The sequence below is a fragment of the Onychostruthus taczanowskii genome, unplaced genomic scaffold (genome assembly GCF_017590055.1).
Source record: "Onychostruthus taczanowskii isolate IOZ18803 unplaced genomic scaffold, ASM1759005v1 scaffold20, whole genome shotgun sequence".
Lineage (NCBI taxonomy): Eukaryota > Metazoa > Chordata > Aves > Passeriformes > Passeridae > Onychostruthus > Onychostruthus taczanowskii.
In genome coordinates this window covers 11,029,826-11,131,876 of record NW_024499240.1, presented here as the reverse complement: position 1 = coordinate 11,131,876, position 102,051 = coordinate 11,029,826, and the positions used below count along the sequence as shown (strand labels likewise).

Below are 102,051 nucleotides of genomic sequence, written 5' to 3'. Positions count from 1 at the left end.
CAACTTCCAGATGGTAAAGCCTCCACCTCCAGGAAGAGGAGTGTAAATAGATTAAGCTGAAGTGACAAAATTCCCCCATCCATACACTTACTTGCACATTCACAAATTCTTAAATGAGTGTAATCTCCAAATTTATCTGAATTTACCTCAGTTATAGCTAAAATTATGTCATCTTGCTGACTTTTAAAAAATGATGCGGTAAGAATACAAAGTTCCAAATAAACTTTAGAAATGGCAGAGTTAAAATTAAGATCCATAAGAATTAAGACACTGTTTTACTGCATGATGCCATAAATTTCATCTCTGACTCAGATGCTTCATTCACATTTAAGATGCATGGTTTTCAACGATAAACTTAATTCTGATTAATATACTGGTCTTACCTTTCCATTACAAGTTCCCAGGCTTTAAAAAGCAAACTCAACAAATGTAGTTAAATGAAACATCACTGATCACACCACTACTCATCAAGATGACACAATTTCAGAACAGCCCAGATCTATTCTGCTTACCTAATGGAATATATGAGCAAGTGAACCCTACACACTTACAAGAAGGACTTAAGTCATATACAGAGGCTGTTCACTATTCAGAGGTAAAGCAGTAGCATCAAGAATTCTGAAATCTAAGATCTGCTTCAATTTTCCCAGTTAAAACCGTAGCTGCCTTTAGCACTTCCAACTGTCACTGCAGAGGAAGCAACTTGTCTTCTTCCATGTCATGCATCACAGCATGATTTCAGTGTCAGTCATTTTTGGTCTCATGCTAGTTTTCTGAAAGTTAGAGAGGGGTTTTAAGAACTACAAAGAACAATCTCACAAAACGGAGAGAAAACCACTGTTAATTTTATATTGAGAGTAGACAGACTGTACAAGTCAAAATTTCCACCCATAAGAAATAAAACATGTACCTGACTATGTTAATTCTATATAACGCAATCCATCAAGAGCTGTGTGAACATCAATGATTAAGATATTTGACCCAACTGATTAAGGTGATTGTACTACAAAAATTGATGCTTATAACCAGCCCTACTATTAACTCCACTAGGATTCCTCCAGAGCAGGAAATTACACAGCTTTTGTTGGACCCTCCTTCACAGAAAACAGGCAAAGGAATTGTGTCTGTAAAGAAAATGTAACACTTTTTCATCACCTTATTAGAAGCTCTCATGAAACTCTGAAACTCAGCTTACTATAATTGGCACTCTGTGCCCTATTACTTGGAAGCATAAGCTGCTTCTCAGTGAAATAACCGTGTGAGAATTAAAACAGTAGTAAATGTAAATTAGTGTAACAAATACACCAAGTACCCCCTTTGTCTTGGTATGAGTTTAATAATTAATCTTCACTGCTGAATAGTTAAACACAATGCATATTGTTTACAGTCATTATTCTTCTACTGTTAAACCAACATTACAACAGAATGCAAACGAACCAGTCATAAGAAAAGGACTAATTAATATTTTACTGTGAAATTATTCGCTTTTCATGTATTTTTAAATAGCGAGGACACTAAGTTACTAACATGTGTGGGGGTATTACTTGGGGAGGGTGTTTGGATGGTTTTTGTGTGTTTTTTAATCTGAAATTTAAACGATTTCTTTTAGAGCAAAACTTCATATATAATATCTTTAGGAACACAGAAGAAACAACTTAAATAAACCCAATCTTTCATGCATCATACTGTACAAATTAGGTGAGATTTTACACAATATTTTTCACTTACCTAAGGTATAGACCAGTGTAAAAAATAAAGCAGTGTAAAACCACAACAAACAACAAAACGAAACAGAGACAAAAAGAAAACAACCTTCCACGGGTGCTTGATGACTCCAGTTGGAATACACAACCTTTTTTCCTCCTCCCACCAACACCAGCAGAAACAAGAGCAAGATCTTACATGCACACTACTATTTTCATACATATTTTCTAATTATTGCCTGAACAAAATTAAAAGTTTTTGTCAAATAGTGTCCCAACGCATATTCAGAAAATTTGAGTCTTTCAAGATTATGAAAAATTACAGATTTGACAGGCAGCACTGAAACTCCATGCAGCAAACTTCACAGCTAAGCTTTTTTTGTGTGTGGACAGGGCAGTGGAATTTATGTAGAGATGGTTAATTTTACCATGTTCTAGGTTTTCAAACATATTTTCTTGCACTCCAAAAAACCTCACTGAGAACTCAATGTTCTAATCTTCAGGCACTTTTACATAACCTCATCCATACACAGAGATATTCTGGGTTTTTGTTTGTAATACTGAACAGTTTTCCCACTTAAAAACAAAACAAAAAACCAAAACAAACCACCTTCAAAAGCACTTGATAAAACAGAGCTTTTTCTTTCCTCAAGTTTCTGGAATAAATTTACCCTTGTTAAAAGACCAGAGATGGCCTTATATGCATAAGGGGTTATGCTACTACTTTTTGCAACATTAATCATCTTTGAGCAATTACTACATCTACTTCAAATGAAATATACCCACATGAACTGCACTAAACATAAACAGTGTCTCTAATCTTTTACAGGTACTGCTCTTCTGGGCAACAGTTATGACCTTTTACTTTTTTATTAGTTATACTGGCATAGAGCAAATTCAGTTCATTCTCTTCAAACACAATCAAAAATTTTTAATCAAAGCCTGAGTTTAATTAAAAGCCTGCTCTGTTTCCCTATGCAATTGTGCTGATAGGGATCAGCAGCATTTACCAAAGTTCAAGCAGCAGGCACCTGAAATTGCTAGATTACACATTTTTGGTGTAAGTAATATACTCATCTTTCATACAGCATGCTCCACAGTCTTTCAAGGGCAACTTAGACAGAGGATTTAGAAATACTGAGGTCATTGAAATGCACAGTGAACCTGCAGAGAGAACATGGAGTAACTTCTCAAAAAGTAGGGCTGATCCAGTATAAAGCCAAAAAAAAAAACCTGAAGGAAAAACCCTCACCCCCAGGACAACAAAAAACCGCCGAGAACAAGCCAAAACCAACGCGCACAGTCCACATGTGACCCCTTCAGCACATGAAAAAACTGTTCTGAACAAAATACAGACCCAGACCTAACACCCCTGTACTTGCAATTATGTTCACATTTGCAAGTCAAGATGATTACACCACAATTATTTCTTGTCGGTGAGCAGTAAGGGTTTCCATACTTGGAGGGAAATCCTTGTGCTTTTTGCCTTATCTGCCAGCTATCCAACTGGCACTTTGAGAAGATTTTCATAACATATTTTAATAATTTTATTCCCTATTCAGTTCTATCTGCTTCATTTGAACTACTAAAACCAAGAAGATGGTAACTTGATTCCCTGCAATAAAAAAGGAAATGCTAATAAAAACCCTTTCCATTTTCCATAGATGTGACACATATGCATAAACATGCAGAATTTACTCATAGCAATCTTACATATATCAGAAAGCTCTAAAGTCTGCATTCAGAAAGACAAAGAGATAATCATTTCAATCTATTCAAAGTCAGCACATATTACTAAAGCAGAATGCCCCAGCAGTTCATAGAAATAGCAATAAAATTACTACTAATAGAATTCTGCATAAAGCCAAGAAAAGCCTGCATCCTTTTCCTGTAGGAGAGATCTTTTGTCTTTCAAAAGTGGGTACACTGGAATATTAATTTGAAACACATCAAAACTTGATAGAGCTGACAATGGACAACACAGTGATTAAGGTTTCCTAATTAGCATGATAATGTCCATTTAAGATTTATTCCCTCCTCTCTCTCACACGACCAAAAATTTATTATCAAAATAAGCCATCAAATACAGTAGTTGGCAATCATGGGAGTATCATCAGCAGAGAAGGGCAATGGACCATCACACCCATACACATCTCCACCAGCCAAGTGTGATAGGATTCCTGCAAAATGTTTCAGTAAAATGACAAGAAGCTCGGCTAAGCAGCTTCTTCCTTTTCAAAAAAGAAAAGAAAAAGGCATAGCAGTCCACTTCCCCACTGACCAACAAATCTTTAGGCTTTCTGTATTTATTAGACAAAATTAGTATCTAAAGGTGCTGTACTTCAATTTTTTCAAACTCCTCCTATTTTCATATGTTGAACCTACCTAGTTTTCTGCTTCAGCACAGACCAGAACCTGCAAGTCTAAGAAAAAGGGCACAGAGGAAATAACAGAACTAACCTTTGAACATTTAGTAAATTTTAAGTTGCCAAATAAAGGGGAGGGGGGTTGGAGGGGTGGCACAAATCAGCACAATACTCAATTACACAATTTCAGCAGCATCAATGCCAGTTAGCATTGGCTGCTGATCCCTAATTTGATCAGGAATGCCTCCACGACCTTAACTTGATTAGGACTTCGTGCACAACAAATGTGAAATCCCACTGTTGCATATTTGTTTTTCTGCCTCAGTATCTTAAGTTTTACTCAATTTAAACACTGAAGTAGCTAGGGAAAAAAAACTACAAGGTTAACACATAAGCATTATTATGGAATTTGCTAGAGCATCTTCAACCATTTCCCTAAAAATGTCAGAGTTTAATTTTCGGCTAATTTGGCAAATTAAAAGCTAGATATATAGGGCTAACATTGTAGTTTAAATTAAGAAGTAAAATTAGTGCAGTAGTTTTAGTTATGCCATGTAAACAGCAACATTACTGTGAAAAACCATATTAAACCTGCAGCTAACTGAAGGGATTTTATCTACAGAGAGGAAAAAGCAAAGCATGTAGTCTCTCAGAGTTTAAGGCCATGATTCCTGAAACACAAGGTATGTGGAACACAGCTGCCATCTGAATGATTTAAACACCCAGATGCCCCAGTAACATTTTTCCATGGCTGAGGAAACAAATGCAACAAAGTCACAAATTGCAACATCCAACAAAGTTTCCTTTCTGCACCCACAAGGAATGACTGCAGGAGTATTTTCACCACGGATGCAGAAAATGTGCACATTCTGAAGGCAGTGATTGCTCTTACATGACCACGATAGTCCAAGTCCACTCAACACCTGCACAAGCATAAGGGCATCTCAGTTATTTCTGCAACTGATCCTTTGGAGACGCACAGACAACAAGCCATGCCTAAACGGTTTTAAAAGTTTTATTTGCTGTCTCAACTTCTAAGACAAATTGTAGAGGGAAGAAAGAAAATTTTGTTCTCTCCTTCTCCCCAAACAAACAAAAAGCAAGCTAGGAAGTTTTCTTATTCAACAGATACAGAGGCTTCTCAAACTCATGTGGTGTTTACACTAACAGGGCTGAAGGCAAAGCTGAAGACTCAGAACACATGAAACAAGTCTTGGCACACACACAGAGCTAAGCAAACAGCAAGGCAGTAGCCTGCTCCAAGCCTTCCTGTTCAATGGAGAATCATGCAATGCATGTGACACCTGTGATTTTAAGGACAGGCTGCTGTCACAGGATGTCTATGAAAATAAACAGTGCAGATACACGGTTTATGAATGCTTAGCTTAAATCCATTTAGTATTTTAGTTATTTCTTTTCTATTTGCATTCACTTAACCTCCAGTCCAAGATTCCTATCTCTATTTGCATGTCCACAGCTAACACAGAACTGTTTCAGAGATTTTCATGAAGCTCTTGCCACTCTGACATGGCAAGATTTGCACTGCCATTTGCTGCAGTCCATTAACATGAGGAAAACTATCAGAATGGCTCATATGAAGCCTAACAAAATTAGCATCTCTCTTCCCAAGAAATTGCCACAAATATGGTTTAGTAACTTCCAGAAGCTTAAGGATGCTACTATTTGAAATTATTGCACAGATGCAACACTGGAGGCCATCAAGTACGGTGGTTTGTCAATTACATAACTACCAAACAGAACAAATACATAATTAACAATCTTGAAGCAGTTTTGGAAGCTCAGCAATTTTGTCTAAGGCCTGTTCTATGCTAAGAACAAGAAACAAGCATGTTAAAAAAACCCCAAACTCGCAGGCATAAGGATCTAGTAATTTTTCCACTTCACATTTAAACCCCCCTTGCTCTCCCCTCTGTGTCCATATTTAGCTTACATCTCTGTGCTGTTTTGGCTCAACAAAACATCTTTAAAAAAAAAAAAAAAGGAATGGAAAGTTCTCTGCTGTTACACAAAGAAATATGAGCTTGTGCTGCGATAAATCCTTTGTAAGCATGCCTTACATTTCTATGTAAAAGGGCACATTACTATCATTTAAACTCAATCACTTCTTGTGTAAGTGACACAAAACTTACACTTCTTTGTAAGTTTACTCTTCACCACAGTAAAAGGACTTTAACCAATTATCTGTCTATCCCACCACTGCAGATACTAAAGACCACTACAACATCCATTCTACGTAGGGAGCTTCCTTTAATTACCATTTTTAACTGCATGTGTCTCCAACCCTAAAGCAGGAAGAACCACAGTGATACACTGAAGCATCAAGTATCCTTTCAAAAAAGGTGTACCTCTAACCCAAAGCAATAAACAGATACCAGAACTCAAAGTTGAGCATTTAGATTTTTGTTCTTTACCCTACTCTGATGGCATGTACCAAGGTGCTTGATAAATTGCTCACTCCACCCCCTCTGTAATTAAGTTTACATAAAAGCCTCCTACTTTCTGAAACATGTCTTGTCTAAAAGGTGATTGACCCTCATGTTCAGCCATCACAATGCAAAATGGGATGGTGGAATCAACACTATAGCTTACACATGGGGCACACCAGTCTTAAGATACCACACCTCCACAAAGCACATGTTTAAAAAATTAATTCTAATTCTAGCTAATTTTTTATGTGCAGGAAATACAATATTCAGATTTACAGATACAAGCTAACTTGAGCTGTTTCTACAACAAAATCTGTTATGCTTATGCCCATGTGTCTCCATGATCTTGTGCTTAGGATATTTAGGAAAGTTACTTAAGTACTATGGACTTCTTCATAACCTTTTCTAAAACAACTTTTCTGCCTTGTGGCCCTATTCCAAATCAGAACAGAGGCAGGCATGCAGAAGGGCTGCTCTCCAGCCTCTCCTTAGGCTCAACATATCCTTAAACCTAAAGGAAACAAAAAAGACAAAGCAGAAACTAAGAGGAGATGTAAAGAAGAAACAGACACGAGAAGTCTCAGAAAAAACCAAACTATTTGAATAAAAAGAAAATAAATTAAGACAGGAAGGAAAAAACGCAAGCAAATTTTACACATATTTCAGCTCATTATCTTTCAATCCAATATCTTCTCAGCTGAATGGCCATGAAAAATAAGATTATTCTTTTAAATTCTCTCACTGTCTTTCCAGATAGATGTCAAACAATTCCTCCAGTTCACATATGGGTAAGGCAAGGCAGAAGAGGGGAGGAAGACCCTAAATAAAATGACAATTTTAAATTTATAAACTACTAAATATAGGGAATGGAAACAGAAAAATATTCCAGACTTATCACTTTTGCCCTGTATGAATCAGCAAACTGCAGTCATGAAGTCTGCACAAATGTCCATGTCACACACTTCAGATAAGCAGAATTCAGAGGAACAGCAACGTGGAACTATTTAAAGAGCTCACAAACCATACACAATGCAGACACCATTAAAGGAGATCTAACCATTTCAGTTTTCTGAAGAATCACAGTAATTATAACAAAAACACAGTAAGATTAGCTAGAGTATGGAGATTTCACACAAAAACACACACTTTGCACTTTTGGAATGCTAGCCAAATGCTTGTGTAACAATACAATATAAAATGAGAAGTCATTAACTACTTTGCCCTGTAGGAAAAAAAAAAAAAAAAAAAAGCCCCACAGAATGCAGAAAGAAGAAGTCCTGAAAGAGTATTTTAAGATATTTGAACTGCACCAACCACCTCCACCAGGCCCTGTGCAGAACAATGCTACACAGCCAGGGAATTTGGTGTTTCTCAATGTCAAATGATAATCACTACTAAGAGATAAATAAATAGTTTACCACTTTGCAGTAGTTATACACCAAACATTTTCCCTCTCCTACTGGCATCTCTTTCCAAATGTCACTGGCTCTCCATTTTCAGGCAAACTTAATAAATTTCACCATAAAATCTGTATTTCTCTACAGAATCACACCAAGAGGTCAAGGCAGAAGATCTGACACAGGCAGTGGGCAGCAGAGACAAGCTGGACTGCCTGCAGAACAGAACACAAACAAGGAAGACTGAAAAAGTGACTTGCCAATGGTATTTTTGTCTTTCACTAATCATCTGAATTGATTAATAATAAAACAGCTGTTGAACCCTGCACCCAAATTCATTATATTTGATAGAAAAATGTAACACTAATAGAAGAAAAATTGTTGTGTGGCCACTCATCACACAAAAAAAGTTTTTACTATTCTGGATAACCTGCAGCACAGACTGAAACAATTTGCAAACTATATACTATTTTAGCCAGTCCGTGATCTTGGTTTTTATGTTCTCTTCTTTGTAGCACAGCTGGCAATACAGAGTTTTGTTTTACAGTTGGGTTTTCCTAAATAACTATATTTTATTTCATCAGACGTGCCTTTTATGTGAAGCTTAAAAACTGAAGTCAGAATTCTATATAAAAAAAGAGAACCATTGAGTCACTCCATAAATCTGTCCTATAACTAAATTTAAAAAAAAAAACACTTGAATTATTTGTCTTGCTATTAGAAGCAGGAATTATCCAAACAAAGGTGCAGAGAAAAAAATTCAACCAGCTTGCAATTTTATCTACAGTGAGTTATACAAGCATAAACTCAAACTACTTTCTTCCTCAAAAAGCCCCTGCTGTAGAAAACAGCATTAAATAAGTCAAGAATTACTTCTCATAGTTGCTCTTTTTGGAAATGAAAATAACTGAGTGAAGTAGCAGTCAAACTATACTACTTGTGACTGTCTCTGCTCAGATCAGTTTTGCCTGAAAGGGGTTTCTTTAGTGATTATTACTGTGGAACAGATGTCCTTCAAGAAGACTCAGCTGGGGAAGCCTTCACCTTCACTTCTTGACACTTGCTCGTATCTTAAGACAAGGAAACAAGCATCAAGAAAAATAATGGAATCAAAAATTCTTTTCCAGCCCAGACAAGTCTTTGAGGGAACACATAACCCAGATCTTTAAAGATTCTCAACTCACATTAAACTGCTTGATAAAGAGCAAACAGGTCTGCCTCTCCTCATACAGAAAATAGGGAGCATCACATGAAGTTCTCAGGTAACAGGCTCAAAACAGAACAGAGGAATGACTTATGGACACCCCACATGAAGTGCAGCTCTTACTGACAGAAAACACAGTAGCTGCAAAAACCATACACGGACTCCAAAGTTTTTATAAGTTAAGTATATCCACGAAAGAAAAATCCATACAACACATCATCCCCACTGAGACTGGGAGAGCTGACCTAAGGAGTAACCCTATATTCTAGAAAAGAGTGGAACAGTAAAACCTGCTGTCAAATGAGCACCTGCTGAGCTGTGGCAGAGGAGCAGAACTCAGAACAACGATCCTGACACATTCCAGGGTCTCAGAGCTTTAGGCTGCAGGAGAGAATAACAGATCAGACCAGTGTGGCTGCTCCTGTGAAGAATGGTCTTTATGTTGCCCAAAAAAAATCCCAAACAAAAAACAACCCCTCAGCAAACAAACACCATAACCAGAAAGAAACTAAAAATACTGCTTCAGCCCATCACTGCTTTAAAACAGAGGTGAAACAGTGACTGTGATACTGTCCATAAAATATTTATCTCTCTAATGATGCCTGAGAAGATAATTTCCTTCCCCATCATTCACTGAATGTTTTTTTCAAAAGCATTCAAACAAACCAAGGTGAACTAAAGAAATATATTTTCCATCCTTATTGTAATTAAGGCAGTATTAACCATTTTATTCAAATGACAAGAGGCTTCCAATGACATAACTGACTACTAATACAACAGCACAGGAAGTAACATGCAATTTCAGGGAGAAAAAGGATGCAATATTTAACTAGTTCAAACATGTATTCTGATATTAAAGGGAAAAAAAACCAAAACAACCCCACAACCCTTTCTTGTCACCTCAAAACTGAAAACAAGTCACTGTCAGTCACACAGCTCTCCACTCCAGAAAACAAGTATGAAGAGCATAGCACCAAACACTGTGCAGTGCTAGAGAGAATACTGGATGCACAGGCAAAGAAGAGAGGTTCCTACAATGAATCTCACAAGCTGTTAATCCAGAATGCACAGCAACACAAATTGCTGGAAACATGGACTTTTGAAAGCCATCCAAGAAACCCTGCAGCCTTCCTCTAGCTTAACAACACAAGCAGGAATCCCAGCAAATCATAACTAGCATGGCTGCACACAAGCCAAAATAACTTTATCCTAGAACACCAAATCTTTGCAGTAATTATCACCACAACTAATTAATAATAATAAAAAATACCACACAAAAAAAACCACCAACTGCATAAATCACAAAATGTACTGATTATTTGTACATGGAGTTTCAATGACCTTTCCTTCCTAGAGGACATTCAGTTCTTTGTTGGGGTTCTTTTCCACAATATAAAAATGTCTTTTATATTATTTCCTTCTGCATATTATTGATTTCTCCAGACTGACACTGTAATTATGGTGAAGCTTCCTTCTCAAAACACACTGTAGCAACACTTTTAGGCCCCTTGAAATTATGCAGACTCACTTACTTGAGGATACAGCATCAAAGAGCTTACTATATTCCCAAAATATCACATCCCTCATATTTGCAGCCTTATTTTTAAAAGAGTATAGTCCATACTGAAAGAAAAGGAAATACAGGAAGCAAAACATGGTAGAGCAGATCGACTGATTGCACAAAGTTTTTCTTACCATGAGTTTTTATGTACTTGGAGGTGAGGGGGAAGGCAAAAACAGCTAATGAAAACCTTGCTAAACCTTTAAACCTGTTAACAATTCTGTTCATGCACAACAGATCACACAAAGCCAATGCTCTGGGATCAGAACTGAATGTCCCTGGTAACAGACTCAGCAATACCAGCATAGTTTTGTGCATAATACTCAAGTCAGGCTTCCAAGCACCAAGAAAACAAAACAAAATAAACAAAAACAACCCCCCAAACAAACAAGGAAAAAAAAGTACCAAACAAATAAAGCTGGGACTTTCTCTCAAAGAATAAAACCAAGGTATCTGGTATCTGACATGTCTATGGGTCATTGAAAAAAAAATTCTGAGAAAAATATACACATTCCTCAGCACCACTGGACTTTGGACACATACACATTAACTTTCAGCCACAGTAAGAAACAAGAACTATTTTGCAAGTAAGTCTCTGACAGAGCTGCATTCTCTGTGAGATAGGGATTTAAGCACCTCACAAATAAAGAGCCAACAATTCCAACCCCCATACATTACAGAAAAACAAATGTGTGTCTTCTCATCCCAAGAGAAGACTGCTCTGAATCTTCCAGACTTTATCTCACAGTGAAAAACACTCAATGCTGAAACCAGACTGAGGCAGTCTGGATTAAACAGATGGCACTCTATTTAGAAGAGTTTCACTGTTAATAACATGATAATGGCATTTCTCCTGGAACTCTTCTCATGCACTTCCAGTATCCCTATTACAAAACCCTGAAACCCAGAAGCCAATTTCCATCAAAATATATTGGAAAAAAGCACTACAGTCTACCCCAAAATTCTGCTGGCATCATGCTGTAATGTTTATTCTCATGTTAATAAGAGTATCAAAAATTAATAGAGCAGCTTGTAGTCTGCTAAAAAGAAACAATATTGTAGTATATACAATTGAGAAATAATTTAAGTCTCTATAAGTCACTGACTGTGTAGTTAACTTTTACCAGTCTCTTTCCAGACGAAGCATACTAAGTGCTCAAGTTAGACAAACACAAAAATAATTGTAATTAACCAGACACTAAGGCAATTGACACTTCACAGTCACACAGCCACACATGCAAAACGCCGCGCTCCTGACACAAGCACTCAGTGAAAACAAGCCACCACCTCACTCGGGAGGCAGTTGACAAAAGAATTCTTCGCTTTCACTTACCTTCCAGTGCACTACCAGGATTTCGGGACGCCTCCCCGCTTCTCCTATGGAAACAAACGCCAATGCTCTTTTAAGACATACCCACTGAACACCGAAACTCGGCTCCCGGCGCCAGCCGGGCTCGCTGCGAGCTCCGATCTCTCCCCCGGCTTCTCCCCCTGCCCAAGCGCGCCCCGAAGGCTGGCAGCGAGCGGGCACTGCCCGGGCCCCGCCACCGCTCCCCGCGGGCAGGGCGGAGGGCCGGGCTTACATAACCGCGGGGAGGGGGCGGCTGTCCGAGCGGAGGGGAGCGGGAGCAGCAGGGGCTGGAGAGGGAGCGCGAGCGGCGCTGCCGCCGCGAGCGCTGGGAACGCTTCGCGCCCCCGCACGCACAAACCCTGATGCGCTTCCGTCCCTGCCCGCACCGCCGGCAGCGACAGACGGCGCCGGGCAGCCCGCGAAGGGTGGGAGATCCCCGCTCCCGCCGCCGGCCCTCGCCCCGCCGCCCCCTCACCCCGCTCTCCTCCTCCGCCGCCACCTCCGGACACCTCCAGCCCCGCACCTCAGCAACGCGCCCGCCCATTGGGCCACGCCCCCCGCAAGAAGCCGCGCACTGATTGGCCGCTTTCCGCTCCGCTTCTCCTTCCCCCCAGCCCCACAGCCCGAGCCGGCGGCGTCGCTCCTGGTGTGGGGTCGGTCCCGCTGAGCCGTGGCGGGAGCGCTGCGGGGGCAGCGGCCCGGGAAGGGGCTCGGGCGGGGCTCCACGGCCTCTGTGTCCGCGCCGGGCCAGCGGGAAGAGCCGGAACGGAAGGTTCCCGGAACCTGCGGGGCTGGCTCGCGCTTCCTGTAGCGGCTGGTCCTGGCCTGGGTTCCGGTTCCGGGTGGCGCCGCGTCCTGAGCAGGGTCGCGGAGCGGGCAGGTACCGCGGGCGGGGCTGGCACCGGCACCGGGCCGTGTTGTGCTGTGCTGCTGCCCCCGGGGTGTCCGCGTGCGGGCAGGGCAGGCGGCGGCGGGAGCGGGGGTGGCTGCCGTGCTGTGCTGTGCTGGGCTGTGCTGTGCTGTGCTGTGCTGCTGCCGCCGGGGTGTCCGCGTGCGGGCAGGGGGGGGTGGCCGTCACTCGGGGTTGTGCCCTCCCTGCCCCGCTCCGTCCGACCTCTGGGCACGGCTGTGCTGGCGGAGAGCGCCCGGCTGGTGCTGCAGCACAGCCCGCTGGCCGCGGCGTGTGCGTGACAGGGCATGCCCTGCTCTCTTGGGAAAAGTGAATAGTGCTAACAGAGAGGCCTTGGGTTTCTAGCACAGGGTCGGAGCCTGGCGTCTAATTTAGGGGGAGCTTTTCGGGTAATGACAACGTCAGTGCTGCTCTCCAAGTTTTCTTAGGCAAAGAAATCTGTCTGCTTGCCTTCACGGCTTGGAGTCACCTTCGCTTTGAAGCTGTGTCCTGCATTCCAGTCAATTTTCTAAAAGTTAAGGACAGAGAATCTGTTCTTTGCTACCTGGTATGTCCTAAAACGGGAAACCTTGGCTCAAAGAAGACTCAGGTGCTTTGTGAAAACGGAGCCTTAAAAGCTATCATTTTCTTCCAATCCTTCATGGTCTCGCTAAAAATGTTCTACTTCACATCTGTCTTTAAAGAGAAACTTAATGTTTTTATAGTTCTCCAAGGTGTATGTAAATAGAACATACATTTTTCAGCCTCATCAAGCAACGGGTAAGGTGCATCTCCTTGTCCATGCATCTCTCCTGGGCCTGTTGAATGCCACAGTTATATCTGACTGAACTGGAGGCAGCTGAAAAGGAGCTGAGGAGCCAAGTCTTTGTTTTTCTTCAGAGCTTAGCAATCACAGCTTTCCCACACCTAAGTCAGAATTTTTTACTCTGAACTCTTTGTGATTATTCTGGAAAGTCTGGAAGAAGTGGGTGGCTGGTGCTGCTGAACTGCATTTATAGACATGGAAACCATTGGTTTTCTTACACTCTTTTGTGGCACAGAGGGTTGGCATGGGTGCTCCATGAATGTATTGATGGTCATGGCTTACAGCACAGTAATGCTTAAATTTGCTTTATTGTGTGTAATCACCCAGCTCTGAAACACAGCACAAAGTCCCTTGGCTCTTTGTTTTACAGAACAAAGCTCTTTGTTCTCTGTTTCTTCTTGTTGCCTCCCTGTTTTTCCTGTGCAGGGGATTGTTCTTTGCACGTGTATAAAAATAAGATGATGCTCTCTGCCAAGTAACAAACCGACCTTTGCCCCTAGGTATGGGACACGGAGGCGACCACGGCCACGGCCATGACAAAGTGGAGCTCCCCGACTACAGGCAGTGGAAGGTGGAGGGGACTCCCCTGGAGGAGGTGCAGAGGAGGCTGGCCAAGCGCGGCCTGAGGGATCCGTGGGCTCGGTAAGTGCGAGAGCCTCAAAAATCATCTTCATGCGGCAGCTGGTGGCATCAACCAGACCTTGTCATTGTAGGTAACTCTTCAGGAACAGCAGTGAAAATGATCAGAATTTCAGTAAAGTCTTTATTTACTTTTTGCATGAAAGTCAAACCTTGCATCACCTTGACCAGTGTCCACACCTTGGGAGGCAGCCTTGCACTTTGTGATGTTTCATGCTGACACAGATCAGGCACAGTGACCAACACCTCATTTACCAGAACACCTAAGTAGTATTAGGTCTGCACATGTGAATAATACTGTCCTTCTCTGCAAAGAGATCGTGTGTTCAGGTCTTGAGGAAGATGATGGAACTTGCACTGACATTCTGAGTAGGAATAGCATTCCTCACATACAGCAGGAGGCCTTTATTTGGAAAGAAGAAATGTACATGTATACAGGGTGGAATTGCAGTCAACTGTGAATGACATCATGGAGAATCAGCTTTTTACTTCTCATGCTATCACTCTACAATGAGTATCTCCTCCTTTTTAGATATTTAGGCAGCTGTTAAAACAGGGCTTAATGTATTTTACCCACATCATGAATTATGCAGTACTTTGTTCAACCACCCTTTCATCTTGGGGAATTAAAAATACCAAATGTCTTGTGCTGGGTAGTCTGGCCCTTCTGTAAGGGAAAAGTTGCATGAGCAAACGGTTCCAGGAGTCTTCACGGAAAAGGCTTTACTTTGAATCACTACAACAAAAATGGGAGAGCAAATAGATAATCTGTTACAAAGCTGTTTCATGCTATAACCTGTGGAGGCATTTGGGGTTGACAGCACTTTGTCTTTTTCTTTGGAATAGTTTAAAGGTGTGAGCAAAGTAAAACATAATTTTAGTGATGATAGGAATAATTTGAAATATCAGCCCTTAAAGAACTTGACTTGTTCACTTTTATCTTGCCTCTATTTCTGTGAAGTGAAAGCAGCATAAGCTTGTTTTCCCTTTGGTTAAAAAAAATTGTGTTCAGCAAGAAAAAGGCTTATTCCAATTTAAAAAAATACAGTTTAATATTGTAGATTTAGTGTAAATTACCCTGACCTTTAATGCCTACTCTTCCAATTTCAGGAAGTGCTGCAAAACAACACACTGGAAAAGGGACTGTAGTATTTGTTGCCCCTCCAAGATAAAAGAAAATTTTTGTTCCTCTGGTAAAAGAAGGGGATTGAGCCAGTCATAGTAGGGTTCAAAGAAGGAACAAAGTCAAACCCAAAGCTTGAGATGATTCCTTCTGATTTTTTTTAATTTCATGTAAAGTAGTATGTCAATTCTATAGGGCAGTACAAGCATCATGCCAATTTTCCTTAACAAATGAGAAATTAAAACTACTTGCTTCAGTAATAATACAAGCTTCTGCCAGACTAATGTCTTGCACCACAAGTCTTCAAAGTCACCCTCTCCAGAGCTCCCTCCCCTGTGGTATGCTGAGTTCATTGTAACGGGGAATCTGCTTTCAACCTTCATGGCAAATGCACATTAATGTACATAATAAATACAGATAAGCTTTGTGAAAGATGTCATATTTGGAAACTTTAAGTCTGTATCAATTAGACCCTGCACTGGCACCTGGGAGATACTCTTCCATGCCAACATGCTTTCATCTCAAGTCACAAAATCCATGTGCACAAGAGGATTATCTGTGAACATAAATATATGCCCCCCCTTGCTTCAAACCCCAGTATTTTCTCCCAAAATTACAGTTTTTATTTTATTGCTTAGTTATTTTTCCTTTTCCTTACAAGAGACAAACTACACCCATGTCCATAGGTTACACTGGTTGTGCTATAAATAAATAAATATTTGTAGTCAGTTAGAGCAGTGACTAACATTTCTATAACAATGGAGGTCAAAAACAGCAAGGCAAAGCAGTGTGAAGTTTGCACATACTCTGTAGCTCAAGCTAAACACCATCTTTCAGTCTTTCTTTTTAAAATCATCTGACTGTCCTATAGCTGCGTTGTATTGTGAAACAGAAAGTGCCTCCACACTGAGATGTGCTGTCTATGTCTGGATTGTAAGATTTGACTGTGCTGCATCCTGTCTAGCACAGTGAGTAGCCTTTGTAGTTAGTCCAGTCCATGCAAGTGCTAGTGGGCTTGGATTTGTTACAGAGTAGAAACAGAAGGGTACAACTGCACGATTTTGGGGAGGTGATTCTGTTCCTATAATTGTGTTGTTTACTGGCAGTACTTGTATCTCAAGTTATATGGTAAGGGTTAGAGTTCCTATCATGAACTTTACTTGTAATTCCTGATACTTAAATGACAGAACATTTTGTACAGCCTCAATGTCTATTGAATTGAAGTACCTTCATCATTCTTTTATATATATATATTCTTGTTAATTTGTATCACAGTGGCTCCACTGATCTTTTTTCCCTTTGGTTTCATTTTCCTTTCTAGTAATGAAGTCTGGAGGTACCAGGGTGGCTTTGCAAGACCTATCACCGTAACAGAAATCTTTACCAGGGGACTCAAGTGGGGAGCTGCAGCTTTCATCATAGCTCTGGGCATTGAATATTCACTGTTTCCTCCAAAGAAAAATGGAGGCCACCACTGAAGATCAAATATGACAACTTAATACTTACTAATCATAAGCTGAAGCATACATAAGCCTGCTGCTCACTCTGTACTTATAATATCCATATTAAAGTCTATCACAGGCAAACCCGTGTTTCTTTGATCTTATTATACTTTTGTGGAAGGATCAAAAAACATGGCCAGAGCAATTTAACTGGCTTCAATCTGGGGGGAAAAAAACAACCCAAGATGGCTCTTGGCTTTGCTGTACTGTCTTTTAAAGAGCAAGATAAACTATCAGACCAGCTCTTTCCAAGCCCTGCCTAGATTCTGTTAAATGAAATTGAGAAGTTTATTGCTTTTAAGAGAAAATTTGTACCATATTTATTACAAGTTTAATAACTATTATTTCCTTGTAAGTAGTAATGAATGACTTGTCATTTCTTAGAAGTGTTTGTTACTATTTGCTCTTATGTCTCTAAATAAAAATAAATATTAACTTAAAGCTTTAAAACCAACTCCAGACGGCCTCAAAGTATATGAAAGTACCAAAGTTTATACTTAACCCCATTGAACAGTTAATTAGCCTGGCAGAGACTATGCACCAGAAAAATCTGCTGTGCAATATCCAGACATCAAAAATTACATTGCTGCCAAAAGTAGAATAAAATGTTTAACTCAGCAGTAACTGTACCTTACCCTAAAATGTCTTCCACCATGCTTGACTGTAATGTTAAAAATGAGAACAATTTTTTCCTTTGCTCTGGTGTATTTATAGATTAATTTATTTTTACATCTAGTCTCTTTTAGCAATTGGTTTTAAATGTCCTGGTTTTCCTTAAATTATCTTAACAGCTTCTGGACTGCTTTAAGAATGCCTGGACTGAAGACTAAAGCAGAAAAGGACCTGTGGGCAGTATATGTCCTCTGCAGTACCAGGAATTATAATTATCTGAATATGCTACTGTAAATTTTGTTATGTTATGCCACTAGTAACAAAGTAAGGAGGCTATGTTACGTTGCACAAACAACAGGACACACATCACTAAAATGAAAAGCAAAATTAGACAAGTGAGAAATGGTAAATGCCACTAAACAATTATATTGTATACTTCCATGTGAAGAAATTGAAGTTTTTAAACAATCCTGTCACAAATTGCAAGTTTACAAAAAAATTCAAGGTCCTACCAAAACATGGCTAAAATATCTTTTCTTTAAACTTACATATTCACACGCAATCCTTCTGAGTGAGATTATAATAGAGCTTTATTTTTCGAGCCAATAAACAACATCTGTTACTGTGTGAGTGCAGATGTACTGTTCAGTGGAGTTTGTCATCTTTGTATGACATTGCTCAAGGCACTGTTCGTAGCGCAAACACTCATTTTAGTAAACTCTTGCCTAATCCTTTTCTCAAACATTCCTATCCAGTTGCATCATTCCCTGAAAAACCAAGAACCTACTGTGTAAGGTCTGTGGCACAAAACATTTCTATTTTCCCTTAGGTACTCTTACCCAGAATATGCATTTTTCAATGGTTGGTACTCACTGCTTGTTTTCTGTCTGGTTCCCAGACAACTTTCTAGGGAGTACTGAATTTCAGATGGCTGTTCAGGAAAACAAGTAATACAGTTAATTACAATAATTTTTACTATGTTACTAATGCTAATAATTGCATGAAGTAGAATGAGTCTTTTTAAAAGGTATAAGCCTGCCACTTCGCTGATATAGCAAATATATCAAGCATATTCAGTAAGACAAGACAGTTTTGGTAAAGTCTATGCATTTGTGAATTAAGATGGTATCATTTGTTGGTTTAATAGACAGATGGCAGCCACTGCCCTAAATGTCTTTAATTTATGATGAACATATTTTGCTAATTTTGCAGAATATGTCTCATCATTATTACACATACAATACTTACGAAGATTTTTCTTTCACAGGTATAATAATACCAGTCCTGCCTGGGGAGGGAATATTTCTTGTGTATTAAAATAATAGTACCAAATGTGTCTTCACTGTAACCATAGCAATGTCTGTCCTTATATGAGAACAGCCTTCCTTACCAGCACAGCTATTTTACAGTGCAAAAACCAGGGTCACAAACAGCAGTGGCACCAGCAGGTGAGGAACATACATGATTGTAATACCAGACAGGAAGCTCTTTTTGTATCATAATGTCTGAAAAATAAAACTGATGATGCTCCACTTTCTGTGTGGAACAGATCCAAGGAGAAACTGCATATTGATTCACAGTAGGTAGCTGGTTTCCTTCTGAATCTTAATAGCGGGGATACTGTGATAGCTGTGAATGATTGATATTACAGTGGGAGCCTGTCCATACAATTTCAGTAGGAATACAAGTATTTTTTCAGAACACAAGAGTTGCCACTTGGTACAAATTCTAGTGTGGGCGAATATTTTCTGTCTCCTTTTTCCCTGCAGTTCCAAAGACAGCGTGACTCTTCGTGTGTGCTATCCCACAGTACTGCGCTTCCTCTGCTCTATTTTTAGCAGCACCAAAAAAATGACTCACTGTTTCCTAAAGGCTTTGAAATCCATTGAGCTGGATTTCATGTGTCTGATTTCACCATATATGGAGGTGGCTTTTGTCTAGTTCAGAAAAATTTTAGATTTTTGGCCTTTTGGAGAGCAGCTCCAGCTGCAATGCTAGCATCCCGCAGTAAATAGCTTCATGACAGTTGCTAGTTTATGTCAAGGGAATAGCAACACCCAGTTTTCAGGAACAAGGTATTACACAATATTTACTTAAGATTATACACCAGGAAGCACAGAACTTTCACACGGGTGTACATTATCCTCACTGTGAACGAACAAATTCAGAGTGAGACATGAGCCCTACAAGGGGTTCCGGCTAAACTTACTGCCAAAACACGTGCCCACACTGACCTCAGGTCCGGAACCGCTCACCGAAAGCCCTGCTACTACTTCGTAGCTCGCAGGGCCGACACAGAGCCGTTCTGTCTGTCCCCACGGCAGCAGCAGGACAGAAGCACAGCCTGTGCACATGCTGAACTCGGCACCGCCACGGCCTCCCCTCGCAGCGCTGCCCCGCGTAGCCTCCATGCCAGGAGGAGGCACCGCAGGCGCCGTCCCGCCTCCATCCGCTGTGGGGCGGTTTGTGTGTTCAGCCCTGATTACAGGGGTACAGCCGGAAACAAAACTAAAACCATCATCCTGCCTCCCCGCTCCCCCCCGCCCCGGCCCGGCGCTGGGCTGCCAGCGGGCCGGTACCGCCCCAGCTCCTCCCTGCTCCAAATGCCGGACCTGTTTGCTGTAGAGACCTCCCCGACGCGTCTGGGTGCGTTCTACCTTCCCCCGCTCCTTTCTGCGCTCCTTTCCCTCACGCTTCCCTTCCCACCGTGCGCTTTCAGCACGGGCGGCCCAAAGCCGGCGCGTCCGCCCCGAGCGGGGCCCGGGCTCGGCCTGGGCTCGTGGTGAGAACCGAAACCGAGTGTGATTTTAAATGACGCACTTAGAAAAATGACTGGAAATCTGCATAAACCACTTCTAGTAGTTGGGCACTTTTTGTTTGGTTTTGGGTTTTTTTTGGTTTTTTTTTTTTTTTTTTTTGGGGGTTTTTTTTTTTTTTTTTTTTGGTGGTTTGTTTTGTTTTCTTTTAATTAGGAGGTCTGGGGTATTAAAACAAATTAGCCTGCTCATACTAGTTTACCTCGGGGGAAAACTGTTCAAGCGTAGGAAGGAACGCGGTGATTCCCACAGAAATTCCCTGGTTTTCCTGAGTACGTTGCACAAGTCCTGTTGAAGGGCGTGGGACAGTGAGGAAGTAGGGAAATGTAAAAGCTGTGGAGCATTCTCTGCAGCTTTGAAAAATGCCAGGTGGCCCTGGCGCCAAGGGCAGTCCTTCCACCACCGCCACCTCTTCAAACAGTGAAGAGCCGAGGAAGCACAAGGAACGGCCAAGTCATCTTCTGCTCTCCCTTGCCAGCACGGGTCTTCCACGTGAGTTCGTCTTGTGAAAGAAAGATAATTTCATAAATCAGAACGACACCCACTGGTGTCATATCCTGGTTTTGTTGCTGCAAAGATGACTGTGAAAGGTTCAAGATACAAAATGCCAGCAAGGAGTTAACTGGAGCCTTGTGTGTCTTAGTGTGAAATTTTAGTATGTTATTTCCTGCTCCTTTGCAAACATATTGAAAAAAAAAGCCTAATTAGACATGCACATGAAAACAAAAATTATTGAGGCAGCGTTTTCTCTGATGACTACGAACTTTTTTATTTTGTCTTAGAAGATAAACTGATTTTTCTCTCCTCTTTGTAGAGAATTTACATTCACTAAGTCTTCTTTTTGCAGAGTCCAGATAATCAAAAGCTAGGCTGCTGGGTTTCTGTTGTGATTGCTTTTTTTCCTTAACTTTTGCGTCTATAATAACTATCTGTGATGTTTGAAAAAGGGGTGATCAGATGGAAGAGTGGAGCATTATGCTCTTTATCTCTTCTGGTGAAGTGATCTGCAAAGTTACAAACTCTTTTAGTTTATACTAAAAAAATCACTTCCCGTTGCTCTTACTCATTCCCCTCACCCAATGTATGCTATGTGCACGGCTGGTTTTCCTTTTATTTAGAGCACCGTTCCTGGTTCACTGCAGTCATACTGAAGAACGACCCTTGGTTGTTTTACTTGGTTTTCCCACCCCCATAAAATTAGGAAGTAGCCCCCCCCAGTAATTTGTGATCTTGACATTTGTCCAGCAGAGAATGAGTTAATGTAATCACTGGAAAATCCTGGATGGAAACCAATGTGTGCTGGATCAGTGATCTGGCAATGGCCAAATGCCAGTTTTCCCGTGTTGTTGTGAACAGTTTTACGTACAGGTAAGATAATTTCAAGACTGAGTAGAATCAGCATTTTTTTATAATGAGCATGTAATGTATTGTATATAAAGGAAATTCACAATAGAAGAGGATTCATATGTGTGTTTTAAAGGCAAATTATTTTTAAGTTAATGTATAAATAGTAATTCTGCATGTCTGAAATTCCAGCTCGGTGGGAAATTCCTCCCTAACACACACCCTTCCTCTGTTTTTTTAACTAGTTTTAAAAGACTAGATAAAAATTAACTGGAGTAGTTAAAAAGTTTTTCTGGTATTTCCAAAAATGACCAAAAGTTGTTAAATTCTTGTTTCACTTCAGAGTTAAACTATTACTTCAAGTTCTTTTGAAAGTCCCAGCTGAATGTACTTGGGAGATAGTTTCATATGAGGGTGCTTGTGCCTCCCCCTCCTTGACTGCATTATGTCATGAGAACAGTGTCATTCTATAGAATTCTCAAAAGTGTTTGGTGCTAGATTGAAAATAAGCTAGCAATAAATATGCTTTTCTTCTGATAGAAAACTTTCCAAAACACATTACAGTGCATGAGGGGTTCCTCTGTTTTACACAAATTTATCTCACTTGCTTAATTATGGACACAGTATGTGACATTTTTGATTGTAACTTCTAGAATGTGTAACAAAAGGATAACATTTGCTTTCCAGTATGGTTTAAATAAAACTCTGCAGTATAGTGATCAAACTCTGTAGAAGGACTAAGATTTGTCTTTAGGTTTGCTCATCTGCCATTTCTCCCTGTATGTAATGGAGGTCAGAGGAGGTTAGATGGAATTTCCGTAGTTGGTGGCAGTGGAAATTGAGCACAGCACCTTACTGATTTTGTTAATCACAAGGCTGGGGGTTTTTCTAGGTTTGAATTTTTATTCCAGTTTTCCGTATGATGGTACATGAATGTTTAGTGAAGGAACACTAAACTAAACAATTATCTATACCTTCAGAATTAACCAGTTTGCATATTTAAGGGTGGAGTATTTTCTTTGAGTGGCTTTTCAATCTTTTTGAGCATGGAGGGTGTGTGTGGAAAATCCTTTTAACCCCAGATTGGAATCAATTTAAATGATGTTAACAATAAGAAAAACCACACACTCTTGAATTTACAGATAATTAGTGGTTTTAAAATTTCATGTTACATTGTTGCTCGGAAAAGGGCAGAGCTGTCAGAAATACTTAATCTACCACTCATCAGCAAGCTGATGACTTTTGTTTCACTTCCTATGGAATATACAGACTCATGTCAAGGTAATTTACTCTAAAAAGAACTTACATGTCTTTCTGATTAGTATGACCGTCCAAATACTTTTAGTTTTGTAATGAACAACTGGGAGAGTCCCTTGAATAAAGGAGGTCTGTGTAGTGTTAGTTGAAAGTGAAATACTTCAGATAGGAGAGTTAGCTGTGAACTTGTGCAGCAGATCACTGTTTTATTGCCTTTTAATTCTCTTCCACAGAACTGCCTTTGTAGAAATGCACCTAGTTAAGAATGAACACAAGAGAAGTGCTGTGGTAGACACAGGCTTCATGCCATGTTGGTTTCCAGTTTAAAAACCAGTAGGCAATTTTAAAGAAACAGCAACAAAGTGATGACCCGGTGCCAAGTGCCAGCTTTCCTTATTCATCAGATTCAAGAAGAATTGGATAAAGAAGAAGAAGAGATGATGGTTTTCCTGTGCCGAGACCTTGCTCCTGACTTGGCCTCTGCTGATCTTAAAGAGATCTTGGTGGCTTTGAATGAGAGAGAGAAACTGACTCCTGTTGGCTTGTCTGAGCTATTGTACAGAGTTAAGAGGTTTGACTTGCTGAGGAGGATCCTGAAGACAGAGAAAGCAACAGTGGAAGCTCACCTTGCCAGGAGTCTCAGACTTATCCCTGAGTACAGGTAATACATCTGTTTCAGATTTAAAGCTATGCTGTCTTGTTCAATATAAGGGGTTTGGTTTTTGCCTGTGTGTGGGGTGGGGGGCAGTATGGGTGAGTTGGTTTTTTTTTCATTTTAAAATATTTGTTTATTTATTTAATACTTCACAGATTCAGAGAATATTTATTGAAAGTAGAAGAAAAGCAGAAAAGGACATTATATCTATAGTTATAATAAAAATAAATGTTTAGTCCCTGAATTAAGTATTTTCTTACTAGTCGTGGCATTAGAAGCATCTGTATTTAAGGAATTTGTCTGTTTGTAAATAAAACCAGTGATGTTTGTAGAGTTCTAGATTAGCAGCTAAAAATGACACTTTAAAGGAATATAATTGGTTAGACATATTTTCTTTTCTGGTTTGCTTTGGGGACATAGCCACGTGGTATAACTTTTCTCAAGGGACCTCTCTCTTGCTTGTTTTACTCTAAACTTGTTAGTTTAGAGAGGCTTAAATTAAGAAATTCCAGTTATTTTCTTTGAGAGACTTCATAAACAAATCCATGTACTTCTAAGGAAGATTTTCCTGTATTAAATTCTCACTAAAATAAAAACCCTGTATCTAACAGGTTAAAAAGTTAAGGATATGTTCTGTTGTCTCATTCTCTCACTAAATCTCTATTAAACATTAAGGAAACTTCTGTTTTCCTAACAGTGGCTATTACAGTGTCAGTCTGAAAAATACAGGTGTTGATTTGCAAGAGTATTTTATAATTGGATCTTGAAACAGGGCATGTTTTTCACCTGTTTCTTAGTTAGAAATCCTAGATTAAGACTGGAACATGGGGAGAAGTTGAGTACTTGGGAAAGGGAGGAATCTTGCTGCAAGCTAATCCTTTAGAAATATCTCAACTTTATTTCAGGGTACTAATGGTAGAGATAAATGAAAATCTGGAAAAAGATGAAGTGGGTTCTCTTGGTTTTCTACTCAGAGATTATGCACCTCGTATGAAAATGGCAAAAGATAAGGTATGTTTTCCTTAATTCTGGCATTCTCCTCTGGAGTAAAGAGACATTAAAGTTAAAAAAGTGTAGCTAGACAGCAAAGGAAAGGAGTCAGTACTGCACGGAGTATTGAGACAAGAGTACACAAACATCAGGAAGCAGACAAGGAGTTGTGGCTTCTGTTTCATTTTGTTGATTTTTAATTCAAGGAAAGAATTGTGGAAAACTAGTAAAAAGTAAGAGGGAACAGTGCTTGTTATAATGTATGGTGGTTGAATGTACTTCATGGGCAGGCATTTTACAGAAGTCTTTCTTCAGTATTTCTGATCTGAAAGTTCATATAAGAATGATTTCCAACCAATAACCACTTGAACTGTATCTTGAATTACAAAGTCATTTTGTTTGTGCTCTGCTTCACTTATAAAAGAACACATATATTGTAATTATATCTTTATACCTTTGCGTTCTGAATATTTTTGTTAAGTCCTCTGAGAAAGCAGAAATTCAGTTGAGAGTACTCAGAAACCTTGGCCACTGTGCAGAGAAGACTGAAGATTTCTGTCTTCTTCCTTTGAGGTTTTTTTCCCTTTCTATCTTCAGTCAGAGAAGTAGAGAGGACCTGAGAATTTCCCAAAGCTTTTCTTGCCTCCTGCTTTGTGGCATGTGAGGTGACATTGGCAGTCGCTGGGTTTGTAGCAAAAACAAAATGCAAAACTGTTTTCTCAAAAATTTAAGATTGATTTTTAAGAATATCACTTTGTAGTTTCTAGTACTCCTGTGATAATATCAAGTATTCGTATGTCTCTCAGATAATTTTCTTGGAAGGTGTAATGTCTCTAATTGTTTATACAGCCTTTATGACCTCTCCACAGTATTTTCTGTGTTGCTTTGTTACATCTGGTGGAGAAAAAAATACTGATGTGTTTGGGTTTATGTTGCTATTCTAGAGTTTTCTAGCTCTTATAATTGAGCTGGAGAAGCTAAATTTGGTGGCTCCTAATCAACTGGATTTGATAGAGAACTGTTTTCAAAGTATTCACAGGATAGATTTGATTAGGAAGATTCAGAAGTACAAACATGAAGGTAAGATCCTCTTTTTTCACTGGTTACTCTTGATAGCAACAGTCAGATGTGCTGAAGATAAAACTATGACTTACAAATAAGGGCATTTGCATTCTTCATAGATTTAGGTTTTCAAAACTGAAAATGATGAAATATGGTGTATTTGTGTTTCTGTTAAATTTGCAGCTTCAGTGTCCTCTGTTCATTCTCAGCCAGTTTATATAAATGCTCATCAGGCCTCTCTCCCTAATTTCAATCTGATTGATCCTCCTTATCATTCAGGGGTAAGTATACAAGAACTGAAATAAATCCTTTATTTCTAAATATTGCCAGACTTTAAAAGGAGATCCATCTTTCAGAGCCTGAGGAATTAGAGATGACTAGTGACTAAAATATTGCTTGGTTTACTTCTGTTATTCCTGTTATTTGCTGAGTTTAGGGTCTGATTTAAATCTGCCTGAGAAAGATACCCTTTAAAAGACTTAGGTGAATTTTTTCCTTTTAGTTGAAAATACAAAATCTGTATCTTGAAAGGTTTTTTTGCATTACACTGTGGAGTGAAAAGTTTTGCTTTGACTGTTCTTTGCAAAACATATCTTTGTACCTCTGGACCCTTCAGGGAAAGTAGCTTTTAATTTTTGAAGCTGAAAATGATAGCTTTTTTAAGAAGAGTTTTTCAGGGTTTTCTTTTTTTGTGGTTTGTTTTAAACTCAGTTTAAGAAGATATCACAGTATCTGAAAAGTCATCAAATCCTATTGCATGCAGTATTCTTTATATTTGAGGTAGCTCTGATATTGTATTAGTATAGGTTTTTTTCAACTGTTATGTTGAATTTTATTTAGCTGATAGAAATGAATCTAAAATATCCTTTTACTGAGGAAGAAACACTACTCTGTTTTATTTTGGAACATGTTTATTAATTCTTGAAGGAGAATAGGAAAATTATGACTTTTTCTTAATTTCAGATTCAGAATAAGAACACAGAAAAATTACAAAATGGATCAAGTCTTACTCTGGGTAAGAGCATTTTATCTAAGTTTGATAATCTAAAAGAGCCAAATGATGAATTTCACTACATCAAAAGGACTGCTGTTTGATAGTTGTGTTCATGGCTAATCCTGTTAATATCATCAGGAGCAGAGAGTGTTTGCTACCTCTCAGAATTGAGCCTGGCCTTACTGTTTTGTCTTGTATTTGCTTTGCTTGTGCTGCCGCATCTTAAAACATTCTTAAAAATTGTAAGCTTCCACTGTCAAAACTTCTTAACAGAATAAATGCTTTATTAGTAAAACCATGGATAAAACTGGCTAGCCAGCTCTGGAGTCCTGTGTAGTGCAGTTCTGCCCATTAGCTCTGGAGAAGGAAGTTTTTGTGTCAGTTCAGCAGTGAACTGCCCACCAGGCCAGCCAGGAAGTTGTGCATTGAATATTTCCATGTGTATTGTGTTTTCTCTGGAAATCCCAAATACCTCTCAGATATAGTCATTTTTAAAATTAGTTGGCTAATTCTTTCAGTGTAGAAGAGATTCATTGTTTCTTCTAGTCCCAAGCAATGTAGAATGAAATCCAGATAACATTTTAGAGGTGAATAATATAGGGATTTTTAAACTTCAGTAGCATACATAGAAACTAAGAGGTTTTGATGGGTGAGAATTTTGCTGAAGTTGATACATTCCTCTTTATAACTGATCTGGTGATTAAAAAAATATCACTGGTACTTACATACTGAGATACTTCTGTATGTTTTAGCTGCAGCAGAACCACTTCACATGTCCATTGAGGAGTCAGGATCAGTGCCACATAAGGTACATTCTTGTGTATATATTTGCATGTAAATAAATAAAATCTCTGTGAGTATTTTCCTTAGTTTTCTTTGTGTTTCATTTTGAGATTTCCTTGAATTGTATGCAGACAGAACAGTGGGTACATACTCAGCCATAAACAGGTTCTGTGAATTGGTTTTGCAGAATATATTTTAAATATATATTATTTGCTGCTACTCTGGAAGCAGCAGTGTGCAAAATGCATGTATATACGATGTGCACTCAGAACTCGTACATTTATTAGAAGAGGCCAAGTTAAAACCTGTTGAAGTTCAGACTCTTGCCACATGCACTAGAAATCACAGAGCTTCTTTCCATGCAGTAGATTTTGTTGTTGATTCCCTCCTTACCCCTTGCTCTCGAGGCAGAAGACAGACATGCTTTGGGTATTAATGATAAGGATGGCTGACTGCTCTTTTCACTAGTTCTCCTGTAGTCCAGGAACCAACCTGTAGCAAATTGATTTGCTTTAATCAATTTTCTTCAGAGGGGAGAGGAATTGCGATAAAGTCATTATGGATTATTTAGGAATAAGGAGGTTGTTCCACTAAATAAGGAAATAAATTTTTTGATGAGCAGTGTTTGCTTGCACACCTGAGGAACACAAAAGTTCTCTACATTTATTGTGTTGGCAGTATGAAGCTTATACAGTTTTAGTTTCTGTTTAAGAATCTTTATGGTAATGAGATTGGATAACACAAGGACAGAAAAACTAAGCCTATACTAGAAATGGAGGGAAAAGAATCACTAGTCCCTTTCTCCTGATTTTTTGTTGTGTAGATAAGACACATTACAAACCAGTAGACAGATTTCTGCTAGCTGCTTGGTGGAAAACAACAGAATGTTATTTAATGTATCTATACCACAAAATTTGAGAAACTAATATGGTCTAAAAGTTGAGAAAGTGATGTATTGACTTTGTAATTGTCCTTTCACATTTCTCAGATGTCTGATGATTCCTACAGAATGCAAAGTCAACCTTTAGGAATATGCCTGATAATAGATTGTATTGGCAATGACACTGGTAAGTCTCTGGAATTTTCAGTCCCTTGTTAATCTCAGATAATTAGAAGAATTTAGTATAAGGAATATAATGTACATTTACCAGTCAGATTAGGATAGTGTTGTCCCAGTCATTTAATCTACCAATTCTAGTAAGACTTGGAAGGGACAACATCAGGTTAAAGCCAACTGTCCTAATTATTGGAGACAACGTTTGGTTTTTTTGGTGCAGAATCTCTGAGTGAAAGAACTTGGAAGAGGATAGACTGAATTTTGGGATGGACAAAAAGGATGTTCAGTAACCAACAGAAAAATTAGGCTTACAGCAGTCATACAGTCATACAGCAGGTTATTGGCAGAGATGGTAGTGTTTCCCACCAGTTAACAAAACCAAAACTGTTATGGATTTGAAGTACAATCATATTGGACACCAGAGATTTCGAATAGCCATGAGGTCCTTTATTAATGATGCACCTGGGCTTCTGTTCTATCTTGCACAGTTTAGCTGAAAGTGTCACCACAGTGAAACTGAAAGTGTCACCACTGCTGTCAGTGTAGTCACTGACATGACTTGAAATGTGGGAGTTTCCTGATTGCCTTTGTAGAATCCTAGAATTAGATCTTTGCACAATCAAAAACACTCCTCACTCTCTAATCGCTGTAACACGTGAGGCTAAAAATAAAAATGAAGAAAGTATTTGCAGCCAGTTCTGTAATAGCTGGGAGATGTAGGGGAAGGAGAGGCTTTCCAGGCATGTCTTTTGGTTTTCTCAAATGCAGTGGTCCAGCAGATGAACTAACTTAGAATTGCTGATGTAATTGAAGGGCAGTGGTTGTGGAGCTCACACACAGGAAGTCTGTATCTCTGATGTTTAAAGTCACATTGTCAGCATTTAACATGATAGAAGGCAAGACTTGCACTGAAGTACATTATGGTGCTAGTGAGATCAGAGGAGACAGGGCATTGCTTAAAGGAGTTTGCAAGAAAGGCAGAAGTAGTTATGCCACACTATTCTGAAGTCTGAGTACACTGAAGAAAAAGAAGAAAAAGAAGAGGGCAGGAAAAACATTAGAAATTGTATCTGTGGCATCCATTAGAATCTGTAGCTGTCCCAAGATTTAATCTCAGGAAGGGGAACCAGTAATAGATACTGTAGGATCACGAATTACAACACTTTATAATGCCCAGTGTAAACAGCATGAATTTATCAAATGATTATAGAATTCAAACTGAAATGTACCTTGCTGTTTTGTAAATAGCTGCTTTTGACTTTTCCATTTGGAAATCAGTTTTAATCCTTACATTGTAAACGATGAGGGGAGAAAAGGCTAGTGTTTTATGTAGAATGGAGATGCTGAAAAATCAGTGGAGGTTTGTTGGCAGATGGCTAGTGTTGAAGAAATAGGTAGTTTCTGATCTCAGGCTGCAGCATGTAATGCTGTGGTGTATCTTGCCTTTAAGTATCCAAGGCTTATCCAAGGCCATGTATAATTTCTGATTAATTGTTAACTAAGGTGTCAGCTCTAAGTTTTTGAGTTGGTTCTTCTAAAATGTGACAGTTAGTGTGTGTGGGGACTAAGGTGACACCAGGTTTTGTATTTGTGCATGTATGTGCGTGTACCAGTGAGATCAGGACATTACAGGAGAAGCATTCTCACTGCTGTAATTCTCATTTTGTACTGCTGCTACCCCCTGACTGATGGAGGGCTTCATTGAGGTGTAACTGCTAGACTTTAGTGATACTGAGTAGTCTGAATTTTGAGAGCATGTTTTGAGAGCATAAAATAAGGGAGCTGTATCTTTCTATTCTCAAATTAAAAATGTCTGGACAGTTTTTTAATTATTTTACAAAATTTAATCAAACCAACAGAACTGGAATGAAACTGTAGTTATTTTTTATCACCTCACTATAGTGTGGAGTTTGTATATACAGTTTATTTTGCTGAGGAAAGTTTTGAGTTCGGTTTCTTGTGTTCACTATGGGCTTTTTGGGGAGAAAAGTGTTGTAGTACAGCTGCTTTACTGCCATTACCTCTGAAACAGCCCCTGCTAATTAAGGCTTGTTAAACTTTTGAAGTCATAGACAGCTGTCTTTAAGTTTCCTATGTGTGTGTAAGGCATTTACATCACTCTTCATCATTTCAAGTGTGTTTTTTCTTGCCTTATATTTTAAGTCTTAGGAGCTTGGAATACTGGCTCTAAAGGAAAGCATGTGTCTGTAAAAATACAAAACAGATACACAGTGTCTCTGCTGTCATAAAACATGTAGCTCACAGGAAAGACAACATGCATATAGCTCTATTAAGTATGTAATGTACTGTGATCAACACCAAGTACTCCTGATTTTTTAAATTATTGTAATAAAATAAATTACTTAGTTTCAATAGAAAAACACTATAAATATTGCAATTCAATATAGTTGAGCTTGAGCCTTGGTGTGCCTTGGTTTAATTACATCTTGCTTCTTTCAGATGTGTTGGAAGAGACCTTCAGAGGCTTAGGCTATGATGTTCATTGTCACAGATATTTAAATATGAATTCCATGAATCAAACATTGCTTGAAGTTGCAAGGTGGCAGAAACACAAAAATTGTGACAGCTTCGTTTGCATATTGGTCAGCCGTGGAAACTCCCAGAGCATCTTCTGTACAGACCACACCTTTTCTGGATTCCCTTTGGAACAAATAAAGAAATACTTTACAGCAGACTCATGTCCTGGACTCCTAGGAAAACCGAAGCTTTTTTTTATTCAGAGCTACGTTGTGCCAGAAAATGAGCAAGAATGTACCAGTCTGTTGGAAGTCGATGGGAATGCTGAGAATATCAGAGCTAAAGTCACTATTCCCCATACAGCAGACATCTTTTGGAGTCATTGCAAGGTGGATGTGTCTACACTGGAACAATCCCCAACTTCACCCTCATATTATCTGCGTTGTCTGGCTGAGCTACTCCGTAATCCTTATAAAAGGTAAATTAAGCTAAGAGGAAAGAAATAACCCTTTTTCGATGATAGCTTATTTTCATGGAGAATGAGAAACCTTAACTTTCAAGCCATCTGGTTTTCTTGCAGTGTCATAGTCAAAAAGACAAATGTCCTCACACAGTTGCGCAGAAAGGTAGCCTAAATTAGGAGTGAAGTTTCTGATGTTACAGTGTAAAGTTAAAGTTACAGTTATGGCACTGGGGTTTGCAGAGTGAGAAGGGAAGAACCTGTCCTGGATAATGTACCTCAGTGCTTTAGACAGGATTGGAAATCTTCCTTCTCCAAGATAAACAGGCTTCTGCTAAACTGAGGATTGCCATGTACCATGAAGAAGAGCTGTGCTTGCAAATATAAATGGTCAGTGCTTAAGTTCAGGACAAAGGCAGTAGAGAGGGAAGAATTTTCTAGTTTCTCTAAATTTAATTAACCCTTTGCTCACAGAGCCAGTTGATTGCCAATATGTAATTTTGAACTTAAACTGTCAGAAAACTTTTGTCTATTTAAAGAGATCAAAAGGAACCTGCACAAAAGTCAGATACATTTGGATATGTAACTTGCCTACAGAGGTTTTATTTATACAGCTGATCTACCAGGGAACTAACAACTGTTATTCAAGGTAGTTGCAGTGCTGACATTTAGTACCTTTTTACAAACCCTAAAGCCTTGTCATGAAATCACAGATCATCATGTTAGAATAATTAATATCACAGCAATGATTTGGGTCATAAGAGTTTGGCTCAAAATGCATGTGCAGCCTTGTGTGTTAGAGGTCTTGCCTCTGCAGTAGAGACTGAAATTGCAAAGTTTCTCCATGCCAAGTCTGATGTTATCTTCTCTCTTGTGAATTCTTAAATGGTGTCATGCTTCATTCTCTAATGGAATGCTTTTGATTTTTTTTTGCTGCAGGAAACTCTGTATATTGGCTATCCATATGGAACTGAACAAAAAAGTTTATGATGGGAATATGACCATTGACCCAAGCCAACAATACTCACTGCTGCTCCAGCATACACTGAGGAAGAAACTTTTTTTCCCACTTGACTGCTGTTAGAAAGTACATATCTAAAATTATTAACAAGAAGCATTTGCTATCATGAAGATTAATGCATACTTTTATTTATGCATTGTTATTTCATGTGTATCTAAAGTGCCTGTTGCTTCCAAACACAGGAATTTACAAGCATTTTAATGTGCTAAGACACTAGATCTTGTATTTTAATATCGTAGTCTCTGAAAGCTTGGATGAGAATGGTAGCTATTGTATAGCAGTGTAGCATATCTTGTTACTGAATACCTGAGGTAAACAGAGTGTAAAGAGATTTAAACTGTATAGCTGTTGGGTTTTCCAAGAAAAAGCAGAAGTGTTTTTATTGCTTCATTGGTTGTTTTCAACATAACCTCCTAGCAGCTAATACTTAAACAAATATAAGCCAGCCCAAACCACTGAAACACATTGATTACTTTCTCCTGCACCTAGTAGTGGCAAATGTCTCAGCATTCCTACCCAGTAATGCCAGTTCTCTGCTAACAAGTTGTGGCTTGCATGCCTCTATATTACAGTAATCTGCCGCACAGTTTAAAAAATATGGGATTTTGGCAGATGTCTTGTGGAAGCTGAAACATGATTCACACTCATTGTACCAGGCGTAGTTGTAAAAAGATAACTTCAAAATATTTCAATTTAAATGTAGTATGTAGCAGCCATGGACCTTTAAGACTGGGTTATGTTAAACACCTACCCTTACTGCTTTTGCTTATGAAAAAGAATATGCCTCTATTAATTCATTTTTTCCCAAGAGCTCTTGTTCTTGTGGAAAAAAAAAAAAAAAAAGAAAAATTGTCTTAAATACAAAAATTTTTCTCCGGTGTAGCAGTTGCCTAACTAAAAGTTAACTGCCTTAAACTTCAGCTAGCTTACTTGTATAACAGTGTAACCTGGATGGGTTGTATTGAAGTTTATTGTCACTGAACTTAGTGACAATAAAGTAGGCCACTTTAAACATTTAATTTTTACTCCTTATATAGTCTCCTATGCAGGAAAATAATTCAAGGTCCTGGTGTGTTCTGCTTGGTTTCTGTTTAATTTTTTAATGGAAAAAGAGAAGGATACAAAATGACAGATATGGAATTTTAGAAGTTACTTCTTGTGGTGGCTGGTAAATAAACTAAATGGTGAAACAGACGTTTCCTGTGGTTGTAGAAATAAGGTGTCATGCCAAATTACATATATCTAAGTAATATTAATATATGTGAAGTAATATTAATATATGTGATCTTCTTCACAGATTAACTTCACTTTCCAATTTCCTTTACTAGCTTTTGCATTTGAAAAGCACTTCTGCTACCCTATAGACAACCAAAAGCCAGGGAGAGTGGAACCAAGAGGAGGCAGATGAGGAAATGTGGAATTTTTAAGCAGGAACAAGAAGGGAAATGGTAGGGAGCATCAAGAGAAGAACAAGTAGGGGAAAGACGATTCGGAGGAGAAATACAATATTAATATTGGAAGGAGAAGAAAACAGGAAAAAGGAAGTAAGAATAATAGTGGCTGTCTTTACAGACTAATGATGTGGTGAGTTGGTTGATGTTTTGTGGGCTGGTTGGTTGGGGGTTTTAGAGTGATGCTAAATGCAATTATTTACTTAAAATATTAGCAGTGGAATATATTCTGCTTTTACAGTATTGTGACAAGTTTGGTTTGGGGGTTAAGAAGTATATATGTTCTTTGCCTTACTGCAAGACGGTAAGTAAAGTCCATGTGGCTTTCATGAAGATACTATGCAGAAATGCTGTTTTGAAAAGTAGAGGCTCATGTAATCAACCCTTTCAGTGGAAAAGGAAGGGACTCTTTGTGTGTGGCTGCTGACGCTGTTGAGTTAGGGACGGAAAGGAAGATCCCCATTTTCAGGTGGCTCAGAAGGCTCAAGAATAATCTTTATTAGCAAGAAGTAACGAACTTTATAGTCTCACTTGCTAAGTGGGACCGGATTGGTCTCAAAGTAGGAACATCTCACACTATGCACTATGAATAACATGCTGTGAAGAACCATAACTATAAACAGAAAGAGAGATAATAATTGTTTGAATTCTTTCATCTAAGATTCCCAGGCTCAGCCTGGGAGAAGTTGTCTCTGTTCTTTCTTCAACTGAACTGAGAATATCCACAGGTTGCTTGGTTGGAAGTAGTTATAACCCTCTAGAGTTGTGGGGACAGACAAATATTGTGCAGCATTCATGGATGTCAGATACTGATTTTTTACACTGATCCTCAGTAGATTCTTAAGCCATAGCCATACGCAATCTGTAATTGTACATCTAAGCAGTATTTATTGCCTTGACACCTCTTTCAGATGTAGCATTCAGGCAGGCTGATTCCCTGTACCTGTTGCATAGTGAGTATTTGTGCAGGACTTCTGTGATGGCAGTTGTCCGTTGCTTCTCCCATAGCTTATAGAATAGACTCCTAGAATATGCTGTGTTAGAAGGGACCCATCAGGGTCACTGAGACCAACTCCTGGCTCTGCTTAGGACACCCCAAGAATCCCACCATGCACCTAAGAGTGTTGTCCAAAAGCTTCTTGAGCTCTGTCAGGGTTGGTGCTGTGACGACTTCCCTGGGGAGCCTGTTCCAGTGCCCAGCCACCCTCTGGATGAAGAACCTCTTCCTAAAATCTACCCTAACGCTCCCCTGCCACAGTTTCATTTCTCAAGTCCTGTCAGTGGTCACCACAGACAAGCAGTTGATACCTCTGCCCCTCTGCTTCCCCTCATGAGGATGGTGAAGACTGCAATGAGGTCTCCCCACAGTCTCCTCCAGGCTGAACAAACCAAGTGACCTCAACCCCTCCTCAGAGGGCCTTCTCTCCAAAACCCTTACCAGGTTTCTGTGTCCCTCTGTACACATGATGGGGACTGTCTCTTCTTGCCATAGTGCACACATAAAATTTGAGTCTAGAAATGGATGCAGGGTGTGGACTGCATCAAGTTGTCCCTGTATTACAGCTAGTGAAATTATTTCAGGTTAAATGATCCTTTAGCCAAAAGAAAAGGGGGAAGAGAATTTTGGATCCATCATGAGTTTAGGGTGTTAGCACAGGAGCATAGATAGTGACGTGCTGGTGAAATTTCATGGTCTTGGACTGACAAAATGTCTAGTCTTCAGAACCTATTATTGAAGGAGATAAAACAAGTTACACTGCTCCTGCATTGTCAGAGGCTGGAATAAGGCTGTCAGAGTCACTGCTCTGGCACTTAATTATGGTTTTGATTTCTGATAACAGGAAAAAAAATTTCTTGTAGTTCTGTATATGCTCTATATATGGACAGTGATGCCTTTAAGTGGCTTGGAAGGTGTTCTCATGAGGCAAGACATTCAGTGGTGTTTTGTACCTGACTTGAGTTGCATGTTTTTTTCTCAGCCACCTACACTGATGTGGCTGAGCCATAAATTGAGTTTACTTTGCACTGTTACATATTTGTGTACTACAGTGGTTGCCAACTCATTATGCAAAATAGAAGTTATGTTCAAGAGGATGTTACTGTGCTAGAACTTGTAGATGGAGTATGTTGTATGGCTGATCTCCCCTTTAAACTCTGCATAAGAAGTAACACTGGCTCCTATTACAGGTACCTGAATCAGAGAAGCTTTTTATGGGAGTTTCTGAGAATTCTTTCCTGCTTTCCAGAGTTTTAAGTTTCTGACATGCAGAACAGTGTTGCTGAGAAGAGGCCGCTGTCTGTGTGGATGATGTATATTCAATTTAAATTAAATCTCCTGTACTGAATTATTTGACAGCTTTTCTGTGGCTGGTTTAAATAATGTATATTTTTCAGCTTCTTTATTAGAAATAATAATAAGACACTATAATTGGATACAAATGCTGGGTTTCATGCTGATACTCTGAATAAAATTTCTGTATGCAGTCAGACTGCTTGTCCCTGTCTCACTCTAGACCATAGAATAACACTGAAATTCTTGATCTGTTTATCTTGCAGACCTCTATAACTTGTTAAATTAGGCTGTGATAGTTTACAGCTCTATAAAAATGAGCTGAGATAATAAAGGACAGCAAGCCTTATAGTTTCAGCAGGTAACTCAGCTGCTCTTGGTGTGTTGGACAACAAATTTTGGCATGAGCAAGGAGACACTTCTATCGTGTCTCCACTGACCCGAGGTTGTGGGGGGATACAGGTGACCCCGGAGATGCTGAAGGCCCCGAGGAGCCTGCACTGAGCAGAGTCTGCCCACCTTCCTCCTCCTGCCTTTACTGCAGCGGACACACAGGCCCACATACAAATGGTACTGCAGCCCTCTCCCACAAGCACTGCTCTTCAAGCTTCCTTCCAGCGGGGAAATTTTGTTATTTGTTATTTGTTAGAATAAAGTGCCTAAAATGTTTGAGGCCTTTTTGCGATGTAGCCTGCTTTAAAATGGCTTGGCAGCAAAAGCGAGGCGAATTACGGCTCACGACTTAGACTTCGTACCCGAGGCGCTGCCTGAAGCCTTTCCCGGTCCCTGGCAGCGTTCCCCGGGCTCACGGGCCCGAGGCCGTGGCGGGCGGGCTGCGGCCGGGGCTTGCCCGGCGGGGCGGGGCGGTGCCACCGCTCGTGGTGAAAGCCCTGGCGGGCGCTGGCAGCCGCGCCCCGCTCCCCGACCGTGGCCCCGCTCCTTCCCTCGCACCCACCTGATCTCGCATTCCGCCCTGCTGCTGACGCTGCCTCCTGCCTCGGGCGGGAACTGGACGCGCCTGCCCCGCCCGCGGCAACCTGCAAAAGGGACCGGGAAAGGGACCGCGAAGGGGACCGCGAGCCGCCGCCCCGGGTAGCTGCCGGGAGAGGGATCGGGACGGGAATTCGTGTAAGAGGTACCAAAACGTGGGGCTGAAATGGAGAGGGAACGAAGGAAGGCTCCATCTCCCGAGCCTAACAAACTCCCGCTCTCTTTTTGTGTGCTGGCTCCCGGCTGCGCGCGGCCTCCGGGATATTCCTCCCCACGTGGCCTGCGGGCTGAGCTCTCGGCATTTGCGGGCGCTCTGGCTTCGCGTTATATTTAAACCCTTGGGGCAGTGCTCCAGTCTGTTGAAAAACTTTAAAGAAAAGGTAAATTTGCAATCCTTATCCTGCTTATTTAGTACGATTTTCCTTCTCTGAGGCGATATCTGAAAGCATACATCAGAGATGCGGATTGGTTACTTTTCCGTGTCGATGCCCCGATGCAGCGGTGGCTGTGCTGGCCAAGCCTGGGCAGCGAGCAGATCCTGCACTGATTGTGCTCCCTCATGCAGAAACCTTTGCTTCCAACTGCTCTAAGCAAAAGATTGAAGAGCTACCAGCCAGTGGCACTGAAGCACCTTCTTACCTATTGAACCTTCCACGGGCAGAACAGAACTGCCTAGGCTACATGGAAGAAGTTGGTGTAGTGCAAGGTTGATTAGTCTCTATTAAACCTGAGTAAGATTTGTCTCTATTAAACCTGAGTTGGTCGTGCAGAGCCTATTTAGACTGAGCATTGAGTGCTATTACATTTTAACTGCCAGTTACTTCTAAGGAAAGCTTATAAGGGTTTTTCTATGCCAAATGTTAAATACAACCGGAAGCAAATTACAGCTGGGAGTGGCTGTGGATTCCACAGCTTCAGCTTGGGTGTCAGCCTTGTACCAGAGGAACACCTTCCTGCTACAGCCAGAGAACAAGAAGCTCTTGGACTGCAGATCAAGGAATATTCACGAACCACTGTGCTATCTCCATTAATAGTTGTAATAAGTTACTGCAGAGACTCTTCCCCATTACAACAGAAAGAAGCAAAGATCTGAATGTGGAAGATGTTCAAAAGAAAAGAAAATTCAGACCTTGAGGTCATCTAACACAGTTTTTTGCTCAGAGCAGGGCTAACTTCAATTATAGACTGGGTTGTTCAGAGCTTCTGCCAAATCTGGTCTTTTTGTGGTCTGTGTTTAGACAAGGAAGTAAATTTCAAATTTATTTAAAACCTTTATTTATTAAAAGGTAATTCAGGGCTTCCAAACAACCATTGGGTAAAATTTTAGTAGAAGGGTTGCTGTATGGAAGATTGAAGTGTTATACACAAACTAGTGTTTGCTTTCTGCTTTCAGACAGAAAGAAGCTGTTTCAGCTGTTGGTTCCAGCAACATGGAGAATGATATCAGCTTGAAGTTCCATCAGCAGCTTTTCCTTATTAGTGAAAATCTGGTGACTGAAGATGTGGCAGCTTTGAAATTTCTCTGTACTGACTTGCTCTGCCTCAGTAAACTAGAAGACGTGAAGTCAGCAGCAGACATCTTCAAGCTCCTTATGGCTCAAGACTATCTGAATGCAGAAGACACTTTCCTGCTAGCTGAACTCTTATACAGAATTAGATGTCACTCCTTGCTCGAGAAACTTGGTTACACTAAGGAGAAAGTACAAGAACGTCTGAGTGAGAAGGGAAGAATATCTCCATACAGGTAAGCTTGCAGTGGAATTCTGTTCCCTTCATTACTGCTATCTATGCCATACTGTTTTCCTTTCCATTTTTAAATTCCTAATTGCCTTTTGTTTTTATACCATCTTCTGTTCCACTTTTATCTCACTGCATCTCTGTTACAGGCAGATGCTGTATGAATTGTCAGAGAACATCACCAGTGAGATGTTGAAGGAAATCATATTCCTCCTGCAAAGCCATCTTCCAAAGCGATGGACAATTCTTGTATGTGAAGAGTGAGCCAAATGTGTACATGGTGGGAAGGGAAGAAGGAAGGCGGGAAATAGAAGGAAAATTGTGAGAAGTGTTTGGCAGAATAGAGCATAATATGCAAATAGGCTGGTTGTATTCATAGGGATAGCAAGAAGGAAGATGTTGACAGACAAAAGTAGAATTTGGTCCCTCATACCAAGGTCAGTCACTGACAGTTCACTGTCTAGCATTAGAGTATAAAAAGGTGACAAATCAAATCTTTGCCCTGCTTGAGCCATATGCAAGGGAGATTCATGTCATTGGCACTGTTTCACAGCAATGAAGCCTTCTTGAAGCCACGACTCATTAATGTGGTTTGGGTGAATCTGTTAAACAAGACCATACCAAATAAAAACACAACCAGTGGCTTTCCATGAAGCAACATTTCTGCTTTAATGGTGATGTAAAATTGACTGGTCCTTTTTGGTAAGGAGCAAAACAGATAATAATGTGATTGTTTGAGACAGGGCTAAGAGGCAAGTTTTGATTTCTAAGGAACAATAATTATATTTTACTCTCTCCTTTTGGCTGTCAGTCTGCTTTGGATTTGCTGACTTCATTGGAAAAGCAGGGCCTTTTAACTAAAGACAATGTAAAGATACTGGAGGATGTCTGTATGACCGTTTCACCCGATCTCCTGGAGACAATAGACTGCTACAAAAAGGGAAGAGGTGAGAAATTCATAGTCTAGGAGTAGGTTTGCTAAAATGCAGGAAGCAGTAGATCAGTCTGGGCAACTGAAGTTAAAGTCATATGTGTCGTTGAAATGGGAGCTAGAGTGGCATAAATCTGGTGTAATAATTCCTAGCCTGCATTACTTCCTGGCTGAATCCCTGAAATACAGGGATGTGCTGGAATATCTGAGGCCACACAGAGCAGCCCAGCACATATAGAGCAGGTTGGGAAACTGAAAATCTGCTTATAGTTATGTCTCACTTCTCCATTTCCCCAGTAATAGTATTGGGATGATGACAACTGTCCTGTAAAAGGCACTTTGTGATTTGTGAATGTGCACTACATAAAAGCAGTTGCCTGCTAACAGGCTGGCAAGAGTAACTGTGTGTGCATGTGTGTCTGATACATGGGCTATGAGCATACAGATGATTTCTGGGTTTATATTTTAAAAAAATAGATTTATTGTGGATTCAGGAGAAAAAAAAAGTGAACTTCAGTAGTAAGAATGCAGATTCTTCTTAAATTCAGGTAATTTCTACGCTGATATCCAGATGAAAAATTAATTTGAATGTCTTGGGGAGAATCTATCCTTGTACCATGGGTATCTTTATTTTGCAATATTGATACAAATAGAAGCCTTTCCTTTGTCACAAAAATAAATATAATAAAAATAACCAAAAAATAATAGATCTATTGAACATGACCATGTTATCTTGTATGGAGGAATTATTCCTTTCAGTGAAAGAGTATTTCACATACAAAAAGTGACATATTGTAGCTAAACTCCTTTTTGCTGCATCCAGAAATTGGACATCTCTTCATAAATATCTGTGCTGGGGTTTTTTCTAGATAACAAGGCAGCTAATTTTACACAACGCTTCTCTGAACTAAACCTGGAGCTGCATGGAGAATTCAGCAATGTAGAAAATGAATCCAAGGTTTGAGACAATCTCTTAAATCCTTTTTCAGTACTTAGGGGTGGGAGGTTTTCATCCTCTCTTGAATGACATTTATCATGCAAGGACTTGTGAGATATCTATGTGTCTCATCAAGTTCCTTGATGTGACTGATAAATTGAAATGTTTCAAAGGATATTTTAACCTCGGAGGTCAGAAATTTAGCAATATTGAAAGGTGTGTTGTAGGCAAAATAGGCATAATACCTCTGAAGTTATTCACACTGTGCATGTTCTTATCTTCCTGATAAAGGCAAAACATTTTGCATTTTTCCAAGTTGTACATTTTGGATATGGCAGTAGAATGTGCAAGACACAGAGACAAATGGAGCTTCACAGGTCTCACTTTTTGTATCTGGTTAAGAAAAGGCCTCAGGGCATCTTGAAATTAGAAGTCATAAGGGGCAACATGCAAAGCCTTTGTTAGAAGGATTAAAAGGAGGCAAGAGTTTTTAGTAAGCTATTGCAGAGGTCTTGGTACATGAGAAAAGATCTCTTTTGTGAGATCCCTTCTTAGAGGCCTTATGTCCACTCTTTAACCACAGCACTGAATTCTCCTTCTGGCCTTTTCTTTGTGATGACCATAGATGTTGAAGGAGCAAATTGTTCCATTTGTTTATAGTTATTTAATTTCTTGAAATTCTGTGCTGTAACATCTTTTCATCACCTGATGTTCATACTGCTGCAGAGCTGCTGAAGGAACTTGTAGTGCTGCCTTCACTTTGTCCTACTAAAATGCACAAAAGGAGGTGTGTGTTGCTCTCTGGTGAGGAGGAAGCGACTCCAGTGGATGGAGTTTTTTATTTCAACCCAGGGTTGGACTTAAATACATGGCGTTTGAAGTTTTGGTTCTTTTCAGCTTTAAAAATGTTTTTTGGTTTTTTTTTGGGTTTTTTTTTTTTTTTCAAAAGTGGGAAGTAGTTTTAAATCTTAACAAAAAACTTGTAGTGTGATAGGTTTATGCACTTCTGAGATTTCTGTTCTGCTTGCATCCTTTTCCAGTGGATCAGTATGAATCACCTACTCCAGGTATTTATTACTGTTCTCAAAAAAAGCCAACTCAGATGTCTAACTTCCTATAGCTTCAATGTGATCCCTCTGCCATGAAGCTAAAATACTGCTTTGACATTGGAAGCTGTTGGGATCTTCTGTCCCCATCACCAACTCAGATTGCAGAGTTTGGCTGCTGAATCCTGCCTTTTGCATACAGATGAGAGCCCAGATGCTAAATCCTTCTTCTGCAGTTTCATAGGATGGTGGCAGTGTGCTTGGAGTTTCTCTGATGTTTTTTTCACACAGGGAGGCACCATTGAGTTCCAGATGTTCAAAAATAGCCCACAGTCTTAGGTGCCTCTAACTTCTGGATTCCAATTTTGAGACATGTTAAGGAAATATGAGTATGTTAAATAAATTCATTGAAACAGTAAGCTTTTTTCTTCTCCTTTCTACAGACTGTGAAAAGCTACAAAATGGATGGACCACACAGAGGATTTTGTCTCATTATTAATAATGTTAACTTCAATAGTTCTCAGAGGAAGGGTTCTTGCAAAGATGCTGGTAAGTTACTGAAATGAGATTTTTGGATGATCTGTTTCCCCAGGTGAGTTGATTATGTAGTATTTCCCTATATTTTATTGTCTATGGTTAGTTAATATTATAAAAGAGTGAAATGTTTGATATGTGTTAAATTATGTCATTTGTGTATTGTGGGGGAGGAGAGGATAAAAGACAAGTAACCACAGGGTTTTTCTGTTGCATTATTCTTGAATAATTTTAAGAATCACTTTTTACTTATCCTTTATCTACAGCTATAGTAAAGAACTAAAATGAAACTAAATTAAACCGTCATTCTACCTAATACAATGCAAAAATCTGTAATCAAGTAACTGTGCATACTTCTTACTTTGTTCTCTTTCCTCTATTTATCTCTTATGAATGGAACTCTAATAGTCAAAACCGCAACTGGAAAATAATAATGTGAGGAAGGTTTTGAAAGATCTTTTCTGAAACTGGGGAAGGGCAGATTCTTTGTGTTTTCAAGTGTCATTTGCATGCTCACTTACAATGACAATGTAAGCTTGTCTAGAGAAATCCAGGAACTCTGTGTTTGAGCTAATGCCATCATTTTCTATTCCAGTTAATCTTTAGTTAGTACTAGTACGAGGATGAATCTGCAGAAGTGTCAGGGTGTAAGGTCTTTCCCCCTCCCAGATTAGCTTGCATGGTGACTTCATAAAATGTTTTTATCTTGCCTGAAATTTTCCTTTAATCTCATTTATTTACAGAGCAGCTGGAGAGAGTATTCACATGGCTTGGTCTGGATGTGAGGACTTGCACAAACCTGACGTCTAGGGAGATTATAAATCTCATGAAAACTTGGCAGCAAGTGAAAGATCACAAAGACAGGAACTGTTTTATATGTTGTATTCTATCTCATGGAAGGTCAGGAGCAATCTGTGGGACAGATGACAGATTTGTGTCAATCCGCGTGCTTATGTCCCACTTCACTGCCAAACAATGTCCCCAGCTGGCTGCAAAACCCAAACTCTTCTTTATCCAAGCATGCCAGGGTGACGAGGTACAGCGTCCTGTCTACGTTGACACTGATGGACCAACTCCTGACTTTTCTGTGCAGGAGAGAGTTTCTCTTTCTGAAAGCATTCCTGAAGAGGCTGACTTCCTCCTAGGCATGGCCACAGTCGATGGATGTGTCTCTTTCCGGCACGTTGCAGAGGGTTCTTGGTATATTCAGGCCCTCTGCAGCAAGCTACAATTGTTGGTACCAAGGTAAATACTTGACTTAGTGCTCTGATTAAATTTTTCTTCTCCAAAGGTAGTTTATCTAGGAACACCCACCCGTGTTCTAAGATGGATGGAATTAGTTAAAGTGATGATTTCACACTGATAAATTTACATTAACTCTCTGCTAGCACCTTACATGTAATTTGTAGAATGTGAAGTTTATTGTGAAAAAACACTCAAAACCTCACATCTATAATCTTTAAGACAGCCCAGTTTATTGAGTGATTGAGGTTAAAATATTTTATTCCACTACTTTTCTTTTTTGGTTGAATTAAGCAGGACAGAGCAAGAAAAGGTCTTTTGTTTTTAATATGACTCAAATAAGGACAAAAGAGAAATTTGGAGAAAAGTATGTGTTTTCTTTTTTGTGTTTTACATGTTTATACTCTTATCTTCTTCTAGCTGATCAGGGAGATGTTAAGTGAATTGCCATCTGCTTGCTCACTTCTGCTCACTAATAAATAAATTTTTTAAAAACTTTTTTTTCTCTCCTTCTGGCTGTAGGGGTGAAGATATTTTGTCAATTCTTACACAAGTTAATGAAGATGTGGCCAGACGTGATAGCCCTTCAGGGACAAAGAAGCAAATGCCTCAACCAGCATATACCTTAAGAAGAAAATTTATATTCCCAATACCTACGGCCCCTCCTCCTTCAGAGCAACATCAAAGCTTTCAATACACATAATTTTATCATCTCATTTAAATGCAGTTCATCACACTACCTGTTTTAAGACAGTTAGCTTCGATTCAAGGCCTTATAAATTTTTTGTCAAACAAACTGTGAAACTGGAGGAGACACAATTAAAACAATCCATGTGCCAGCTGTTTACATCATCTATATATTCAGAGTTATCAGTGTTGGAAAAATGACACTGTTTAACCTATGTTAAACATTTTTGTACCTGCACAGGCTGCAGATACAATAGGTTTTTCCTCACAGCATAGGGATTGCATGTAAGCTTTCATATTTAAAACAGGATTGTTAATGGCCTGGTTTAGACTCATCATGTTTTATTTTGCAGGTTAACAATTTTAAATCCTGTTTCTAAATCCACCAGCTACGTTCATAGAGAGAAGAAAGTGGGAATGAAAAGACAAAACCTTAAGTAGTATGTGGAAAAGGATTTCTTCAATCTCTAATGAAAATTACATTTAATTTAATAAAGAACTGGTTTCCAACTGGAATCAGCAATTTGTTCCACAGTGTCCTCAAATGGCTAGCATAAGCTTCAAATCCAATGAAGTTTTCCAAAACTGAATAAAGCCAAAATGCTGCTTATTATTCCCTCTGTGAAACCTTGTTATTTCCACATCACTTCTGAGAAGATTTATGGTAGAAGATGTGCATGCTTTGAAATACAGCAGTCAGATTAACTTAGTTAAGCATTACATTTTTAAATTATCATTTGTTGGTTTAGGATCTAAAATGCAGCCAATTTGTGAAGGCTCCTATGGACTAAGCTGCTGACAGACTTTTATGAGTTAACTGAAATAATGACATCTTGTTTTGTTATAAATGCTTACTACATATGCCTATGTCTTTCCTGTTTGTTACTATGTTAAATTCATACTTTTTAAGAGCTTGGTGAGATAAACATTTTGTGTTGGGGTAAGGGTTTGTCCTTGTTTCTGACTGATTCCTGCACTTGTTTGGCTTCATGAATCAATGAGGTTTTAACTTCTTTAGGGTTTAAGCTGAAGTGAAATTTCATCAAAATACTCATTGATATAAGTTAGCAATACCTTAAAGTGAAGATAGGAAAGAGTACTGTCTAGTGCTATTGGGTGCAATTTGTAGCTTGCACTATTTTTAGGAGGGGAGTTTTGCATCACACAGAACATTGAAATGCAGTCAGTTTTCCAAAACATGATGGTCCCTTTATGATAATGAAGAAGTCACATTTATGCCACAGATAAGAAAAATGTTTCATTCTTTAGGGGAATATAGAACACTGTGATGGAATTGTGAGGTTTCTGGCTTGCAGCTACTGTTCAGACTTGATGCACTCATTTTGTATGTTTAGGAAACAAATAAATTTTTATCAGTCTGGAGTAACCATTGACTTTGTTCTGTTGGATCTTGTTTTCATTTTTAGTTTGGTAGACAGGGAAAGCCGTCATGTTCTCCTGCTTTTTCTGTAGAGACTTCTGCCTGGGTAATCTCCAGTGAAATCATAGATAGGTAAAGGCAGTCAGAAGAGTCTGAGCTTACTGAGCCTGGCGTTCCATGGGGGGAGGGATCCACCCTTGTGAAGTGTGAAAGACTGGTAAAGTCTGCCTTGTTCATGAGAAGTTTGTGTAAACAGTTTACACTACCCCAATTTGGACTATTTAGTGTATTTCACTTCTGTGTGTTGAGGGCTGTGTTTGTGTGGCTGCACAGTGTAATACCTGGGTGCATGCAGTGGTACTTACCAGCACCAGCCCAAAGGCAGGACAGGCTGGAACTGGAGCTGCCATACAGCCACTAGGGCATTTCTGAGTGATCTCCTGCAGGGTGTTGTGAGATGGAAGTTTGCAACTCTTGGGGAGAGTGGGTCAGTTTTGTACAACTCAGGTATTCATCAGTCCCTGCTGTCCACACTGTACACCTTTCCTGTAACTCCAGTGATACAGAGCTGTGCCAGAAAGAAACTGGTCACAAACACAAACAAACAAACAAATGTGGTTGGTTGCTGGTGGGGCTTACTGGTAGCATACAGACCCATGCACGTGTGCACTCTCCACCTAGAGAATTAAGGAAGGGTTGTGTCTTCTCCTCCGTGCCACTCTTGGGGACAGCGGCGGCGTGGGCGCGACCCGTCGATTTCTCCCCACCTGAGCTGAATCTCTTTAATAAAGGCATTGAAAAGGAGAAAGATCTCCTGCCCTGTCTATGTCATTGTGCAGCCCCTGCATAGACAGATTTAAGTGGAACTAGTGTAAAAAGTCTTCTAGGGAAGTTGCTGTCTTGGCAAGATCATGATCTTCAAGTGGTAATTAAGTTTCCTGGTATCCTGTCCCTTGTGTCATTTCCGTGCAGGAGCTGTGTGTCCCGCCTTGTTAGTTGCTGAGCAGGCAAGAAGCTGCAGCAGTTTTCCTTCCCCAAGATCACCCTTTCCAGGGAGATGAAGTTTTGGCAGGCTGTACAAGGAAAATATTGGGTCACTGAGACAGTTCTGGAGGAAACCAGAGTGCAGGAGAGTGGAGGGAAAAGGACAAACTGTCTTTAATAAAAGGACAGTAACTTTTCCAGGAAGGGTGAGAGGAAGAAATCAAAAGTGAAACTAATAGAGCCAAAAGGGGTGGACCTTCCAGCTGCTGATTGAGAGGAGAAGCCATTATCTATTTGTCATAGTGCATATCACGGCACGGTGGCTCTTTCAGACTGCAACTGAAGTCTTGGTTCAGGTAAGACACAGAAGAAATTATGGAGGGAAAGAGATGCTGAGACTTGGAATGACATGGAGACAAACATTTTGGACCTGAAAATGAAAGAGTACTTGTGGTGTTCCTCTGTGCTTTTCCCAGCCTTTGGATGATGGTGCAGTTCCTGCCAGTGAAACAAAGTTTTCTGATCTTTCACTGGACTGTGCCTTTTGGAAGGAATTTCTATGCCTCATTCTATCAACGGGTACGGTATAGTTTTGAGTTTGTAAAGACAGATAGGTTGAAATCCATGAACGATTGTTTTCATTGCAAAATCTTAACAAATTTCAGCACTCCTAACTCTCTTCATCATGCTGCCTTGAATGTGTCCTGAGAGCTGGTAGCCATACTGAGTGCTGTTTTATTTCCTGCTTCGTGGAAGATTCCAGCGACTTGCATGCTGGGAACCTTTTCATTGAAGGCTACATTCTTTACTTTGAAGAGAGCAAAGATGTAAGAAGTTAATTTTGTTCAAATTCTCCTCTAAATGGGGAAGTATATTACATAAATAATTTAAAAAGAATGTTTAGTTGTTGATTTCCCTGCATTTACTGAGTGCCGCTACTGAATTTGGTGCTAATAGTTGTTGTTTTTCTAAATCAAAAAAATATCATCCTGTTAAAAATAAACTGGAATGAGTTGGAGAGGGACTTCAGAGAAAGGGGGTAAGTCACGGCAGATCTGGTGACACAGCAGGGCAGTGGGACTGAGATATTTTAAATGAAAATATCTCTCACTGTTTTTTAATTAAAATTTGTGTATGAAAGCAAATGTGCTGAGCTGTGCTCTGTGCTAGAAAGCACTAGGTATGCTGCTTAGTTGTTGCTGTAAAACAAGAGCAAAACCTGATTACTTCATGACTTGTTTACCATTTTTTTCTCACAAGTTCTGTAATAATCAGTTCTCTGAAAATGGAAGTAGCTGAAGTAGGGATCTCCTGCTTTATTAGAATTTTATTCCATTGTAACATATTTCTTGGAAGTCATGTGACAATACCGTATTGTAAAAAAGCAGACTCTTCCTGGAACTTTAGAGACTTGCTGTCTCACTTTCTTCAGAGTTGTTCTCCCATGTAAGTGATTTAAAATTACTACTACAATTAATATTATTTTTACTGGTATCAATTGTGCCTTTAACTTAGCGAACTGGGAGAAAAAGACAGTGTCACTTAAATATTGTTTTAATTGTGCTCCCTGTAATTACAGACAAGTTTAAATGTAACATATACGTGGCACATCTCTTCTAACTGCAATGATTTCATGGGTTTGAAACTTACAGCCTTTGAGAGATAAAATGAAAATTCTCTTTACAAGAAAGATTTACTTCTATAAGCAATATCTCTTGTATCTTAAATTAAATGCATGATTTATGTGAGAAAGAAGATAATTTCATAGCTACCTACCAAGAAAATATTATTCTTTTCGGTGTGGTTATAGAAATATAAAGTCAGGTAATCACTGAATTGTGAGGTTAAGCACATTCAGATACTACTGGTTTATATGGGCTGAAGGATATGGATTCTTGCCTGTTCAAAAGTTTGGTTTGAATGGATCTAAAGAAAACAGTATTTTGGGGCAGAACACAAATTGTATGTGCTGTGTCACATGTTTCACTGTTTATCAGTTGACTTGAAATGCAAAGGTTTAAGATTCAGTTGTACATTTACTAGATTCAGTTGTACATTCACTCTTGCTAACCTACACAATGCTGACCAAGGGCGTGCCACACAAAGCTCCTTTGCTGTAGAGTGGTCCTGGGAGGACAGCAGAATACAACTGTCTGCTAATTATTATTTCCAGTTATTATTTCCAGTTTCCAGCTGGGCTACCTTGGAGTACTGTTATTGAAACATTTGCAGTAGCAATAAGTAAAATGGATTGCAGTATTCCAGAAGTGTAGGAGTAGGAAATTCTCTTTTGTCATTGTCAACTTTTCTGTCTCCCACTGCCAGTGTCTATAAGACAAGAGACCTGTTCTGAATGCATTGATAGTTTCTCTTCAGAGATTCCCAGGTGTCTGATACCTAGGGCAGAGAAAGTAAAATGGCAAATGGGTCTCTTAGTAGAAGCAAGTGCAGACAGGTCCTTTAAGTGCCAGCTGTAGGCTGATTTGTCTCAAACATTCTGAGCATTGCCACAGGAGAGGTGTGTTCGGGGAGAAGGTCCTGAGGCAGTGGGGCTGTGCTGAGCCAACTCTCTGCTCCACCCTGAGACTCGTGCTCCATCCCCCAGCCCAGCTCACTTCCTGAGGAAAGGCTGGCAGTGCACACGTGAACAAAATGCACAAGTCTAATTTAGATAATGGGCATGCACCTGGTTAACTCCAGCAGGACAAGGACTGTGGGTCCAGTCCAGCAGGACAAGGACAAGGACACCCCCTCCCCTCTTCATGCCCTCTCTGTTCTCTCTCCATATCCAGACAAATCATATGGCAGCATCATCACAGAATCTAACACTGGGGATATTCTTTGCTTTCTTCTCTTTCTTGGCTTGCAGAGCTATAATATTTTACCCCATATTCCATTTTGAAGTTTGTTGTGGGAGGGAGCAGCTTGTGGAGATTTTTGTGGGTCGGGAGCCAGCACCTTTTGAGGAGTTTGTTGTGGGAGTTGTAAAGTGTATTATGCAAAATTAAGGGCTTGTTAGCCTCCCCTCTTGTGGGAGTGTATTGTATAAATTTAAGGGCAGGTTAGCCAATACCTTTTGAGTTTAAATATTGGGCTGGTTGCCGCAGTTAAGAAGATGGTACAATCAAGCAATGAGAGCTCCTGAGACATGTCCAGTGTCTTTGTTCAGCTTGATAAGAGTTTATAACAGACACCAACATGCCCATGGGTTGTCACATCAGTGGAGGCAGGTCCCTTAAGTGTCAGGGGGGATAGCTGGAAGGCTTGGTATTTTCTAACTTCCTTTTGTGCTCAAAAGTTGAATCCATAAGCCTAATTTAATATTTCTAAAGCTGATGGAGAACTTGGAGGAGAAGGGAGGATTCCCTGCTCAGTGAAACAGATAGCTTGATGAGAATTATTCTGGCCTTTTAAAAAGGGTTTACATAATCTGTATTTGCTTTTAATATTATAAATTAATTGAGAGCTGGGAACTGAGTTTTACTTGATGCAGATAAACCAAAACAGGAAGAGGTGCTTTGGGTATGCTGGCCAGAAGCAGTATAAAAAGGACAGAGAAGCCAGATAGCTTAAAGTAGCTATACTAATGTGGACTCTTAATCCTGTTAGGGTGTAAAATTTTGCAGTCTCATTTATTACACAGTTTATATTCCAGACTGGCAAGTGGCTCTTTCTCCCAAATGGTATAAAACTTAAAAACCCAAACCCAAAGAAAACCAGCAGCAGCCTGCCAGGATTGTACATCCTGTACATTGGTACTTCCCACTGTCTAGACACACCATAAGAAGCAAGAATTATCTATGACTTTCTGTGCTAATGTCACTTAGTACAGAGGTTTCAATATCCTTTGTTAAGTCCAGAGAACTGAAGGAGCTAAGCATCAAAGCTACAATAGCAAGACAGCCTCTCTCTATTTAAATACTTGTGATTGCATGCATTTATTTTGGGCTGTTCTTCATGATGTGATACCTCTTACGTGAATCGTGTTGTTGCACTAGTCTTACTGACAAATGAAATCAACTGCTGCTTATGTTTAGATCCAAATCCTGATGTGAAATGAGTACAGAATTCCACAAACTGCTTTTTGAAATTTCTGAGGCTTTGGTGACAGACGAACTGGCAGCTCTTAAATTCCTCAGCCTGGACCATGTCCCCAGAAGGAAGCTGGAAGCCATCCATGAACCCAAGGCCTTCCTTGAAGTGCTGCAGGAGAAAGACATGATCGGGGCAGGGAATCTGTTCTTCCTGAAGGAGCTGCTCTACCGGATCCATCGGATTGACCTCCTGACTGCCCACCTGGGCTCCAGCCGCGAGGAGATGGAGAGAGAGCTGCAGGTCCTGGGCAGGGCACAGGTGTCAGCTTACAGGTAAACACGGCAGCGTGCAGAATGCAACAGTTCAGTGTCAGCTGCCTTTTCTGTCTGCACTGTTGTCTTGTGAATATCCCAGCATAACTGTGTTCATTACACATTAATTCCTGCCATGGTGAGTTTTACATTTTGCAGTTCAAATGTTTAATTGTTGTGTTTACTTCTTTCTTGAAGGTCTCTCTATTGTTTATTGTCAGGCAACTGCTGTATGGAATTGCAGAGGACTTGACTTCAGAAGATGTCAGAAGTGTGAAGTTCCTGCTCCAAAAACAACTACCAAAGACCAAGCTCCAGGAAAATGCTGTATGAAAAATGGTCTTGAGAAGTTTTTTGCAAGGATAGTTCAGAGTCCTCTAGTTCTTATAAGAAGGGAGGAAAGAGAAAGCAGTCTGCTCTCATGAAAATCTGGTTTGAAAGAATTATGATGTTAGCTAATAGCTGCTGTGTGAAAGAATGGATCCTTATTTTTTGCATTGTATCTTTGCCTTTTTTGCTCTCCTGATTCTATTCTCTTTCCACCACTAGTCTCTTTAATCTTATCTTCTTGTAAAATCCATCAGGCTCTTCCTTTAATCTTTGCTTGGCATTTATTAGACAAATGTCTTTATAAGACATGTGCTATACCTAAGAAAAGTGATGTTTGCTAAAGGAAAAACAATGTTTTGGAGACAGAAAATCAAGTTCTAATGTGAGTTGAACCACAAATTTTTTTGTGTCAATGGGTAAATTTTCTTCTTTATCATAATGTGGAGTAGCAACATATTGTTAACTTTCCCACAAAAGTATTAAGAGATTCGGTGAGCTAGTTTAATATTTGTAATGAGCCATGTTATAAAAATTAAGAACCTTCCTTAAAAGTCCTATTTGTATTGTGGCATGTAGAGGAAAATTAGCAGATTTACCTCCAACTTGGTGGACAATAGAGCTTTAATAAACAAAATTAGTGCTGAACAGCTTTTCTGTGATAAAAAAATGGAAAATAGCATAGCTAAAGGACTTAGCAGCACTCCATCAGAACACAAAGGCACAACAGGATGTTATCATCATCAGTGCTTTGTACTGCTGAAACAAAGCAGGATAGCCTAGTTATAGGCAATTTCTAATTGTCCTCCTTTAACCTTAGTGACAATGGGTTTATTCAGTTGCATTGCATCTTGACCCTTGCTTAACGAGTTTTGGAGGGAAAAGCAATAGGTCTTTAGCTGTCAGTTTCTGGGAATGGGGATGTTGTCTTCTGCCCTGTTGCAGAGCTGCCTGATACTGCGGTTATCAAAGGTCACTAGATGAGTTTGGGTTATGTGTTTTTGTTTTACCAGTCAATGTTGCAGGTCTTTCTGGAAATGGAAATAAATGGGATAATTAAAGAAGATAACCTGACAATGCTGAAAGATATATTACAGAGATTTAGAGCTGACATAAAGAAAAAAATTGATGCCTATGAAGAAAAAAAAAAAGGTAAATTTATTTAAGCTATTTAAGAACAGATCTAGGGTCTTTTGTGGGTTTTATGGCTCCATCCTTGGCAGCTTAGAAGTCCAGTGATAAGGTAGAGACTTTGTGGTACCCTAGGACAGGCAGAACAGCTCTGGAGAACTCTGATTTCTGAAGTTTGCTACTTCATTATCCCATCATGGATTCTTGTATCTATCCTTGAAGTATGTTCTGTCCCTTGTAAATGCCCTTCTTCTGCCTTCTCTTTGCCTTAAATGCAATTTATCTGTTCAAGAAAAGTGCAGTGCTGGTTTTGGACCAGCAAAACTTCCAAGTCACTGCAAGAGACAGGAAAGGACAGGTGACTTAGGGAAACTTGTGCTGGGAGATTGTCAGCACTACCTTCTGTTAGCCAGGCTCTTTGCTCTTAGTCAAGGGAAGTCCTTGAAAACCAGTCACATGGATAAAGTGTTACTTTCTGTAACCAGATGGGAAATTTCAAGGACTTCAGTATATCCTGGCTGTTGCAGCTGAGGTGGTGCTTTCTGGCACCACAGCTGGGTGCTCCTTTGGAAAACAGGATGCTTCAGTCAATAGCAACTTCCTTCTGAACAACTGAGGTCGTGAGTTTCCTCAGATACATTTAAACAGTCCATGCAGTACCCTGCAGAGCTACCAAGCAGTTCTCCCTGCATGTCTTTGTGCTGCTGTCCTCTGCTGGTGTCTCTAAAAGAGCAGAAGATAATTGCTGAGGTAGGCTATTGCCAAGCAAGTCCTGTGTTGGGGAATGGCTTTCTAGTAGTATTGTTATTATTCTGTCCTCTTGATAAGTAGAAAAAAAAACATGTTATGTAGAGCCCTGACAATTAAATTTAATTTAAACATGTTTTTGTAACTTGTAAAATGAGTACTGTGATTTTGTTTCCTTGGTTAGAGTAATGGATTTGAAAATGTCTTAACATTTTTTCAGGAAGTTGTATTCAAAGAAGTGCTCTGAGGAGATTTTTCATTATGCTGATATTTTGCATCCTTACATCCACTCACTCAGTAAAGTTCTCTGGAGAGGGAACAGTAGCCTCAGAAGTAAATGGACCAGCATTTTGTGCTATTGTACAAAAATGGGTCTCCTCTTTCACTTATATGTCCCACAGTTGAGAGGCTGGTGAATGGCTTGCCTGGGAGGACTACTCACATTCAACCTTTTATTATCTGTATCTTGCTACCAGTAAAAGAACAGAGGAGCAGAGAAGCAGTGGAGCACAGCCCTGCATGGCTTCTACAACAACCAGTAGTCTGAAACTGGAGCCAAGCTTGGCCCAGCTCTCCAAAATGCTGGTGTGAAAACCCGCTCCACCTCACTCCCTGTTCTGGATTTTTGAGTGTTGAAATACGCACAGTGGAAGATTTATCCTTGTGATTTTAAAATGTTTCTTTTTGTTCTCCTTCTTAGAAAATTATTCCAGGGAAGAAGTCCGCTATCCTGTGTCTGTGTCTGTGTATCCAGAGGAACAAGGAGCAGAGGGGGAGGCAGCAAAACAGGTGAGAAATACCTCAAGAGTACCTTTAAAGTATTTATCCATCTCCTGGGAGAGGGAGCATAAATTCATAACACTAAGCAGATGGAACAGCCAGGATGGAGGGGTAGGCCTTGGAACAATTCCTATTTTCCAAAAAAGACCGAGCCTTCTTTGTGGGGACCTGGTTGTCAGCAACCTTTTAAGCAAGATATGAACAAACAGTTGAGTGAAGAAACCAATCTTAATGATAATGGAGACTGGGACATTAAAATCCTGGCCAGGATACTCCTGGATAGATGTGAAGAGAATAGCAGAACCCCCCCTACCTCACTGGAATTGCAAAAGGACCCTCAGAGGAAATGGTGGGGTGCAGGAACTTTTCCTATGCATATGCAAATTTGTGTTTCTGGATCCTTTCCCCCATGTCAAAGTCATATCCTGACCGAAGAGAGAGAGGAGGAGGGGTTCAGGCAGACAATGTAAATTTCTCTCCTCTGTAGCTAAATTGTATCCTTGGGCTTTTCTTTCTTGTTTCTTGGCCTTTGTGATTTCATTTTGTACTTAGATAATGATGGACCAGAAATCTGTATATAGTGTATTTCTCTTTTGAATGCTTGGCTCTGCTTTCCTACCTGCTTTTTTTGTTGTTGTTGTTTGTTTTGTTTCTTCAGCATGGGAAAATATATAAGATGAAAAATAACCCTCACGGTTACTGCTTAATTCTTAACAACCACATTTTTAGAAATCCACGTTACAATAGAGAGGGAACATTGCAAGATGGAGGTAAGTATTTTTTACTTCTTAACTTACTTCTTTACTTTTTAAATCCAATTATTGGTTTGGGTTTTTTCCTCTGATAATTCTCGAAAACAATTATCTAGTCTTTGCTGTGAAGAAGAACCATGTCTATGGTACTCCTTGGCCTGCAGAACTGGAGTGATAGTCATGGTACCAACTGGAAATACGTACTTTCAACATTTAGCTGATGGCTTAAAGAATTATCTACTTTTTGTTCTAGGAAAAAGGCATTGTCTTAATTGGTTGTATGTACAACTAGAGAAAAAGTGATTATTATTCCACCTTTCCAATTCTTGATTGTTTTCAGTTCTTAGCTATCATAGAAAAAATATTTTAAGTCCTCAAATTCTCTTAAATGCTCAAATAAATGCTCTGTAACTTTCCTAAAGCCTGTCTTTCTGCAATCACTTTTAAGATAAACAAGAGTAAAAAAGTAAAGTCAGATTCCTGAAAGGACATGTCACAGATATTTTAACTCCATCCAGCCCATTTACAAGCTGCTTTCTTCCCAGGTACTTCCTCTCTGCCACACAACAATTGGGCCACCCTTTGCTGAGAAATCTTCATAGCATTTGTGAGCAAGTTACTCTGATTCCCCTCTTACTGCATCAGCCATTCTCACAGAATGAGGGACCTTACTTCACTTAAGAGTTGCAGAATTTGTCATTCTAAAGAGGTGGCACTTCTTTAACTTGCCAAGTGTTGTTAGGCATCTGAGACTACTATGCAGTGCATAGTTAAAGCTTGCTTTAACACAATAAAATTCAGTAATTTGTGCCAATACAACATACAATCTGAAACCTGTTTTTGTTTTAGCCAGCATGATACTTAACCCAGTTGTGTTAAAAAAAAAAATTAGGCAAATAAGGCATTTGGGTTTTTCTAATAGGATTTGGCAGGCTAAGAGCCAGTCAGGTGATTTTACTGGTGGGATCTGAACACTTCAGCTAGTATCTGATCTACTACACAGACACTGATGTTTCAGCATCTTCCCTGTCACTGTGTATGTTTAACAAATTCCTTCTGATTTTTTCCCCCAGAGGCTGTGAAGAGGGTCTTTAAGTGGCTTCAGTTTGAGACAGTTGAGTATATGGATCTAGAAGGAAAAAAAATATATGAGACAATTAAAGAATACAGCAAGAAAGATCACAGAAATATGGACTGTTTTGTTTGCTTCATTTTCTCACATGGTGAAAAAGACAAAATAAAAGGTGTTGATGATGAATGCGTAAATATTGACGATTTAGTCTCCTGCTTCACTGGAACTAATTGTCCTTCTCTTGCTGGCAAACCCAAGGTGTTTATTATCCAGGCTTGCCAAGGCTCTGTACGTCATCCATCTGTTGCAGTAGAATCAGACTGTTCTGGACCTCTTGAGGTGGATGCTAGTCCTTTGACTTCCATTCCTGATAAGGCTGATATTCTGATTGGCATGGCTACAGTGGAGGACTACCTGTCCTATCGCAGTCGTAGGACTGGCAGTGTTTACATTCAATCCCTCTGTGAGAAGATGGAGTTGCTTTGCCCACAGTAAGTACTATTTCTAATTCTTGTACATTTAGAGTATTGCAGATGTGTATACTTAAGCATGCTGTGCTGAAACACACTGGTTTGCATTTGTGCAATTAATGCTTTTCCCATTCAGGACAGTGGAGAACAGTATTTATTTTGAGACTGGGCACTGTTAGTCTTCTACAGATAAGTCAAAGTGACTTGCCCTGGTTTTCCTGTGACAAAGCCGGGGTTGTAACGCTGCAATGTTACACACAAAAAAGTGTGTATATGTGTGTTTTTTAACCTTTTTTGACTGATAATTTTTTTTTCTTCCAATGACACCTGACTAGAGGTGAATTTGTTGAGTGATTACACAAACAAAACCCCCCAGTGTTGTGCAGGCATAATTTTCCTTGTGCCTCCCACCCATCCCCTCATAAACTTCATTTAGAAAATATGGTGTCCAGAAGAGTGGAGAATTTATAGGTTTGTTTCATCTTGGCAACCTCTTCTGGCTGTAACCAGAGCAATGCTACATGGAAGTTGCTTTTATTTCCCCCAAACACACTGAATTCTGTGGTTATTCAGTGGAATGTGCAATTTCAGTGGCATTAGGGTGAGGAAGATACCAGCCTTCCCTGGGATACCACTTTACTGGGGCAAACACACATCACCTTCTTGGCCGAGCTGCAAGTACAGTGTGTTTCAATGTAACGTCTCTTCTTTCTGTTCAAGGCGCGAGGATCTCGCAGCCATCCTGACAGAAGTGAACAATGAAGTGGCAAAAAGAGAATTAGAAGGATCTAAGCAGATGCCAAAGATAACATCAACACTACTGAAGAAACTGATCTTTGAAGTTCCACAATGAAAAGCAGAGAAGAATACACTCAGTTAGGAATGACATCTGGGCTTTGACAGGGAAGAGAATTTACATGAGAAATTACCTGGATCTGTGTAGTAGCCCCAGCCCTTTAAGGAGGCATAGGACCTAATTTTTCCAACTTCCACATTGAATCAGTCTTCCAATACCTGGATCTGTAACGGTCGGGTAAGGCTGTGGAAAACTACAGATCATCAGGCTTTTTGTCCTGCAGAAGAAGTGGAGTATGTTCAATCTGGGTTTCGAGTGAGAAAGGACTTTCAACTAGTACTGTAAAAGTAATTGGAATTGTCAATGAAGTCCCATTTGTGTCTAAGTCCCTAAAATATGCAAAAAAAGAACAGATTCAGAAAGTTGGATGCATTCCCAAGCAGCATGTGTAAGGCTGTAACTGCCTTACCCAGAGGTGAATCGTTGTCTGTCTTTGGAAGCTATAAATGTTCATGGAAAATAACATCCTGCTCCAGAAGGACCAAAACCCCATGATTATGTTCGTTTGGTTCTCTTCTTCTAAATATTTGGTTGGTTTATGTCATTTACTTGAATAAGCAGCGCAACTATGTAAGTTTTTCAATAATAAAGCTTCTCACTTCTCTATTTCTCAGAGCTCTCAGGGCACAGTGTGTCTTGAATGACTTTCTGAGGGACAGTCAGCATGACAAACACTGTTACCCCACAGAAGTAATTTTGTTCTTGTTGGAGTGTCGGCAGCCACCCTAAGGGGCAGCAGCTGGACAGATGGTAGGAAAGAATAAGTTCAGGACTGTCATGATAATGGCAGCTGATGCCAGTGGGGCCATTCAGTAACTTCTTCTTCTGTGAGAAACTTGCTGGAAGGTGGCAGCTGCTCCAGAAGTGAAACTACATCTACAGCATTTCTGTTTCTTGCATTTCTGTGTCAGAGTTCAATACACTCAGACCAAGTTCTTTCAGCTATTTCACATGAGAAGGAATTGGATATCAAATTTAATTATTTGGTATCTCTGGGGATACACAGGATTTTGGCTTGATAGGGTAAGATAGCTACATAGGTGTGCTATCCATCATGACCCTGGACATTCCCAGTCATGGTGGAACATAGGTGGAAGCCAGCTCAAGCCAACTGTTCTTTTCAAAGTTTAAATATTTTATCAGTTGTCCAGGTTTTGTACTTTTATGTTGGGTTGGGGTGAGCCACATATCCACACCCTCCGTGGTGGTCTGGCTTGCTCAAGAAGATATTATTCCTTGTTAATTGTCTTGGAGTACCTGATGATTCACAGGTGCAAATGTCTCCTCTAAAACTAAGGTCACTCTCCAATCCTGATGTTGAGGTAAATTGGACTTTCTTTATTATCTGTTCTTCCCTGAGACGGTGTGGGTTTTTTTGTCCTTCTCCTCTGAGCTGTCCTTCACTGGAAGCGGGGGGCTATAGAGGGTGCTGATCAGTCACACCCTGTGATTTAAATTGATTTAATTGATTTGGTATTTTATTCTGCCTATTAAAATCCAGCTATCTCCATAGTTTACCATTATCACTTGTGGATGAAGACCTACTAGGAGGAAGAGAAACCCCATCAAAATCATTTAAAGAATCACAGAACAGCCATACTGTGACTTTATATGTAAATCATGCAGCAATCAGGCAAGGAGAAAACACACTTTGAGTTTTGCAGTTCTGAGCAAAGTGTGGCTGGTGGGTTTTTTGCACAGATTTGTGTCCCTCCCACAGAGCTGAGTGGTAAGAAGGAAGTTGGTTCTGCAATTTCCTGACTGTTTTTTCTCTCTAGTACAAGCTAGACAACAGTGAGGGGCAATTACTTTTTCTCTGTGAAGGCTCACAGCTTTGCTTTTTACTTTGCCTTTTCTTTCCTCCTGGTTCAAGGCTGGGAGGCCAAACTAAGTCAAAAGTCCAGCACTTAATTCTATTTTGTTTTCAGACAGCAGAAGCACTGCCACCAGAAAGTGGGGCCAGAAGTCTGGTAGGAAAGAAAAGTGGATGAGTTCAAGTCCTGCAGACTTGAACTGAAAGCAGGCAAGATCAGAGTGGTGCTATTTGAAAAGGAAAACACTTACAAGAATTGGGGAGGACTGTTAGCTAAAGAAGAAATAATGCTGTCCAGGGGCATGAGTCCTTGCCCAGATATTCACATTTTGCTATCTGTTCTTTCAGTTTAACAGCAGTGTTGAGTGTTGAGCCTTTTTATTCTGATCCCTAAAAAATGTGGGCATATTCTCTCAGAAATTATTCAAATCTCCTTCTTTTCAACTAGAGATATTTCAAATGATGAACAGAGAATGTCATGTTTAATCTTCAATGACTTCTTTGCAATGTGCTAAAAAATGTAAGTGAGATCTTTGGGAGCTCATTCATCCTGTGTGTCCTTTCTGTAAGTGTGTCTTTGCTTGTCACTCTGTTCTGTTATTGTCAGTGACTGGAACTCCCCAGGCCACAAACATGGCTGGCTCTTGTGGATGCCAGCCATACATGGAATGTTATCCTGGACACATCTCCTGAGCTTGGCCTAAGTCTTCTAGGTTAGTTTTATATGTGTAGCCACTTTGCGTTCAGGCCTGACTTGTCCAGGTGAGTGCAAAGATGGATCCATACATCCTTAGAACAAGATAGGAAGATCTTGTTCCAACATGTCTTGAGGAGAGGTCAGCCTATGGCCTGTTGAAAAGAGCCTTGATTTTTGGATTCCTTCCAGTTTGACCCAACCTGCCATGCATATAGTAACCAAATATCTTGCACAGGGGTTTGAACATTGATAAGGCACTTCTAGGATAACAATGTACAGATTTCTGTTTAATATATTATTAAAGTGGGTTTTTTTACTGGATTTTTGGGAAAGGGATGTTGGTTTCAAATCAGTGCTTAGCAAGAACATTGGTTCTTTATTGGACAGTATGGATGTGCTGAGGGTTGCTCTCTGGCTCAAAGTGAGCATTAAGGTGTTACGGTTCATTTTCAAACAGATGAAATTCCAGTTGGTAAAATCTCCTCCCCTCCTGTTGTGAAATACCATCTATCCATAGTGCTGCACCAGAAGGTGAAGCGGAGGTGGTGCAGCATCCCAGGGCCCTTCTCCACGGCGCAGTGCCTGCTCCTGTTTTGGAACTGTCCTGAGCAGATGCGGGACGGGTGCGAAGGGAGCTGTTTTCCATAGCTGTTGGCTGTTCGGGGCCGAACGCCCGCAGGGAGGGAGCTGCCTTTTCTGACAGCAGCCCAGAAGGCTCGCAAGTAGGAAGGCGAATCAGTGGTGTTATAAAAGCTCCTTGTATTAAAATCGCAGTGGTTTGGCCTGGGAACCATCGAGAGGCGACTGCAGGAAAAGCCCGGGCAGAGAGAGACCTTTGCATCCACACTACCCGGTTCGGTTTGCTCAAGAACAGGCGGAATTGCGAACCGACAAGGCCCGAGACACACCGTTCCTCAAGGAACTGCGGGATGTTTCGCTCCGGAAGTTTAAATCCAGAGGGAAGCACCGCCCCGGGTCGAGCTCCGCCCTCCGTCCTGCGCGGCAGCGGCGCGGCCATGGAGCTGCCCCGGGGGCGGCTGCTGGCGGTCAGCGACGAGCTGGACGGGGCCGAGCTGGCGGCGCTGAAGTTCCTCTGCCGGGACCACGTCCCCTGGAGGAAGCTGGAAGCCGTCCGGACCCCTCACGACTTGTTCGAAGCGCTGCAGGAGAAGGGCGAGCTGGAGCCGGGGAACCTGGCCTTCCTCAGGGAGCTGCTCTACCGCATTGGGCGGATCGACCTCCTGGTTGCCCACCTGGGCTCCAGCCGGGAGCAGGTGGAGAGGGAGCTGCGGGCGCCGGGCGCGGCGCGGGTGCCGCCCTTCAGGTGGGTGAGGGCGCCGGGCTGGGCTGGCCCGGCTGCCCGCCTCCCTCTGTCCGGGACAGCCGTCACCTCCTCTCAACGCCGGGCTGTAGGGTTTGATTGCAGGCGGTCCTGAGCCTTGTGTCCTCCATCTCAAACGGGAAAAAAGGGGAATATGTGCTGGGGGGACAGCAGACAAGAGGAGCGGTGCAATAGTACGGAGTTAAGTTGTGCTTGGAAATACGATCAAAGAACGCCCTCCACTTCTTTTTCTAGATACTTGCTCTTTCAGCTGTATGAAGATGTTACCGAAGATGAGCTGATGTCTTTCAAGTTACTTTTGGTCAACGAATTGCCAAAAAGCAAGCTAATCCGTGAGACTGTAAGTATCTCTTTAATACTTTTTAAAAATTATTACTATAATCCATAGAGGCAGCTGGGTTGCTTATGGGGGAATGAGCTTTACTCTTTATGGTGTCACTCTGAAGATGAAAACGCCACAAAAGGGGTGCCCCTGGGTACATATGGGACATGTTTGTGCTGGTGTCACAAGCAAGCTTTTGCAGCAGTGTCACAGCCAGGAGTGCCAGGCACTGAGGCCATCACATCCAAGCAACACAGGGGACTCAGGGCACTCAGTGGCCTTAATCAACAAAAAATTGATAAGCACATTTACTTATCTTGCCCAACAGATTTTTTTTTCTTCTTTTTTCAGTCATTATCAAATATAGAAAGTGATCCACCGTGGATATTACTTTATGATTTTTTTAATGCAGAAAATACAGATCTAAGCAGCAGATTCTTCTCAAGGCTAAATCAAATGAGTTAGAATTTACAAGTAGTCTTGCAGAAGATCCAGTGCTTTTATGCCATGCCAGCCTGCAGTTCTGACTCCTTGGTACTTTGTTCTGTCTAATAAAAGTTTGAGGATTTTCCTTCTTTTCTTAGAGGAGAGACTGTGAGAGCTGTTCTAGTAAATTCTTGGCGTGACCACTACACATTGCCACTCACCAATGAATTTCTGTTCGTTGGGTCCCCTTTTGCTTCAGAGCAATCTCTACATCTAACATGATGGTGTAGATATTGCTCTGAAGCAAAAGGAGACCCAAAGGACAGAAAAACATTTTTACCAGTGCTTAAGATGGTCACTGCAGTGATTCTTCTGTTTCAGTGGAGTGCACAATAGCCACTGAACACTGAATGAAAGCAATCATTAAAAATATTGCTACATTCCTGTATGACCATTGTTAGATGCCTGGGTTAGATCTTAATAAGATCATGGCACCTCTGAGCTACAGAAAGGAAATGAGTATGTTTTGAGATTATGTTGGTGCTTAACAATACTTGTAGGTTTTGTTGAACCAGGATTAACTGGCTCAGCTGAGCTCTCACCTGAGCTCCCAGTTAGCTGGATTGACTCTGTGGGTCACATGTGCTGTCACTGCATTAATGCTTTAGGTGCACATGCTGCAGCTTCACTCCCGGTGGCAGCATGGAGGTGCCCTAAGAGCAAACTGCCTTTTTGTTTATCCAGACAATGCTTGACATTCTCACTGAGATGGAGAAGAAGGGCCTTCTGGCGAAAGACAACCTAAGTATGCTGAACAGTGTCTGTGAAAAAATTAACATCAGCCTGTGGAACAGAATTGAAGATGGATTAAACCTGTTAGGTAAAACAGAACAAACCAGCCTGTTTGCCACAGTTATTCTTGAAGTGATGTGTAGGTATTGTACAGCACTGATCATGAATGCTTTGCAGGCCAGGAAGAAATGCTCATCACAGAGGAACAGAGGGGCAGCACAGGATGCCCTGAGGGACATCTGGTGTCATCTGTAGCACCTGGTCCTCCTGGCAGTTTTAAAGACTCTTCCCAGGTAAGTTAATTTATTTCTTAAAAACATTATAATTTTATCTTAGAAGAACTCACCCCTCCATGAAGTGAACAGTTGTTCTAAGACCAACTATTAAAAGCAATGTCTAGAAGAAGAAAAATGCGCAACTCTGCATCCTTTATTCTGAAGCTGCTGCATTGTTGTACTTCAGAAATGTCTGCAAGGGTAGCAAGGTAGGCTGAGTTTATGATAACATGAATTAGGCAGTTGGCAGCTGGCTTGGCACGGAGATATGAGTGAACAGAGCACCTTGTGTGGGCTGAGCCTGACTTTGGTTGTCCAGCAGGGTGCTGTCCTGCACAGACTGCCAAAGGCAGTGGGGCAGGGCACTGCCAGGCCCTGGGAGCAAAGCTGTTCAGGGAGAGCTGCCTGGAGAGGAGGCCAGCTGGCTCTGAACCCTAGTCAGCCACTCACAGCAGCTAAGGAGCACTTAGAATCCTGGTGAAGCTCTTACGCTCTTCCTCCTTCTTTTCAGCTGCTTGAAGCTTACAAAATGACCAGCCGACCCTGTGGAGTGTGCCTGATCCTGAATAATCACAATTTTGCAAAAGCTAGGGAAGGAGTGCTGGAACACAAACACATGAAGGATCGGAATGGGACAGACGTGGATGCAGGTACGGTGAATGTTGAAGATGAGTTTGTGAATCTTTAAAAATAGAAATCTTGTTTCTCTTTCTAAAGGTCTGAATTTCAGTCTTCCCTTTCTAGGATTACTTTTGTTACAGTGGCTCAGTTGACTCTGTTTACTGTGCTGACAAGTCCTAATCAACTCGTTGAGTTTTTAGTGTCTGACACTGAACAATTTACTTGCATTTTGCAGTTTTAGTGAGGTGACTGAAACCATAAGTAGCACCCTGAGCCTGGACTTTACAAGATAGGCTAGCTTTGGATCAGCCTTATGCATACCAATTCTAAAATATGCACAAATATGCAAGGAAACCTTTTAATGACAGTTAAGGGAACTCAGTAGAGATCTGATTAGTGATTAGACTGGTAGACTATTGTCAGATCAGGAATGTAGCTATGTGGATGTAGTCATGTAGCAGATGACCAATTATGTCTAGAAATGCAATCTGCAGTTGCAGAGTCCAACTTTCATATAATGAAATGTCTCAAATTTCCCTTCTCTTTGCTTTCCAGCGGCTCTGAGGAATGTCTTTAGCAAGCTTCATTTTAGAGTAGAAGAATATAGAGACCTGACTGCAGATGAAATCCGTGAGACTGTGAACATCTTCCAGAGTGCAGACCATGAGGACAAGGACTGTTTTGTTTGTTGTATCCTGTCTCATGGTAAAAAAGGCATTATATATGGTGTTGATGGGCAGGAAGTACCTATCAGGGAACTGACCACTTCTTTCACTGCACAGAATTGCAACTCACTTGCTGGAAAACCAAAAGTTTTTTTTATTCAGGCCTGCCAAGGTGATGCTTTCCATGAAGGTGTGACCATCGAAACAGATTCTGGAGAGCAAGATTCTTCTGTAGAGCGAGATGCAAGGTTTCAACTCGACTGCATCCCTGCAGAGGCAGACTTCCTCCTGGGCATGGCCACCCTGCAGGATTATGTCTCCTACAGAAGTCCCAGGGAGGGGACCTGGTACATACAGGCACTGTGCCAGCACTTGGAGTACAGCTGTCCTCGGTACCTATGTTTCCATAAGCTTCTTTTTTCAACACCTGAATTTTCCTTCTGGATGACAGATTTAGATGCAGAGCTAGATGATATGCAGTGGGAATGCTTGCTCAGAGTGAAAACAGTGATGTAGGACAGAGCAGCATCATACAAACTGTTCAAAGCAACTTAGGGCATGACTCTAAAACCTGTTAAAAACAGGAGCCATTAGGACTAGTGTGTATCAAGATAGCAAGAATGTTACTTTGCTGATGTTAACTTCCTAACACAAACTGTACTCATGTCTTTGCAGAGGGGAAGATGTTCTCACCATCCTGACAGCAGTAAATCAAGAAGTGAGCAGAAAAACTTGTGAGCGGGACGCAAAGAAGCAGATGCCACAGCCCAGTTTCACACTGAGGAAGAGGCTCATCTTTCCTGTCAACTAAATGAGAGGGAACTGCATGGCAGAGACAGCTGCTGCAACCTGGAATTGACTGGTTTCAGAATTTGGTCAAACACAACAGACTTTCAGTGCCTGCTCTTAGCACAAGGGCAGATATTTCTGACTGAAAATACAACTAAGGAGAAAAAGCCTTAAGAAATTTGTATTAATGTATTAATTTGTATTAACACTTTATACTTGAGAGCATCTCTGAGCTGGTCTCTGATTTATCTCTGATTTACTTAGCTGATCTCTCTTAATGGTTTGCTGACTAAAATCTGCTCAGTGTCCTCTTATCAGCTGTATACCACATTGCTATTGCTTCTATAAAGTATCTTTACAAGGTAACTTTTAGAAGATGACCATTATAAAGCTTTGTGTACTTTATGCCTAATTTTTGCAAAATAAAGGGAGGAGTGCTGTAGATTTTATAGGATATTATCAGCTCACATCAGTGTGTATTGTTACTTGTCCCCATGACTTAGAATCATTCATTCTTGGTGGCTTGGTACACTTCAAGACCAAGTTAAGCATTTGTCACCTGGCACCCTCAGCAGGATGTGTCTGACCTGGATTTCAGCGTATCCTCTGCGTAGAGTAGTCTCAACAGCGAAAATCAGTCGCTCTGTCACAGCTTCATGGTTGAAGATGTCCAGTTACCCTATGTTCACTTACCTTGCTGATGTTTGAGTCTTAGTAAGTCTTAGTAAGCTGGGTAAGTACCCAGCTCCTTAAAACATTTTATTTTATATTGCCTTCCTTGGTGAGCATGCACAGAACTGCTTCAATGTCTACTCCCATGTGTCACAAATCTATAGGGCTCACATAACATCAGCTACTGAGACGAAAAAACAACTGTGGTGGTGTTGGCCAGTGATGCAGTGCTAACACTGTATTACTAGAGGAACATGTAATGCTGGAGGAACATGTAAAAGAGGGGAGGAAAAAAACCCCAAAGCACCACCCATGCACAAAACCCCCTGAAGTACCAGAAAATATGAACAGATTAATTTAAAGTGAGGCTCAACACCTAAATACTGTCTATATAAATTTATTGGCTCTAAAGCCACCTTTTCTGCAGATACCCACTCACTTCACTAAGCTTGTGTACAGTATAATAATCACTATGAATTTTAGCCACAAAAAAGGCCTGATTTCGGTTTGTTATAGATCAGTGTAGTAGAGAAGATGACATCTGGAACAAACCACAGAAGATCAGCAATATACTGAAAAATGGCATGTTATACATGTTTAATATCAAATTTACATTCCACTATGAAACAACAGTAAGTGCAAAAAGCAGATGGAAAAAATACCACGAAAATCCCAGACTGTTCAAACACTGTGTGTAATCCCCTCATGTAACAGCCAAATGAAACCCAAATGCAATTATTTTTCTTCCCTCTCTGTTGCTATTCGACGACAGTAGATGTTTAACTTTGATCACAGGTATTTTGAGCATGCAGGTATCACTGAGTTTATTAAAAACTAACAGTGAAACTAGAAAACTTTAAGTTTGTGCTTTAAGACATTGGAATAAGGTAAATACAAGAATTCCCTTCTGTCTCTTGTAACTTGCACAAGCATGAGTAAGTCCTTTCTAGCATCTGTGTTTGACTCAAACCTGCAAGATAACAGAACCCTACCAAAATGTAATTCTCCATTCCTCCTAGGTCTACCTCTACTCAAAAGATCTGGTGCAGGATGTCAGCCATGCAAGTTTGTCACTTCTCACCTCTTATGGGAGACAATGAAAGCCAAATCATTCCTAGAATCATGGTAACTTCTAAAATGTTCTCAGAAACACATGTTAAAACAAGCTTTATCTTCTAGGTTTTGGCACAAAATGGTAAACTTGGAAGAATTATCAATTTTCCCTGTTACTGCAAGCCAGGCTTGTATATTCAAACTGTGCATGACTATCCAAAGGCATAAATGCATGACCAAATTTGAACAACACTGCACCACAGCATCAACCAATTGGGTAAACACACACAAACACCATGGTATAGAGATTCTTCCATTTTCTTTTTGCCTTATGTAAAGTATCTGATGATACACCTCAGCTACAGAACAAACTGACCTCTCAACATCCACAGCATTGTTTGAACTGAGCCAGTTTATACTGCTGGGTTATGAATAGGGAAACGTCCCCAAGAGAAACATGCATTTCATTTATATGCTTGTAGATTAGTTTTACCTGAACCATGGTCTGCCAAAGGAATTCTGCCTTAGCTGATTTGCTACTCTGCTGATCCAGTGGCTGGAGTTATCTTAGGAAGCCGTTAGAAACACAGTGTAGTACCTTCAAAAATTTATCTGTAACTCAGGTATTCCTACAATAAACACATAAAATGGACGGACTTTTGACATGCTACACACTTCTCTGTTGGTACTAAACTATCTTAAGCTTTTGCTAACTCATTTCCCTGGAAGTTAGAGATACACAGCAGACATACCCGTCCCAGGCCACTGGAGACCAACACGGCACTCCCTCCTTTCTCTTATCTTAAGTAGCTAGGCAAGACACCAGGTGCAGCTAAGTACATACAAACATAAATACTTACATGAAAAAATTAAATATTTTTCATTTAAAAAACAAAATTAACCCGTATATAGTCTTTTAAATAAAATTCACCTTTTGTAAGTGTAAGATTTTGCTTAGAGAGCAAAAGGCAACTCCAGAAGTTCCGGAATATTTCTGTGCGCTGCTGACAGACAAGCTTCTGCTAAGAATCCCTGTGCAAGTTTGAAGTGGTTACTCCTTTTCCTTTTACAAAACAAAAATATCAGAGTCATCACAAGATCTAAAGAACTGTATAATCAGAAAGGCCACATTACAAATTTCCTATAAACAAGGTTAAGAAGCTTTCTTTTCCTGCTCTACTCCATTCACCCCTGCAACAATGAGGGTACTGATTATGGAGGATGTGCCTAATGGCAAATGCAAATCAGTGTGATTGCACTGATGCTTCACACCACACCCCCAGACAGCTGCCAGCTATACCCCACTCACATGGCAACAGGCAAGGTAAACTTAACTGCTTAATCTAATTGTATGGAAACAAATAATTTTATAATATTGACAGGTACAGCGAAAATTTATATAAAGACTAAGAAGCTGCTTCTATTCAGGTCACTAGAAAAGACAACTTTTTCTTAAGTTACACAAAACATCGGTTGTAGATTGTTCGCTTACGATCAGAACCTTGGACAGGAAGGAATCAAAAAAGTATGAGCAGTAATATTTTTAAATGAACACTCGGAATCCAGATTTCTAAAATGAAGTTCTTTTTTGAGTTGGAAAGTCTGCCTCAGCTATGTTCAGAACCACACTCCCTCACTGATCACTGGATTTCAATATTCATTAAAATGCTACAAAGAACACTAGCTTTTTCCTTTCTGTTTCTATATAGAGACTGGCAAATTTTGCTCTTAATGAAATCTTTTAAACAAAATCCTGCTTAAAATGAATGAAAGGCATAAAGTGTACTGAGAACTCTCAAATATACAGAATGTGTACTTGGCAAGACAAGAGGCAGTTTTCTGAACTTCCAACACCTTCCTTGAAGTATATGCTCTCCATTTAAGTCTTTTAAGAAACCCTGAATCAAGCACCTAGGATTTATTTCCTTTTGCAATGCTGAAATGTGCCTGAGATATTTGTGTGTGTGTGTGTGTGTGCACAAAAATATCCTCATTTAAATAGATGCACACTACACTTTGGAAAGATTTCTTAGCTGGATGTTTTCACCCCACTTTCACACTTTTCTGCTTCTTAATTCTTATTCATTGCACATTTCTCTGTGTGCTTTGTTCACAAGCTCTGGAAAAAAATTAACTTCTGTTAATACCTAACTAACACAATTGCACTCTTTCGAAATATAAATCCTGTGTTTGTAAACTGAAGTATTACTTTCTTACACAGAGCTGAAGATTCTCTCCCCCGCTTCTCAAAGTGAGGAGGAGTTCAAAAGAGCACAGTTACAGAAATGGAAAATAAAAGAATGAAAAACAAAATCAAAGTTTTCATATTTGTTTGCTACAGAGAGGAACTTGGGCTGATAATGCTGGTCAGACTGATTGTTATTTTAATATTATATTTAAATGATCTAGTCTGACTGCAAACAACTAGTAAATACTATGGGTGTATGATGGAAAAAAATAAAATGTCTACACATACAGGTTAAAGGGTTAAAACACTGAAAATGTCTACAATAGTCTTCACTTCTGACAAAGTTAAGACAAGATGCTGAAGAGGGTCTTGAAATAAAGCTTTGGTTTTACCTGTCTATCTCCCACAAAAACCTTCTTCCTCAAACCCAAGCAATGTTCCTTTGCTCCTTGATCCCAACGCTTGTCTCTCCCACATTTTAACATGCACATGCCTTCTTCAACGTTTCTGTAACACACCTAACAATGCCTGTACTGGATATTCATCCCTCAAATTATTTACTGTGCTCTAAGTCAAACACCTTTCAGGCCAGTTAGTCTTCTTTTAGTATATCCATTTTTGATGACTGTGTGCAAACAGGAGCTCCGAGTGCTCCGATCATGGCTGGAAGACTCTGGTTTCTTCTCAGTCCTGCCATTAAGTTGCTACCTGCATTTAAAAACCCAGCTGAGTCCTGTCTCTGCAAGCCAACCTCTGGCCCCCGATTCTTGCCATGGTCCTGTGTTTCAGGGGGCTTGATCACCCTGGCAATGCCCAGCCTCTTCAGTCTGTCCACGAGGTTCATCTTCAGCTGGCCTACGTCTGGGACGTTACGGGAGGCCTTTAGGCCATACATTTCCTGCAAAAACGTTTCTGCTGGTCGAGAAGCCAGGAAATTCTCGGAGTGATGCACTCGAGGCTCAAACGGTGGCGGGGAAGGACAAGGTGAACGCGAAGGAGAATTTGGCGGAGTAGAAGGAATGGGAAGAGTTCGGGAGGGTTGTAGCAAAGGCAGTTTTTCTAACGTGGGGCTGTCGTAAACCTTGGCAGAGATGCCTCGTTCTTGCAGAAGTTTAGCCAGGCCGCTTGTGCTGCTGAAAGTAGTAGTTGAGTCTCTTCTGTTGGTGAGAAATTCTCCAATACTTAGTCTGTAAGGAATGGCTGGAGTGCTCACTACTGGGTTTCCAGTACTGCTGCCAGTATTCCCCAGTGAAAATGAAGCACCCATGGAGCTGAAAGAAAATAAAAATTAAACAGAGAATATACACACATTGGATGTTTTTATACCTGCTCTTCATTTGCCTTTTAGTATACAGAAGACTCAAGAAAAACCTTAACTATTGCTATCAGCTGTGACAGCTTCAGTACTCAAGAATTATTGTTCTGCAAAGTACCAATGAATTTACCTTCTGTGATCACCTGTACTCTATTAGACAGAATACTAACATAGTTGTCCAATTAATTAAAAAAAATAACAGAATCAGAAAATAAATCAGCGTGGAATCTTTTTTTTCCACAACAGCTGTATGATACAAGGCAACTGATACTTAAGAGTTAAAATTTAATTAAAAGTTACCTTGTTTTAACTCTCACTCCAGAGAATTCCAAGTTTTCCTTTGTAATTACAACTATTTTTATTGGAAACATCCTACATGTTGCCTAACTGCCTTAGTATTTTTAAAACTGCTCCATGTATCAAAAGCCAGAAAGTAACTGTTTAATCCCATGCAGCAGCATTCAGGATGTTAGCAGTCCTCATACCTGGGAGTAACTTGAGTGACATCAGATGGGTGAAGGATCCTACAGGTAGTGAAGGTAAAAGTGGAATTTGTTGAAGATAGACATTTCCCTGGATTTGAGGCTGAAATGTGAAGAATTTACATGCATTAAGGGTAAAAATAAAGACATACAAGAATGAATCAAAGTTTAAGACGTTATTATCACTGCTAATATTTTTAGTCCTTTTTTTTGAAGTAAAGAACAAGAATAGCAAAGACAGCATAACCACACAGTCAAATACTTTCCATGGAGAAAAGGACTAAATAGACTCAGGAAGAAACACTAACCATGCTTCTTACCAGTGAGTGGTACTGCTGCTGAAGTAATAGGTGGCAGGAAAATGCCTGCTGCTGGCTTTGCCAATGCACATTTCTTTTCCTCTGGGAAGCACTGTTGTGCTTGAAATGTTATACCTCCTTCACCCTCTTCCTCATCATCTTCCTCCAGGTCAGAGATGTGGTACACAGTATCATCAGACAGAGGGGTAAAGCCTTTAGTAACAACACCTGGTCTTGGGTCAAGAATGGTGCCGAGGTTGGGTCGAGCAAGCTGCTGCCAATGAAAAAGGGTCTGAGATCCTGGTGTGACAAAAGAGAAGAGATTCAGAGAGCCATTACCTACTACTGTACTGAGTTACGAGAAGGCATTATAAAATCAAGTGCAGCTGGCTGGTGCCCACACTGTGATCCACACATCCACTGGATGGCAATGCCAACAAGCAGCCTAACACTTAGCACCCTCTAGGAAAGCCAAATAGGAAGCGATGCTGATGAACTCACTGGCATGGAGCCCACCAAATACTACTGCTTCCTGTTACTGCACATCACACCTAGCTATACACATGACGATTTAGCTGGCAAATATAAAATCCTTTTCTGCTAATGAGAGAAGGAAGCTCATCCTCTTACCTTCAATGGGTTTGACAATTTGCAACTTCTCTGGTAGGAGAACACGGAGATTACTAGAGCTGGCAGAGAGATCTGTCAATTCTGAGTTTGTACTTGGGGAAAAAGAGCTTTCTGTTGGTGTACTGCAGCCACTAGCCTCTTCTTTCTGCTCAGCCAGCAAATGCATTTTTCGGTCCCACTCCTCCTCGAAGAACTGCTTCTCACTCAGGTAGTTCTGACGACGCAGGGAGAGCCTGTGCAGAGCTGTGACCAGGTCATTGTCTCCAGGGGTTCCTGGCTGGCCAGGACTGTGAGCGTCTCTGTGAGAAACAACAAACAAGATCAGATATTAAGCCCATTAAATTAACTATTTCTCTATTACACAGCACAAGTCCAATCGGGGTTTAGTTTTGAATCAGTTATTTTCAGAAGAAGGTAACAGGCTGTGCTTCCTACTTCGAATTCTTCCCAGAGCTGCTCCCTGGGACCACCCGTGCGTGGCTCTCCAAGTGGTGCACACCAGACTGGAAGGGCTTTGCTGTCATAACAGCGCTCGAGCGATTTGATCCAGGGATTGGCAATGGGGCAGGAAAGGAAGGGGAGCGGCCACGGATTATGTTAGCAACCTTGACGGTGTCAAACACTCGCTTCTGTTGACTCCTGTGGAAAAGACAAACAAACAAACGTGGTTTTCAGAAGCAAAAAAAGATCTATTAAAGAAAAATCTCTGACAAACAAAGTTTGAGAAGTCTGTGGAGACCCCACTATAAGATGTTCAGAAAAACATGATTGCCTAAAACATTCATGTCTCCAGGAGATCTACTCTATTAAGTATCAGACCTGAAAGATCTGAACCTCTACTGATAACTGCTTTAGAATATTCAAAAGTATATATTTTATTTATTTAATTTGTATATGCTTTCAGAAACACATATTTAGTTTATTACTCGTTGCTCAGAATTATGAGATCCAAGAACAGTGTTTAGGGTTTTGAAAGCTGTTATGTATCTTTCAGCTATAATGTCATTTGTCCAGCAATTTTTCTATAAGCATTAAAAGGGGTAAAACAAGTACTCTGCATAAGAGAATTTGCATCAAAAAGCCTCAAATAAAGAATGAAATAACATCCTTTTAGCAATTCCAAACGTCTTCATAAAATCAAGTAAGAATAGCAGGTTTCAAAATTGAAAAGACTAGCAAATACTACAAACCTTTTCTTATTTACAATGAAAACATTATAGAGGGAATATTTGCATTTATGGAGTCCCAGAAATCCATTTCACCTTAATTAACACAAGTCTATAGGTAACTTTCAAAACAGCATGTGGAGATCTGAAAACATACTTTTGCTTGGAGAGAACAGATTCATCAGCCTGACTCAATTCCTTCCTCATTGTCCCTTCAATTTCTGCTGCAAGGGAATCCTAGAGAAAAATGGAAACCATAAGAGTTGACAAATTAGATTTAAGTCTTCCTTCTGACAATTTTAGCAGAAAATATCTGTAAAAATTACTTTTAACAATCAGCATTTGTTTGCCCAGTATCAGTATGCTTTGGACAAACCCTTCTGCCTCTGAAGGAAGGGCATGTGGGACAATTTTCCACCATAACTACCCCAATGTGTAACCAGGATGGGTTCATTTTTAAATAGCAACATCTGCTTTTTCTTTTTGTTTCTTTATGTACTCTGTATGTTGGTTGCTTTAGTTAAGCTACAATTTTAAGAGCACTTCTTACAAGTGTACATGAATGATTCCGTACACACAGAGCAACCAATCAAAACCTGAAGAATTCCCAGATATTTTGAGTATGTGACATGCTCTGTTTCTTAAAGAAACACTGTTGAGTTGTAAAATTCACACCAACATCAAACAAGACACTAGTACAACTGAGCATAAGTTATAGAACATACCAATTCCCTTATTAAACAGAAATGGCATATAAAAAGGAAAAATAATTGCAGTGTCACAAATTGTCAAGTGAACAGTTAGTTTCCTAACTAATTTCCTAAATTTCTCACAAGTGTACACATTGAAGAACTGAAAAACCAATAGATCAGCTCCTTTGCCTACTACAAAGTAGCTCTGGCTGCAGTTCCTGCAAAGGCTGCTGTGCTCCTAGGGCTGCTCACTGCCACAGCTGTGTGTGCCACGCTAGAGGTGTTGGTTACCACAGGAAATGCTCCACAGGACTGCGAGTGGCAGAGACACGCGACAGAGCTGGCTCTGCTGCGCAGCAACTTCACTTCTTCCTGCGACTCGTGCAACATCCCCAGACACTCTGCATTCCGATCTTGAAACTCATGGAGCTGCAAGAGAAGAGAGGCCATCACATGATCTCTTCTGAGAAAACACAGAGTGAAACTGAATGAACTCCTACAGTAACCTAGAATGGCTGATTCGACACGGTAAGATTATTTCAGCTGCAGGGCACATGCCCACAACTGGAATGGACAACAGTCAGCACAGCATCCGTAGCAGTTTTAGTGACAAAGCACAAAGGTTCAAAAGAGGAAAAAGTATGATGAAATTCAAAGGAAAATACATTGAAAAAATGCAAATACACTAACTACTGATGCAAAAGAAGCAAAAAAGAGAACTGCCTTAAAATCTAATGAGCCACAGTACTGCTGACACAATCAGTAATAGCCACACTAAAGCACTCTTTTTCTCATAACTAAGAACAGTAAGACCTCCCTATTTGAAACTCACTCCTTGCCTTTTATACTCCTGTGAACTACAAAAATATTTGTGTAGGGTTAAGTAAAATAATTATTCTTTTCCTCCAATCATGTGACTTAACACAATGAAAGATTAAAATCCTACATAATTAAAAAGCAGTAGTTCCCACTCTCTCTCTGTTTTCTTTCTCCTGTATTCTATCCCAAACATTTATCTAAATGTGTATTACAGAAGTCTTAAGTACCTCTGCTGTCAGTTGTCTCTGAGCATCTTTGGAAGCTTGTAAGTGAAGTTTCAGCTCCTCCTTCTCAATCACATTCTGAAAGCACAAAAAGGAGCTCATCATTTTCTCAGCTGATTTCCCCGAGAGCCTGATGCTCTGCCACACTTTCCTGGAACAGCCACTCTCTTGCAGTGCAACCCTGTGGCTTGCCAAGTCAATTTTTGCCTGCTGTGAGCACTGGCACACACATGCTGCACAGACACCTGTGCACACACAGACACTTTATCACCATTCCCTTACTTCTTTGAGTTTATGCTGAAGAGCAACAATCTGGGACAAAAGGGATGAGATCTCCTCCTGGTAGCGAATCACCTCCTCACTCTTCTCTGACAACTCCTCTGTTATCCTAGAAATCTGAGCATTTGTTTGCCCTACAAAACACAAAAGGAACTTAGTCAAGACTTTCTCCCACAAAAAAACCCAAAAAAACAAACAAAAACAACCCCAAGCCAAACCTAAATCCCAGAAAGGATGAGTGAAAGTCAACAACAATCTGCAAAACCACCAATTCTCTTAGGAAATCAATTCATAATACATAAAAGTAGGTGCCTTAGAACATCCATAAGGAAAAGACTAACAGTGGGGAGAAGGAGGAAAAAGAGTTAATTTCAAATGCAGGTACAACATATTAAGAACTAAGCATGCAGAATCTGAAATACACATGATCAGTATGTGAAATGACCACAATAAAACAACTTCAAATGACATAATGACTCATGACCAAGGCCAGACTTGGAATATGCTGGAAAAGTCTTGGTTCTGAATTAATCTTGTTATTAACTACTATTGTAAGCAAAGGCTTTTGTCAAACCTTGTCAACTGTAACAAACACTCTTGATCCTAGTCACTATCCATTCCCCAAAGATCCACTGAATATAATTCCCTGATTCTTTTTTTTTCCTTTTAGCAAGCACTTAACAAAGTGAGATGACAAAGCAACTCCAAGAGCTGAAATATGTTTATGCAGTTAGCCTTGTTAGTACACTTGCCCTGAAAGCATTGCAAAGTCATAAAAAAGTCTGATCAATCTTGCATAAAGGTCACACTACAACTTTAGTGCTTGTTGTACCTCACACATTTACTGCACAACAAGGCCCTGCTTATGGGCCTGTGAGCATTTAAGCTCAATCAGATACCTTTTTCCTGAAAACACAAATTTTAAAGCTGCAGGCAGCACAGCCTTAAGAGAAGATTCTTTCTGTGAATTAAAATTACCTAGCATGCCTACCCCTGGCTATAGAATTGAATAAAAAAATGAACTCACAGACATTCTCACTGAAGGAAAATAGGAGAGCATATTTGAACTAACTCCTACTTGCAAAAGATGCGTATTTTCTCAGTGGGATCAGAGTAAATTAACCAACTAAGTATCAGTTCATAGTATTTTAGGGTCATCTGTAACAAGAGAAATAAAGCAGCAACCCAGTCTTCTTTATGGGGGTTGTAGAGAAAAAATAATCTTACATATAATATAAGGTTATCATGCACAAAGGAAGTAGAACATATCAAATGACTACAGATTAAAAAAGGTATTGTTATTGTTTCAGAATACTTTGCATGCATTTATGTAAGAGTAGCTGCAATTCTTTGCAAATAAGCAGTCCCAAAAGCAAATACAAACAACTGTAGACAAATTAAGCCACTTGCTGATTTAAATGCTTTGGTTCATTGCATATATTCCAAAATTAATGTGTTCATCGTTTTAAGAGTCTATACACTGACCCATTTCAGTGTCAAGTGTGCTTAATATACAAGGAGAATATTTTATTGATTTCCTAGCGTCCGTAGGTTTCCGTTTAGAAAGTTTCAGACGTCACCTTTTGTATTCATTTTCCCCTTCTAAAGATGACACACAGAGCTGTATTTGAATGCCAGAGTGAAACCTGATGAAATACAGAAACAACCTTGCACTTGGGCAAAGGGCAAGACTTCAATGATTGGCAGAAATTACTGAAGCCCATTTCTGGATTCAGGGTTAACCAAGAAGGTGTAGGCACTAGGTACTTCACCTACCATCCTGCCATTGCAAAATACAGCCTGGATACTCACGGAGTTCTTTGACACAGTCATTGACCAGCTGCTGTTCCTTCTCTTCATATGTAATGGTTTCTGACTTCAGATGGCAAGCCTTTGAGAAAATTATTCATTTATCAATAACAATTTCAGTTTATCTATAATGTTATCAATTTTCGCTTCTAAAATTCTTGCAACTGAAGAGTGTCCCCTCTCTTTAAAAATTCTATACAACTGTGTTTTCCATCATAACCTGTTTCCCAGAATTTTACAGGTGTTTTATGTGAAAGACAGATAGATACATGAACAAAACCTGATCTCTTGTCTCTAATAAAAAAATTGTTGCAAAAAGATGCAGTTTGGTAAGGAAAGTGAACCAAGACAGAAACCAGAAATAAGCAATTTAATTTGCTTAAAAAAACTTAAGTAAAAAAAAAATTTTGAAAACCGACTGATTAGCCAACTCTCTTATGGCACTGAAAAGCTCTTAATAGAGCAGCTTTTCTCCATATTCCCAACTTGTCTATTTAGACTACATTTTCTGTGAGAGACTGAGTGTGACAACATATCTAAACAATATGAAGCACTCTAGATTCCCACTTCTCTTTTGATTGTGAGGATGGTAATATTAAATTTAGCACAGACAACTCTTCTATACTCAGGACTGTTTGCTAGTAAGGGACTCAACTGTAAAACTCAGCAAATGGTTTTAAAAATTATCCCAGCAAACAGTACATTTACACAAGCGCAGACAAATACACTACATAGTGCTGTCACAGGAAAAGAAATAAAACAGCACACATAGGCTCATTGTAATTGAGGTTATTTCAATTCACTGAAGGTTATGTTATATCACAGAATGATTGAGACCTGGCTGGTCTGTAAAGTTGTGCAATCATATACAGGCTTAGGAGCAAAATAAAGGCAGTCTGATCTCCTCTTCTTATCCTACAGCACTACTAACGTATCCAGTTGGTCTTAGGGAGTTTTAGGAAGAATTTGCATCTCAGAATGAGTATTTTGGAGACAAAACAAGGGCAGAAGTGTATTTTATTGACATTAAAGGAATCTAGTGTAGTACTGGTACAACAAGCTTCTATTGGGAAAAGCTCACTCAGAAGTGTATTTTATTGACATTAAAGGAATCTAGTGTAGTACTGGTACAAGCTTCTATTGGGAAAAGCTCACATAAAAAAGTCAAAACAACACATACACACACAAAATGAACAATTCTCACCTTTCTTACAAACAATACCCCCTTTTCTTAAAGGCAACAAAAATAACCCAGTTTTAAACAAGTCCTATTTTACAAGTTCCACTCTTCACTACCAAATAAAAGGCACTGCATCTGTTGATTGCAATTCTTGGAACCTTTGCTGTTGGTTCCATTTCACAGCCATTTTTTGTCTGGCCATTTAGTCTCTATCCTTCTAATGGCACATCTAGTGCCATTCAAGCTTTACACACATGAGAGACCAGTTAAAACAGAGAAACTACATAGTCACAACTAAATGCGTCTTTAAAATAATTTAAGTGGAAGCTCATTAACCCTTAAATATCTTCTGACAAAAACAATGGTAACAGAACGGAATTCCCCAAATACTCCTGCTCATTGCAGTCAGATTTATGTCAAAACAAACTGCATGAGTTTGAGGGCCTGATGTGTCCAAGTACTTTCTCTGGGTGCTTACATATCTTCCCATGCTTTTCCATGTACCACAACTGCACTGAGAACAGACTGCCAAAGAACTCCGGAGACAATGAAGAATGAAGGATGTGGGCATGGAGGGAAAGTGCTCAGGAATTATTTGCATACAGTGACACAAAATAGCCACGTGCTTCAAGAGAAACCCTGCTGCTGGATTTTGAACACCCTGATTATTTGTTTCACGCTCAGCACGTGCCCTCAGTGGGATGTACCTTGGATCGCAGAGCCAGGTTCTCCTCCTCCAGCTCTCGCAGTTTATCCTGCAGGACGTCCAGCTGCAGTGGATCGTGGCACACGGTGAAAGACTCGTTGAAACGCAGCGGTGTGGAACAGCTGGAATCCGTCTCGCTCTCCTCAGAAGCGATGGAAACGATGCGCAGCAGGTCGTCCTTCTTTGACAGCTCATGCTGCAGCTGGTTAACCTAGGACAAGTGAATATCACCACCACATGAAACACACTTTACAAACTTTACAAAATATCATACTGTATTATTTATGCAGCCTCTTGAACACCACTGCTCCTGAATAGCTCACACCTCCATTTATTTACAGGAAGCTCTCAAAATCGTAATTTTACCACTGCAAGGGAGAACAAAAATTCAAGACAGCACAAAAATGAACAACAGAACCTACTTTTTAAATAGTGTACTGCAAAATAATTTTTCCAGCTGCCTTGATACATTATTTCATTTTAACATGCTAGCTATCACTTCGATTATGACCATTACTCTGAATTGTTGAGTTCCTGGAGAAAAGGACTGAGAGACAACCATTTATATATACAGAGTGGTACTTTCCAGTCTGCACATTAAATGACCCATAGGACAACTAAAAACAAAAGAAGAGATAGATGTCATTTAGATAAAATCTATTTTGCTTATCTACATTTTTATGTGAATACCTAAGTTTATGCAGTCCTACAGATGATTATGAGTGCATCCTTGTCACCAGCATACTCTTTTATACAAGCAGCTGAATCCATTTCACTGTAGCTTACGCTACATCTCTTGACCACAGGGTTATTTCTCAACTATTTAATTATTTTTTTAAGAAAAAAAAAAAACAAAGAAAAGGTTAGATCAACAATTTGTGCTTACAGGAAGAGATGGAGTGAAGATCTTGATCAAAATTCACTTTTCATTACACTTTATTTATTCATTTACTCTGAGTGTAAGCACCCCATTAACCAGCTCACTTTCTGTCTGTTTCCTCACCTGTGAAGTTATGTAGCAGCACATGTCAGATACCAATCTCTTATTCTGACTTATATTAGTCCATTTTTAGTGTAACGGTGGGAAATCAGATTTATGGTCTGATATACCCTAATGATATCTAACATTCTCATAATTTCTCAGTAATTACAATATCTTGTCTTCATATTCAACTCCTGAACTGCAAAAAGTGATTGAACAATGATTAGGAGAATGACATCTAAGCACACTTCTGTAGTCCAAGAGCACCAATCACCCCAAAATGATATATTTCTATTAATCCTCTTACCACCATCATAAATGAAAAAAAAAAAGAGAGAAAAAAATGGAAAAAACCCCCTAAATAAAGGAAAAAAAGAAAGAAAAGCAAGTACTTACTCTGTCTAGAGTTTGTCCTAACTGTTCTTCCAGCGATTCATTCTGCTCCATCAACAGATGGTTTCGCTTAAGGAGGGCTTGTCCAATTCGGGCTGCCAGTTCCAGGTCCCGATCCTTCTGCTCACAAAACGAGAAAAAATATTTCCTTTTCATCATGTAAGGTTTACATTCAGAGGAGCTTTAGATTCTCCTAGATATTGCTCAATGCATCAGGACTCTGAGATCCCTCTTCACTCTCAAATGGATCAACACTGTTAGAAAATTATTAATGCTTCATCACTTGGATCCAGAACACATCCATAACTGGTTTTTTTTGATACAGCATATTCTCTTCCACGGCCATTTACAGTAACAGGAGGGGATAAACCTGGGGACAGTTTTGCATTTTGTGCTGAGTACAAAGATTACGTGGGCTCTGTTCAATCACACACACACAAAAATCACACTTACTTAGGCCTGTGGCCTTCCCAGTGACACTTTCTCCAGAACAGACTGCTCTGCTTAAACAGTGGTGAAAGGGTAGAAGCAGAGGAGCAAAAGGAAATCAGAATAAAGCTGTTTCTTTCTTATCTTCCCTGGCTTCATGGGTGCCCACAGTTTTGTTTCATTTTGTTTCTGAGGTGGTGCAAACAAATGGGCAGCAGAATTCTTATTACCCATGTGTTTGATAAGAAGCTCTTGAAGATAACTGAATCAAAATGGTCAGCAGCTGCATAGAACCCTCCCTCAAATACATCCCCTCACCTGCATTAACACAGCACGACAGAGACAAGCATACCTCAGCTAGCAGACGTTTGACCATGTCAGCTTCACCGTACTCTTTCTGCTCCCCATTGTCTGTGCCAAGAACTGAAGAGAGACAAACATGCTTATTTTATTGAAGGAAAGACAAGAAGATAGTGGGAAGTGGGAGAGCTGAACTCAGAGGATGTTGTTATATACAAATACAGTAGTTGATTGATGAAGCTAGCAGAGGCTATGAAAATGCATCTTCAACTCAGAAATGTGAAACAATACTCATTTGGGAGACTGATAAATGAGGCAGTGAACATTTGCACCTTTCAGCAATGTTAGCTAAGACTTGAGATGCTAACACATCTTTCAAATTTAGAAAAAAGAGAAAACTCCTCAGAGCAACTTTTTGAATACAGCTAAGCAAGCGAATCCTCCAGCCTGCTGGGGAGAGGAGGAGTGTATTGGAGAATGTCCAAATACAGTTAAACACATACTTTAACCCTGAAGCAAAATTCCCACTAGGCTGTGTGACAGGTGTACGCAGGAAGTATGGAGACCCCTGAGACAAGTCATGAAAATGCATTTATTAAAGGCTGGACCATCTTGGAAACAATTAAGAAGCAATGAGAAAATGTATGTCTGAGTTTTAGATGTAGCAGTAAATGCTATCTTAGTAATCAAGTGACTCCACTGTTTGAAGAGTCTGTAAAACTATTAAAAATCTGAGAAACAGTAGGATTGGAAAAACAGGACTGAGTGAGGAATAAGCAAAGCATGAAGAATTTGTGACACCTCTGAACAAAACACAGCGTGAGAACTGCAAAGCACTGGTTTGCTCTAGTTCATGCCCTGATAAAAAGGTGGTAGTAACAAAGGCATCTTAATTACCTTGTGCAAATTTGTGAGATCCATCCAAGGAGGAGGAAGGAAGTTCAATAAGAGCTAGAGTGACAGATAATGAAAGATATGGAGGGGAAAAAAGAACAAAGAAGAGAAAGAATTAAATTGTAAGGAAATAGGTAATTTTCTGCCATGCATCTATCACAATCAAAAAATAAATGCATGTGCAAACATAGGTTTTTCACTATTAACACTTTCTAAGTCCTTTTAGGGAACCATTTAAACGTAATTTTTTTCAGAAGCAGAATTATACATCTCTCTATCAGGTGAAGAATGTTTGTGTTAAGCTCAGCAGCAATTTGCTCTTTTTGCTTTATGAAGTCTGGATCATTAAAGTGAAGAAGGCAGTAACATAAATTTAGGAATTACAGAAGTACCAGCTTCAACTGAATATTTAAGTTAACACGTTACAAAATTAATTCCATCATCACTGAACTACAAAATGAGATTGCTATAGATTTGATCTCAATATTTCCTTCACTCTTTCACCTTGTTTAAATCTCATTCTTACTCTGAATACACAGTGGTATCAATTATCAGTTCTTTTCTTTGTTTTATTGAGGACTGCAGACTCAGTTATGAGACAGTAAAGTGCCAAGCTAAAGTGCACACCAACTTTATTTATGTATGTAAATATAAGCTGTCTATACTCTTTACATACATAATGCCCACAATTAACCTTTTAAAGCATAACACTACAGCTATACCAAGATCAAAACCAAGTTGCATTTTAGTAACAAAAGAAACTTCTTTGTAATTTTGAAAGACAGGAGAACAGGAAGAACAACACAGAAGGAGAAGTTTTACTGTTTCTCTAAAAGCCTAAAAGAAAAATATATGAATGTAACAAACCAAATGCTTTCCATCAAGTAGATCAGTAAACATAAAAACCCAACACATGCTGTTTAAGCATGCAGAAGCTTGGAACTTATAGCACTGTCACTTACTAATTTTATTTCTAAGCAGGGAAAAAATAGAAACTCTCTACAAACTTTAAAGTACATATCTATCAGTAGCATAAAATGAATTTGGAGGACAATTTTACTGTACTACTTCGTTGCTGATACTGGCTGCTGAAAGGGGGACTCCAAACTCATCAAACTTATTAGTATTTGGAAAATTCACTGCACATACATAACTAAGCTGCAGCCATTACACGCAGAATATTATAGCCAACTCTCCTGTGGTAACTGCTGAAGCAGATGACTTCAAGTTATAAGTTTCTATCCAGTCCCTTTAATAAAAATTTACACTAAATCCATACTAATTCCAAGGTTACTCAGTTAGGTAAGTTCCTAAAATCAAGAGCAAATATCTTTATTCTGATAACTAAAATCACAGAACCAATAGCTTTGAAACTTAGCTTTATATAAATTTCTGTATTTTCTCTCAGTACAGGATCAAAACTATACAGTTTATTAGAATTCCCTCCTGAGAACACATGCACGTGCAATACTCACCTTGCCAAGTGAAAGTTGCAAGCAACTCTTCATTTTGGTTAAAATTCTTGTTATGGTATGCCATGACCCTTTATTCACATATACAAAGTAGTTCCAAAGAGAGATCTTTTGTAATTCAGGATTTCTTACACTAGCACAGCTGAAGCAGAAAATATTCTTGCACCTCACTGAAAACACTGCCAGAGTGAACCCGAGTGACAGACCTTCTTATAGGCAACAATAGCCATAAAAAGAGGAGGGGCTCAAGTGCTGTAACTACTGTGTTGTTTTGGGGCTTTTTTCTCAACTACAAATTTACTCAAACCATATATTTAGCATTCTCTCTTGAAAAAAGTTATAAAAATGTTTCCATACATATATAGGGGAGGAAGATACACAGCTAAAACCCCATGTCATGCTTCATGTCACATTTATTCCCAATTCCAGGCAACAAAGAAAGATTAAAATTTCACCTAACAAGTTACTCAACAATAAATATAACTAGAATTTGATTTATATCTGTATTTGTCTGGGACTCTCACAGTATGTCCCTGTAGGTTACTAGTCTCAAAAAAGCTACTATGATTTCAATAACTAATGTCTGGACAATTTCTAGGCAAAATATATTTATCTTGAGTTTAAATGACTCAGCAGTTACAAAAGTGTTCTTAAATGACATAAGAATTAGTTTTATATGTTATGCTTAACAGCTATCTTTTAATTCAATTTCAGTCACTGTTACAAGAAAACATTTATAGCTTAAAAAACCTGCTTAACAAACTCCTACAAGCAGTTTACTGTTTTCACAGGACACCTTCTCTATTTGAAAAAAACTTCCCCCTGGGAGAACTAGGAAGACAGTCCTTTCTGCAGTGTTTGACAGCCAAATAATACACAACAGGCTTCATAAAAACTTTGTTGATAAAGCCCCTCCCTCTGGCTGCAGGCTGAAGATGCAAGCTCACCCTGACTGAAGGTCCTTTGGAGCCCTGCGTTCATCACACAGGAGGCGCTGAGCCGAAAGCTCCGGCACAGCCGCGTTTCCCGTCAAGGCCGGAGAGACTCTGATCTCACCTCTTTGTAATTAACACTCAGAGGCAAGCACACACCCCACCAACCACACAACTGCTTCCAGTGAACTACAAAAGCATTCACTCGACTATAAAATCATTTATGCTTGCAATATTAGAAGCAGAAACAGTCTGAGCAATAAACATTAAGAGGCTTTCCAATTACTTTACACAGTTAAAAAGTTCAAAGCCTTCAAGTTCAACTCGTAACAAGGTCACTCTAAATTGCTGAGTACTGCATTCTTGGGAGGTGATACTTTAATCTTTGTTATTCCTTTGCTATGCACCCTTGGGAAGTTTAAACTACAAAGAACAATGACAAAAAAAATCCTTTTAGAGGTGGCATGTACAAGGAAGAGGTGATCATTACAGATTGTATATAAATAACAAGTTCACTCTTCTATGTGGTTTGTTCCAATAGTTCCAATATATGGAGGAAACAGGACTTCCCCATTTCTCTAAAGAGATTACAATGCATTCTCTTCACAAGAAAACACTTAGAAACTACAGGCAATTAAGTGTTCAATTATTTTGGCAACTTCCTATTCATTTGCTTTTTAACATATAACATTAACATGTGACTGAAGCTGTCCATTTTCCTCTTTATCATTTGATAGGTTTAGGAGTAAGTTACTTAGTATTTTCAGAACTGAAAGGCAGTGATCAACATTGATCTAGTACCCATCTATCTGCCATTCACTCCTTTTCTATCTTCAGAAGAAAACACTGACAGCACTTCACAAACATTACTGACACAAAACATCACCAAATCAACAACAGCATCGTCAACATTCCTGAAAACAGAACTGCTTCACGCTCGTACCTCTTGCATGAGGTATACATCTCTTCTAGCACAGTTCTAGGTTCCTGCCTCTTTTTGACTATCACATATTCCCATTCTTACTTCAGTGTGTGATCTGATGATCAGGCAGTCATTAAACATCCTAAGTCAGCCATTACAATTGCAGTGTGAACCACAAGCACATCCCCTGAAATCTGTTTTTTCTTCCACCTGTCCAAAGTTTTCCAGATTTGATCATTTCCAAATATTAATACTAACTGTGTATGTAGATTTTTATCTTCAATATTTGGGAAACAACTACCGACTCACTCATGTAACGGAAGGAGTCCTCCTCACGAGCTGGAGAAGCCACCTCCGGCAGCCGGCCGCGGCCAGCCATGGGCTGAATCCAGTCTGCATTCTCATACAGGTACAGAGAGTCCACTCGTAACTTGTAATCTGGCAACTGTTCTTCCAGCATGCCCACCAGCTCCACCTCAGGAAGGTCCTCACTGGAGCACCCATCTGAAAGAGAGCAAATGCCAGTAATAGTGCGTTGGTAAATATAGGTAAAATTCAATAGTGTTGCTACAGTACTATACTTTTTTTGTACTGTGAAATACTTCATAAATCTTTGGGAGATTTGGAAATAATTATTCCATACCAGACAACATACCAGAATATGTACTGAATCAGTGCTTGATTTATACTGCAATACTTGTAAGTTCCTCATCCCCAGCTCATCCCAAAACTTCCTGAAAAGATGGTATACTGCATCACTCCAACTTCCTGAATATAATGTATGTAATGAGTTTGAATTTCTATCTTTTCCTCTTCACTGAGCTAAAACACAAACCTATATTTTACCAGCTAAAGTCTCATTGACTTTTCATAGTGGTTACACTTTCCTTTTCTGAAGGAAATTCACATTTTTCTTGTTCGTCTGTTTTATGCACTAGTTTGAAAATGAACATAGATGTAAAACAATCTTAAAAGTAAGCAAAATCAACTGAATACTGCTTTGAAATCAGGGAACAAGTATAACATTTCATTATCATCCTTATGGAATTACACTCTGAGAAACATGGTACTAAACCCCCTGCAATCAAAGTTCAGCTCTTTCTATGTTTGTGTCCCTTAATCTCATCACAATTATTGCAAAAAACCCCACATTAATACTAAATTGGTAAAATACCAACGGTATGCAATGAATGTCTTTGCAAGATTGCCACGCAGAATTAATGCTATCTGCAGTATCTTTCAATGGAAAAAACATCAATTTTGACTATTGACAGTGAGAATTTTACAAACAGTAATTTACAGTGCACAGTGACTTTACAAGTGAGTCTAATGTCACTGGTTTTGTTTCTCTGCAATATCACATAAGCAGTACAAAAAATGTGAAATGCAAGGTTGTCTTCAACCTTTGCTTTACAACATGTTAGACACATTCAAGATTTGTAACAGTAATTCTTCGACTTACCAGGGATGCTGCCCAAGCCCCTGGGATCAAAACTCATGAGTCCTTCCTTCACAGTTCACTTCCTTGGAAAGAGCATTCTGTAGTCAAGCTGTGCACCATTCCTTCATTGCTTTGGTTTAGAGACAGAGTAAATGAGAGCCATCAATCCACAGAGACTCATAAATCTGGCATCAGCTCACTTCTGCAGGCTGGTTCATAGTCCAGATCCACTGCCATCTTAGGACATGCCTATTTCATCTGGGCTACTGATCAGTAGAAGTATTTCATGTAAGCTTCACCAGCTTCTCAGCTCACCCATCACCTAAATATAAAACAAAGAAAATGCCAAGCTTTAACAGATTTCACTCTTTCAAGGGAGACAGGTAAATTGGCGTGACTTTCTTTCAGTTCCCTCTGAATTTCCCTCTGTACCATAATTAATTATTAAAAAAAAAAGGCAAACAAGCATTTTATTTCCAGTTTACACAGTACATGTAAAAGGTAGCATTAAAATATTTTCTCCCCGCAGACATCTCACCTTAAACATGGATTTGGCCAAATATCTCTTTGTCTGTACTATTAATCTTCTTTCATATAATATTTAGTGTCTTTCGGTTCAGGTCATTCACTGAAACGAGGCATTTCCTTTTTATGCTAACAGACAGCAGCTCCAACAAAACAGAGATTTTCTACAGGCCACTACGTTTATTTAAAGCGATGGATTCTAAAGGCAGGATTTTAAAAACATCACCCTTAACATTTCTATTGTTAAAAAATTTAAGTTTTACACAACTGTTTGCTTGAGTCTCTTTTCCTTTAGGAGTCTGTTAAGTAAAAATTGGACCTATCAGAAATTTACTTTGTGCATTGTGATAAAACTTGTGTTTTCTCTTCAGCAGGGACTCAGGTAAACCAGAAAATGAAACTACTGTGACTGATTCAGATAAGCTATCAGAAGAGTTTAATGAAGTAAAAATACACTTTTGCTTTGCCAAGACTGATTAACCACCTTCCATATAAAACAGTAGTTCTAGATGACAGAAAGATATAAAACTGAAAACAAGTCTCATTTTCCCTCCTCTGGCATTCAGTTAACATAAAATACTCTTAAAAGCCTTCATTAATTTAAAGTTTGCTCTTAACAGTTTCCCCAAGATCTCCAATCATCAAGCACAACAATCAGAGGTTTGTTTTGCTGTCTGTAGCAACCTCTTATTTGACAAGATTAAAATGGACAGTGCAGGAGCTTTTTAAAGCAAGCCTGGAGCCTGCCAGTTCATCTGCTCGTAGACTTTGGCAGGAGATCAAAAAAGAACTTTCTTCCATTAAGGTCAGCTCATAGTTGTGTGCAGTATCTTCTTGTTTTGTCATTCATTTCTTTATGTATGTAGCCTGCTTATCAGTTGTAATTATTATGCATATTAAACACTTAATAAAAAAGAAAAACTTGGGATTTCAGAAACATTTTCTATCTGAATATACAGATGTTTCTAGCACTTGTAAAAAAAATTCTAGAGGCTGCTTTTTAAATGGATTGCTGAAAAGCATGAACTATACATATCCCCTTCTCTAAAACAACTTAATATAGCATAGTAAAAGACATTTAAGAAGACTGCTGTAGATCCACACATGCAAATGACTTTATTTTGTAATAAGAAGAGTCACTATACAGTGATAAAAAGTTCAGCAGCATAGGACAGCTTCTTTACAACTCTAACTCAATCTTTTCCCTTTGAGTTTTAAAAATGTAAAAATGAATGTTGCTCCTTCTCAAGATTGGTTTTAATCTCTCTTCTAAGTGCAAAGCAGGAGCACTATTTGTAGTGGGCCAATCTCAGTTCAGCCAAAGAGAGAGGGGGGGAAAAAACCCCAGTGATTTGGCTAAATGTTTTCTAGAGCACCAGGCCAACACCAAGCTATTGAATTGAAAGGGCAAACTCATTTGTAAAACCTTTGAGAAGTTTACTAGATAAGCAAACACCATAAAAGTTAATGCTTGCATTTCCAGTGCTTCTCATAGCTTTAGTTTCCTGTACCACGGGGCAACTTCTGTAGAAATTCAAGCACTGGGCAGTTCCACCCTCAAAGTGACTCCATGACCCTTCTACACTGCAGCTATAAAACTATTTCCTAACTGCAGATTCCTCCTGCAAGCCAAAACTATGACTAAATACATTTAAATAAACCCCATAAAATTTACAACATGGCTTTAAAATATATGGCCATGCTATAAAAAGATGGACTAAAAATTAAAATTGTTAGATCATGCAGAAAGACAGGTCCAAAAGAGAAGCTAGAAAACTTTCTCAGGTACTGATTTAAATCTTTATTTATAAAGATTATTTCCACTGTCAATTTACTATATTCATTCTACACTGATCTATATCTTACCAGTTTTGTTCCCCAATTCCCTCATAGGCCAATTTCCCATTGATGTTCATGTCTTTTACTAACAGGTTAATTGAAAATGGGAAAAACAAGGGAAATTCAAATATTGGAGAACAACTCATATGCAGGGGCAGTGCTCTCAGAAGGCTTCTTCAAGAAAAGTTCACGAGAGATGAAAGTATCTGACAACATTTTACACACATACCTATCCCAATCTTAGTATTTCTGTACTCTCTAGATTAAATTTTACTCCCCAATGAGTGTCCCACATTTCAGCTATCATTTGGCTCCAAACAGTGAGCTAAAACCTGGGGCACATATAGCACACTTCTTGTAGAAATCGAAACTATTCCTGCACCTTCTGAATCGGCCCTAGAGAATCCAAGCTGCTCTAAAGAGATTTTATAAATTTTTCCTTCAGTGAGTCAGAAGACTATAGTGAAGATTAACTTAAAAAAGCAATACTGACTAAAGTCTTAGAAAAAGATAGTAGAGTTATAAAGCATTGAAAATTGTTCTTGTCTTTGTAAAAGTACCACTTTGAGCAATTTCAGATGGATGCAGAAAGAGTTGGGGCCCCTCAAGACAGAATATAATTCTGAAGACATTCTACCACTAGAGAAACTCTAATTCAAATCTGAATTATGAGAAAGGTGAGGGAGTGCTTTAAAACTGGAAACCATAGACAATTCTATGTGCTATTCCTTTGTGCACAAAGTTAAAAACATATGCAAAATACTGGCATCTATATTGACAACATCCAAACTTCAACATAAACAAACTGTTATTCCTGCTATTTTTCATTTGTTGAGAGTAGCTGACTCCTCACAAGTACTTGGAAAGACTAAAGTAGGGCTGCTCCTCTGTACAATTCCAGGATGCAAGACATTAGACCACAAGTAACACAAACAAAATTTTGACAACAAAGAAGATTCTAACAACAAAGAGAGAAGACAACATTCATTTTCCAAGCCAAATAAATGAGCGTACTATTCTCAGATGCCAAATTTTAGTGCAATGTAAGTATGCAATCTAAAAAATTGTATCAAGTCATTAACACAGTACTTCTTCCATTGCTAAAATTGGAATGCTGTCAAGCCAGCTAATAGCAATCAACATATTCTGCATCTCAAGGTTAATGAAACAGTTCTATTCTTATAGCAAACATGACCACACTGAATTGCTGCCAAAACATTCCTGGGACCAGTGCTCAGAAGCAGAGGCCAAATTCTTCAACACCATCCAGTAGGAGGTGAAGGACAAAGGATTATCAACTGAAAAACAAATCTATGTGAACACAAATATTGCCTATCACAATTAACATTTGCTGTGTGCCTAACACCTGTTATTTTCATCCAATACTATCCCTACAGAAATCTATTTAGTGCTTGTGTGGCTCTCATGTAAGGAAAAAAATATTTAAAAGAGTATGCAACATAATCCTAAAACCAACTGTAATAATCATAAACAATCCTGCAACAGACTTTCAATCATAAAAAAATGATGTAAGAAGAAATTAAGAAAACAAACAAAATAACCCCACCCCCATCTCCTGGATTGTTTTTCTTCTGGGATGAGGAAAAGGCTTCAGGGGAAGAGGGGAAGCTGGAGAACACTTCCAGCTGGAGAATGATGAATCACATGGGGTTCACAAAGCCGGCCACAACATTCCCTCATCCTGTTTTATCTACAGTTACACCAAACCAGGCTCACTTATTCTCTTTGTCAGTCATTTGTAACAGCTCAAGTTCTCCAAAGTGGCAACACTACCTGTTAAATACATGCACATATGCTTTATGTGCATGTATACATGCATACTGTTGAATACCACAGCTTGATAGCTAAAATTTATTTAAGTCCTACTCATTTGGAGGTTGTCTATATCACCCTTAGTACAATGTAAAAACAGCAAATGCCTAATTAAAGTCTCCCTTAGCCTGAAACTACGAGTGTTACCTACAGTAAAGACACACACTATGTTTTATTAATTCCTAATATTTTTATGTAAATGCACAATCAAAACATTACTATCCGTATAAATCTTTTCTCACAAATTTTCTTTTTTTCAGAAGAAATTATATATCTACGTAGTTATGTTATGGTCTCAGAGGAATCAAGAACTATCATGAATTGCCTATTTGTTTGTTAGAGTATAAAATACAATAAATGCTCTTGAGGCATTCTGCTAATGCCTCATTCTGCTAAGTTCTCTGTTAATATTTCATTATAAAGGTTGTAATCAGCTTCTTTTAAAACTCAAGCTTGTTTTGTATAAAGTATACTTGAAGGGAACTTAAATAACATTTAACTGAAATCACTAACTCCTTCAGTTGATGCATGGCTGATCACCCAAAAACGTTGTTTCAGTTCCTTGACCTACACCCCAGCCAGAGCTCAGCATTTTAAGATATAATTGTGTTTATTAGAATTAACCAAACTGATTTATATGACTCAGTCACCAGAATATCCCTAGCAATCAAACCAGAAAAAAGGATATCTTCTTATTTTTGTAGCCATATCTGTGAAAATGCTCTATTTGTGTCTTCTTGGAAAACTAATCAATAAATCACAATTATCATTCCTGAAAGACAGCACTTCTACCACACAATATTAATTTCAGAAGCCCAGTATTAGAGGCAAACCAACAACAGGGAAGTCTGTGGTTTTCCAGTGCTCTTCAAACTACATTTTCAGATACTCATAGCAGAAATTTGATAAACATATACAGCTCTAATAATCACACTGCCACTAGAGTGGAAAAAATTCAGATATTGAAAAATATTTTTTTCAATTTCGCTTCAGTGTCAGAAGTGTAATTAAAAAGAAGTTCTGCCTATTTTTCCTAAAAGCTGCATCTTTTGAAAGAACTCAAGTATGCAAAAACAAACCTAAAATCGACTGTTGCTTTCTAATGTTGCCTTATTTATTAGTATATCAAATATCTGCATCAAATTGTCATAATCAGTCAACAGCAACTGTGAAACATAACTAATAAATAGGCACCTATGCAACAGCTGAAGAGTACATTAAGGATAAAAATACGAGCACGCCACTCCACATACGTTTCTCCACTAGTATGGGCGACAGAGAAAATGACACTGACAGATACTGGTACTCCAATAATCAGCTAAAATTGGAATTAACCAGCTGATCAAAAAGTAACCATGTGATTAAGAAGTCGCTAGCAGCCAAAATTTCCTTGCCTTCTATACACAAGCAAGGCAAAGCTGATATCACCGAGGGCTGTCCCGTGCTCGCGGTGACATGACCCTCCAGGGACCCGCTCGGAGAGGGGCACCCCGGGCCGCTGAAGGTCACCCCGGCACCGCCTGCGGGCACCGCCGGACCCGCAGCCCCCGCTTACACGGAACAGACGGAGCTCAACACAGCGCTACGTTACATTAAAGCATCACCACCTCTAAAAGCGTCCTGTCAGCTGCCAACCCGGACAAGCGCCGGAATTCCTTCTCCGCCCGGGACCGCGGGGCCAGCCCCGGACACCGCCTCACGCTCGGTCCCCGCACTCCGACCCCAATCAGCCGCAGGAAAACCGCCGCACGCCCTACGCGGCCCGCTGTACCTTCTAGCCCGGGTGGTGCCGCGGCCCGGCGGGGAACAGCCCCAGGGACGAGAGGAGGGAGGGTTAACCCTCAGGGGTGTGAGGCACGGAGCGCGCCGCTCGCCCGTGAGGCGGCAGAGCAGCGCCGGCCCGGCGTCGAGTGCTCGCTTACCCGGCCCACGCTGCGCTCCCTCCGGCGCCGCTCCTTCCCGTCGCAGCCCCGCATGCAACACGACGGCGACTGAGGAAGAGCTCCGATGGCTTCCGCTCGGCTCCCGCCCAGAACTACAGCCCCCGGCGGGCCGCTGCCAGTGACGAGCCCCACAATGCGCCGGGTCGCGTGGTGCGGGCGGCCGCCGCCGCTGAGCCCGGCGGGGCCGGGAGCGGGGCGGGGTTCTGGCGGGAGGCGCGGCGGCGGTGTCGGCCCCCGGCCCTGACTCCGGCGGCGGCGGGCAGGAACGGGCGCTGCCGCCCTGTAAGGCTGCTCGGCTGCGCCGAGGCTCCGCGCTGGCCGCGCCCTCTTGCCCCGCTGAGCAGCCGGACGAGCCGGGGAGAGGGAGCGGCGCCCACCGAGCTCGGGAGGCGGCTGCGGGGAGCGGAGCTCTATCCCGGCCGCCGCGGGAGGCCAGAGGGAGACGGGGGCCCAGCGAGGAAGGCGAGGTACGAACTTAACGGAGCGAGTGAGGAGCTGAGGGGGAGCCGGCGGGTCGTCCTTCCGCACTTTCCGGTGCTTTGTCGAGGACGGATCATTTCACTCGAGATACACGACGGAGAGCTGCCTCAGTCACTGCGAACGCTGAAGTAGGAGCTGCAGCTCAGCGTCAGCAGAGCCCAGTAACGCGCGATCCCGGTACCGGGGCTCCGGAGCCTTCACACTCCCCTCGCTCACAGACACAGGTTTCTGTAGGTTTTTCCTGCCCTGCAGTGTTCGCTGGCTGAAGCTTTGGCCAAAGTGCGATGAATGTTTCATTTTACCTGTACAACACTGTCACTATCTACAGTACAAAAAAAAAAAAAAAAAAAAAAAAAAAAAATCCTGCGACACAGAAGGAAAAATGTGGGGACAGGGAAAAAGTTTATATGGGGACATGATCCACAGCCATACTGAAAAATGGAAACTGTGTCAAGCTACATAAGAAAAACAAAATCTTAAAATTGTAGTGTTATTTGAATAAATGTGCATTATGGATGTTTCTGTTGGCTGGCTATACATCTTTGAAGTAAATCTACAATAATTTGACTTTGGTATATCATAGTTATTAAGAGTTGATTCTTCAGCTTAGCTTTTCTGGTTTCATATTGCAAGCAGAAGAATAAATTGTCTTGTGTAGCAGAATGAGGCACCTTCTTTCCAAGTAGGAGAAGGATGCTGTAGCCATTAATTACAGTGCTAGGCAGTATCCTGAAGCACCTGTATTCTTTTTTTTTTTTTCTTCCTACTTTGCTACAAACTTCCTTAGTGAAGTGAAGATGTTTAAGTCAAGCACAGATCCTCTGAAAGTGCCTAGTACCTGGTAGGGATTGACTTTTGTATCCATTTGGTATCTAATAAGGAATTACAGCAGATCTTCAGGGTAAAAATTTTACTAGAATGGCTTGGATATTTGGCAATGAATGGAGTGGTGGGGGCTTGTTAGCTTTTGAAGAGTATTCCCTTGATTAATAGCATACATAATTTAAATGCAGGATATACTCAAGCTTATATCCTTAATAAAATTATCAGTTTCTGTTATAGTACTTCAGGTTTTATAAGTTAACTTTCATACAAAAATTGCATATTAACATGGAACTATTACCTGTACCTGACTTTTTGTCAGCCACCAAGTAGGATTCCTCATGGTGGCTGGAAAGCTGCCTATCAGAAAAGGACCTGGGGCTGTTGTTTGGCTGCTGGCTGAACATGAGCCAGCAGTGTGCCCAGGTGGCCAAGGCCAGTGGCATCCTGGTTTGTATCAGCAGTAGTGTGGCCAACAGGACCTGGGAAGTAATTGTCCCTCTGTACTCACTGGTGAGGCCAGTTTGCATCTCAAGTTCTGCATTCAGTTTTGAGCCCCTTGCAAGAAGAAAGACATTGAGGCACTGAATCGTGTTCAGAGAAGGGCAGCAGAGCTGGTGAAAGGTCTGGAGCACAAGTATTACAAGGAGTGGCTGAAGGAGTTTAGCCTGGAGAAGAGGAGGCTCAGGAGGACCTTCTTACACTACATTTACCTGAAAGGAGATTATAATCAGGTGGGAGTTTGCCTCTTCTCTCACGTAACAAAAGAAAGGATGACAGTAACAGGCCTCAAGTTGCACCAAGGGAGGTTTAGATTGGATGTTAGGGAAATTTTCTTCACTGAAAGTTTGTCAAGCATTGGAACAGGCTGTCCAGAGAAGTGGTGCAGTCACTGTCCTTGGTAGTGATCAAAAATCATGTAGATGTGGTGCAAAGGGACATGGTTTAATGGCAGGCCCAGAAGTGTTAGGTTAATGGTTGGACTCTGTGATCTGTGAGGTCTTTTCCAACCTTAAAGATTTTACTGTTGAAGACTTGCTTATAGCTAAGGTAAAACAGTCCCATTCTGTACTTAGAGAAGCTTTGATATGCTTTTTAGACATCTCTTCCACTGCCTAAGCTTCCAGAACATCAGACATAAAGTAAGTTTGCTAGAGGACTTTCAGAGGCTACTCTGATCTGTGAGGGAATTGCTTCTCTGTTTTTTTTAACTGAAATCCCTTACAATACTATTTCCTCCCTCACTTGTGAAATGTAAAGTGCAATTGCTTCTGCCTTGCTTTTTTTTTGTGAGCTAGTTCAGCTGCACACAGCCAAGCCAAGATCTGCCTAGCACAGCTGTGCTCCTTTAAAACAACAGACAATGATTTCTTTTCCTACAAACTGCCAAAGATTCATGAGTCTGTTCTTTTTTACTTTCTGCACTTGTGCAGTTAAATTGTTCAGAACGGGCAATAAAATTTCTAAACCCATAAATTAAAAAGGAACACTTGAGTTGACATGTCGTCCTCAGTGTGGAGTTTGAAATTGATATGCTACTTAAATAGAAGCAGACTTTTGCTGAGCTGGAGTTCTGGGGTTTTGTGTGTGATAGCTGACAGGAATGCCTCACAGTTCTGGTTAAGGAGATTTAAGTTTATCACAGGTTTATGTATCATTTTACTTTGCTACCTTATTTTTTTTCTAGGATAAATGGGTGTGTATGACTTTTCCCTTGCTCTAAAGCGGTTCCATGTCTTGTTTGGTAAGTTCATCTTTAAAAATTTTGGCTGTTATACCTTGTTACCCAGCTATACCTTAACATGAAAAGCCCTGGTGAGACATCTTGCTTGCAGGGGTTTCCACAGTGCTGACATGTTTGAACTTCATTGTGTCAGCTTTTGATGAAGGAGGCTTTAGTGTCTCTTCTCTCTAGGTCTGCCATTGTGCACTTTATGCTGTTTCTTAACCCCTCATTGGTTGACCTGTAGCAGAAGACTTTCTGAACTGTTGCTTATAAGGCCTACTTTTTTATATTTTTGCACTGCCATATTTAATAAATTGCAGCAACTCTTCCAATATTTACTTTCTTCTGTTCTTAAGGACTGCTCCTGTATTCTGCGTACACCAGTTGAATCAATCAGACCAGAAGAGCTATCTCAGAGCAGCATCCATGAATGCCTGGTAAGAACAGAAACTTTAACTCCCAAGGTTAAATATAAAGCTGGTGCATATTAAAAAGAGCCTAATTAGGGAGTACTTCTTGAAATGTTGACAATAAAAATAAACAGAGCACTACTGAGGCTTCCACTTTGGTAGAAGACTATAGGTATCTAAGTGTTAATCTTCTGCCAGTTCAAAAACAAACACATACACACAAAACTTGTCATAAGACTAAGTCTTAATAATGGTAAAAGTACTAGCTTGAATATTCTTATTTGAGTACTGGACTTTAGCATTAATAATATTTTTGCAATAATTTAAAAAATATAAATTATTTTAAATTACATAGTTATTTTGAGAACTGTTTATTCTCTCTGTTAGGCGGATTCTGATCTAGCCTGGATTCCCCCATCTACAGGAAAGAATGAAATGGTATTTTGCTCTTCTAATGTCTCTCATTATGAACTCCAGCTGGAAATAGGTAACATAAATGGACCTTAAAATATTTCTTCTTCCTGCTATCAATAGTTTATTGCTAATTGCAGTAAATATTATGTTTGGAAAGTGAAGGACTGTTCCTGTGTCTCCTTAATTGAGAAAAGTTCAGAGCATTGCTCATATTTTAGTAATCTCTTATTTCGAGATCTAAGACAAATTACCTGAAATTGTCTCTTGATGTTTGTGCATGTACTTGTCAGTTTTCAAAATCTATGGTATGTGACAATAAATACAGCCTTAAGTAACATCATGTCTTGTAACTTGGCTACCCAAGTTGGTTGTTCTAAGGATGGCTGCCTTAGATCCTCCCATGCATGCATATGTTTATGTGAATATGCATACTAAGTGTTCATTTAGATGTATAATGATGCTGACGTATGTTCAAACACTTTTAGTTGTTCTCAAAATAGCAGAGCCATGCTTCAATTAATTTGCTGCATATATTTGTCTACAATTATATAAGGTCTTGGCATTCTGAAACAAAAGGACACACTGCTATCAATTGCAATTCTAAAACTGGAAAATGATCTCTAAATATGAAGGAAACCATGTGATGGCTTATTATGCTTTCCAATGTTAAGGTAGCCATTTCTGGTTTCAGGAAGGAGGTTCAACAATTTAACTTCAGTCTACCTTGCACGGCATACACCTACAGACAGGCAAGTTGCTGTAAGGATCACAGACCTTGAAAATTGCTCTGAAGAGCACTTGAAAGCCTTACAGGTAAAGGAACAGCATTTCTACACAAAGCCCGATGAAGATAGTGAGGAATACATATGAGATTACTGAACAAAGGTAGCCTTTGTTTGAACTGGGACATTTCAGTCAAATTTTTCCCTCCAAAGGAGTAGAATATAATAAACAGAATGCATGTGTAAATTTGAGAGTTGCTTTCTGAAGGCCACAGCTGACAATTGCTTTAGAAATTGCTTCTGTAATTGTACAACTTACTTGAGTAACATCTTCTATACTCTTATTTAACACCAGAAGTTTGGACTATGAACAAACTAGATTTACTTCAGACAAATGCAATTATGGGCAAGCTATTTACATTTCTGTTGCAGGCTATGCACATCACCTGCAATCTTGTATAAATGCAGATAAACTGTTCTCTTTACTGATTACTGAATGTAGTTAATGCTATTGGTAGGACTGCTGTTCTGTGGTTAACACATCCACTTTCATTTAATTCCATAGAATGAGGTGGTTTTATCACACTTTTTCCAGCATCCCAACATAATGACATTTTGGACAGTGTTTACAGCTGGAAGCTGGCTTTGGGTCATCTCCCCATTCATGGCCTATGGTAAGAACTGTTAACTGCAATTTTGGAATAGGAGAAAGGGCTGATACAAGTTCGACCACGTGGTCCATGAGAGGTTTTTCTTTAATCATCTCCCATCTTGTAGGAAAAAACCAATCTCTCCCAAACCATTTAGGGAAGATTTCCTCCCCATTGAAAACTGGTATTTGAACTGCATTAAATTCCACTTAGTCCTAGCACCCACCATGTGAGGAATGGTGACTGGGAGATGCATTTGACTTTATACAGCTTCTGCTAACAGAAGACCTATTTACATTGAATACAAATGTATTCATGTATTCAGACTTCCAGTTAAGAGAAGCAGGACATGGGGCATCAGTTACATCCATGTAATAATGCACCAGAATCCATATAGATTGCTGCTCTTGATGAGTGTATACAGTGAAGGAAACATAGACAAGTCATTTAATAAGACCTGTTAGGCCTAGCTACGTTTTTTTTCACTTCCAGGTTCAGCCAGACACCTGCTGAAGACTTACTTTCCTGAAGGAATGAGTGAAGCTTTGATAGGGAACATTCTGTTTGGTGCAATCAGAGGATTAAATTACATGCACCAGAATGGATATATTCACAGGTAAGAGAACGTGAATAGATAAGGACTAGAACCTGCATCTTACCTTAAGTATTGTTTCCTTCCTTTTCCTCTATACCTTCTTGTATCAGACAGTGCACAAATATTTTTTTTTTCAATAATACAGCAGGATTCATTTTAACAGGAAATGTATTTATACATTTCAAGCCACTTGTTACAGGGATTATACATCTGCCTGGCTTTGTCTCTTTGAAGCAGAAGAAAACCAGAGTTATACAAAGGACTTCCTTAGTTTACACCCCTTGCAGGGAAGAAGGGCCCTTCTCCAATTTCTGGCACTTTTTTCCTGATCATCTCTCTTAATAGAGAGATGAACTCCATGCTAACATCTCACTATAAATCAATGAAATATGAAAGCTGTTCTGTTCTAGTAGTACTTAGAGTAATTCTTATAACTAAAATTTACCACTTTATGTTACAGGAATATTAAAGCTAGCCACATTCTGATTTCAGAGGATGGGCTGGTTTCTCTCTCTGGCCTAAACAACCTCTACAGTTTAGTTAGCAATGGACAGAAGGCAAAGGTGGTGTATGATTTCCCCCCATTTAGTACATCTGTGCTTCCTTGGCTGAGTCCTGAACTACTGAGACAGGTTAGTATAAATTACATATAATTTTTCCAATTCAAAGTTAGTGGCAGTTCTCAATTTCCAACTTAAGTCTGCTTGTAGAGTTGCAATGAAATATGTTGAACAGCAACTTTTAAAAATACATGTACAAACTGAATTTTTAGTCCTTTTAGAGAGAACCAGTTCTAAAGCTGTTGGTGAGGTGATGCTGTACTAAATCTTTATTTAAAAGATTTACCTAGACCTCCTGGAAACTACTGCAAATCCTGAAACTTGTGTTCAGTACAGCCATCAGATTTCTGAAGAAAGTCTGAGGTTTCACAATTCAACTGCTTCAATACTGTGCAGATTATGGGGTATTAGAATCTTGTTTTGAAGCAGGCACTTGTATTCCTGTTGACACCACTCAGTGGCCTCAGTGATCAGTAGTGGCTTCCTTCTCTCACAGGATTTGTCTGGCTATAACATGAAGTCTGACATATACAGTGTGGGAATTACAGCATGTGAATTAGCCAATGGACATGTTCCATTTCAAGATATGCCTCGCACTCAGGTATAATGCTAAACTTTATCTCTAGTTAAAAACATGCTGAGCATTTTTTTTGTTTTACTCACAGAAACCAGTGCTATTACTGCTGAAGTAGTGGCTGTTTTTTGTTATTTCAAATATGCACGCCTCTTTCTAGAATAAATACTCCTTCCATCCCTGGAGTTTCATAGTTTACCATGAATAGGTCTGGATAGCTGTTGAACTGCCCTACTGCTATTCCTTCCTACTAGATGCTGCTGCAAAAGCTGAAAGGTCCCACCTCCTGTCATTGGGATATAAATACCTTTCCCCGGGGGGAATCCAGGATGAAGAATTCCCGATCAGGTGTTGATTCTGGAATTGGTGAGAGCATGACACGCACAATGACCAGTGAAAGACTTCAAATGCCCTTTTCAAAAACATTTTCACCTGCTTTCCACAACTTGGTAGAACTTTGCTTGCAACAGGACCCTGAGAAAAGGTAATGTTCTGGTGAAAACTAATTTTTTTGTCACTTCCACCTAAGACCAAGTATAGCCCACAGCTTAGAATACAGTAATCAGTTGAATGGTGTTAGAGTCAGAATTTTGAAGCAGATGTACAATGTAACACAATATAGTACACTTACATTTGTATTTTAAGAATTGTCTTGTCTGATAAAGGAATCAAACTTTTAAAGTAATTTGACCCCTGATTTTCTTGTAATATAACTATTCTTTGTAGCAAGTAAAATTGACTTTCAAACGTGTACTTTGTCCAAGAAAAAAAACCCCAGAAATCTGAAATCTATGTTTTCAGTTCTGTGTCTCTTTTCAATGAGGCATTAAATTTCTTGTTAAGCAGAAACATTAAAAGGCCTTTAAAAATGGATTTCTTCAGTAGTGCTTTCACTACAAATTGAGGTATAGAATGTAAGAATTTTGTGCTGCTTTTCTCATTCTTCACATTTGTCCTGTGGAGGAAAAACCACAGGGCTTAAATTTATTTTTCAATGTGGCCCATTATCCAAATGCAGTATTTTACTTTCCAGAACATAATTATATTGTTCATTTTATGATTCAGGCCATCAGCAAGCAGTTTGCTTTCGCATACGTTCTTCAAACAGGTGAGTTTACTATATTTCATTAAATGACACAGCTGTAACCTAAATAAGCCATAAAAAGAGCTAGATTACAAACTAATGAAGTTACCTGGAGCCAAAAAGCATACTGTAAGAGCATACCTGCTTCCAATTTTTTTTTTTTAACAAAATTATATCAATAGAGTAGAGGAAGCATAAGATTAATCAATTTCCCCATTGATTAAGTTGATTTAACTTAACTAAAGAGGCAGACTAACTAATTTTTAAAAATTATTAATATTCTTAATTTAAAGCTGAACTGCACAGCTGATTTCATTAGCTTGACTTGATTAGTCTTGAAAGACTAACAGAGTGGTGAAAGCAAAACCTCTCATCCTTTTAACTTTCAGTACTGTAACAGGCAAGAATGTGGCTCTGATTTCACATGCTTTTAATGAAGTCAGTTGCAAAGTTATGGAGACTTTTATGTGCAACTTTATTTTAATTTTTTTTCTTTCTAGATAAAGGAACAAACACAGAATTCACTACTGTCCCTATTACCACCTCCTATTCAAAATAACAGATCAGAGTTCTTGGCACTGCCCTCAACAGCAGTTGGGACTGAACTTGGACGTATCGCTACAAATCAAGATGATACAGACTGGGAATTCTAAATAAATACCAATGATACCTCTCCAGTGTTTCAGAGAAGGAAAATGTGATTTGTATTTGCTGCTTTTATATGATTAAAATACAGTTAGACCAAATATACTTGAAATGCCATGAAGTGGCTGTAATTCATTACCTTCCTCTTGGCATCACAAAATGTAGCGTGCCTCACTCTCTGACTGTAAGGAAAACTGTAAGGTGTATAAAGAATGGCTGAGTGCTCACCTCTCTCTTTCAAAGCCTTCCTTAAGGAGAGAGTCTCTGCTGTAATCTTACTCTGTACTGTATTATCAGCTCATAGTGCTGCAGTCCACATGCCTTTCTGAATTCAGGCCTGGGGTTTGGCTGTGATCTTACCTAAACATCTTTTTGTCTTTTCATTATGACCCAAATCATTTTAGTAAGGAGAAATCCTTAAGTTGAAATGTGAAACTGCACAGATTACTTGCTTATGTAAATAAATGTTTCTCTCTCAAAAGACATTTTTCTCACTTGACATGCTGTCATTTACCAAAAGTTAGATATGCATCATTTTTCATGAAGTTTTAATACTGTGTGTTTCCCAAAGAAGTTAAGCTGCTTGGAAGTGGGACCCCTGCTCTTGCATCTGTTCACGTTCTTGGTACAGATCTGGGCTTTTGCACCTCTGTTTATTGTTGTGTCATTTCAGCAGTTAATCTGAGGATGTCTATGCAAAGTAAGTCTCAAGTTCTAGCAGGTACGGGTTAATTTTGAAGAGTCATATTAAACAATCTAAAGTTACTGTACATATTTTTATTTATACTCTATTCCTGTTCACCACCAGAATTTACCAGAACCTAATACTGTTTTCTTAGAAGAAAAAGGCAACATGCATTAAGCTTCCCTGGCACTGCTGCTGGCAAACAAGCTCCTTCTGCAAGGCACAGTTAAATTCCCATGGATCAATTCGGCCATTCTAAGATCCTAGTGAATTTACCTGTTCTAAGTCAGATGAA

The 102,051-nt window shown here is 39.8% G+C and overlaps 7 protein-coding genes across 18 annotated transcripts; 6 read left to right on the top strand and 1 right to left on the bottom strand.

Moving 5' to 3' along the window:
• The first annotated feature begins 12,661 nt into the window (after positions 1-12,661).
• NDUFB3 (NADH:ubiquinone oxidoreductase subunit B3) lies at positions 12,662-17,092 on the top strand. The gene is made up of 3 exons (XM_041403312.1): positions 12,662-12,909; positions 14,245-14,386; positions 16,828-17,092. Exons 2-3 carry the CDS (start codon positions 14,247-14,249, stop codon positions 16,982-16,984), a joined length of 297 nt encoding a protein of 98 aa, XP_041259246.1. The 5' UTR covers positions 12,662-12,909; positions 14,245-14,246; the 3' UTR covers positions 16,985-17,092.
• Positions 17,093-20,131: 3,039 nt separating this feature from the next.
• CFLAR (CASP8 and FADD like apoptosis regulator) lies at positions 20,132-35,990 on the top strand. Of its 3 annotated transcripts, XM_041403306.1 has the most exons (12): positions 20,132-20,266; positions 21,682-21,804; positions 23,271-23,698; positions 24,598-24,703; positions 25,627-25,762; positions 25,928-26,025; positions 26,708-26,759; positions 27,491-27,546; positions 28,510-28,588; positions 31,039-31,534; positions 32,456-32,603; positions 33,866-35,990. In XM_041403306.1, the coding sequence occupies exons 3-11, from the start codon at positions 23,403-23,405 to the stop codon at positions 32,598-32,600; spliced, it is 1,464 nt and encodes a 487-aa protein (XP_041259240.1). In that variant the 5' UTR covers positions 20,132-20,266; positions 21,682-21,804; positions 23,271-23,402; the 3' UTR covers positions 32,601-32,603; positions 33,866-35,990. The 3 variants fall into 3 exon arrangements, with proteins under 3 accessions (XP_041259240.1, XP_041259236.1, XP_041259237.1); XM_041403302.1 differs by lacking the exon at positions 33,866-35,990 and having other exon boundaries at positions 21,685-21,804; positions 32,456-33,388; XM_041403303.1 differs by lacking the exons at positions 20,132-20,266; positions 33,866-35,990 and adding an exon at positions 20,563-20,928 and having other exon boundaries at positions 21,685-21,804; positions 32,456-33,388.
• CASP10 (caspase 10) lies at positions 33,990-45,732 on the top strand. 5 transcript variants are annotated; one of them, XM_041403307.1, is made up of 8 exons: positions 33,990-34,121; positions 38,662-39,012; positions 39,155-39,254; positions 39,817-39,952; positions 40,806-40,894; positions 42,363-42,468; positions 43,197-43,698; positions 44,218-45,732. In XM_041403307.1, exons 2-8 carry the CDS (start codon positions 38,699-38,701, stop codon positions 44,396-44,398), a joined length of 1,428 nt encoding a protein of 475 aa, XP_041259241.1. In that variant the 5' UTR covers positions 33,990-34,121; positions 38,662-38,698; the 3' UTR covers positions 44,399-45,732. The 5 variants fall into 5 exon arrangements, with proteins under 5 accessions (XP_041259241.1, XP_041259245.1, XP_041259244.1 ...); XM_041403310.1 differs by lacking the exon at positions 33,990-34,121 and adding an exon at positions 37,283-37,370 and having other exon boundaries at positions 38,666-39,012; XM_041403308.1 differs by lacking the exon at positions 33,990-34,121 and adding an exon at positions 37,298-37,413.
• Positions 45,733-46,775: 1,043 nt separating this feature from the next.
• Positions 46,776-57,823, top strand: LOC121335530 (caspase-8-like). 3 transcript variants are annotated; one of them, XM_041403786.1, is made up of 8 exons: positions 46,776-47,103; positions 50,785-51,114; positions 51,315-51,420; positions 52,434-52,572; positions 53,999-54,087; positions 54,737-54,848; positions 55,904-56,393; positions 57,093-57,823. In XM_041403786.1, exons 2-8 carry the CDS (start codon positions 50,804-50,806, stop codon positions 57,223-57,225), a joined length of 1,380 nt encoding a protein of 459 aa, XP_041259720.1. In that variant the 5' UTR covers positions 46,776-47,103; positions 50,785-50,803; the 3' UTR covers positions 57,226-57,823. The 3 variants fall into 3 exon arrangements, with proteins under 3 accessions (XP_041259720.1, XP_041259722.1, XP_041259721.1); XM_041403788.1 differs by lacking the exon at positions 46,776-47,103 and adding an exon at positions 47,236-47,326; XM_041403787.1 differs by lacking the exon at positions 46,776-47,103 and adding an exon at positions 47,440-47,574.
• A 2,829-nt stretch (positions 57,824-60,652) lies between these two features.
• On the top strand, positions 60,653-65,424 carry LOC121335473 (caspase-8-like). Its single transcript, XM_041403664.1, has 7 exons — positions 60,653-61,062; positions 61,315-61,420; positions 62,573-62,708; positions 62,798-62,913; positions 63,407-63,545; positions 64,072-64,573; positions 64,857-65,424. The coding sequence occupies exons 1-7, from the start codon at positions 60,668-60,670 to the stop codon at positions 64,990-64,992; spliced, it is 1,530 nt and encodes a 509-aa protein (XP_041259598.1). The 5' UTR covers positions 60,653-60,667; the 3' UTR covers positions 64,993-65,424.
• A 788-nt stretch (positions 65,425-66,212) lies between these two features.
• TRAK2 (trafficking kinesin protein 2) lies at positions 66,213-92,504 on the bottom strand. The gene is made up of 16 exons (XM_041403663.1): positions 92,369-92,504; positions 86,271-86,571; positions 85,118-85,312; positions 80,641-80,711; positions 79,863-79,979; positions 78,486-78,695; positions 76,602-76,680; positions 74,793-74,923; positions 74,514-74,588; positions 73,759-73,896; positions 72,933-73,012; positions 72,045-72,248; positions 71,610-71,908; positions 71,001-71,279; positions 70,684-70,783; positions 66,213-70,154 (listed from the first exon to the last, which is right to left on the bottom strand). The coding sequence occupies exons 2-16, from the start codon at positions 86,305-86,307 to the stop codon at positions 69,476-69,478; spliced, it is 2,694 nt and encodes an 897-aa protein (XP_041259597.1). The 5' UTR covers positions 86,308-86,571; positions 92,369-92,504; the 3' UTR covers positions 66,213-69,475.
• Positions 92,505-92,718: 214 nt separating this feature from the next.
• Positions 92,719-101,554, top strand: STRADB (STE20 related adaptor beta). Of its 4 annotated transcripts, none has more exons than XM_041403668.1 (12): positions 92,719-92,856; positions 95,379-95,435; positions 95,774-95,854; positions 96,215-96,314; positions 96,933-97,054; positions 97,559-97,637; positions 98,106-98,229; positions 98,669-98,840; positions 99,265-99,369; positions 99,597-99,826; positions 100,408-100,450; positions 100,927-101,554. In XM_041403668.1, the coding sequence occupies exons 2-12, from the start codon at positions 95,424-95,426 to the stop codon at positions 101,077-101,079; spliced, it is 1,221 nt and encodes a 406-aa protein (XP_041259602.1). In that variant the 5' UTR covers positions 92,719-92,856; positions 95,379-95,423; the 3' UTR covers positions 101,080-101,554. The 4 variants fall into 4 exon arrangements, with proteins under 4 accessions (XP_041259602.1, XP_041259599.1, XP_041259603.1 ...); XM_041403665.1 differs by having other exon boundaries at positions 97,529-97,637; XM_041403666.1 differs by lacking the exon at positions 92,719-92,856 and adding an exon at positions 92,962-93,099 and having other exon boundaries at positions 97,529-97,637.
• The last annotated feature ends 497 nt before the right edge of the window (positions 101,555-102,051 follow it).

Excerpts from the sequence above, each read along its gene's own strand:
- NDUFB3 (XM_041403312.1), top strand. The coding sequence starts at position 14,247 with ATGGGACACGGAGGCGACCACGGCCACGGCCATGACAAAGTGGAGCTC. Across the intron at positions 14,387-16,827 it reads CTGAGGGATCCGTGGGCTCG|TAATGAAGTCTGGAGGTACC; the intron begins GTAAGTGCGAGA and ends TTTCCTTTCTAG.
- CFLAR (XM_041403306.1), top strand. The coding sequence starts at position 23,403 with ATGACCCGGTGCCAAGTGCCAGCTTTCCTTATTCATCAGATTCAAGAA. Across the intron at positions 26,760-27,490 it reads TGGATCAAGTCTTACTCTGG|CTGCAGCAGAACCACTTCAC; the intron begins GTAAGAGCATTT and ends TGTATGTTTTAG. Across the intron at positions 28,589-31,038 it reads TTGTATTGGCAATGACACTG|ATGTGTTGGAAGAGACCTTC; the intron begins GTAAGTCTCTGG and ends TGCTTCTTTCAG.
- CASP10 (XM_041403307.1), top strand. The coding sequence starts at position 38,699 with ATGGAGAATGATATCAGCTTGAAGTTCCATCAGCAGCTTTTCCTTATT. Across the intron at positions 39,953-40,805 it reads CTGCTACAAAAAGGGAAGAG|ATAACAAGGCAGCTAATTTT; the intron begins GTGAGAAATTCA and ends GGTTTTTTCTAG. Across the intron at positions 42,469-43,196 it reads GGGTTCTTGCAAAGATGCTG|AGCAGCTGGAGAGAGTATTC; the intron begins GTAAGTTACTGA and ends ATTTATTTACAG.
- LOC121335530 (XM_041403786.1), top strand. The coding sequence starts at position 50,804 with ATGAGTACAGAATTCCACAAACTGCTTTTTGAAATTTCTGAGGCTTTG. Across the intron at positions 54,088-54,736 it reads AGGGGGAGGCAGCAAAACAG|CATGGGAAAATATATAAGAT; the intron begins GTGAGAAATACC and ends TTGTTTCTTCAG. Across the intron at positions 54,849-55,903 it reads GGGAACATTGCAAGATGGAG|AGGCTGTGAAGAGGGTCTTT; the intron begins GTAAGTATTTTT and ends TTTTTCCCCCAG.
- LOC121335473 (XM_041403664.1), top strand. The coding sequence starts at position 60,668 with ATGTTTCGCTCCGGAAGTTTAAATCCAGAGGGAAGCACCGCCCCGGGT. Across the intron at positions 61,063-61,314 it reads GCGCGGGTGCCGCCCTTCAG|ATACTTGCTCTTTCAGCTGT; the intron begins GTGGGTGAGGGC and ends TTCTTTTTCTAG. Across the intron at positions 62,709-62,797 it reads AGATGGATTAAACCTGTTAG|GCCAGGAAGAAATGCTCATC; the intron begins GTAAAACAGAAC and ends AATGCTTTGCAG.
- TRAK2 (XM_041403663.1), bottom strand. The coding sequence starts at position 86,307 with ATGAGTTTTGATCCCAGGGGCTTGGGCAGCATCCCTG. Across the intron at positions 74,924-76,601 it reads TGACTGTGTCAAAGAACTCC|GGCAAACAAATGCTCAGATT; the intron begins GTGAGTATCCAG and ends TGTGTTTTGTAG. Across the intron at positions 70,784-71,000 it reads AGCAGCAGTACCACTCACTG|CCTCAAATCCAGGGAAATGT; the intron begins GTAAGAAGCATG and ends TTCACATTTCAG.
- STRADB (XM_041403665.1), top strand. Across the intron at positions 97,055-97,528 it reads AGCACTTGAAAGCCTTACAG|AATGAGGTGGTTTTATCACA; the intron begins GTAAAGGAACAG and ends TTAATTCCATAG. Across the intron at positions 99,370-99,596 it reads AAGATATGCCTCGCACTCAG|ATGCTGCTGCAAAAGCTGAA; the intron begins GTATAATGCTAA and ends CCTTCCTACTAG.